The following is a 144,179-nucleotide window of genomic DNA, read 5'->3' as shown; positions in this document are numbered from 1 at the left end:
CAAGCAGTTTGCAAAACTTATATGGTAAGTCTCTGGCTTTCTGGGAAAGCCGAGAAATCTTCAAAGGGAAGAGTGCTCTCTTGTGGTTGCAAGTCATGTCAGATCAAGAATGCAATATGTGCAAGTGTAAGAGGAAAACTGCTTTCTTTGCCCTAAGAGAGGCTTTTTCAACAAGTGTGAGTTTCACAAATTGAACATGAGCATTTTCAAAAAATCTTCAACATTTTGAGAGTTTCTGCTCATTGTAAGAATGTCTTGGTCATCACTGTGAGCACCTGCTTCAGATAAACAAAAAAAAGGTGATGCCTTGATAGCCCCACGTGCAGCTATTAGTAGATGTTTACATAGATTTAACTCACCTGATGGACCCTACACACTGCTTTAGTGGGGGAGCTGAAAATCCCTCTTGACTCTGCCAGATTTATGCTGTGTCCTCCAGTTTCCCTGCAGCTTGTCGATGAAAAGAGGTGGACAAAAGGACTTTTGACAGTATAAGGTCATAATGTCCTTGTCTGTGCCTTTCCTCCGAGATATCCTGCTGTGTTAGGATCTTCTTCTGCAGCAATTTGAGGGTCTTTGACTTTTCCCACATTTTTGTTCAAGAGCTCCATAGTTAAATTTTTTTGTTGAAAACACATCTTAACAGTTTTATCATCTTAACAGAATTTTTCATTTTTTTGGTGACTATCAGTCTGGGAAGTGGAACATTTGGTGTGGGAGAGCTGTGGGAAGGGACGGACATGAAAAGATACAGGTATGTAGGCTCTATTAAAACTGTTCTTTTGCTCAAAATGAAAGTTTCCACCCTGTTTAGTCTCTCATGCCAAACTGCCTCAGTAGTGTGAGTAACTGAAACAACATCCTCCACTCTGATAAACACATCTGTGTTTCTGCTGAGTTAGAAACCAGTAGCAATGATGTTAGCATTCATTTTCAAGTCAGCCATTGTGTCTTTGCTGGCCTATTCTGCAGCTTCAAAAAACAATAGTAATCTTCAAAGCATGATGAACGTACAGGCAGACTGTTCCAGACAGGCATGAGTGAGAGGAATCCTGGACTCTGGTTTATGTTGGGGCAGAATCAGCACCAAAATGGCTCAAAAGCCAGGACAACCATCCATTTACTTTCACCTCCATCACTGACATGGACTAGCAAGAACTGGTGTTTGAAGCTGAAGGCTTTGTAGCATCACCTAAGAGATAGTCAGTGGTTTTCATGAGGGGTTGAGATCTTTTCCAGTCACAAACAAGTATCTTTCCAAAATATGTGCCATAGCACAGATGGAATGTATAGGTGTGAGGTAAAAATTACCGAAGAATGCCTCATGGTATGTACAATTAATTTAATAATCAAATAATTGAGAGACTTTCTGCCTTTTAAAAGGTCTTCAGAAACGGTTGATCAGGATGGATTCTTCAATATCACTTACACTATAAACTCTGTTGTCCAGAAGAAACATTTTCAGAAATGAATGATTAAAAGAAAATAACTCCTTCACTGTAGTGCTAAGGTAGGCCAGGGCTTTAAAGTTTCCTAAAACAAAGAGGATGTTGACCTCTAAGCAAATACCTGAAGTAGGAAAAGGACATTCAATTTCTGTCATCATTTGATTTAAAACGTTGCTGTCTGGCAGTATTCCTGAAGCATGCCTCTTGGGGGGTCTCAGCTGCCAGATGATTTCACAGCTCTCCATGACCTTGCCAGCAGTCTAGCCATGTTCAAAAGGCAGGGTTACGTTTCAGTTCTGTCATGCAAATGCACTATGCCCTGCTGCCAGACCTCTTTTCTATGTTTACTGTAAATGCAGGCCACCGGCACTTCCCAGAGTGTCACAATTGCACCTGTGCCAAACAGACATCTGCTCTTCTGACAGAAAATCCACATTGCTAATCCTTTAGGGAAATACATGAAGAAAAATTACAGGTAGATGTTAATTGTTAAGCTGAATGATTGAAGCTGATCTCGCATCAAATGGACTCTGAAGTCTGAATTTGTTTGTGCGCGACAGAAATAAGAAAATACGCCACAGACTTCTGATGAATGTGGTATCTTGTTTACAATCTAATGTCACTTGCTCGGAAAGGGATTTGCCCCTGGGAAGAGAGCCAGAGCAAGGCCAACGCACCTTATTTCTCACTGAAGGTCCTTGTTAATAGTGCTAGCAGGATTAAAGCAATGTCTCCTTCCTGCACTGACTTCTGCAGAAAGAAGACCCTTCTCAACATGTCTGCACATGCAGACACAGTGAAAGTAGCAGGTCTGGTCCACCAAAGGGAAAGGCTAATACACGTTCTTTTCAGTTTTAAGAGTAGGTTAAGACTACATGGATAATGTTCCTCTTCTAAGATAAGCCCTTGATCTTCTTTCTTACACTGTTTCTCCAATTAACTCCTCTTCACACATTTGTCTGGATGATCCTTTAACTCCAGAATGCAATATCCTCCATGCTGATACAAAGCAGATGGCCTGATTTGCTTTCCAGGTGGTAGAAATCAGATGTTGTTCACTGCTCTACAATGGCAGAGGTCGTACTGTTTGCGTACATATTGTATGTTTCGGTTTGGTTTGGTTTGGTTGGTTTGTTTGTGATCTTGTTGTCAGTTTTTTTGTTTTGTTTTGCTTTTATAATACAAAGTCTGGGAGATTCCTTAAAGACTCCATTGTCTATGGCATTTGAACAGGTTTCCTTCCTTCTCTCTTGTCTATGGCATTTGAACAGGTTTCCTTCCTTCTCTCTTTCCTTTTACTTCACTATAAACACTTGATTACCCAGCCAAAATGAACAGAAAATATTTCTGACATATCTAAAAATAAAACATTAAGGCATTTTCCTTCCAGATATAACTTACTTGTGATTTTAGTTGCATATATCCTAACACAATATCTATAAGTATGTAATCTTTGTACAAAAGAACCGTCATGATCACACTCCCACATGGATAACACTATTGGCACTACATAGTGATTGCTTTGAACTACTTTGAATTATTCAAAGAAAGAGATTTTCATTGACCCTGTGTCCCTCTGTGTGTGAAAAAAAAGTCATCAGTTGAAATATTGTAGTAGAAACACAAGAGTCAGTTGAACAACTGACTAGTCCACCTATTTCCCAAAGTCCACCTATTTCCCAAAAGATGATGTCTGAACTGTTTTATTGGTAGATACATTACTGAGAAGGAAGAAGAAGAAAATCCGTGGGGAGTTTAAAAAGAAACTCTCACAACATCGTGCACTTCCTATATTTTAATTTGCTGTAATTATATTAAATTGTAGTATTTATTATACATATCATAGTTTGTCTAGGCTGCTGCAATTTATTAACAGACATAAAAATATGCAATTAACAGATTTTCTTGTTAACTGTATGCCACAGAATGACAGTAATAACTTCACTTGACACTGAGACACAAGAACACAAGATTCAATAGGTTTATGTCTCTCTAATCCTGTTCTATCATTAAGCATGAGCCATCTCTTTCCAGCTTTATAGCTAGAAGTGAGAGCTGCACATAAACTACCCAGGTTTCATAGTGTGACTATCACCAAAATACAGGCCTGCAAAGTGCTGACAAGGATACCTGAAAAGGTGGTGAGAAATTTGGATTTTTGATGTTAAAAAAGTTGGCTTCAGCCATTGCTTTTTGCATAATCTTCATTCCAATGTAATTCTGCTTGCTCTGAGAAAGAACCCAAGGGCAGATTTGCAATAGCAGAAGAGAACTGATCGTAGGGAGATGTGGGCGTGGTCCAGCAGGGACTTTGGCTCATGCTACAGGGAAGGACTGAAGCATGCTCACTGCATTTCTTTCCTCTGTGGTTTCATGAGTCTCCCTTATCTTTTTAGTATGTCTCCAGGATCTGAAGACAACTTGAAAAATAGCTTGACAATTTGTTCCTCGCGCAGCAAGTACTGCTATAAATGTCAATAAACCAAGCTTTCAGGACACATAGTGCAGTCGTCTTATCAAAACCCTTCACATATAATAAAAGTGTTTGGTATATAAAACATATCTTTCCTTGGAGAAGAAACAGTCCCCAAATGTGTTTTATCACAATACCTTGGGCATGCAGCATACATCTCTGTAGACACAGATTAATTTCTCATTCAGTGACACTTCATATTATCACTGGCTTCCTTTGATACTTGTGCTTTAAACTGGTAGTTAAGATTTAAGATATTCTGTGTTCAATGGAGTAAAGTGACTACAAAAAAAGCTGGAATCTCAGAGGACTCACATTTGACAGTAGGAAAAAACCACTCTTATCTGTGTCTGACTACATCCAATCTGGCTCATAGGCTCAAAGTATTACTTTCAGCTCAGATAGCTGAAATAGCACAAGGATTTCAGCACCAGGGCACTTCTGTGGTAGAATTACACTATCATTACACTATCATAATTGGCATTAAGACAAGCTGAGGGCTTGGGATAACCTAGCATTTCAGGACAGAACTGAGATGTACTGAGCATAACTGCAGAGTTGTAAGGATGAGAACAGAAAATTGAAGGTCTCCTGTCATCTCCTATGTATTAGGAAATGCAAAGTGAAGAGAGATATTTTTGGGCTTGTAAGAATTTGCTGCAATTTCTAAGAAAGATGTGAAGTATTAGCACCAACCATGTGAATATGTGGTACTACATACACAGAAATGAAACACACATAAAGTCCCCATCAGAAGATTATCAGCCCCTAAAAATCTGAGGACTTGATGAGTTCCTTCTTGACCTGATGAAATAATGTTTGTGGGCCAATTCAACTACAGTCAGTCATGGTTAGGGTAAGGATTATCTGGCTTAGTGGATGAGATGTTGTGGGATATGTGGTCACTCTTTTTGTCATGAGTGACAGAGGCCTGGATTTACTTTGCCTAAATGTACTCCTTTAGATGTTACATATTTAGACTAAAGCAATTACGCAGGTCCCAGCTAAAGGCCATAGCTATAGAAAGGCAGATACAAAGGAAATTCTCACACATCTCAGACAACTTCAGGATGGAATGAAGCACCCTGCAACAGACTGTTTTCTCTCCTTCAGCTACAGAGAGAGCTTGAAGAACTAGTGTATACAAGGTGTTTAACTTTCTGACAGGTATAGCCAAATGAGGAGAGCATGTTTCCACCCCTAGAAGAACTGATAGGTTTGTACTGAACTGGAATGACTCTCTCAGATCCTACATTTTAGGCCCTTTAGATCATGGAATGACTCTTATGGATCCTACATTTATGTTCTTCAGATCAAAAGAGAGAAGACAGAAAAATACTGAGAGTTTCCTCCTGTGCAGACAGACATCTTATCAAGGGATGTCTCATTTAATGAGGCATCATTTACGTGTCAGGCACAATCAAATTACCAAACCACATTACGGTGTTTCAGGAAACAGCTGTTCACCCCGGCACTTAAGGAACATGGAGATTGACTTGAGCTGCATATGTGATGACTATCCGCGTGTCAGGCGAAAGCAAGCTACAAAACTACTCGCACGCATCAAGAGATTCCTTTGCAATGTCGCCTCAACCGGAATGGTACATATGAGCCATAAATCAGTTCATAACTGAACGATAATGTGCAGAAGGTAGCTGGTGATGGTTCCAGACGACACGAGACACAACCCTCTAATGACAGCAGACATACACGGATGTGACGGGCAGGCAGTAAGGGGCTGGGAGAATTGTGTGGGAATATTGTGTGGAACCACTGTGAGGAAAACCAGAGCACGCATCGCTCCCTTCCGCAGGGCGCGGCACGGGGAGCGCTGGGCAGGGCTCTCGGTGAGCCGGCGGAGCCGGGGCGGGCGGTGAGCGGCCGAGTCCCGGGCGGGTGGGCGCGCTTCCGCCGCCGAGCCGCCACAGCAGGAAGCGGCGCCTTCCCCTCCCGCCGCCATCACCGCCGCCCGCTCCCGCCTCCCCGCCCGCCCGCGCCCGGGGCCCGCGCCGCCGGGCGCCCGCCCGGGCCCGCCCATGTAGACGGCGGCGGCGGGCCGCTGGGAGCGTCGTGCGGCCGGGCCGTGCCTGGGGCCGGAACCAGGGGCGGGGGCAGGCGGCGGGCCGGGGCCGATGGCCCTTGATGCGGCTGCGGGCGCTCCCGCCGCCGGAGAGCCGCCGGGCTCCATGCCACCCCCCAGGTTGAGCAAACCTCGGAGAGGCGGGCGGGACCCCGCGCCGATGGGGCGCGGCAAGGGGAGGGTTCCCTAAAGTTCAGCGCCTTTCCGCAGGCCCCGAGGCTCGGTCCCGGGTCGAAGGTGGTGGTTCCCTCCCTTGGGCATCGCCATCCTCAGCAGCCGCTTGGGCCGGGGGATAAATGCCCTGCCCCGGCGGGCAGCCGGAGCCCTCGGCACCGTCCCTGGAGGCAGGTGGCAGGGTCGGGCAGTGCGTGTGCGGAGCTGGGTGGACGCGGTGTGAAAGTCGGCGACGCCGTTCGCGCGGCTCAGCCCTCCGGGTGTCAGGTGCTGTGCGGGGGGCTGGGGGCGGACTCGATGGTCCCTATGGGCCCCTTCCGAGATCTTCCGCTGTTAACTCGCTAGAGTTCGGTGTATTTGGCTGTTTTTCCTGGGTGAGCGGTATACCTTTCCTTACTGGAATGGCAGTCTAAGGTCCTGCTCTCCATCAGTACTGCAGCACCTGGGCCTGCTGCTCGCAAGGGCCATGTGACAGGCTGGACCAGTGGGGAGGGCGTTGGGTCTCCTTGCCGGAGTTGTGGCTGCTGTGGGGTAGCTGGTCTGTCCGGCCCTATGAGCTGCCGGTTAGAGCTGCTGTGTGGGCAGGAGGGCCAGGGTGGGCAGAGCATAGGCCAGGCAGAGCTTGTGAAGTTGCGACAAGCATGAGTTGACTGTGCCTCCTTGGTGTCCCCATCCCTATGGACTGGTTTGGGCTGCATGTGCAGCCTGAGACCCCAGAGGATAGATGTGCCTGGAGCTGACATGGTTTGGTGATTTCAGGTGTTGGGCAGCGCGTTGGCTCCTGCAGCTCTACGGCCACTGATGTGGTGTGTGCTCACCTGAGCCATGCAGGCACTCAGGAACCAGTATTTACTTACTCTGAAATAACGTGTCATCCATGGTGCCAATTTGTAATGGAATAGGAGCATGTAGAACCAGACTGAGGCAGCCTATTAAAATTCTGTACTATGGCTGTTCTGCAGTGGTAACTCTTGTCGCTGTTGGCCTGGTTTGAACTGATGGTGAACTAGAGATTTTGTGTCCATTACCAGTGGGAAGTGATCTCTCCCCCGACTTTGGTTTTCAAATGTGAATGTGGTGTCCAGAAGTCATGAAATTTAAATCAGGTGCTGTTGTCTGAGTATTTGTAACATTCAGCTTGCAAATTGATCTGTGTTCACAATACTTTAATCACAGTGGCTTTGACTGCTAGGAGCGAGACTGTGTTTTCTGAACGGCAAGGAAAAAGCTATGGTCTGATTGTCTTTTTGAACTAGTTTTAAATCCTTATTATTGCTATGTAATCTGGTCAATACGTATTGATCATGATGTGAAGACGATGTGAGCGGCTGATGTGCTTTATGCTTAGCTTTCTAAGGCAAAGTTTTTATGTGCCAATGTCTGAGTTTTTTTGCTCAGCCCTTCCTCACCACAGTACAGTCAGTAATCAGGAATGTTCTTGCATCTGTTTCTTTGTCTTTTCCCCCCTCCCCTCTCTGTTCCCTGGCTCCAGAATGAATGAAATGAACCTGAGTCCTGTAGGGATGGACCAGCTGACCTCATCCTCTGTGAGCAATGCCCTGCCGGTCTCGGGGAGTCACTTGGGGTTGGCGGCGTCCCCCACTCACAATGCCATACCAGCACCAGGTAATGGGGAAAGGCCCCACAAAGGGTATTGCAGCTCATGCTCTGTGTTTTACTGTCACAGGAATGGTCATAACTGAGTAGCAGGGCTTGCTCTGATAGCAAGTCATATCTTTAGCAGGTGGTGAGGTGATGTAGAGTTGGGGAAGGGGAGACCATAAATCGTTGCTGATGTGGGCAAAGGAAAAGGCATGAGTCTTATCAGGCTTACACCTTAGTGGCAGCCTTGTTTTTTTCAGGGGGGTGGGGGGTAGGGGTGGTGGTGTCGGTTTGCACTGTAGGTGAGTAGTAGCAGAATCCTTTGAAATACAAACTGTAGCTGAAGATCTGCCTCCATCTGTGTCTAATCTCTCTCAGGTGAAAATAATGATTTTTCACCTGTGAAGCAAAATTGTTTTCCTAGCTCTTTTTTTCAGGGGGTTGCACAGACAGAAGTCCATTACAATTGTAAAGTAGAAGCGAGCCCTATAAAACGTATCCAGAAAAGATCTAGCTATATTCAGGCATGCCTCTCAGTGCTGTGATAACTGATCCTTTCTTTGAAGCTTGCCACCTTACTTTGACAGTACCATGCTGTATTTCCATAGGGAGAGAGCTCCTGAGGAGCTTCATTAGTTTGCGTGTTCCTAAACTTAAGTAGTTCTGTTGAATTTAAATTGGCATTTTCTCTTGCAGGCTTGCCTGTTGCAATTCCAAACTTGGGCCCCTCCTTGAGTTCCTTGCCCTCTGCTCTATCTCTGATGCTCCCAATGGGTATTGGGGATCGAGGAGTGATGTGTGGTATACCAGAGAGAAACTACACCCTACCTCCGCCACCATACCCTCACCTGGAGAGCAGCTATTTCAGACACATTCTACCTGGTAAGTTGTCTGGTGGTGATGGAGGGGAAAAGAAAGAGAAACTGTTTTAAGAACTACCTGTTTCTGTCCTGAAGCAGGCAAGACTGACTGTTTTGCAGAGCTGTTATTTCCATGCCTTTGTCTGGAGGCTGTTGTGTCATTTACACACCTTTATTTTCAGGTATCTATTGCTGTACTTGTGAATGAAGAGAATTGCAGGGCATTTTCTATTTAAACCAAACCTTTGATTGCTACTCCTGCTTTGGTTTTAAGATTAACAGAAAACAAAGCATGCCTGGGTTCTGTCTCCAGTGTCTTACAGTTTGAAAGCTGCTTCTATTTTTCTTCTCCTATAGGCTGAAGCAGTACTTAATATGTGCATAACGGTAGGTCACAACAGTTCAAAGCTCAAAAAGGGCAAACCATCAGCTGAGGAGTTTGGGCTCTTTCCCACCTGTTTAGCCCATGGCACATTTTTTCTTTGTTGTTGTTCAAGGTTGATTTCCAAAAGCCTAACATACTGACTTGTATCTTGATTCCTCTCTCATGTGTGCTTTAGATATAAATGTAGAATTTAACATGTTGGTATGTGAACACACAGAAATCAGAGCTTTAAATATAGTCCTTGTTTTGTTTTGTAGCTGATTGGCAGGGTGGAAGGGTAGTTAAACTTCTTCAGGGTGACCCAGTGGGTGTTGTTGGTTCAACCTAGGTTAGGGAAAAAAGCTATAGCAGCCCAGATCTCATCCAGCTTCCTGTTGACTAATGGCTGAATTTTCCAGCTGCTTAGGAGTAACCTTTCCTACTGCATAACCTGCCTGCCTGTTTAGTGAGCAAAGAGTACATGAAGAGAGTGCATTAGGACCAAAAGTATTTGCCATTCTTCTGAGCTGGAATAATCTTTCTAGTTCCTGTGATGTTTAGTCTGATGTTTCGCAGGGCTCTTCCATGAGTCATCTTGCTGCTTTCAGGGCTCCTCCTTGTTCAAGCCACAAGGCAGCATTGCATGCAGAATATTTGATCCAGCTGATTAAATTAAACTGTCCATTTCTTGGCTTAGTCATTTTTAATGGGGTTATGCTGCAGAAAGAATATCCGTGTTTGCATCCTTGTAATAACAGACATATTTGAATGGAACACACTTCCAGATCAAATGGCTCATAGGGTTGAAGGCCAAAAAAGAAACATGCTGACTCAGATCTTCCAGAATCTGGAAAATCTGCCCCTCTCTCTGCTGAAAATACTGTTTACTTGAATGTGCAGATGTATTTCTTCCAAAGATTTTTTTTTGTTTTAGTGTGTAAATACAGGTGTTTCTTCATATCGTAAGTTTGAAGGTTGTTTGATTTTTTTGAGAGACTTTCCATAACTACCAGAAAAGATGTTAGGGTTTCTGATTTAAATTTAACCAAGCTATTGTTTTAGGAGAAACAACGTATTTTTCATGTAAGGAAAGAGAGCAGATGAGTCATGATATCTGTGAGAGACCTTATCTGTGTCCTTCAGAACTGCAATTGATGATCTCTGAGGTGGACAGTTGTGCCACTTAGTCTTAGAGGAAGGAAGTAGTCATTGTTAAAACTTAAATACCTAAGCAAAAATGATGTATTCTGGAGAATTGTTTTTTCTTCTAGTGAAGATGAACCAGAGTTATCAAATTATAGATTCCTCTAGCAGTCCTTCATCCTTTGTGAGCTAGTTCTTGAGAATGAAAAATTAAGCCTAAAATGTGAAGAACCCCTTTCTGATTGAGTCTTTGTGCTGAGGAGCCAAGGTTGCATTCTGCCAAAAACTTGGCTGTTCAGAGTTTGAGAAATAACTAGAGACTTGCTCTGTTGAATTTGCTGTCAAATGATATTTTGACAAGAGTGTTGGGTTCATGTATGTTTGTGAGGCATGTTTTAGATGTAATGGATTTTAATTGGAGATAATGTAGCGAACGTCTTCAGGGATCTGGGTCTCAATGTACTCTGCTGGGATTGATTTTTGTTCGAGATTTGAAAACTGATGTAACCTCACTGTCTTCTTTTTCTCCCTCTCTTCCTATCAGGTATCTTATCGTACTTGGCGGACAGACCACCACCTCAGTACATCCATCCCAACACTATAAATGTTGACAGCAATCCAGCATTGTCAGTCTCCAACAATCCATCGGCCCTAGATCCCTACCAGCCCAGTGGAACCGTGGGGCTGGAACCAGGGATTGTCTCCATGGACTCCCGCACAGTGAACACTCATGGTCCTCAAAATCTGCATCCTAGTGACAGCCATGAGGTAGCACTGGATACTACAATCACCATGGAGAGCGTTTCGAGGGTAACCAGCCCTATCTCCACAGATGGGATGACAGAGGAGCTCACGATGGATGATGTAGCCGGGGATCATTCACAGATCCCAAATGGCTCCCGGAGCCATGAACCTTTATCCGTAGACACAGTGGGGAGTAACTTGACATCGGACGCTGTGGGACACGGCGGTGTCATTCCCATTCACGGTAGCACTTTGGAACTCCCTGTCGTCATGGAGCCCGACCACATTGCCGGGCGAGTGACAGGGATATCGGACAGCACACTAAATGACTCCATTCATACTGTGGCCATGAGCACCAACTCCGTGAGTGTGGCGCTCTCTACCTCACACAACCTCGCTTCCCTGGACTCAGTAGCCTTGCATGAAGTGGGCCTCAGCCTCGAGCCAGTGGCGGTGTCTTCCATCAATCAGGAAGTAGCCATGGGGCCAAGTCATGTGGATGTGTCTGCAGACAATCTTGCCTTTGTACCACCCTCTCTGCAAATGGAAGACTCCAATTCCAACAAGGAGAATATGGCAACCTTGTTTACCATATGTGAGTGGACATTTCCTGCTTTCTTGGGGTAGGGTTTGTCATGCAGCTATTGTCGAGTGGGATGACAGGACTCTTGTTGCTAGTCTTACAGATTAATGGTAAAAGAAATGCTGTTTAACAAGTCCACGAAAGTTGGAACATCTGCAGTGCCAGATTAACTGTGCTGAAATGACAATATTTGGAAGTAGACATAGTAGGATGTTTTAGCATAATTCTCTTTGTATCCATCTCCCATGTTGCCTTGAGGTTGAAAGCTGAGTCTTTATGAACCTCTTGCCTTCTGTGGATATGCAAATATTATAGTTTGAAATGAGAGTTTTTTGTTTTTAAAGTCACATCACAAGTGCATGAAAAATACACAACAAATACCACCACAAGCCATACATTCAGTCAAGTGGGTATAATTGTTGAGTATGACATTGTGTGATTTTGCAAAATTTTTATTAAAACATGAGCAATCAACATGAAAATGTTATTCTCAACAGGACCTGCTGGAAAAAAAGAGCAAAGAGGGAAGGAACATTTTAATATTTCTAATTATTCTCATCAAAGCACTTTAGTCCAGAGGTTAGTTGATCTCATAGGGAGAGAGGAGCACTGAGTATTGCACTCTCAATCCTGTTATCATTCAAGGAGTGGTGTTTGAGAACTGTGAAGTTCTCATTTGCTGGGACAGAGATTTGAACTTTGACCTGCAGCATGTCTGGATTCTCATCTCTAAAGCATAAGGTCAGCTTTTATAATCATTTTTATTAGCTGTGGTAGCATTGCTGAGGGCTGCTCTTCATGCAGCCTGGCCCTACAACTGCCAGGACCTTATGGTTAGCTTTGCCTGCAGAACATACTTTAAGAAATTGGAAGACAGAGCGCCTTGGTTAGAACTGGGAGAGGTGCAGTTTGGTGCAAAGTGTCTAGTCAGACAATTGAATTAAACTTTTTGTTCTGTGGGATAAAATATAACTTAAAATCAGGTGGGCATAGAACTGTGATGAATTTACCACTCCTAAAGGAAGAGTTTTGCAGTTAATGCACTCAGAAGTTCCTAAAGGCATCTGTTGCGTGTTGAGCAAATAATGATCAAAATACTGTGGAATCCAACATGCTTGTGGTGAAATCACTTCTCTTATTCAAAGTGGGATTGGAAGTGCCAGTTTATTGTTGCTATACTTAACATAGTCCTAAGCTGTTTCCCAGATGATGCTCCCCTTTGGTAGGATAATAAAATGGCTGTTGCATGCCTAGTGCTTTCATGTGATTTGCAAAACAGATTCTTGACTTGGGAAGGTTTAAATTTTAACTTTGTATTGTTGTTTTTAAACTTCTCGTGAATAAAACATGAATTTGTGTCCAGACAGGTGACAGCAAGGACAAGGAGTTGGTTTAGAGCCCCTTGGTGGTTTTTCCTCACTGAGAAGACAGGAGTCAGGGCCTTTTTCAGAAAACTTTTTACACTGTTCTTAAGCAGGAAATAAGAAGTGTGCCTTTGCTACAGTCTTGAATGTTTGTGAAACTTCTAAGTAACCCCTTTTATGGTCATCTTTGTTGACAGTTCTGGGTATCCAAATCAGTGAAGTAATGACTGGGTTTTTTTGTTTGTTTGGGTTTTTTTGGCATTATTTGGAAAGGACAGGCATGGAAAGTGTATTTGACTTTCTGTAGAATGTGAGATTTTTTTTTTCAACTTCTTAAAAATATATGAATCCCTGAACCTTTCCAAATGGAAGTGTCTCATGCCTAGAACTTTTCTTCCTCTGCCTCTCCTTGGAGCTGTAGTTGGTGCGTGCTAGGCAGTGCTTAAAAGCAGCTGTTCCAGATAGTGGTTCTCATACTCAGGTCTGGCTGTTGTCATTGCTTTACTCCTGCATATCACCTGTGCACATGAAGCAATGCTTATATAGGCTCTACCTAATCATTTTTTGAATACCTTGCTATCTGTAACTGTGTAGTTGCTCAAACTGTACTTTTTGGGGGTCCGATTCTGGTACTCTGATGTATGAAGGGAATGTCTGAAAATTATCTTTAAACATGTAAGAATGGAGCTGCTGTTTAGGCCTGCTGAAGACTAGTTCTGCAATAGGTCTTTTATAATGGAGTTGGGTCATCAACAGGCCAAAGAAGGTCTTTGTGGAGATCCTGATTAGTTAGCTGAGCATCTCTCTTCTTCAGAATAGTGATTCATCTGGAGAGTGGTTGCTGAGTAGGTGTTGGTTGCTCCATCTGTAGAGAATTAAAATTACATAGTTTTTCTAGATGAAATAATAATGCTGTAGAGAGCATTTTATGATGTACCTTTTCTCAGAGTTATTAGACTGAAGACTTTCAGTGGTTTCTTTTTCAGCAGTACTTCTGCTGAATGACAGATTGGGAAAGCGATGGTACTGATTCTTCTTGGGTTTTTGTTTTTGTTCCATTCAGTGACATACTCATACTGTATGAGTTTATTGCAGTGAGTCCTTCAAAAGTAACAGTAAAGTGAGGTTTTTGCTGCTGTGAAGATTTAAATTTGAATCTGAATTCAAATGGAGGTAAGGGGATATCTGGGTTCAAATTAGAAACATTTTAGAAAGAAGACCTTTCTATCCCCTTGCACAGATATCCTTGAGGTGCTACATGCAAGAAGTGTTTCTGGTAGATTCCAAAAATGTATCCAGTTAGAAAGTGTTTGGTTAGGTATGTCATAGATTTTTCTGCCAATAAAGTTCATTTCACTTGTGATCAGAGTGAAAATGGCTCTCACATCATCAGCGTTGCTGCCAGCTCTGGGGAGACTACTATCCATTTTGCAGTAAGGTTGATGAAGTGTGGACTCTGTCCCATTGCTAGATTCCCCTGCAGGGATACTCTGGAGTCTAGGAAGGTAGGTGGAGATTCTCACATTTGATCTGAATTGGACAGGAACAGTGACATCTATGTCAGTGCCCATCTGACTGTAATAATATGGTCTGTATTCTTCTGAGTAAAACATATTTAGTGGACAAGTTGAACCTGATAGAACCAGACTTTGTCAGGAACTGAGCTGAAGCATATTGGTAGAGAGCTGATTGCTCCCAAGAGCATGGGAGCTGTTGCATCTTTTTAATCCCTGTTGTCCTTTTCCCTCTGCGCAGGGTGCACACTGTGTGACAAGGCGTATCCGTCGGACTGCCCAGACCACGGGCCCGTCACCTTTGTCCCTGACACCCCGATAGAGAGCCGAGCCCGGCTTTCTCTCCCTAAGCAGCTCGTCCTCCGGCAGTCTATCATGGGAGCTGAGGCGGGTAAGAATCATGTTACTGTGTGTTTCTCTGCAGCAGTTTAAAATACACTCACTGCCTGAAATCCAAAACCATGGGGATGTTAATGTGGGAAAGAAACACTGGAGTAGAGAGGTGCTTCCCTCATCCGTAATCACCCTGACTTACATTATCCAAGAACTTCTTGTGCTCTGGTTACTGCATAGACTTCAACTATACTGTAGGGCTGTTGCCATAGTGTGGCACATCGTAAGGTCAAGCACAAGCAAGATATGGTGTTTATTTTTATCGTGTTGGACAACTCAGGCACAGCTTTGATAAGAAAACATTGCAGCGGTTGCAGTTTGGGAGAAGGCAACAATTAGAAATAATAGAGGAGATTTCTGTCTGCTCGTTCATCAGCTTGGTTTGCTACCTGTGAGTCTTCTGGACTTCTGCACTGTCATTGGAGTATTGATCATAAGTGCCTCTATTTCTTTCCCTCCCTTCATTTACATTTGGCATGTAGGCTGTGACCTTGTCACTGGATGTGGACCTTGTTACTGTATTTCACGCCATTGTCACCTGGAAATCGAAGAGTACAATGCAATACCCTAAGGATCTGAAGGCTAGAGAAGAATGTGATTATTGGCTTGCTTAGTGATGCTGCTTGTTGAGAGTAGATTACATCTGTTCTTTTCAAGCTGCACTAGTTTCCAGTTTATTCCTAAAAGCTACTCAGTGTATTCATGTAGACCAATATATATAAATGTTTAATAATAAATAATATACATGCAGGAATCCCTCTGCCCATGACAGAAATACAGCTGCCTCTGGGGAGAAATGCAGAAGCTGCTTAACAATGCCCAGCAACAATTCTGGAAATTCCTGGGGATTAGGTAGGCAAAATGTAGTTACTGAAACTAGTATTTTCTGCTTCTGCAGAAAGTGCCATGAAAACTTTAATTGGTACAAGTGGCTAGGATGTTAGTTTTATAGCTTACTGAAAAGTAAATTACTTGCTTCTGACAAAATAAATATTTATAATTAGAACAAAGCGGCTCCCAGTAGTGTCATGTGGTGGTGGTGGTTCTTGTCTCCGCCTTAGGTGTGTTTCACATGTGAAGTAGAAGCTTTGATGATCTTATGCCTAGATATTATCCCTGGAGCATTATCTCATAAACCTCCCACTTCTTTATTATGCATGATTAGTTGTTTAAACCATTGAGTTCTTCAGATTTGGGTCTTCTCCTGATAGGTGTGTGGACACGAGAAACCATTCCTGTGCGGACTTGTTTTGGACCTTTGATCGGACAGCAGAGCCATTCTCTGGAGGTGGCCGACTGGACAGACAAAGCAGCCAGTCACATCTGGAAGGTCAGTGGGTGTTCTGGCTCGTAGATCTGCCAACATGCCTTTATCTGGTGAAACTTGCCACATGACACAGCAACTTCAACGTTATCATCCTTGCCAAAAGTCAAAAGTAAAGCAATTTGATTGTTTAATGCTTAATATCAGCATAACAGAGCTGTATACCATGTAATATGCTGGTAATCAATTCTGAAGTACAAAAATCTTCTTTAATGCCTTTTCTTTTATAGGGCTATATGTGGTTTCCACTGTTTGTGTGGAGTTGCAGCAGAGATTGTATATGATTCACTAGGCAGCACTTGTTTGTTTCGTATCACTGTTTATTGAAAGTTCCCCTAGGTGATGAATGATTTGTTTAGGAAAGATGCTTTAAAGCTTTCTTTTCCCCATCGTTTCATGTTCAGAAAATAAACTTGATTTATATAAATAAAACATGTACTGTTTGCCCAGATATTATTATTCACAAAACTTGGTTTGTAAGAAAAGCAGTCAAATGCATTTCTGGTGGGAGCTAAAGGTGATGTATGGGAAGGATGCTGATAAACAGGTTTTCTGGCCTCCCGGGTAGCAGAGAAGTCAAGATTGCCGTGTGAAGAGGAAAATAAGGAGTAAAAACAGGGCTGTGGTCTTGGCAATGGCAATGGAGACTTCTCAGCTTGTTCTAGGTAAACACATCCTCTCTTAAAGAAGCTGGCTTTGACTGCATTTATTGCTGTACTTTATCCTAAGATTGCATTTGTTTTCCTGATAGATCTATCACAATGGTGTCCTGGAGTTCTGCCTCATTACAACTGATGAAAATGAATGTAACTGGATGATGTTCGTACGCAAAGCCAGGTGAGAACCACCTGTACTGTGCTAAGTAGCTTTGAGTCTTGAGCTGCAGGCTCATAGAAGGCTGTACAGAAAAGAGAAAGATAAGGATCACAGAATATTCTGAGTGGGAAGGAACCCACAAGAATCATCGAGTCCAACTCTTAAGTGAGTGGTCCATAGGGGGATCAAACCCAGACCTTGGCAATATTAGCACCACGCTCTAACCACCTGAGCTGATCTCGGGGTGTACTGGAGAGTGTGCACTGCTGCACTGCCTGCCCAGAGGGGGGTGAGCTCGGGGCCAAGGGACCTTCAAGAGTTACCTGGGCATCTTGAACTGGTGGGGAGAATGAAACAGTAGACACAGTGGAGAATGTTACAGGAGGACTGGTACACAAGCTGTCCTAAAATAGCCCCAGACTTGCCCCCATACTTTGTTTCCCTTGTTCTAAAGCTTTAAACCAGGTTCTTTTTATAGTAACTTACTGTGTATTAGGTTGTTACTGCTTTCCCTCCCTGTTCCTTTTGGATATGTCTGTGAAGGTGATGTTGATTGTCCTTTTGATTTTAATACTTTATTAGCAAAGTGTACCTGAGTTCTTTTGGCCAAGTTCCAAGCTCTTACAGCTTGCAAAAACTGTCCTTTTCAGTCTTTCCAGAGCCTGCAGTGAAAACTGTCTGGACTGGCTTAAGTATTGCTCCATCCATAGTCCACTGAGAAGGCTTTGCTCTGTGACACAAAGTAGGTTTCTCCTAGAGTTCACTTCACTGCTCCCATATGCAAGAGTCAAGAAATGTAATGCTTGATCTCCCACTGCAGTGGGGCAGTTTGCTGGTTTCAAACACTGGGAACAAACATATGCAAGATACTGCTTCAAAAGATCAATGACCACATCTTGGAAATGGAAATCAAGAGGATTTTTTTTAAGATAATTTTGCTTTAAGGCGTTACTGATATTTTCTCCCTCATGCATTCTCTATTTCTTGAGGGAGTTAATATGAAAAATACATAGATTTCTGTAGTTTCTTAGGAGATCATAAACTCTCTTCTCTCAGCCCACTCCAATGTGTATTAATAATATTCTCAGCAGTAGTGTGAAAAATGCATCATTTGGTGGAGCAGATTGGCTCTCAAGGTTTAGTTTTCCTTTCCTTTAATAAAGAAGGACAGAAGTGACAGACATGAAAGTTTTCATAATGTGCCGAGAAGCACTGAGGTTCTCTCACTACCTATTTATAGGAATCTCCATCTTTTCTCTCTCAAAAAGTCAATACTTCTGGAGGGCTTTTATTCATACCTCTTGTTATTGCTATAGGAACCGGGAAGAGCAGAATCTGGTAGCTTATCCTCACGATGGAAAAATTTACTTCTGCACCTCTCGGGACATCCCACCTGAACATGAGCTTCTCTTTTATTACAGTCGGGACTATGCACGACAGCTTGGTAAGTAAGCACTCATTTTTGTTGGCTTTGCAGGGAGTACCCACCTTGAATTCCCTTTTAGTGCCATCCCTGGGCGCTGTGACTTGGGAGTGCATTATGTTCCTTCTCAATTTCTATTGGTGCATGTCATAGTTTCCTTTTACATTTCATGACTACAGAGTACCATCTTTTAAAAGAAACATTCCCCTATCTAATTCCACTGATCAGGAGTAAAAGATCACAGTTTTGAAGAAAGAGCGTTGTTTTTCTTCTGTTTGTCCACTAAGGGATGCTAAGGGAGTTTTGCTAGCTGAAGATGTTCCTATCCTCCCTCACCTGTGGTTGTGATAATTTTGATTTGGTAGAGCTGTGCTCAAAACTGATTCAAAGTTTGGCCCCTCAAAACATTTGAAATGACCTACCTAAAAGTGTTGAAAAGCAAGCTCTGTAGCTGAAAGGAACAAAGGTAAAAAAAATCTCTGCAGCTGGCTTTGTTACCACAGACAAAGTGTTTACATGGATCTTGCTCATGCTGTTAACCCTTACCGTGCCTCATTAAAAGTGATGCTTTTGTGCTCACAGGTGTCCCTGAACATCCAGACGTGCACATCTGCCACTGTGGAAAGGAATGCGCTTCCTATGTGGACTTCAAGGCCCATTTGAGCAGCCATATTCACAACCACCTCCCCAGTCAGGGGCACAGCAGCAACCATGGGCCAGGCCACGGAAAGGAAAGGAAGTGGAAGTGCTCCATGTGCCCCCAGGCTTTCATCTCCCCTTCCAAGCTCCATGTCCACTTCATGGGGCACATGGGCATGAAGCCGCACAAGTGCGATTTCTGTAGCAAAGCTTTCAGTGATCCCAGCAACTTACGGACACACCTCAAGATACACACAGGTGAGGGTTGGGGGCTTTATAGAGATGCCTCTGCTAGGAAATCATTGGGGCAGGGTCTGTTTTCTCTGATTCCATGGCCAGTTGGCAGAGCAGAGCTTGCGTCCGTAAATATAAGCTCTTGGAAACACAGAATCATAGAATATTTTGGATTGAAAGGGACCTTTAAAAATAATACTCCAAAACCCCCCACCATGGACAGGGACATCTTCTGCTAGATCAGTCACTCCGAGCCTCATCCAGCCTACCCTCGAACAGTTCCAATGGTGGGGCATCTGCAACTTCTCTGGGCAACCTGTTCCAGTGCCTCACCACCCCCATTGTAAAAAAAAAAAGTCTTCTTTATGTCCAATTTAAATCTGTTTTCTTTCAGTTTAAAAGCATTGCTCCTTGCCCTTGTTACTCCAGGCCTTGGTAAAAAGTCTCTCTTTCTTGAAATCCCCCTTTAAGTACTGAAAGGCTGCAATAAGGTCTCCCTGGAACCTTCTCTTCTGCAGGCTAAACAGCCCCAACTCTCAGCCTGTTTTCACAGAAGAGGTGCTTCAGCCCTCTGACTATATTCATGGCCCTCCTTCAGACCTGCCCTAACATCCCCATGTCTTTCTTGTACTGGGGACCTTAGAACTGGATGCAATACTCCAGGTGGAGTCTCAGAAGAGCAGATAAGAGGAGGAGAATCGCCTCCCTCAACCTGCCTTTCTAAGAATGGATTCTTAGATTCATGTCTGTCTACAGGAATGATCTCCAGTCCATGTTGACCCTACTTAATGCCTGAGCAGTGCCTGAGAGAGTGCCGGTTGGGTGGGATAGGAGTGAGCTGGATTCAGTGGTGTGGGTGCTTATAGAAAAGTATGTAGACCTGTGATTTGGTTGATTGTGCCATGTCTAAAAACATTTGATGATTGCATCTAATTGGCCTTCATCTGGGAGACAGAAAACCTTTGTTCCCACACAGCAGGTCCAGTGCTGGTAGCTGTGATAAAACAAGGATTCCCTTCTGCTTGCAAGAAGGACACCAGGTTTGAGAGCTATTAATGTGGCCAGTTGTCCACTTAAATACAGGCCTGAGATCTTTCCTACTTGAATTGTTTTTTGTCTTAAGGAAATGGCACAAAACTGAAATTGGCAACTGTAGCATCAGACTGTTATGGATTAGGCTCAGCGGTGTCACTCATTAAAAGTAAAGTCTGAACATGCTGTTGACTTCTGTGGGCATTGGGGTATCACTAGAGACTTTGGGGATAAAGGGGGAATTGCCAGCAGATCAGGGAATGAGCACTAACAGAGGAAAACAAAATAGAGATTTTTCAGCTGTGTAAGAAGAGAGGAAATATGAAAAGGCATGGATTTAACACTGAGGGAGGACAGGGGAGAGGGTGAAGGTCAGGTTACAGGCCAGCAATTGACGGTTGGATATTTTTGCCTATTGGGAATCAAAGAATGCAAGTCACTGAACTGGAAAAGGAATAAAACTGGGGGTTTGGTGCCTCAAGTCAAGCATAGGAAGCTGTAGGCTCAGTAGTCAGGAGTTTTAATAAACTGATCAACTACAAATGTGATATACACAACCTCAGAACACTCAGTGGAGTGGGATTCAAATGGTATTCAAACTCAGTCTGAATTCAGTAGCATGCAGGGCTTTTGAACTATTTCTGACAAAGAATAGTGGAAGAACTACAGATAAGTGCAAAAATGGGATAAAACATAGAAGTTATCAAAGGGCCAGTGAGCTTTGTACCTGTGTGTTTGTTAGATAAGAGAACTTGTTTTTGTAGACAAAGGCAATGCAGTGCTTCAAATGTGGCTGGGCTCTGGTAAGGCATCAGATACGGTTCCTGTGGGAAATGGGATGTGGAGATGGGGATGTACTAATGTACAGTAACTAGATGGTTACCATGGTTACTATTACAAAAGAAGCTAACATTGTTTTTACTGAAGAATTCATCTTGGATAAGACTAGTCCTGTTAAGTGTTTGCCTGAATTTCTTCACTGAAAAATTTACAGACCTGCTGGGGCTATTCTGATGTACAGAACAGGGAGGCACAGTTGGTGTGGAAGAAGCAGAAAGCTGATTGCACAGGAAAGACTGACTGACCATGAGCAGTGGAGGAAGAGGAATCAATGGTGTTTAGAAGGACAAAGTGCAGAAACGTGCATCACACAAGGGGCTCGGTGGTTTGAAACAGTATCATGAAGTTTTTTTGGCTTGGAGGCATGGGGGATTGAAAAGCTTTGGTAATGTTGAAATCAAATGCCTGTTATTTCCATAGCTAGATCTAGACTGTAGAACTAAGTAGGCCTTTATGCTGAGTCTGAAGGAACTGCAGGAGGAAACAGGTCCTCTTCACAAAGAAAGTGCCTTTCTTCAGGGTAACATTTTATTTTTCAGCAGTGGTTAGGTTTGTTTGTTTCCTGTATTTCTTGGGACACTGACTGTCAGCTTGTGGGTGTATGTGTGTAACCCCAGGTCAGAAGAACTACCGCTGTACCCTTTGTGACAAGTCGTTCACCCAGAAGGCCCACCTGGAATCGCACATGGTCATCCACACCGGGGAGAAGAACCTCAAGTGCGATTACTGCGAGAAGCTGTTCATGCGGAGGCAGGACCTCAAGCAGCACGTACTCACTCACACGCAGTAAGTGATCTCACAGGGTGAGTGCAGTAAATGAAGCTGAACAGCCCAAGAGAGAAGCTCCAGTTTGCAAATAGCTTGGCCTAGGGAGTACAGATCGGTTCACTCTCTAAAATGACAGAGAAGTCAGTCTGGACAAAGTCCTTGTTGTACTGGCTGCAGTTGTCGAGTTCTAGTGTTTGCAATGTTTTAATGACACAGTAAATTCCAGGCATGCTACTTGTCTTGTGAAATGGCTGTCTGAAGTGTTCATCATTTTGAACAGAGAAGGGGTTGTTTGACTTACACTTCATTCTCTGCTGAGAACTGCTTACACATCCCAACATGACCACAGAAAGACCATAACCTCCTCACTGCTATTCTTGTCAAGTAGCTTGTTAGTGAACTCTGCCTCTATGCACTAGGGATGGGGTGCTGCAATTCCCAGCCCTGTCTTCCCTGCAGGTCTCACTCAAGCACTTGGTCTCCTCCTCCTCCTGTAGGCAGATCCCTACCCACAGTCCTGTGCCAGGCCAGGTCTTTTGCTCTGAGAATCTCTCCATCCTGTATATTTACTCCCAATCAAAAAAAAAAAAAAAAAGAAAAGCCTAGTCTTAAAAACTTACTTCCCCAAAGCTAGTTCCTTTGCTTATTTCATTTTTAGCATCTGGTTCTTGTACTCACTTGGAATCTATTGCTGCTTCTGTCATGCTGCCTAGGAGACAGTGTATTGTAGTGAGCATGAGTGAGAGAGGCAGACAGACTTGCCTGGCTGCTTGTTCCTACAGCCTGAGCCAGGAGCACTACTGCTGGGAGGTGTTTTGCACTGTCATCTGCAGAATTTGTTGCAGTCTAGTAAGGTCCTCAAGCTTAGCATTTATGGCTGAGGATTGTTAACACTCAGCAACTTTGTTGTCTTATTTCTTCCCTGTGCCCCCTGCTCCCCATTTACGAAGGGTGGGAAGGAGTGAGACTGACCTTTCCATCAGGGCAACATCTCTGCTCTTGCCAAAACATGTGCCTTAACCAGTATTTTAATACTATATCAGCTGCCTTGCAGGAGCAAACTCACTTTTTTATGTCTTGCAGAGAACGGCAGATCAAGTGCCCCAAGTGTGACAAGCTGTTTCTGAGGACAAATCACCTGAAGAAGCATCTCAATTCACATGAAGGAAAGAGGGACTATGTCTGTGAAAAATGTTCCAAGGCTTATTTAACCAAATATCACCTCACTCGCCACCTAAAAATATGTAAAGGCCCCACATCCAGCTTGTCAGCCCCAGACGAAGAAGAGGAGGAGGATTCAGAGGAAGAATTAATAGACTCTATGAGGACTGAAGACTGTAGGATTAACAATGGAGTCTATTCAACAGGTGATGCCCTCTCTGGACACAAATGAAGAAGAGAGGGACATTTTCTTGGATAAGTAGTGAAGGAAAAAACCCTCTTCCTTGTTTCCCCAATCAACAATGTATGTCAGGTGAGGAGTTTTCCTTCTGTTTTGGTCTCCACACTACCACCACTTAATATACTCTGTAGCCAAAACACTGACTGAGACTGGATCATGCCTGCACAAATGAAGAGTTGCTAAGAAGGAAATGTGAGGCAAGGAGATTTTTTCACACATGCTGTGCATACTTCTTTTCCAAATCACTCAGATTAATCCATCCAGTGTTGGGACACGTCACACCTTGCATAGCCCTTTAAGCAAAAAGCCACAACCCAGAAATGTAGTTGAGTGATTGCAGTGAACTGTAAGCCAGCTGTCCTTAACTGCCCAAGCCATGACATGAAGAGAAACAAACAAAAAATGTATTTTGTTTTTTTAAAACTTCTTAACTGGAGGATGTGATTTGGCACAAAGCAAAGACTTAATAATGCTCAGGTTTCCTTCTTAAAACAAAACACTTCGGTTTAAAAATAAAAGGAAAGGCCAGTGAAATCAGCCCTTGCAAACAATGCCATTACCCCACTACAGAGAATCAGTTATTGCCTCCTCTCCCTCGAGTTCACTAGAACATGTAAGCAGGTGAAGGGATAAAGACTGTATAGACTCAGTAAGGACGAGGCTTACAGATGATCAGGCAGTGTTTACAGTATATATTACTCCTTGTGCTGTAAACCTTTTACCACCTAGAATGATGGGAGGGTTTGCTGCTAATATTATTTATGGAATGAAGATTATTACATTTGGTTGTTTTCTTTTGAAATAATTAAAAATGTGGCTCTTCTCAAATGTTCTTTTTTTTAATATTTACATATTCTGAAAAAAAGGTTCCTATTTCTATAAATATGCTAAGAGAAATAACAACACTTTTTAATCATCTGCCTCTCACAAGCTTTCCTGGGACATGAAGAGGTAGGAGCACCTCCATGAATAGGTGCAGCTGAAGAACTGGTCTTTAAACTCTGTAGATTTCCTGTGTCACTCCTCTGGCTGTGCTGCAAAAGAAGAGTCATCTGAGTTCTGTGCTCTTGACAAGGTAATTGGAGGTTTCCTTGTGAAAGAGGCTCTGCTTCTTGCCCTAAACGGCCCAAGCTCAGCTGTACCTTTCTCTGTCCCCTGTATTTCCTTGAGAGCTCCCAGGGTTCTTCAAACCTGAAAATGCTTGCCCTCAGATCAGTATGTGACTAAAAAGCTCCAGAGAGACAAGTTGTGAGATTTTGTTACGTCAAGGGAAAGATGTGTTGCTTTCAGTAATGCAATTTCTTCCTGAAACACAAAGCAACTTCTAGAGCTGCAGTGCCAATTATAATACTAGAGGTATAAGAGAAGTCACTACCCTCAAAGAGCTTAACACAAAGCATTTATTTCAAATTAAAGCTTTAAAAAACTTTAAGCTTTTCACTGGAGAGCACTTGAACAGAAGTGGTTCTCAGTACTGCTTGGCAGAGACAGGAGGGAGGCAGGAATTCCAACCCATCCAGAGTATTCCTGCAGAGCCATGGTGAACACCTGTCATCAGACTAGAAACAGCTGAAGTGGATTTAGAAGCAGCCACTTACCCTTGAGGGATAGGAAGGAAAGATCTAACCCTTTTCCCCAGCCTTTTTCCCATCTGCAGTTTGTAGTGTTACAATTTACTTGCTTTACCTCACCAGAGTGAGTTACAGTGCTTAGGGTGGAAAGCAGTGGGGAGCCGTGACAGTGCAGCTGCTTTGACACCAGTGGCTTTAATACCCAGGGCATTTTGCAGACACCTTCAGTGTGGGAAGCACTTCACAGGAGGGTAAGAGTATCATTTAACTTCTTGGTCTGGGGTAAGGCACTCGGGTGCTCCATTTTAAATGCGAGGAAATTGTTGGAGTCACAATCCTTGATTAGGTTCCTGATGCTGGAAACAAAGATCTTAAGTTGGTGGCTCAACTGATACTCAAAACGTTCCTGTGCCTTCAGGTGTTGGGCAGAAACACCTGGGTGGGGTGATGAACATGAGTACATAACACAGAGCTTTCACCAGAGACAGGGACCTGCTGAGATCCCAGCCCTCGTTTTTTTGTGTCCTGACAGCTTCTCATCCTTTCCAACTAGCAGCTCCTTCTTTCAGTTCAAATTCTCTTAAAATATATTACAGTTGGAGCTTGAAGAAAAACTCAATACCTTGCAGCATCAGTCAGCTTCAGGTGCTGTGGAACTGGGGAAAAGAAACACCCAATCTTGATGGATGGAGCTGGGATATTTCTGGTTTGGTACTGGTGAGCTGAATGTTAGAAATACATTTCAAGATTCTACTGGGGATGCCATTTTATTACCTGAGAACTACTCTGGAGATTTAAAAAGATACATAGAAGATATTTTAAAATCTGTATTAGAAATCTGTAAACCTAGCCTCAAGGATAAATTATCTATTTACACTTGTCATTTAATTCAGCTTTTGTTTATTTATTACACAACTGTTGGGTGAAGTATTTTTTCTTGTACCCTTAGAAGGTAGAAGATCAAAACCTTTGCAGTATTTAACAAACTTCTGGTAGCCAGAATGCTTTTCTAGTGACTGTTTCATTTTATATGTCAGCTTTACACATGGTAGCCCCTGTTTCAGGGATCATTATCTCAGGCAAAAGCAAGTGATTTAATCTTTCAAAGCCGGTAACAGAGGCAGGACCTTAAGAGCTTAACCACACCACCATGTTTCTTTGTCTGAGATGAAGAAGCCTGCAGAATGCAAGACACTAGAGTCATTTCCATGAGCTCTCACCTAACAGGGGGATTTGCAGAATACACATTAGTCATAGTCCCGTTAATTAGTCCTATTTTTTGATGTTTGGTCCATCATGATTCCATTGCTGTCTCCAAGTCGTTGCTGCTTCTGCTGGCTGTGGAGCTGGAAGCCATGGAGTTGGCACTAGCCAGAACCAGTCTCTCTCTGTTTCCAAAAACTTCATTCACTGCAATACAGACAGGGGATTGCTTACATGTTACTCTGATGAGTACTCAAGATGACTACAGCAAGTATAGCATGGTGAACACCATGGAATGGAATGGAAATCCTAACCTGATGCAGTTTCAAAGCTTTTCCCCTTGCCCCAAGTAGAGACTTGAAGGTTACATGTCAGAAAAATCATCTGCATATGATACTTTAATTACAATTCCTGTTATTTTCCCCCCAGAGCATCTAGAGGTTTCCCTCTGCATAATTCTGTACTCAAGTACTGTGAAATGGATGAGGTTTGAAGAGCACAACATTAAGTTTAAATAATTTATTTCTGGCTTTAGTCTCTCTGGGTTTCCACCAAGCTCTTAAAAGCCTTCTCCAAAAATTCATGCCATTTAGTTACATGTAGCTACAACAACTGATCAACCCAGTCCTCACTTTTATTCCCACAAGTACTCAAAGAATGTGGTACCTGATTACACCAGGAACATTAAGAAAAAAATAAAACAGATATAAGAAATCGGGTGTTACGCTTCAGCTACAAGAAAATAAATCATGTCAAACAGTTCTCCAATTTAGAAAAAAAAAAACCAACACTTTTTGAAGCTGAAAATGTGAACACCATAGGCAGTCATTGGGTATGTAAAAATACTAACCTACAGTTTCTCTCAGAGCCACAATACATTACTGAATACAAATACATCCTGCAGGCAAGGGGAGAACCACAATATTCAAAGAAATGAGAACATTACCTGCAGAAATCTTGCTTATATCCCAAACACGCAGCCCTTCTCGCTCTCCTCCAAAGGCAAAAACAAATGGGAAGTCAGGGCAGCAAGCTGCACAGAAGAGAACACCCTGGGAGGGTGGAAGAAAGAAGAGGATTATTTTTTTAAATATCTTTCTAAAATGAATTTGTCATCTGAAAATACTTTCTACCAAGCAAGTTGTAACAAACGTAATCTCTTTAAGTTTCCCGAAACTTCTTTTGTAAAGACACAAAATGAAAGTCAAGAGCTGCTAAGTATAAACAGTAAATCACATCTTTGTCTTGAATGTGGCAGGTGCAGGCTGGAGCACCTATAGTTCTACTCAGAACATTGTATCTGGAATTTGGGTCTGAGGCTTTGAAGCAGTCTGCCAATTCCATGTTGAATACTGCACTGGAATGAGAATGATTTATCCAGAACATACAGATGTTTTTTCCCCTAAAAGATGTTAGGTAAAACAAAATTCAAACCAGACAAAAAAAGAATAAGCAGACGTAGTTTATATATAAAACTTACTGGAATCAAGAAATAAATATTACTATACCATTTTCATATCCCTGGAATGGACTAAACTTGGTCTGTCTCCCAGGATATCCCAGATTTTCACGTATTTGTCAGCAGATGATGTCACAAGGCACCCTTTAACCTGACTGCTTAGCTGTAGCCCTGGAAGATTAACAGTGCAGCCATGTGAGAACCACTGTTTCACAAAGATGAGGATACATTTTGAAGTCATGAGAACAACCTCAGTATTATCCTCACACAAAACTCTGTTCCAGCACAAAGGAGCAAAACATTAATGAAAATTTCATCCTGCTCCCTGTAGTGAGATTAAAAGCACCGTGTAGGCCTATTTTGTCTCTCAATCCAACAACGATAACACTGCAAAGACATGCTTGTTCTACTTCTTACTTAACATAATCTGCTTCCCCAGGTAGCTTCTTCATTCATTTGCCAAAGACCATCTTGCTGTCCAAGATGATGGGGCATGTTCATACAATCTCATTTTAGACACCTGATCAGGGACTTCAGGTTCCTTTTTGGAAGCTCCTACACTGACTAAATTAAAGTAGCCTAAAGGAGGCAGTGTGAAAACCTTCCCGTGTGCCATACCTAAATCATCCTCAGAGTGAGTCAGTATAAAATAATTACAGAGAGAGGAGGTAAACACAGTTCATAATCCTAGACCAGATTCTATCGTTTTTGTATTTCCTCATCCAAAAAAAAAAAAAAACCCACAAGGAGTGTGTCCCAAGTGAATTAGTCTGTTTTTACATGCTTATTCATGACAGTCACTGAGGAAAGTTCACTGTTGTTAAAATACTGTGCTTTCAATGGCTTCTCAGCAGAGATTTGCTTCACATGCCAGCTACCATGATTAGCATGCATGACTTAATTGTTAAACAAGGAATCACTACCACCTCAGTCCTATAGGTTAAAGGCATCTTCCAGATGTGCTTTGCCACTGGGGACCAACAGGACATGCAGGCAGTTTACCTGACACCTCTTCATCATGGGCTTTCAGAGTAAACAGGGGCTTATCAGATCGAGCATCCAGACAGTACACAAAACCATCCTCTGTGCTTGCCTGAGAAAACCACAACATTTAAAAAAACAAACAATCATCATCATTCATTTGGAAAAAAACTTCCTATGAAATAATACCCACCCTCAAGTAAATCCCTGAGGCAGACACTGCTCTGTAGGGCATGTTACACTGTTCCCAGGCCTGAGCCTCTGAAGTCAGGCTCCATCCAGTTGCTGCCCAAGCCATTCTACGTACCTAAACTATGCTGCACTGGATTACATGGAAGTCTTAATCATATACAGATTTCTTGAAGGGTACTTTGAAGACAGTTGCCCTGCTAAGCTTGGCCCCCATGTTGGGCAATGAAATACAAAGCCTTTAGTCTCTTCACTGTCAGTTCAAAGTTTTTGGAGCCATCCAGTGGTCCTGTGCAAAGCTAAGTGTGATTATACTGAGAGATCTACATCATAAACCCAACAAAACTAAGCAACCATTTCTGCTGGCTGTATACACAAAGCAACAGAGAACTAGACAGCCACCGAGATGATAAAGATTTGTTTTTAAATTATGTTGAAAAGTTGTATTGTAAAAATCTTGACAAAACCAAGCTATTTATACTCCAGGTGGGGGTTGGTCTCTTCTCCCAGGTAACAAGCAATAGGATAACAGAAAATGGCCTCAAGTTGCACCAGGGGAGGTTTAGATTGGATATTAGGAAAAACCTGCTGAAAGGGTTGTCAAGCACTGGCACAGGCTGTCCAGGTAAGTGGTGGAATCCCCACCCCTAATTAAATAAGCCATGTAGATGAGGCACTTACAGACATGGTTTAGTGGTGGACTTGGCAGTGCTGGGTTAATGGTTAGACCTGATCTCAGAGGTCTTTTGTGACCTGAACAAGTGGATCATTCCATACCAGCCAGGAGGACGGTGCCCTCTAGCGCTGACTTGAAACACTGAACCAACATTCAGGATCTTAGTTCTAATTAGCTACTTCTCAGTTGCATTTGCCTCATTACATGAAACACAACAGCAACTATGCAACAAAAAATATATCCCAGCCACTGAACACTGTAACAACATGACAAAGATGCCACCTCTGGAGTGCAAAAGCAGCAGCATCAATAGCTGTTCTACTGTCACAATGAAGATACCAAATAAGTAGCTGGTCTAAATATGCCTGTTGAAAAAACTACTTAAAAACATCCTCCCCTGGAGCATTTTCATAATAAGCAGCACAAACCATACGACTGTCCATCAGCTCCATTATGATTCAGAAACATTATGAATACAAAAATGCAGGTTAAAACAGCCCAAGAATAGAAAAGCATGTACTCACTAAGAAATGACAAGGTGAAAAGTGATTCCAAATTACTCTCTCAACCTGACCGCTAAACCTCCACACTCGATGGTTATCTTGTGGGTTTCTGCAATCATACAGCACCGTTGATCTATGGGAAAAAGGGACAGGAAATAAAATCTAAAAAAAAAAAAAAATCAGGGCAGAACATTCTGTGACATAGTTTGTTTTACCACCAGCATCTGAAGAAGCTCCATGTAAACTATAATTAAAATGGAAACAACTTCACTACTTAGACTTCCAATTCAATAAGATTAAAATCTCGCAGATAAGCACAAGCTTTTTTCATGTGCTTCAAAGTTTCATCTTGGTTATGAACAGTCATTCTATTGAAACTAAGCAAACAGAGCTTGAATTTACTCAATACATAAGATACTTATCACACAGGAGACCATAATTATGCAAATATATCACTTAATTATGAACAGACTTCAGTAAAGTCAAGTAATGATGTACTAATTAGGAAATCATTTTGTGATATATATTAACACATTTTCAAATATGCTTTAATAAAAAGAAATTTAAAAAAATAAAAATCAATCTTTACAAGTAGTTAGAGAAACACTTCTCCAAAAAGGAGAGAGTAGATGGAAGTTAGAGGATCCTCTGGGATTCTTTACAGATATGTGCTCAGCCCAGTGGCTGCAGAATCTGTCCCAACTCAAAAAGCTCCTGGCTGCAAATGCAAGGGAGGAGTGGTCATGTCACTGCAGCGACATCTCACCGCAATCAGCATCCACAGCCTAACCCACTCCCACCCTATCCTGTAATTAAAGCAAAAGAAATGTGATCTCGGTTTCCCAGCTCTTTCACCAGGCATTTCACACAACAGCTTTTTAACAGTCTGATTTTCAGGCTATGAAGGCATCTGCCACTATTCACTGAATAGCCTGTGGTCCTGGCAAGGCTCTGCAGGAAAAGTCCACAAAGGCAGTCTACTGGTTTACAGAGGTCCATGGTATCAAAGGGATAGCTGAAGAGGGATTGACTAGCTGGTCTCAACATTTGGACTTTATCCTTTTATCAAAGGAAGTCAAAGGGAAGGAAATAGACACAGCTTCCTAACAGAGGCAAAAGGTTTTTCTCCGATACTTTCACTTAAGCAGATGTAGCAAGAGTGTAACAGAAGCCAGAGAAGACCAAGGCTTAGCTAAAGACTGACAAGTCTATAAATATTTTAACACAAGGACAAAGTCTTAAAAGCAGAATAAAAAATTCAACGTAAGAAAATCATGGTCATAGAACAAAATTAAAAGTTACCCCATTGAGACGGGAGAACAGAGAGGAAGTTTTTTGGCTGGCAGGGCTTGTAAGAACTGGCAGTTACAGAGCTATCCAAGTTTGCAGACACAAACTTTTCTGAGCATATCCAGGCTGCAATCAGAGGAGACAGCCCTTTACACTTTGGCTATGGCATGGCTAGAAAGGCTGTAGGGAGTGGTCTGGGATTTTAAGGTCCCTCATCCCCCCCAACCCTGGCCTTACAGGTTGGCAAAACCTGGGCAAGTTTTCACAGGAATAAAAAGTGACACAGTTCTAATGCAGAAAATCCTATAAGGACAAATGAAAAAATAAGTTCAGTTTGGAACAGACACCTGGCACAAAAAATGTCAGTCCAGATGGTTAAAGCATTTGGCTACCTCCAAAAAAGAGGTAAGGAAAACCACATTTTGGCCACATACAAACCTGGCTAGCTTGCTGGAAAAAAATAACAGCATTACTCAAATTGGCAGAGTTATAAAAAAATGAAAAAGAAAACACAAAACAACCTAATGGGCTTAACTGAATACTAATACCCTCCCTATGTGCAACATTTGAAAACATTACCCTGACATACTTATCGAACGATCCAGAAATAAGGGTCTGAGTTTCAAACGGATGAAACTGCAATGTCTGCACCTGGATAATGGAAGATTTTATATAACACACATACACAGGAACTTTCTTGGAACAAAGCACAACCACCCCTTCCCCAAGCCAGCACATTTTCCCCCCCAAAAAACACCCTAATGAGCGTGTTGGTACTCTAATTGCTTATAAAATAGTGCAAGAGATGCACATTGCTTCAAACACCCCCACCTGGTGGAAACAAAGTATTTTCCAATATAATTTAACTGAACAGGACCCCCTGCCCCCTTTCTGCCCTAGATTAAAAAAAAAAAATAAAAAAGCTAGAGGAGGTAAAATAAATATCTGCTTCCAGTTTGGGGAGAAAAAGCAGATGTTAACAAAAAATGAAAATTAGGAGTTTGTCAAGGGCAGTGACTTTGTTAGAAGCAAAATAAGGTTATAACTCTTAATAGCTAGCCTTCACATTTTAATTACTATGAGATTAATTCATTTCTGACGTACCCACCACTATGGTATTTTAGTCTCATTTATTTTAAACCTTTTTCACCCAGAACAAACTGTAACTGACACTCATTGTTCCCTTAAGAGAGAGTTCTAGTTTGACCTCTGCTCAGACATCTATTTTTGTAGCTTATACCAGCATTATTAGATTCTCCATCATTAGGCCTTTCACAGAAAGGCATTTTAAAAACTGCTGTAAATCTTTGCTAACTTTCTAAAGGATAAGTTAGATAACATTTTAAAAAGCAAATGCAGTGTTGTTTACAAAAGCAACTAATTAAGAAATTTAAACAATTCTGCACAGTTGTTAGAAAATTACAGAATTGTTGTTCTGAGGGTTCAGGACCAAGCAGTTAATGAAAAACTGCAGTTATTTTTTTCCTCTGTATTTTACCATGGAAGAAACATAGCAATTATTACATACCTTGTCTGTATGTAGCGTCAGGCTGGCTGCTGGCTTACCCACAGACATATCCCACAGAATCACAGTGTTGTCAGCAGATGCACTTGCTAAAACATTCCTGATAATGGACCAAAAAATCAGTTTTAGAAGTCTTTACACAAACAAATAATGGTGAAAAATCCAAAATACATACAGAGCCCAATTCTGAGAACAAGTACACTCTGGTCTATAGACTATGTCTCTCAAGCCTGAGGATTAACTCCTGAAAGGCAATTCTAAGTTACAAGTAAAGACTACAAATAGGCTATATTACATTACATTAGTAGAACACTTACAACAACAACAGTTCTGCTTGTAATTCCCCCTGACATCACTTAAAATATCATCTACTCAAAGATTTCTCAAAAAACGCCGAAGTAATAAAGGCTTTTAGGCACTTTCTTTCCTTTGACATTGAACAGCATTTTATTACCTATGCAAAACTTAGTTTTATTTGCATATGCATATAGTCAAGAGCCAGACAAACCTGTTTTTAAAGTATTTTGCTAATATCTGACTGTTTATATAACCACTGAAGACCCAACACAGTACACCCTTCATATACTGCTGAAAGTAATCACTAAAATTTCAGTTAGTTTACAGACCCCACATTTCAACTTGAATTTGACCAATTGTGTTAAGAGCTATAAACACAGTTTAAAAGTTTAATCAGAAAAAAAAATCAGAACATTCCCACAAGCCCATCAAACACACAGTATAATTTCTACCATTGCTTCACAGCTCTTAAAATCAGATCTAATACCTCAACATGTTGCTTCTGATTGAAACTGCTTCTCCCTCCACTTTTTATATTAACCAAGTGTTTCTGACTGAAAGAGTTAATATTCTCCTGGAAACGCTGTTTTCCCAAGCAATGTTACAAGGGAAAGTTAAGAAAATGCACAGTGAAGGCTGTAAGAACATTTTACAGTAACACCATTGTGACCTACAGGCAGAAAGTTATTTGTAGAGAGCTGTCACAACAAGCCTTGCTTAAAAGAAAGAAACAACAAAAAACACATTTGAAATATAAGCTGCTCCAAGGAGTTCCTTGTTTCGTCCATAACCTTCCCTCTTCAGGGCTGTTTTTATTTCCTGAGAGATCTACCAATATCAATGAACTGTAACTCAGCACATTACAGAATTATGCATTTCAGACACTTAGCAATTGAAACCATAATTTTTTCTATACTTGTCTGTGTATTATCGCCAGACAACCATGAAAGGTACATGAAAGCTACTCTTTCTGTAAGATTGATGGACTGATCACTACCACACTCTTTGTCTACGTGTATAATTTAAGAACAATAGACATTACCCTGTAAATTAAGAGTGCAATTTATGTACACTTACTGAGGTCCACGTGGGTGTTTTATTCTTCAGTATCTATATAAGAAAGCCCTACAAGTGAAAGCTTACACCTGCTCAGAGTATTCAGAGTTGACTATGCTCATCTTCAGAGGAAGAGGCATCTCTGACAGCAGGAATAGAAAAATTAAAAAATTCACAAACAAAATAAATTAGCCTGTGTCTGACTGGAGCAGTTTCAAGACCCATGCTGAGGTTCCTCTGATAGATGAACTCTTCACAACCACCTAACCGATAAAAACCCAGCAGCATCTTTTACTTCAGTCAGCACATTGTCCTTGACCCCTGCTCCAAGATGGGCCACATTTGTGTTGCTTCAATAGCAGCACTTCATTGTTAGTTGATTCGGGCAACAGGGAATTCTCTCTGCCAAGGATAACCCAAAGGCTAGAAGCATTTCATTTCTGTAACTGTGCTATTAGGGCTTTTACACTCTCTTTTCTGTTCACAGCTCTGGGGCAAAAGCTAGAGGGAAAAAAACAGAATAGCAAGAACCTTCTTCTATAAATCTACTTGTATCTCTTGAAATGGTGTCTTAGGTCACTGGCAGATCAGTGTAGCTCTGGGGAGCCCTTCTGCTTCTCCAGTTTGTACATGTGAAATGTAGGCGATTTATCAAATGGCTCAGATCTACCTCTGCCCTGCCTTTAGCTGGAAAACCTGCAAATAAAAAGTGATCTGCAGCAATATGTAAATACTTTAAAAAAATAATCAAGAGTTCTAGTTTTAAAAAAAGAATAAAATGGGGGTGTATTTTTAAGAATGGATTAATTTTAGAAGGGCTTTCAAGTTTTTGGATTTTGAGTACACATTGTATGCCTAATTAAGAATGCAAATTTGTAACATCCATTGTTATTCAAGTGTTCTTTTACCTGCTTTGTTTATTCCATGAAAGATCAAGCACAGCATCAGTATGTCCTTCCACGGTCCCTTCTGAAGACAGACTCTGTGTACACACAGACAAAATAAACAGGCTTGAAAATTACAGCTTCAATGCAAACCAAGCATCACCCCGCATTAGCAAGAGTTCCTAAATGTCTTCACCAACAATTTCATATTAAATTACTCTCACTTGCTGCAACACAGCCTTTGAGAGAACTGTCTCTGCACTGCCTGCACCTTGCCTCCTACCCCAGATCTCAGATTGCTCCATTCACAGCTGGTGGGGCTCACAGAACTGGTTACTCCCTTCGGGCTAGTAAAAGAAATCCCACTGTTTCCAGCGACCATGCAACTTCTTCAGCTTGTTTCTAAACACCCCTGGCAGTTCCCTCTCTCACCTCCCAATTAACTGAGCTTTAGGTCCTTGTAACTGCCAGCTCCTAGAATTCCAATTTCAAATGGTTAAGATGCAAGGCTTACTGGGACAGCAACTGGAAATCAACCATAAGCCACCCCACTCCTCTTCTGCTCTTAGTTCCAGGCTTTAATTACTCAGAGAACAATTAGCATTTCAAATATTGTAGAAAAAAAAAAAGGCATTCTCTCTGCCCTAAGTTTCCTCCATCCAAGCAGACAAATAATTTTACAATACTTACTTTCTTTCCTTTCTTTTTCTTCTTTTTCTCTTTCTTGCCTCCAAGAGAAAACACTGGTTCTAAGGATTCCACTACATCAAGGTCCCAAATGTCAATAACTGGGGTCATGTTACCCACTGCAACATAATTTCCTACAAGCAGAAACCCAAATGCAACCGCATTTATTTAGAGTTATGAAATATCATATTTGGCAATGCAGCTGTTGCTTATTTCTTTGATTAAGTAAAACTTATGTGCCACAGTCTTCTACTTGAACATATTTGATGTTTATAACTGACAAGGAGCAATTTAAAAATATCAGCTGACAGCAGATGTTGCCAGAAAAAAAATTTACTTGGTTTTCTTCCCCTTCAGTACAAGTAACTGATCAAAGAAGTTGTATAAAGTTCCATGTTTTGTTTGTTTTTAAAGGAAAAAACAAACCAAAACAAAACCACATCCCCTGTACTATGGAAAAAGAAAGTATCTGTAAAACACAGGAAAAAGGTTACTAAATACATAAATATATATAAATTTTTCTGTAGTTTACAGTTAATCACTGCATTGGACATAATGAATTTAAGCAAAAGCAACCTTTCATTTGCAAATGGAATATAAAGCAGATTATATTATACAAAGAGAAAAGCTTGCTCTGGTCTGCTAATTGACAATAACAAATATTTTTATAAACCCAGTTTATTTGTAATAAACCCGGTATTTTAGTCAAATCACTTGTTACAGAAACATCACTAAAATGACTGTATCACCACACCAAAACACTTGATATTCAGTTTATCCTTCTTAACATCTTGGGTTTACTTCTGCTTGTACCTCTGGAAGAAATTATTTAGTGACAACATTACATTTATATACTTTGCAAGTAAAAATTATTTAACTGGACATTTACAGTATTCTTTGTAATTTACCTGTTGATTCATCTGGATTAGGATCAAAATTCAACCACTCCAGACTCAGAGGGTAAGCAGGCAAGATAATATCATGATGTACATAAAATGAGTCCTCTTCATGATTATAAACTGAAAAATAATTAAAGTTAAACAAGACATCATTGAAGAGGAAAAGCAAACAACTATAAAACAGTTAACTTCTGCAAAAGGCAGATGTGGCAAAGACTAAATTGTAAAGGAGGTCTAGAATATAAATTTGGAACGTGTTCAGAGTTCTAGTGTAGAGGCCAGACCCTCCAAGTATGAATGTTATACTTAACAAAATTACACAAAACAAACACTCTCCTGTGTACTTTAGATAAAGAAGTGACAAGTTCAGCAAAGGTGCAATACTTTATTCCTAGCACACCCCACTACTTTATTTGTAAGAGCACTTCAAAATAGATGCTCCATATCCAGCACTTTCTACAGCAGAACACATTAATGGAGATTCAGACATTCACTTTACAGAATTAGCAATTAAAAAAAAGAATCATTCCAGATGAAATTTAAGTGGAAATGAAAGTAAAAGACAAACAGATTTTAAAGTAGAGGAAGCTTAAAAAGTCAGAAGAAGTTGCCTTTAGCATGTTGTACTGAGATACAGGAAGAGTTTCAATAAAGTAACCATACACTAAACACAGCATTCCCTGTAGCCAGCTATTTTTCTCATAATAAAATAACTTACTAGCTGGATAGCAAAGAAAAAACATTAATTATTTTAATAATATATTACCATCACACACACAAAATTACTGTGCCATTTTTAAGTGCATGTGACAGATGTTCAGATAACTAAAGTTTTCAGTTAACAAAGTTGCCTTAGTAGTTAACCAAGACAGGGCTACCCAACGTTAGAGACTGCAGAAGCCCTTGCTATTGTTTTGTAAGTTTACATTGGGGAAAATGACACAGTTAATAAAGATGTTGGTATCTGAAGAGATGCTGTCAAACATTTTGGTTGTGTTTCTTGCTTAAAACTAAATACTTTGCTTGCAGAAACATGGACCATCACACAAATAGGTAGAACCACTCCCACAAAGAACCATGGTAAGAAAAGATGATAATTTCAGCACACTCAGTAGTACTCCTTGCTGCAACAGGAAAATCTCTTACACAGTAAAATTAAACCTATTGCTAGAAAAAGCAGTATTCAGGCCATATTAAGGACCATCTCTTCTAAAACTATGATGATAAAAGTCCTGATTCTTCTAGTCCTAGCTGTGGAAAGCCCATTTAAAGAAGCAAGGAGAAAGATGAAGGGAAAAACTCAAAATAACAACCTATTAGGGGATGCTTGCAGGATATGGAAAGTAAGACTGGAAGAAAGATTGTATGTTCAGAGAATAAAAATGCCATAGTATTTTCTAAGTCTCATAAGAAATTAAATAAGGAAAATAAGTGCTATACAGCCTGAAAGAGGCAAGCTATCCTCTAAATAACAATAACTCCACATGAAATATTCTAGTCCTGGAAAGTGGCTAAAGAACAAAACACAGAGCAGAAGGGGAGAAAAAAACCTTAAAAAAACCAGCCCACTCCCTCTTTGACACAACCATATGGCACAGGCTAGGCAAGACATATTCACTAAGTTCACTGTAAAGAACAAATCCTATTTTACTTACCATGGACCTCCAAACTACAGCAGTCTTTATCAACTCTGCCACAAAGGACAAGATTGTCATCGGGCTTAATCAAAAAGTCCTCCTGTTCATATTGCTCCTGAACAGCAAAAAGGAGAGGACAAGGGACGTTAAGCAATGCACATAAATGCACAGAACTATGTAAGTTCAAAAGGCTGAATCAATGAGTAATTTTTAACCATAACAGAAAACAGTCGAAATCCAACACCCCAATGCCCACCCACCTAAAACCATCTTATGGTGATAAACAGAGAAAGGCAGGAACCAGACCCCAATCACAGGGAGACTGAATAGTCATTAAATAAATTGAAGGAGTTTGTATGTGGACGTACCTGGATTTGTAAACATGTTTAATTACCAAATATGAAACCATATTTCAAGGCTATCATGATGCAGTCCACTGCTGAAAAGCACCACCAGGACATACAAAGCAAGCTTATTTCCTTCATGCTCCTGCTTCTTGACCATTTATATAGTATAACAGCATTTTACCCAATAAAGAAACTGCAATTGCTCCTCACACAGAGGAAGAAATTCCAAGAGCATCAAAACACAGTCTACTTCCTGCAAAATATTTCCCAAAAAGTACTGTCTACAGCTCTACTGGGCATTCAGCTATACCAGAACAGATGTAATCTCTCATCTGACTTTCACTATTACTGAGGAATGAAAGGCATCTGGGAATTTTTGTCAGTGAAAAACAAAGAACTGTACATAAGTCAATAGTCTCACAAGAGTACCACCTTTCAAATATACACCACATCCAAGACTTCTTGGACTTCTCGTTGCAGGTTTTTAATTTCTTTTTTTATTCACTTCAAGTATATTTCAATATTTGAATTCCATCAAGTCCTACAATTCTTTTAATTAATTAACTTAATGTTACACAATACTTAGTCTTCAACAGTACTAGTAGTAAATACCAAAAGACAACACAAAATCCATGTTGAAGAACTTGCAGAATTTGAGGAAAGAACTTGAGCATAGGAAGAAAGAATTGAGAAAAAGGTGTTCACTTACTGTATATCTGAAAAAGTTAGCTATTCTGACACAGAATAAATGCAGATCATATTCTCTCTGAATCCCTGTGTGAATACCTCTTTGACTATAAAAATAACTTTTAAAGCATTTCTCTCCTCCACTGATACACAGGAGCAAGAAAAATCATCAGTGGAACACAGAGAAAGCAAACAGTGCCCCAAAGTGCACATAGCAAGTGAACTCCTTTTAGAGATAAGGTGAGTGCTTTCCTCCCTGAGCTTTGTTACAGTATGTGAAGTCACCATAACGACTCCTTGTCATGTTTGACAGAGTTCCCTGACACAGAAACTAGACACTGTGGTGGAAGACTACAGCTAATATTTTCTTTCAATCTTACTGGCTTTGTAAAGAATCCAAAATACTGTAGCAAGGACAGCACCCAGAAAAATCTCAGGATCTTTATGCTTAGAAGAGGTGACAAAAATTCACCTACTATCACCCAGCCCCAGATGATCACAGTTTCTGCTGGTTGCTCTCTGGATTGTCTCTTCTCACACAACCTCACCTTAGTTCTACCTGATTTCTGTAATCTTTCCACGTAAATTAAGTCAATCAAACTGCAATCTAGCCTTCTGAACTAAATTGGGGGATATTCTCTGGAATCTCTCCATATCCCAGTATTTTAGCCAAGGCAATACCAATGTTAAGTAGAGTAGCAGGATTACCTTGTGTCTTGCTTGCATCTTGTGCTGCATCCCTGTCCACCAGAAAAAGGCAAACAGCCACATAACAGGACAGTACTCTTGACACAACTTGTGTTAGGCTGCAGCCAGAGACTTCTTCACCCAGAGCAGAGCTCCTACACACCCAGCTCCTGCAAAAATGTTCCCCCTCTGACAGGTGGAAACTAACACAGGCAGAAGCAGCCAACAATACAGCACACTGTGCTTCTCTGTTTAACAGGGATGTATTTCCTCAGGCCATATCCCTAATTTGACACGTAGCCTGAGTCCACCTCAGCCCAATTTCTTACACAAACTGGTGGAAGGTGCAAGAGTCTTGCAGACTAGGAAATTTTCTAATTTGGGCCATTAGTGGCCTTAGATTTGTTATTTCTTCAAGCATTTTCTGTGTTCTACTAGATAGGTGAAAAACCACTCTGCATGGTTTAAATAATGAGCCTTAACCTTCTACTGAAATGCTAAAGGCACACAAAGAAGGGACTGTACAAAGCAACCTTGAAAGAAAAAAGTTCAGTCTGATCAAAAATCTGGTACACCTGTGAAAAAGGACTGCAAGCACTTACAGACCATAAGGTAGTGTCAAAAATTCAACTGATTTTTAAGTTTACGCTGTTTACAATATTAAACATTTTTTAAGTACTTACAGTGGTTTTTAGGGTGATGTAAGGATCATTATCATTACTCCCATATACTGCCAGAGTAGCCAAAGAGTCTCCAAGTTGTAAATCACCTAGACGGGAATTTCAGAACACTTTTAGACATGTCAGTGACAGGTGAAGTTAGAAACTCCTGTATTGATACCTGTATTACCTATAATGCAAAATATCAGGAGTGGGCTAAATGAACTTCCAAGTTTCAAACCCAAGTACCTTGGTAAGCTAAACTGATTGGAGCTTTCAGGGACTTCTGCCACTCTGCTCCAGCACTACAGCAGAGGGAGTGACAATCTTTCCAACATGCTCTTGCTTTTACTGTCAGGGAGGGGGGCAGTGAATTGCTTCCCTCACTAAATGACTTCTGAAGCTGGGACAAGCGAATTATTAAAAATGTGAATTTCCAGCATCTGAAACTTAACACTGTGCAGTTTTAGGATATTAAGGTCTTAAGTACAACAAGAAGTGGAAAAGTTCTTCCCTTGCACTGCATATCTGATGTATAAATTTTTCTTACCCGTGTATTCCTCTTTATCGTAATTTTCCAAATCATATTCATCCAGTTCATGATCAGACAGGTCTTCATTGTTACGGGAAGACTGAGAGCTGCCAGCAACAGCCACATTCGTGTCCCCTGCTGTCTGATCTTCATTGTTGGCACCAGCACCATCCCTGTGGAAAGATACACATCCCTGAGAAATTGTGACAGACATGTACAACGCTTCCAGGTAATTATTTAGGGTACTGCTGTTCAGATTTCAGCACACAGTCCTAGCTGTTCACATGGGTTTCAAGTCTTTATGGCAATCATTTGGAAATCCATTCACTCCTTCCTGATCTTTTCCCATAATACAAGGCACCGTTATTCTCAGGTTTTCAGAGAAAGTTTTTCATTGAAAGTTTTCATGACACAATGTGGCATGAATTTTGCTCAACAAACTAAACCGTGTGTCTAAATCTGTTTCTCTTACACATTTCTTAACCTCACTTCTGTGCATTCACATGTCCAATTCACTCTTTCCTTTTTCTCCCCCCCCCCGGGCCCTGTCATGTGTGAGGACTCTTACATTTCTTAAAGATTTTTAAAACTTCATTTCCTCACACTTTCCATACTTACAATAGAAGGAAAAAAAAAACCAGCATAAAATCTATTAGGTAGGGACATTTGTGGATTACTTCTTATGGGATAAACTATGCAACTTGGAAACTTTATGGCAACAATTCTGTATGCACAAATTCATTCAGTAGAAGGAAATGTACACTAAACAATGGCTGAGAACATAACAGAGGTGTCTCAATGGAGCATGTTCCATAGAAACTCATCTCTGCTGAATACACTGTATTTCTGTCCCTCTGCATGTAAAATTCCCAAGCAACAATGAGCCAAGGCAGTTCTCAGATACGATCTCTGAATTAAATACCTGAAACCCTAAATCTCAGTTTGATTTGAGATCTCTGCACAGGAAAAAAAAATTGAGGTGTTGTAACAAATTTTACGAAGTACCAGCAACTATAAATAGATTATAACATCTTTGGTTGTTTCAGATGGTCGTTAAATTTCCATCCTGAAGTTTTACAGACTGTATAACAACCAGCACCTCAAATCTTTCCATGCTTTTGAAATTGCCAGAGAAAGGAAACCACTCAAAAAATCAAAAGTTCACACACATAAAGGGAAATGAGTAACACTACAGATAACAGAAACATTAAAACTTCATGAGTTAAGAAACTAACATAAAGTGAGAACTTCCAAATGTTTAAGACGATTTTGGAACCATTAGAAAACAAAACCAGAACAAAACACATTCTGGGATGAGACACTATTCAGCAATAAAGTCACTGCTTGATCCAAGAGAAATGGGGTGAATAATATTTGCCCAATTCTAAAAGCTTTTACAGTTCAATCACACACACCCTGGTACAACCACACACCCTACATAACTGAAACAGAATCAGAAATTCAAACCTACAGAGAACAATCTAACAGAAAAAGACCAGAAAATAGAACAATACCTTGATCTTTTTCTAGACAAAAGAGAGCCATTTTTCCTTGTTTTCTATAGGTTGTTTCATAAATATGTCACTTCTGTTACTCTTTTCATAAATACCTTTTCCTTAAAAGCAGAGTGACAAAACGCAACTACATAACTAAGACCTTCCAGTGCTGAGAGTTGTGATGTCTCTAGGTTCATCTGTGAGCCATAAACACACCCCTGAGTGATGTTCTGCCTTCTTTGCCACAGCATAAACACCACATCATTCTGAGCCCCACTGCGGCCTCCAGACTTCCTTAGATCGTCAAGTCACATCCTCAGCATCACTTTTTCACAGTCAGTTTGGGATTTCCATCTCGGTTTGCCACACCTCCAAAGCACCCACGGTTACAAACCCAACTTATTTTTCACTCCAGGCGGGAATGGCAGCTCCAGAGAGGACCAGGCCACAGACATCACGAGAAAAGCTCAGGGAGTCTGACAGCACCACAGCTGACAACTGAGAAACCACATGCGAACACAGCCCACCCTGTCATGGCCACAACGACTGCAGGATACACTTTAAGAACCACAGGATATTCTGAGCTGGAAGGGACCCATAGGATCATGGAGCGCAACTCCGAAGTGAGTGGCCCAAATGGATATCCAGCCCACAACTTCGGCATTATCAGCACCGCGCTCCGACGAGCTGAGCTAATCTCAGCGGAACTCCATCTCCGCACCGCCGCTCCTCCCGGGACGTCAGGCTCCCTCGGCACAGCGCTCCAGGAGGAACTCGTGCTGGCTGGTGCCGTCTCCACTTCTCGCTGCTGCTTCCAAGCCGGCCCTCCAGGAGCTCCGGGCTGCGGGCAGGGCTGCCCGCGTTCGGCTCCAACCCGCACCCAGCAGAGCCCCTCCCCGCCGCCCGGCTTCACCAGCCTGTCTGCGCTTCCTCGATGAGACCCTCAGCTCCTCCTCGCTGAGCTGCACCTGCGGGGCGGACACAGAGAGGGTGAGGGGGCGGCGGGGAGAGCGGGCGGGGGTCCCCGGCCCAGCCCAGCCCCGGCGCACCTTGTCGGGGTCTCCTTGGGCACGCCGGCGCCGCACCAGGCGGCGCAGGGCACCGGCAGCTCATGGCGGCACCGCCACCACGTGCGAGCGGGCCCGCGCGCACCTCTGACGTCATGAGCGGAGAGGGTCCGCCCGCAACGGCGAAACGGCGGGGGGCCGGAGACAACTGGGTGACGTCATCTTAGATGCGACGAGGCAGCAGGCAGGAGGGCTATGGGGGGGGGGCCTGCCGCGGGGGGGCTTTGCGCGGGGCGGGCGGGGCGCGGTTCCTTCAGGGACCCGCCGGGCTGTCCTGGGGACGAGAGGGGTACGCGGCCGGGTACACGGCCCTATCTCCAGAGTTTTCACAGAATCACAGGCTCAGTTAGGTTGGAAACGACCTCCAAGATCATCGAGTCCAACCTTCCAGTCCTTCGCTTCCCACACTGGTTCGCGGCTTCCCCTCGCTTACTGGCAGAGACCAGCCCCGCCTGATATTCGCTTCCACTGAAATAACCCGCCCAAGTGAAAAGTTTAGAAAGGCCTTTTTTGTGAGAAGCCAGCGCGCAGTCGGGAGCAGCAGAGGGGTGCAGAAGTTGGGAGGGCCTGGCGTCTGCACAGGAGCAGCTGCTTTTTGCCCTCCCAAGTGTCAGCGTCCTGTACCAGCTAACTCCTTAAATCAGGGCAATAGGATAAAATGCCAGCTGGATTGTACAGGAAGGTTCTCTCTTAGTAACGTGCAGAAATCACTGTTTCCATCACCGGCATCTTAATTCAGGGGTAATTGCAAAGTACAGGGACGGGAAGTGGGGTTGGGCAAGGGAGGGTTTCCCAGGGTAAAGCTCAGGGACTTGGCAACCAAACTGCAGCTTGGCAGACACAATGGCCACATTATTTCATCCACACGTCACCAGACGACACCAGTGTAGCATTTTCATTTTTTTTACCCTGACTCTTCTGTGGTTCTGGCATGACAAATAAACATCTATCAAAATATTACTACTTCTTCACTACCCTGTTCTTTTCACCCATATGCAGTGTTTTATCTTAAAATAGACATAAACATACCAAGGCAAGAGTTGTGTCTTTCCCACTCTTCCTTGTAGTACCCTGGGGCATGGGCACGCAATCCTACCTGGGATCTAGGTAATTACTGATCTTGCATTTTTGTGTGCTTGCCTTTTTGCTGGGATGTTATTATTTGCTTTGCTGGTCACCTTCTCTTACAGTGTTCAAGAAATCCTTCTTGTCCTCCCATGTATGAATTGGCTACAGTTTGACTGTCAGTCTTCCTCCAGATTCTGAGGGAATTTTTGTGAAAGCAGATGCTACTCTCAAAGGATAGGCAGAGGGGAGTATTATGCAGCCAAGAGGAAGAAAGCAAGGTTACTTTCCAGTGGCTGTGGTTCCTGGATATGTCTTGGGGTTTTTTGTTTTGTTTTGTTTTGTTTTCCAGATATACGTTTACAGTGTGGAGGTTCACAGAGCAAACAGCTGAGCCAGACTTGCTTTTACTGAAGCAATATCCAGAGGGGGCACACATGCTCTACCTTCCCTCCCACTGTGTACATAATCACAAAATAGCAGTGTATTGTGGTGCGGCTCAACAGCAGAAGTACCAAAAAAAAAAAAAAAGAGATGGAAAAGGAGGAAGGAAGGAAAGTAAAAATAGGTAGCAATTGTGCACGATGGATATTATAGCTTAGAGAACAGCAGTTAGTAGTAATAATTTTTTTCCTTTTGAGACCCAGTCCATAAATGCTGGGCAATCCTGATACTTCTCTTCATCTTACGTGCTGGGGATGCGCAGCTGGGTCTTCTTAAAAGAAAGACCATTCTATTAAATAAATTAGTGTTCCGTGGTGCCTTGGCAATCACAGACATGCAGCTGAAAGAGTGGTGCCTCAGGCAGGAAGCTCCCTGCAGACACCTGAGATAGTACCCGAGATCTAGTGCACTCCAGCCCGCTCACACCAAGGAATTGGATGGCCCATAGGTCATAACACACCAATAAAAAATGGTCTTCTTCATATTTAGTGTCCAAAGATGACTCAGCCACAGAGGTGTGAAGATTAGCAAATAAAGCAGATGTTAATTTCTTAATTTGAATGGAATTGTTACACAATCATTGGAGGAATTTTGGGACAAGCCCAAAGATCTGTCCTAATCAGGAATGAGGCTGTATAGGTGACAGAAGTCTCTCTGAATCTCTGCTAGGTTGAAGAAATGTCCATGAACAAATGTATCTGCAACAGGAGACAAGGACTCAAATGGCTGTCCTGGGAAGGGTGTGAGGACCAAGCTCAGATCCAGTGGAAATATAAAGGTCTTTGACCAGAAGAGTTGTCATAAAATATTTTAATGACACAGCCTGTTCTGGACTGGCCCTAGGCCTTTCCTAAAAGTGATCTTCTAAAACCTAAAAGGATTAATTTCCACTCCCCTGGCCCAGATCAGAGATCAGACACAGGAGGGCTTGAATCTCTTAGACCTGATTCTTATCCTCGATTAGGAGAGCTGAGTTTCTTTTTATCCCATTGAATATCTGCAAAGTAAGTCAAGACTTGACAGTAGCAGTTGTCATTGTTTCAGTTTAGTCACTGATTCTGGTATCAGAAACTTCTGCTGGTCTGAAAGGAAAAGCACTAAAACTTGTCTCTCTTTCTGGATTTATATTTGACCCATCCTGACCTACTGCTATTTACCTGAGGATGCAAGTGCTGGATAGTTCTCATCAGCAGGAAGCATGTGCCTGAATCATCTTGTTCAAGGTGTTGTCATAAACATTCAGAAAGGTTCAGCTGGATTTAAATTTCCTAGCTAAGCAGAGCAAACTTTTGTTCTGGAGTGGATTTACCAGGTAAATAAAAGGGGATCAGTGGGAAAAGTCAGTAGCTCCTCCAAAGGGAGGTCCAGCTTCTTTTTTTGGGGGACATGTGGAGGTGCCCAGAGAGCACCTAGAGTATTCCTCTTCACATTAAGTCAGGATAGAAGACAGAAGAGAGCTGGTTGACAAAGGAGTGATGTTGAAGCAGCTGGTTCCAGCAGGCTCTCCAACAACTACTGGAAAACCTGAAGAGCTCCCCAGGCTTTGCAGAGACCTTGATATACCTTGCATCACAAAACTGTCACAGACACCGTAAACATTTCTAGTATGACACTGCAAGGTACTGCAAGGCCATGAAAAGATTCATACTGCAAATCACACAGGCTGTAAACAAGAAAACAAAGGGAATTTTATGTGTTTTGACAGAAGTTATGCTGTAGGTTTATCGCTGTGGTTCAGCTGACCTCTTCAGATGAGAAAAGGGGAAAGTGACCAATACACTAGTATGGCATCTCACTCAATACCAGTGTTGCAGTTCCAGAGATGCTAAACAGCTAAAACCAAAGTCACATAATCAAGAAATCCTCTAACTTATGAAAGAAAGAAAGGAGTACTTAAGAGTGACTTTGAAACACCAGTGGCAGACATCTAAGTCCTCAAGGTTACCTTTTGATTTTCTATTTGCATTCCCTGGACGTTTCTGTGAAACACAGAGAATGAATAGTGGGAGGAAACCAAAGAAATATCAGATCTCAGTAGGGCAGCATCTTGTCAAGGGAGATGGCATACCCTGTTTGCACACAGCAACATAGCCTGGAGGGAAGAACTCTCGAACTCATAGCTAGGCAGAAAGTTAAGTTTTTAGGTAGTTAAAACAAGGCTGCTTTGGTTTTCTTTCATCCATGATCTCCTTAAGGAGTTCTCTGGGAGAGCACAAACCTCCTCACTTTGAAAGATAAAACACCTTTTCACTAAAGCTTATTCTCCCAGATCTATCTTATTACTTTTAGTGCTCTTTACTTAATATGGAATAAAATAGGTCTGTCACTTATCTTTTAGCTATGTCTAGTAATAAGTGTGATCTCAGTGTGAACCAGATACATGCGAAAAACATTAAAACCTTCTTGGGATACAGTAAAAATTGGGATACAGTAAATGTATTATCAGGGCAGAGAGGTGTGCTTATAGAGCAGCTGCTTCCCTAGAATGTGTGCTAAGAGCTTGAGAGAGAGGATCCCACCATCCCTGCAATGACTGCTGTCAGATAGTGTAGGAAGGGAAAGAAATATTGTCAGTGCCCTCTCAGCAAGCTGGAGAAAAGATGGCTGGATATGGAGAATAGCTGCATTTACTACATACAGCCAATAAGGAAAAATAACTTTAAATGCATTGGTCTACCAGGGCCCAGGAGCAGAGAGTCGAAAGGAAAAGAAGTGTGTGGGAGACAAAGAACTAAGATGCACATGAAGGTAGAACACAGACAAAGATCTAGCAAGCCATTCTTGGCCAGCTTACAAAGAGAAAATGAAGGAAGTTGAAAAGAAGCACAGAACAATATAAAGTGCCTGAGGATTTACTAGTAAAGGAAAGTCAGTAAATATATGGGTATAGGAAAAAAACCCCCACAAGTGACAGTGCTCCACGTGCTGGAACTCAGCCAAGTGATGTGAGTTCTGCCCCATAACCTCGTTCTCACATCAGGTGGGAAGTGGGGTCTGTGTGCATTCCCCAGACATCCCTATACCCTCCAGCTCCAGGCTTTGTCAACCAGGGGTTCACAGTATCAGCCTACACTTGGGTGAGCACCGGGAGAAGCAGCTCATGCAGCAGGGCTACACTGTGCCTCTGAGGGCAGATGGACACCTCAAAACCCCTGAGACTCTCCCCTCTCCAGCACCATGGGAGCTATGGGGGAATTAGGGCCTGGATTTGTCTCAATGGCAGCACATCTTTATTTCCTCCATGTCTGAGTGTATTGCTCAATGCTGGTTGCTTCAAACGTTCCTTATTCCAGGAGGAGATTAGTGCTTACAAAAGACACTGGCTCGTAGAGCAGAGGGGCTGATAAGCTCTAGGAAGGTAGCCAGGCTGTAGGGTCATGCTGGGTATGGCAGCCTGCAAGGATATGTGCCCAGGTTCTCAGACATCCTTCACCTTGCAGTCTTACATCTTCATAGCAAAGCTTAGAGATAGCCAGCCCACAGGCCTACTCTGGAACAACGCTTTCCTTGAAAGACTCATGGCCATTAAAATATAAAGCTCTGTCTACACAGAAAAACTTAGCTGATACCTCTACCCACCTACAAATAAGTCTGTATAAGCCATTACGCAGATTCGGGAAAAAAATACTATTTTGGAGTGGTTTAAATGTTACTTCTAAGTAGTCAAACTGAGACATACAATGATCTTTTTTACGTTACACACATACCTCTGCTACTCAGCAGATCTACATTCCGGCAGCAGATCTACATCACGCACTTCTGACAGTGTTTTAGCCTCCAGACAAAACCTGAGGCTCCTCTAGGTGAGCTCTAGTATGCCAAAGGGGTGGTTTAGATGTTGCTGCCCATTTCTGCCCTGTGGAGAAGAAAACACAGCAGTGGGCAAGGCTGTCCTAAACCCTAATTAGCCCAGAGAACATGTGCCATAGCCTTCAGGCTCTACATGTCTGTCCAGAAAATCTCAAAAACACAAATGTGAACTGAAGGTAGCAAAAACATGGATGAGTTTATAGAGAACCCAGAAGAATGGTGTTAATTATAGCTGAACTGCACTATTTTTCTCAGTGGAGAGTTAGTTAACTCAGATGCCCACAAACAATGATTTTAAATTGTCTCAGCGTCAGTGGTTGGGAAAGGAGACAAGTCATTCCACATTGCCACCTGTGAAGCTTGCTTTGATTTTTCCCAGATACTGGGGAGGCAGGCAAGGGATACATCTCTTACAAAATTTTGACAACTGTGGAGTTCCCTATGAGCTGCCTTTAAAACTCTGCTCCTTGACAGCTGAGCTTGCAGAGCCCAAAAGCACCTGACAGAGCCACAATCCTGGTCTGGGCAGTCACCCAGTCTGGTGTGAGTGGTGTCTCACTCCCACAACATGTAAGACATGAAAGGACATTGCCATCTTTTGCCTCCTGAACCAACCTGTTCCTTAATAATCTGGTACATTATGAAGAAAGAACTTGACTCCAAATCCACTAAAGCATAAAAGAGAGAAACTATTGTACATTTGTTTAAAAAGTAAAATAGTAAAAAAAAAACCAGTAAAACAAAAATATTTTTTCAAACCTTACTTTTACACTCATGCCAAATTTAATCAAGTCCCTCTATTTATATCTGCCTTCTCTTTGAAATACCCAGTTTCAACCTTAACTGTATGCACTTGCAGCAATGTTGTGTAATGAAGCAAGCTTCCAGCCTTTCAGATCTTCATGCACCCAAACAATCTGGCTATGATGGATCTGCAAATGCTCAATTTTAAGCACCATGGAGCTCCATCCCCAGGTCTTATGTGCCTATTTTCTGGCAGATCAGTGCTCGGAGAAAGGTTTTTGGGAACCAACTCCATATCACTTCTTCTCATGCACAGTAAGCACATTGACAGCAGTGTATGGGGGAAAACAGCACCAGAACTTCCAGATGTAAAATCCCAAACATGTGGTTTCTGGGAGATGGTTCTTGGGAGAAGCCCAGTCCTGCTGCTGTCTGAAGTACATTGAGAAACACCTGAGGAGGAGAAGAAACAACAAAAACACTCACAGCAGCCATTTCCTAGGCTAGAAAACAATGGAATTTTTATTGAACAGAGATGGCTCATAAACACGCTCAAAGGAGTTCCACCTGCTGTTCAGCAATATTCATTGCCATCTGATAATAACTATGGGGGCAGCTGTATAAAATAGGAATAAAATACCAAATTGCTATATTCATTAATAACTTTGCCTTCCAAATACAGAACTGTAAGTATTTCAAGTCTGAAAATAGACCACAATTGTTAGCATTTAAACCAAACCTTTATGATAACAAATATACAAAAAAAGGCAGTCAATATATTAAACATTTAAATCAATAGCATACATTTCTCAGAGGTAAACATTGAGCAAACAAAGCCACCAATGATGTTCAGAAATCAGGTAAAAGTTTCAAGGTCAAGCTCCAAACACTGTAGCTTTTCTAAAGCCATACTGGTATTACACTTTTATCTAGCCCCTAAATTGAAAACTATGTAGCATGAACATTTGAAAACATAACAATTGGCTATCCGGCAGGAAATTGTAAGTTCCTTAAGTCCTCGTTGTATTTATATTGAAGCACCTGCGGAGACAGAGGGCAGTAGGAGTTAAGCACTTTGCTTTTTGCAAGGTTGGGGTTTTAGTTCTGTTATAGATGAGCGCAACACCGTCCTCATACCAAACACGAATTCCAGCACTGGCAAAAGAGAAGTATTGGCCTGACAAACTGCATGAAGAATCAGCCTTGCAACTTGCATTGAACAGAATGGGACTTGCACACCTGCCTATTTACTGAAAGCCTGTGCTGTTTCTACTGCACAGAAAAAGTCTCCTTCAGTAGTTGATCTAATGCCTGAGTTTGAAAGCTTGGGATACATACATACGCTCAAAAATAAGGTGACAAATTTACTATCAACAACTAATAAAAGTTTGTATTGCAATATTGCTCACAACATAAATGTACAATTTGCACAAAACATGGCTCTTCAACATGAATATTTTGCAAGCTACAATATATATATAATATGTATAATTTCTTTTCTTAAAGAATTATATGCCAGAGTGCATGCAAAGAATTTCAAAGCAGTAACACAACAGGAGCAATCACTTGTTTACAGGTTACTGAAACCATTCAATACAGAAACACTGGAATATTAGATAACAGACAGACAGATAGGTAGATGTATGTACACACTGCTTCTTCAGGAACCTTCCCATGTGACACCCAAAGTGTGGGCTCGTTATAAACTCAGACCACTAGGAAAGACAGCTCCAAAGAGGCCCCTGAAGATCCTCCACACTCTTTGACCATACATCACTTCTGTTGAAGATGACAGCGAAGGAGGCACTTGTCCTTTAGCCAGGAGCAGAGGCAAGCAATCTTCTCCATAGCCAACATCTGTTCCAAATCCTGCTCCTTCGTTTCCAAGCAGTGGGTGGTGAGCATCTATCCATCCAATGTTTTGGCTGGTCTCAAGCAGTCTCCTGCAGCCTTTACAGTTGGAAATCCAAGACTGGAGAACATGAATCTCCTAAACAGCAGGGCATAGCACTGCCATCATTCTAATCGGATATGTACAAGGAATGACATGTATCCTCTGGTTTAAAATTTACATAGAATATATACAAATAAAGCTATTCTATCAAGGTGCAAGTTTATTATTCTCTGGTGTGTTACAATGAAGATTTCTTAAAAAACCTTTATACAGACCCACCAGGAGAGTTTACACAAAGTTGACATTTTGTCACAGTTCATTATGTAGGCTTTGTTCTGCAAACTCCATAATGGAAACTCCCATTGCTTTCCCTTGGAGTTCTGCCTATGTACTGGACTGGATTTGGTAGACTACAGTCATGTCTAATATAATTTCCTTGACTCCAATACATTTTAAACTGAGGTGAAGTGGCACCATGTGTTTTTGTTTTTTTTTCCAGGAAGTCATCAATCTCTGTGAAATGAGGCAGGACATGTAACTGGACATCAGGGGGTTGCAATTTCTGTGCCCAGTCCAGCTTTCCCTGGGTTTGATGGGACTGTGGTATGTGGAGCTAGCACAGTTTGGCCCTAAGGGTATATCTGTAAGTCCTTGGCACTATTTTACACTAGCTGATGACAGGCAAGGCCCTCAAAGAAATTTTAAAAAAGGCCTCAATGCAATTTACTAAACAGCAAACATCAGACTGATCCACTAAACAGATGGATATGGAATGCAACTTGTCTAAAATTAGAATGGTTGATGTTTTCTTAGGCAGATCTAAATTCATAAAAATCTTTCCCACCCCACACAGGCCTCATTCTGCAGCATGTAAATATATGATGCTTCTAATAAAGTCATTGGAAACGCAAAGCCTGTGATCAACGGGCAGAAGGAAAGCCTATCCTCTCCCATTTCTCTTCAGCAAAAACCTCAAGTAACATAAGTACATGTTTATGATCCCTGCTGAAGCAGAGGGGCTGTGTGCAATGACAGCAGGATTTGGCCTTCAGCCCTTCTGGTGTACCAACTGCAACTGTGCAGATGACTGGATGGGAAATTACATCTGCTCGTGCATTAAAAAGCCATACAGCCTTGCAGTAACTCCCATTACAGATTCCCACTGACTTCATGAGAGAGAGAGAGCAACAGACTTTAACAAGTGCATGTTCTGCTCCACTGGAGTTACGTTTCTCAAAAATCTTTCTCTAATACCATTTTCCTCCATTTTGTAACTTGATTATATCGAGGCATTCAGAGCAGAGGCTTTGCACATGTCCTCTCAAGCTAAGGTGAGTATTTCACACAAGAAACAAAGATCTGGTTAGTTTTTCTCTTTTTCAGAGAAATACAATAATAAAAAAACCAACTTGCTGGTTTCACATGCTGCCGTCCCTTTGTACAGCCTTAAAAAAAATGACATCTAGCAATGACAAATGAATCGTAATCTCACTGGAGATTTTAAAAGGATCAGCATCAGACAGAGTGGGGTCTAAGATAACCTAGGTGCACTTGGACAAAATGTGAGAGTGCTGCAGCAATTTAAAAAAAATCAAATGAAATTAAATACAAACACACCTATTAAAATAATGTTCAAGTTTTGGACACAGTGGACAAAAGCTGCCACCTCAAATTATGGCTGAGCTCCTCTATTTTTAATACATTCCCTTCTGAGTGCCCTCATTTAGTGCCTTCAGTGGAAGGGCTTGCTCTGAAACATTAACAGCACATAACAGGCAATTGTCAAAAGCATGTAACAGAGTCAAGAGACTGACACCTTTGAATGAGCTATACAGATGCCTGTCTTTTTGAGGAAAAATATTTGGTTCCAGAAACATTTGTGTTTCTTAGCTACAATCTTTCTCTACTGAAAAACATCTGCCATCCTGCTGTTCATACTCTGTTATTTTATATTTACCCATCATAAATGGATAAGCAAAAGGGAAGAAAGTTTCACCTGTGTTAATTATAGACGACCTCAAACATGCCTGTGAAGCCACAAACCAGTATTTAAGCTACAGCTGTGGGATGGAGGACAGTATCTCTATGTTTGTTGATGATTACTCTCGGGTTATGTGATCTTTCATTTGCTTCTCAATAAAAAGGGAAATGAAACCTTCCCATAAAACCCCAACAATAGATGGCAGCAAACAAAAACCCAAACCCAAATTCATAACAACCATAACAAATGCAAAACAATCATAACCATTCCTGCATTTAGATTACACAAATTAGGAGTCTGCCTAAAACCAGCAAAAAATCAAGATCAGCTCCATGGTTCTGTACTGTTGTAGAAACCATCTTATTTTTACCACATCCTTTCCTCTTGTTTTTACTTCTCTTTCCTAGCTTTAAGTTCAAAGACATCTCAGGGACAGGTGGGAGGGGATGTGAAGAGGGAGAAAGGAAGTAAAGAATTGCCCCACTCACAGTGTTAGCTCTTCTGTCTTTTCAGGATGCTCATGCTGGGATTTCCCCATTTAGCTGCTGCTTTCCATTCTAAACATAAAGGCACAAACCCAGCCCTTCAGAAGTGAATCAATTCTCCATCTAAAGATCGGGACTGTGCTTTCTAATTACAGATATGCATTTGGCTTAGAAAGTGCGAGACACGCAAAGACTTCAAAGGTGACAGAGTATGAAAGAGAGATGGAAAACAGACCTAATCCACAGACTAAAAAAATCAATGAAAAGGCTTCCAGCAATTTTAATGGGGCAGATTTCATCATGCTTTCATGTTTGGTTTGCAAATTTTTGTTATAGTAGAATCTTAACTTGTATTTTTCCTCAAACATTCATATATTCTTAACATGTAAATTACTTCTTGAACCCTATATCAAATATTTATAAATGCTAAACTAGGTACAAAGTGAAACACATTTGGGAAAGTGGAGCAGAGGGAGGTTTAGCTGCACTAATGGATATTGCATTAATGCTTAGCATCAAGGAAGGCTGACTGCCATTAACAAGAAATCTTATTACAAACATGATTTCACGCCTCATAACATATCCTGTAGATCTATTTACTGTCCATCTCTCTCTCTTGAACATACACACAAAGATAACTATAGACAGAAAACCCAAAGCATTGCATATACATAGTCGTTTCTTCTCAAGTTAAAAAAAGCCCAAAACCAACACACAACCCCCAACCAAACAGCACAACACCAAAAAAATCTCAAAGAAGCAGAAAATTCAGCATGGCTCGTTAGAATGAAATTATTTTACCATCTCACTTCTGTCATGAATGACTTAAGATACTTTCCAGACTTTAACCTAATCAAAAGCCTGCTCTGAGGATAACTAATGCACAAATGACATTACAACAAGCTTCCAAAGGAGCAGGGCTGAAGGACACTCTAGTAGCCCACCTGTTACTGGGGGGAGGGGGAAGGGAGTGTTGAGAGAATGTGGTATTTCCTCTGGGTTTTTCTCTGCTGCTCTTCAAAAAATGTAGGATCCAGATCCCTTTTCTCTGTGGCAGTTGGCAGACTGAGGAGTGGGGAAAAAGAGCATTGACCATATCTTGGAGCTCTAAACAGCAGAGATGCATTATTCAACCTTCCACATAATGCCAGAGAGATCAGTAGAAGGAATGTCCTAGCTTGCAAAGTGGGATTTACTTATTTATTGTATGCATAATGCTCAGGCACCTCTGTTCCCCACTGGTACGGCACATATGGCTGTACAACAGCTGCGATGCTCAAGAGAAATATGGACAGGAAGCAACACACTGGTCGAAATGCACTGATGGGACTTAAAATAGGTCAAATTTTTCTAGTACTAACTGGAATTTAGCCAGGAACATGAGGTCAGGTCAAAAAGCTCTGAAATACTTTCCTATAGTCCTTGTATTCTTCAATGGATAGACTCACAAACCAAGCGAGCCTGCACATTTTACCATGTCCCCAAATGGCATAATTAGTCATTGGCTCAAAAATTGCAAGGCAAAAATCAGTTTCCAAGGCATTGAACCGACTGTCCCAAATTTGTCTATCAGTCTAGACAGGCTTGAGCAGGTTAAGCAGAGTATTTGACCAAGTGAGTGCTTGGATGCTGGCGAAGCAGCTTTCACTCTGATGAGGCTCCAGAGGCTTTCTGTGCTCCTTTCTACTTTCTGCCCCAGTGAGGCGCAACCAGCACTGGGGCACAAGGGGCTTTCAGCCATACTGAGGGGCAAATCTCAGCTTGCAGATGTGCTGTGAGCTCTTTAAAAGCTATGCAGAACAGAGAGAACCAGACTTTGGAAAGGCTTGTTTGAAAGCCTCTCACACAGTAAGCTACAGGATAGTCAACTTATCCACTGCTGGGAAGGGGAAGGGCTAAGGCTGGACTCTCTTGAATCTGTAGCTCGAACAAGTCCAGATGTTTTGAACCATGTTAATCTGTCCCTGACAGAATATACGAGGTGTGGAGGCTTTGACCTTAATTAATTAAAATGACCTCCTAGCACACTGGATTTTTCTAAAGTGGCAGTCTTTGTTTTTTTTTTTTTTGGTTCTGAGCACCTCTATTTTCTAATGTGGCTTATTGTAAACCATAAATGATTTCTCATTGGGTATTTCAGAGAGGTTTTTTTCCCTGTCTTTGTTTGCTTTAGAAAGGCAGTAAGAAACAAGATTGCCTCTTACTGCATTGGGCTAAGCTGAGTAATGGAAGTCTTAATGAAAACACAGCAGCAGAGATGATGGGAAGTGGAAAGACCAAAGTTAACCACATGGAAAGGGGTTCAGGCAAAGTCACTCTTGCAGCTGCAGCAGTGGAGATATTTATGAGGACAAGTAAAAGCTACCAATTGCTAGAGCTCCATGGTCATATCTGAGTATGGGACCAAGCAAACCCTCTGTGTGAGCACTGAAGAGACTGGAGCCAAATGGGCTGATTGGGAATGTCAAGCAAGTGGTGAGAGACAGGGCTGCTTCCTCTCTTCCTCCCTCCCCTCCCCTTGGATTTCATGGAAACTCTGAGTTGGAGAACAAACGAATTAGGAAACAGTGAACACTATACCTCTGGAATCTAAGGCAAAGATTTGGAGTTATACATTCAAATTCTTGTACCTAGTTCTCTTCCCTTACTAAGTCTTCTTCATTAGTGTGCCATCCAACATGGATGCCTAAGCAAAGCATGCCCATTCACATTGTCATCACCTCTACAGGATGAAAGAACAAAGCTGTAAGCCCAAAGAAGGGTGAAAAATGCCTCTCCAAAGGAAAAGAAACAAAAAAAATTGCTGTTCTGGTACATCCACATCAAGTAGACAGATTTAGCCAACTAAACAACATAGTATGCAAACCACAAGATTTTTGTAGAATTAAACCTATCCAGCCAGTGCAACCTCTCTTACCTCAGTAAGTTGCTGCTATGTCTCCTAGGTGTTTTAGTGACAAGCAGTCCAAACAAAGCACAAAAAGCATCATCTAATGAGATTACTGACTTTGAAGAGGTGAGATACCACATTTTAACCCCTCTGCATGCATCCAAGATAAATACACACTAGGCTATCCATGGCTGTTCCATGCAAGAAGCCTTGAACAGAGGTGAAAGAATGTCAGGTTAAATGGCAACAAAAAGAAACTGAATACCCTCCTCCTACCCACACTGAGCTTGCTTCCCCAGCTCTTAGCCTGACTGAAGGCAGCTGACAAATTCCCATTAGTCTCTGAGGGTTTCCTGATTTTCCTTCTGCTTTGGGCACCACATGCATCATGTTTTCAGCAGTGGTCTGTCTTGTTGAAGTCATGGATCATTGAGCCACAGCTGAAGACTTGTCTTTGCTGTTTTTTGCCCTTGGAGGCCAGTTACAAATGGTAGGTCAGGTGCAATTCTATTAAATGTGATAATCTGGTCAGAGCAGGCAGCCTGGATTTTCACCCATTGAAAATAAAGGGCTTTACCTCAAAATAAATAAGTTAAATAATAACATAACATTAATTTTGCTATAATTGCTATAAGTGCGTGGAAGATGTGATTGGAAGTACTGCAAGTTAGAGATATAAATGTTGTGCTTATAGGTAGACATATAAAATTAATAATATTCTCATCTATGGGGTTTCAGATATTATTTCAGGGCTATTTCAAGGCTAACTTCCTGCAAGCTAGTTTATTAAATGTTAGGACAAATCCTAAGCAGCTTTTTTAATGCTTATATATTTCAACATCGCTGGGCCAGAGGATGAAAGCAATATCAGGCCCTTCATTTCTGTAAAGCAGTTGCAGAGCCTCACATGAAAGACACTTTGTCAAAGAAACTAACTTGAAGTCTTTGACTTCAGGTAACTCTCATTCATCAAAAAAAAAAAAAAAATCCAGTAACTTCAGAGGCAACTTTAGTGAATGCAGTCTTCAGGCTGTCATCTTTCAGCAGTATTTTTAAGACAGAGCCAGCTCCTCTGAGGGACACTGAATACCAGCAACTGACTTTGACTAGTTCTTTATGTTTCCAGCTTCTCCCAGGATTTAAACTATGGACAAGAATGGCTTTTTTTCTGGGATGGCCTAATCCTTGCCTTGAGTATGTGGATATGTTAACTTTTACACCACCTGTATTTCTCTGGAAGCATGCCTGGGTCCCCGCAGACCTTGTTGCATTGCATGCTGTAACAGAACCCTCCTCTTATTTTAGACAGGTACAGGTGGGAAGAGGAGATGCCCTTTCTTCTTTTCTCACTGCAGCACCTCAGAGCAGTTTATTTCATTACAAACTGAGGATTTCCCTTTTTCTTTTAATCTTTAAAGAGCAGCACATGGTGCTGTGCTTTGAAACAAACCCAGAATTTCTGAAAGTCCCCATCCTACCACACACTACAGCCCATCCAGGACTTGTGCACCATTTGGTATGAAGCCTGTGGACATTCAGTGGAAAAAGCCTCAGTGTCAAAAGCAGCATGTGGGGGATTCAGCAAGCAGCTCTCATTAGTGCAAATAAGAGCCTGGCTACTAAGCCTTCACACCTTTTTAAAGATGTTTCCTCTGTCATTAATAGACATTTGCACAAATCTACTCTGGAGCTGAAGTCAAGCAGGTAAAAGTTATAGCTGGGGAAAAAATAATCTTAGCCATTAGAGCCCTGGCCCTTTTCCAGAACAGAGAGCATCTGGCCACCAGCTGTGTTTAGAGGACAGCAGGCATAAGGAACAGATCAGGGGAAAATCTGAGAAAGAAGTAGACAGTGCTGAAATTTGTAATGAAAAGAATACCAGCTTCATCTGTGATGTCCAAAACCTTTGCCCTCCTATATTCCCCATCCTTTTCTCTTCCCAGCTCTGGAGCCCATTACTGGAAAATCGCCCATTCAGAACACTGATACCCTTTCTGGGCTTGAGAAGGCATCTGGCAGGGCTCTAGAGTAAAAAAACTGGGAAGTGTGGAAACTGGCAGCATGTGAGGCAAAGTGGAAATTGAGGAAATTCTGGAAACTAAGGGAGGACCGTGTAGTGACAGAAGGAAAGATGTGCCATGAGGCAGGGACAGGATGTCTGCAAGTCCTCAAATATTACAGCATGGATTAGTATAAAAAAGACAAATGGAAAGGCACCTTCACTCATTACAGGTTGGAAAGTTATGATTAAAAAAGAAAATCACAAGTTTTTTCTAAGGATGTTGCATTTTTTTCCATTTCACCAAGACTGGAGGCAATATTTTGCCTCCAAATTTGTAAATTATTGCAACTCATACAAAGACTAAAGGAACAGAAGGCTTTTTGTTTTCTAAGATGATAACACCATGTCTCAAAAAAATGCTAATAAAATGCTCTGTTGAAAAGAGCCTCATCTGACAGGGATGATGGTATTCATGGACACCCACTGAAACTCACACTGATTTTCAGATTAAATTGACAACAGAGCCCTTCCCCCCAGCCCCAGATTAACGGAATGAAGAATCCATGCATGAAGCCATGTATAATAAAGCTTGGAGATTATGAAATAGGCTAGAAGACAGGATCAGAATTGCAACTGATCTTGATGAAGTGAGGAAATTGCCCCGGTTAGAGCAGAACAAATCTAATAAAGAGAAGTTGAAAGTGTTATACTTTGAAAGGTGTAGTAAACAAATGCACAAATAAAGATGGAACTCCTGGGAAGGCAGCACTGAATCCCTCAGGAATTATTAGACAGACTGGATCAAAGTCAGCCATGGGATGTTCTTGTAGAAAATATCTGGGGATATATTTTCTGATATGCTTTACATAAACCACAGAGAACAGTTACCCTGCTTTGCTTATTACTGTATAAAGCTCCTGCTGCAGTACTGAAAATGTGGAAAATAGGAAGTCATGAGGGGACTGACAGCAAAAATCAGAGACCTAGAAAACACCAGCAAAGGAACTAGCAAAGACTATACTAGTGAGGCAAATAAGATAATTCCTTTCATACACAGAATAACCTTAAAAAAGAACTTGTAAGATCATCTGGTTTTCCTGTCAATCAGGGCTTGAAGGAAAAGTGACTCGATTGGCAGTGAAGAAATTCTGAATAGTCTCTTAGGAAAACCTTCGGATTATGAGGGTGGTGAAGATCATGGATCCCTGTGACGGGATGTTTAAGAGCCTGGCAAGCTGCACATTGTCTGACATGGCTCAGTTAGACCTCACCCAGCCTCACATCAGCAGAGGCACACTAAAATCACTTTCCAAGCTCTGGTTTGTGGATCCACAACAGTTTGCTGGCTGTTTCCAGGAGAAATGAATGCCAGGGTTACACAGGCTGGCTCTTCTGCTGACAAAACTGATGGAGGTCACTGGTCAAAAAAGAATTGAAAATTATGACTCCTATTTTAAGGTTTCTTTCAGCTATACATCTATGATGTTGGGATTTACCAGCCTTTTTGAAGGGAAAAAGTTATTCCTGTATAAATCCATAGCCACGATCCCTACCTGTAACATTTTGGATGACAACTTCTTGGGGTTTGTCCTCTCCTACCATTTGCCAGACACCAGCAAAGTGGCAGCAGTGGGTGCCACGCTTCCAGCCATCTTGATCCACAAGCCCAGGAAGGAGCACATGGGGACACACGAGGGGGCTGGCACAGCTCTGCTGCAGATGGACACTGAGTGTGTTTGGAGGCAGCTGCACTCTTGTCACATCTGCCTCTGAGTGCCCAAACACAGTGACCACTCCACATACAGCCACCAAAGGCCCTATTAAGCCCTTTATTGATGAAAGAAAACTACTGAATGTTACCACAGATACTCTCAACTCACCAGAAGAAAGACTAGCATGGAGTTATCAGTGTTTCCTTCCTATTTAAGATCACGATTATTGTTTGAAAAACTTTGCTATTTTAAACCATGAAGCTGCGGGGTGAGGTCTGCTGCTACCTAGGTATCACTAGCATGGAAGGATGGGCTTCCATGGATGAGGAGGCACACCAAACAACAACAAGCACCCCTGTGTGTTGTTGCTGTTGCATCAACTACAGTCTCGTGCTTCTCTACAATTGCAACACAGAACTTGCCATTACTTAAGTGTTCCGGACAACATCTTGTGTCAACATCTATGCAGGAAAAAAAAGTGTAATTGACTGACATGTTGTGTCTCTGCAACATTATTGGCAGTTTAGGTATTTTGTAATTTGTTGCAGAAACTGTACAAGACCAAGCATAAAGGAGGATTTACACCTTAGTCATAAAACAGCTTCCTACTGTGTTGATAACAAAAGCCAAAACTGTGTTTTCTGAGCATGTCAAAAGCTATCAACATGAAAGGGCACCTGATGTAGATGTTTCAACAAAAGAAAAAGAGGTTAACATTCACTGTCAAAATAAAACTTCTAAATTTTCTGAATGGCAGTCTAGAAAGTAAGTATATTAATGTCACTTTGTCATGGAGAAGGCAACATCTTTGCCTACTTCTTGCTGTGGCTTGCAGAGACAGAGCATCAGGAACGTTGTGGCACATAGCAGATTTGTCTTACTAACAATATGCTGCAAAATAAACAAAGCTTTGACATTTTAAATCACACCCCCATCCCACCCCACCCAAGCCCTGCACTTGTAGATAACCTATACATTCTCAGGATACAGTGAGGAATCATTCTATAGTACATATTTAATTATAATTTAAAAAAGTCTAACTCGGACAACAATCTCTGGCCAGTAGCAAAATATCCACACATTACTCAAGTAAAGATCTGTTATTATCCCTTCACTGCAACAAACAGAAATCAGCACCTCGAGAAGGAGCTCCAGGGGTATCATATCACAGCCAATCGCACCAAATAAAAAAAATATGCTAATTTCACAAATGAAGTTTGACAAGAAGTAACATTGCATTTGTCTTGGCGAAACAAAGCACGAACGTAACATTTCACAGGTACAGTTACCATGCAAACGCATGTTTGTTGAGTTTGTCATTGTTTTTAACCCCAAATCACGAGTAGCATGCAGTTCTTCTGCCCCCCTCCAACTACTATATTAGAGATAGTCTGGGTAATGTACCTCTTTGGTGTAACCATAGCCTGTTAGGCAAGATTATACCACCCTAGGAAAGAATACAAGCAAAACTTGATCATATGTATGTTTACACAATGTACATTTTACCATTTAAAAAAACAAAACATGTTACATAGATTCTCAAACACAGCTCTGTTGAAAATGAAATTTTAAGCTTAAGAAATAGTTTTTAAACTACAAGGCCACCCCATTTTTTATGAACAATTTAAAAAGTTCCCACCCCTAAAAATCTGCCAGTATATTTCCTCGACTGCAACAGTCTTACCCACTCTCTAATACAGCTGATCTTTGCTTGACAGCAAGAACAGTTCTTACATTTCTCAAATGCATGAGACAATGGACTCCGGGATAGATACAGTTCTTAAATGTGTGACACTGGAACAAATCTGACTTAAATGATTAATTGGTCAATTCAGGTGTTCCCCGGCACTACCCTTCAAGGCAGGGGCTTCTGCTGTTCAATGATGTGAGTTCTGGCTTTTGTTGGCATCAAGATCCACAAAGAGGCTTATGTTCAGGATTTGAGTACAACAGCAATTCACCAGAAACTCTTGTACCCAGTTTGCTCAAAACCATGGAGGAACTTGGTTTTCTGTATTCTCTCATCCAAACAGGGAATACAGCCCCAGCGCAGCACCTTTGGCCAAAACAGAACTATTTGGATGCGAAGTAGAATTTCTTAAATTTTCTTTTTTGTAGTCGTTTAAGCAACTGCAACAGGTTTAAGCAACTGCAACAGCTGACTTAACTTGCAGGGTCTTTTATCAGAGGGTTACCATCTTCCTCAGCTTTACACAACGGAGCCCTTTGAAGAAGACAAATGAATTGACTGAATCCTTGTGGCCAACGTCCTCTGTAAGTCCTCTAGTACATTTTGACCAGATGTTTCTCCATTCTTGTCATACAACAGCTGTTTGAAAGCTTCATTTTCAATGAGGACCATCATATTTTTTAGAAAGTAGCCTTCACAATAGGAAGATAGTTCTGTGACGCCGAGAAACTACAAGAAGTGAAATTAGAGAAAGATAACCAATCTGATAAAACCCAATCAGCAAATACAGTGCATAAGAGCTGCACACAAACAAATACACAAGCTCAGCCTTGTAGATAGGCACAGTAACACTTACAGATACGAATGCATGGAGGGGAAGGAGTTAATCAAACAGTATTTTATGCTGATGATTCCTATAATAATTCCATGTTAAAGACTGTGGTTGATGGGAAAACAAAATTCCATGGGCTGAAGCTTTGCTCCCTTGGGAATTGATGGGAGTTCTACCGCAGAGTTTACCAGACCCATGATTTCACGCTAGAAGTTACACCCTAAAACTAAGGGTTTGGGAAAACATTACACAGCAAGTTTCAAGAATGCCATCCTCAGCAAGGATGGGACATATGACTGTAGTAAGCTGTCATGCAAAATTTCATATTTTGATGAATCTTTGGAGGAGAAATGGAAACAATCAGCCATTGAAGAAATCTCCCCAGGGTAGTGGTGGATTTCCCAGCATTGGACACTTTTAAGATTCAGCCAGATAGAATGCTGGGCTATCTTGCCTAGACCATACTTTTGCCTAGAAAGGTTGGACCAGATGATCCTCAAAGTCCCTTCCAACCTGATATTCTACAATTCTATAATTTTAAGAATGGAAAGTCCATAGGGATATTAATACTCTCCATTCAGCTTTTATTTGTAAATATAACCAAATTCACATTCTCTGACCTTCCTACCAGTACCTCAGCTCTTTAATCCAGGGTTTCAAACTCTTATTCCTGCAGCTGCTACTACAAAGCGCATCACCTTGCTAAACATTGTTCTACAACCTAGGCCCCTGCCACAGATAACTTCCCAAGTCTGTGCTCACGTCATGTTATTCCAGCAAATCGTGTCTTTCTCTCAATCATGACAAAGGCTGTGCTCCAGGTTTCTCTGGGCCAACCTGCTTGCACCTCCCCATCTGGAAAGACAGGTCTCAGCATTGCCCGAGTGCCTGCAGATGCAGATGAGCTTGTAAAGTAGCAAGGACAAGAAAGGTGTCCCTGACCACGGCAGGGTGGTTGCAACTAGATGATCTTTAAGTGTCCCTTACAATCCAAACCATTCTATGATGATTCTAGGAAGGACAAGAAATGGTACCTACAACAGCATCAGGTCACTCAAAACCTGCTCCTGGCTGATGAGGTGGTTCCTGATTTCAGTGCCTGCTCACCTTATTGCCATTCTCACTAGGGTCTAACACAAGCTCTTCCACACCTCAGAGAGCAACATGGAAAGGCAGATGGATGGCTGACAAGCTGTGCTGGAGCTGCGTGTGAGCTCTCCTGGCTCATCAAGACCATCTGGCCTCTTACGCCACACAACATCATCTCACACTCACATAACAAATGAGGCTGCCCTGTGATGGGAGCACTGGAAAGAATGATCTGTGCTCAGATTAATCACCTGCACATCACACGTACCAGGAGCAAAAAGACAAAGCATCTTGTATGCTCTTCTAGCGTAATAGAGAGGTATCTGAACTAGCTTTAAATGTGTGAGTTCAGGCCCCAGAAACCTTCTGGATATAGCAGTATGAAGCTTAGCCATGGTAATTCACTGGAAGAAGGGTAAATTAGCCCATGCAGTGCTTTAGGGTGATGTGGCTTAATTCCAGAAGTCAAAGTTTCATTTACAGCTAGATTGGCTATCTCTGCAATGTCCCACCCACATCAGTGCAAACATGACTCTGGCTGTAAAAACCTCTCAAGTACACCATTTCCACAGCCTCCACTGAAAGATGCAGGCACAAAAAAAATTGCAGGCTGGGGCTCTTATAGGCAAACCAGGAGTTGAATTTAGCCACTGGGTCTGTTCAGTCCCAGCACCAGCAGTGTACCAGTCCCTCAAAGAGGTCTAAACCTCCATGTAAGAATTTTCTTCAATCAGATGTAAATAATAGCCACATTTCACAATTCAAAGAAAACATGTGATTTTAAACCAAAATTATTAATTTTACTAACAGTAATACAAATTGAGAAATTCCCACATGAGCTAGAAGATAAATCAAATATTTTTCAAAAGATTCCTGCACTGTAATTTTTTTCCCATTACAATAAATGGACCTGCAGATATACCTCATTACTTATTTTTATAGGTGGAACTTTGTGCTATTTTAAACACTGATTGCATGTTATCTGTACATCAAGACCTAACATTACTATTCTCTGTAGGAAATACCTGAGGATGGGAATGGAGGTCAGATCTGAAGGGGTTTGGAGCAGGATTACTCTGTTCAATCAAACCTCCATGTCACAATGCATCAGTTTATCTTTTGTATAGACCATGTAAGTTACAGAAAAAATATTTCATTGCACTTATTTGTGTATCATTTCCATCTTCCAAGTGAAAGTCTAACTACTACACCTGAGGAGGAGAAAAACTGAAACTAATCAATGTGGCAACAACCTCTATCAATGTGTGAAAATGGGTTTTCTGGGTCAAAAAATGCCATGCTTTTTTGTCTAATGACTTAGGCCACCTCACAAGCTAAGTATATAATTCGATTCCAATAAGAAGCGCTCCAAGACATAAAATTCTCATTACCATCCTTGCAGGGCTCTGAGCCACTGAACTTCCACAACATGGCATTTTCATATATTGACAAGCTGTCACCAGCATTGAGTATATCCCCCCAGTGGGCTCCAGGCAGGAGGAAACAGGTAATCTTAATGGGAAAATGCAGCTTGAAAGGTGAAAGCAGAGGTGTCTTCTTCACTTAGGTGATTCCTGTGGAATCAGCTCAGCAGTTTGGGCTGCCATGAGTAAGGGACAGGTCTTGCACACAGTGATACACTCAAACTGAGTTTGAACCGCTCGGGGAAGGGGGTGAGAAGGTGCCACCTTGCAGTTATACTACATGATTTAAGACTGTCACTATGCTATGTACCTATTAGCTAGTCAATCCCAGTAAATGAATGACAAATCTTAAACACATAACAAACATACTAAGCATATGATATATATATATATATGTGTCACTACTTGTCATAAAACTGACCTACAACTATGACGACAGACACACAACATGCAAGCGTATGCAGTTATTTTTACCTTGGCATGATTATAAATATCCACGCAGTTTTCTGTATTAATGCTTTTTGCACAAATGATCTCACAGTGTCGTTGTAAAGCTTCAAGCTGGAAAAATTTAGCAGCAGAGAGAAGCTAAAAAAAAACAAAAGGCACGGAAAAAATAGTCAAAAACTGCTGAGCGATACAGAATCAGAGCTTGATTCTTTACTGTGTCATTATAGTTTTTTTCTCTGTCCCTGCTTCAGTTAGCATGAAAGTACTGACAAAAAGTCAGAATGAGAAGATTGCTTAGTTGCTTCCACCCTCTGCAGGTCCCCTCTAGATCACACTTTGGGAAGCCGTACACGGAGAGACCACCACGGGCTGCTCAGATATACATGCTGACTTTGGAATGGGGTGAGGAGTGGGGGATGTATGAGAGAGAAAAAGGAAACTGCAGCTTCAAGAATATTTTCTCACTTTGCAAACATGACTCTGCAAGAAGGAACCTGCAATTGCATTCCCAAAAAACAAGGTTACGGTTCAACTGTTCCCAAAGATCTGGCTGAAACAGAGCACCTGGGCTGGATGTGGGGATGTCAGCAGAAGGGTCAGGACCAAGAGTATAGAGGAATTCAAACCAGATGATGATGACCATCCTGGGCAGTCTTAACAATCTAGAGAGGCAATAAAACTCAAATCTGTCACCTCAGCAGGCTCAAGGAAATGGAATCAGATTTCCATATGCTCCTTGTTCTAGCCTGTGAGCAGTTGTAAGGTAATGTCTAGGCCACAGAAGCTGAAACACTATCTGACACTACTGTCTGAAGTGAGTGCACAGAGGGATACTATGCAAAGGTGGGAACCAGCTCGGTGTGGGGCACTGCCTAGTTAACATTCACATTAGTGCCATGTGCCTGTACCGCTGCTCTACCATGGCTCTGCTGACACCAGCACTTCAGCTGACCTCCCTCTTTGGCCTTGCATCCCCCCTATGGTTATACTACCTGGACTGGCACTGTTCTGGGATCTCTGTACACCAATAGGGTGAAAATGGCTTAAATTTTGAATTCTCAACTGATTTCAGTAGTGCTAAGATTTCCTCTATTGCCCCCACTCTGTCCTTTTACAGTGGGGAAAAGGCATTTCATTTTATGTCTTTCCATGATGGGTCATTGACTCTGGCTCTCTGCTCTGCCTTAGGAAGCAGGTTGGGGTTCTCCATTGCTTGACACCCAGACATACCTTAAGGCCAAGCTGTTTAGGTGTTTAAATAGCACTTATTCATATATTCAGGCCTTTATACAGTCCTTATTATGTAGGACTGCATGACAAAAAACTATCTTGTGAATCCCAAAGGGACTCTCATGCTTCTAGTCAGAAGCACTAGGGAACTATCAAAACCCTGAAACTTCCATGACATTATTCTGACTTCTCCTATGCAGTCTGTTCAAGCTCTACTTTAATACCATAAATAAATCCGAGTGCTGGAAATCTGCAGTGCTGATGTGATAGCAGCCAGCTGGCCTCAATTATGAATTGCAGCAAAGATTTCTGTGGAGTATTTCTGGTGCTTCTTGTTATCATATTTGTAATAAGGCAAGTTGCTAAATGCAGTTTTGAAAGATAAAGCCAAATCCTATTCCAGCTGCCTCTGTGGCTCAAGCAGTCATGTGCTGGTTTGTAATTACTTAAAACTGTGAGGAACCGTGACCAGATCTGTTATCAACAGATCAATCAATCAGTCATACATTCTCAAGTCACAGAAATTTTGAAATGTCACAAAAGTAGAGCAAGCTGCCAGCTGAACTGCAGCACAGGCTTTCTAACAGCCTAGGTGATAACAGACACGTCTCTATAGAGCCGCTGCACTGCCTAGTGTAAGACTCCATATTTCAGAAAAGGTTAGAAATTCAGGAGTTCTTTCAAAACTATGAGTGAAATAGAGAATTAGTGAACTTTTCCTATATGGCTCAGAAAGTCAATGTGGGTATGCTTAGTTAAAAATCCACTGCCTGCACTGGAGAGAGATAATTTCAGTCCTGACCAGTTCCATCCTGTGGCTGCCAGACAGTAGTGCCATAGGGAGTAGTGTCATAGCAATAGAACACGAGGAAATGAAATGAAGTTGTGTCAGGGGAAGTACAGATTAGACATTAGGAGAAGGTTCTCCACTATGAAGGTGGTCAGCCACTGAACAGGCTTCTCAGAGAAGCCGTCATGGCACCAAGCTAGAGTTCAAGGCGCATCTGGATGACACTGAGTGATATGGTTTAGTTTTATATAGTCCTGCAAGGAGCATGGAGTTGGACTTGGTGATCCTTAGGGGTCCCTTCCAACTTGAGATATTCTATGACTCTCTTGGTGGCAGAGAGTACATAGACTATGGTTTTATTCAGGAAATCATCACATGATTGAAATTCAACTGAACCATGACTCTGGTCAGATTTCTCTCACTGTTAAAGCCAGGTATATGCCCAAGAACTCTCTCATGTGAGGAACCAAACTGGATTATTTTTAATGTTGCTGAGATAGATCTGAACATGTAAGCCCGAGCTAATTAACCAGAAGTAAAGAGTGTGGCGGAGGGAATCTGACTGGCCCTGCTGGAGCAGAGAACCTCATCTATCAGGCTGAGAGAAAGAGAGGATCGAACACTATGCTGCTGGGAGTTGCTTCCAGATTTTGGTAACACCAGCTTTGCCACTAACCAGCTATTTTTCTTTCAGATACTTTCTTGCTTGATGATGATAATTTTTCTACTCTTTTTTCTCTGACAGTCAACTTCATACTGGCAAAAGTTATCATAATGGGTGACCAGCAAAGAAAGAGACCGAGTGTCTCCCACAGGACTGCAGACAGCCTGGGCACTCCAAGTGAGGCACTTCTGGCTCTTACAGGAATGCTCATGTGGCCTTGGGTGAATGGTACACAGATCACTTAGCATTGCTCACACTGCAGTTAAGATAAATGTCTTACCTCCATAATTTCATTATTTTTAATCAGGAGTGACTCTGCACCTCCATAATAAAGATACTGCATAACCAGCTGTAATAAAACAAAGGGAGTGTTTATAAAAAGCAATGCAAGACATCAGGGAACAGGAGGTGATGTAAAGGTTGCAGGCAATACCCGAGGTTCTCCCAACACCACCAAAAAATTATAGATAAAACTGGCTCAAACCTCCTGATTTCAAGATATACTTGGTTAGTCTCTCTGCAAAGTTCAATGTCTCCTTTTCACAGGTAGTGTAATGTCTCAGCCCTGATCCTCAAATTGTCTGGACTTTCTGGTGAGCTCCAAACAATTTTCAGGAAACTGATAAATTCATTCTGAGTTTTCAGTGTATTTCCCCGTAGGTTAAGTACATCACTGATTCAGGCAAATATAGCATATACAATAGTTACTCCTTTATTCCTTCCCAGGCAATGGCACCCCCACCTTCACCCAGCTGTGTGTGGGCATGCATGGATGATGAGAAAGAGAGGGGGAGGCTTTGCACTGTAATACAAGCCAGCTAAGATCCCTCTGCAGGATGCTTCCAGCAAGCCTAAAGTTATTGTAGGCAGCTGGGAATTATTTGCAGTGATAACAGTCGACTCATGGAACTGTCTGAGCTCTGAGTCAACTAAAGGGAAGCATATACATGTATGTATACACTACAGGTATGTAAAGCAAGCGTTTTCTCTATGTTTTCATGGCAAAAAAATTGATTGGAGAATACTGCAAAGGAAGGGAATGAACTGTGTCTCTTCCAAGCCTGTCCATTAAGTACAGAAAGAGCCAACTACAGAAAAAAGCACCAGGTGCTTTGTCTGCACAGCCCATGTAAGTGAAATGCATGTTATTGTATCCACTCAGGAACGGCGTTTGCAATCAATAGCACTCTGCAGCTTAGTGTGCGAAGGGAAATGAAGCCTGTGCTCATGAAACCACTACTCTGAGCTATGTGTTTATCAAATACATAAGTACTAATTTGCACAGGGCATGTATGATGTTCCTCTTACAAGTTCCATTCAAATTTAATGTGAGAACTGACTTTACCTGAAAGATGGGGTACTTCACATAGTTGATCTCAATACAAGTACTATCAGATGAGGGCTTGCTAGACAGCAATGCTTTAAACCTAAATAAAAAGGAGCAAAATTGAATAGCCAGCCCAATTTCCTCTGTGAAAAAGTATGGCAAAAACAGTACAAAAGTGTAGAGGAAGGATGGCACCAACTCTTGCAAAAACAGTACACTGAAATGAATGGCTTTGTCACCAAAAAGCATCAAGATTTAGACACTGACATAAAGTTTTCTTTAGGAAAGAAAGAAAAGGAAGAAGCCTTTCTCTAGGAGATTTTAATTTGAAATTTTTGAAAAATACATCTAATGTAGCAATAGAATAAAATGTACATTGGAAATTCAGAGTCTGTAAAGATGCATACCACAAAACCAAATTTTTTTTTATTGGAGGTAACATGACCTTTTAGAAGACTTGCAACATTTAAAACCTGCACAGTTTCTTTTTTTGAAGGTTAAATTCTGGACTATGTCCATTATGCTGATTTAAAAAGTATTTTGGAACAAACTTAAAACAACTAAACTAAGACTTTTAATGCTTCTATGCAAGCTCAATACAATTGTGTAAGAAGAGGCAGGATAGAAAACTAGATAGGTTGCTGTTCCCTAATTATCAAAACCAGAAATTCAGACACAAGTTTCAGGAAAAAAAATGTATTTTAAGTTAATAATTGCAGATTTATGTGAGATGTACACATATGTAACAATCTACTTCTCAAAACCAGATATTCTCATTGATCAAGTGGTGAAAATGGGAAATGTGCTGCCAGAAACATCTGCCCTTCTACTTCCTCTCTTTGATAATTCATCCGACCTTCCAGCGGTAGTTCAAAGCTCAGCTCATCTATCAAGACCAGCATTTGTTGGATGGTAACCTTTTCCATATAATGACTGCATTTTGTTAATTAAAATATGGATAACAATTTACTTGCTTTCACTAGTGTCAAACTTTATTATGAACACAATCTAGTAGGCTTAAAGCTGGAGTTTGGAACATACTTGTACATCTACCAAGAAGCTCTAAACCAAAATATCAATTTCTTCATTGAAGGGAGGGTGAGATACTGCAGTTGCTTTATGCAAATCTCTTTACTCTGGGCTGTGGGTTGGCAGCACGACTAGCATCAATTCCCACATTGCTCAAATTATCCAAACTCAGTGGTTTGTCCTTGCCATATCTTGAAATAAGCTTTTACAGAGGGCCAGATAAATTTCTTTAAAAGCACACCTTTAATTATACAGCTGCTTACATATAAAGTCTGTGATCCACTTTAAGGTTGGGTTTAACTGGGTAACCCGTATTCAGGCTTCTGAGCACAGGCAACAGACTGTAAGTACTGCCTTTGGATACCGTCAAATGCTGCCAATGAGCTGTGTGATAGTAACTTGTTTTTCCTGAAGACTGCCTAAACTGATGCAAGGTAGGATTTAGCCACTCATAGGATAAATTATTATTAAGAATCAAAATATTAAGACTCCTGTACAATCGAGAGCTGGATGCAGCAACGAGCTCCATGCAAATGTGCCTCAGTGGAATGAAGTCAGATGCATGGCCAGAAGCATGGATCGCTTACTGGGTGGAAATCTAGTAAGAGGAGCACTTGTTAAATATCTGGCAGATCAACCAGAAAAAAGCGGTGGAGAAACATTGCTTAGGAAAAACTTGAAGATTGGGTCACTAGCCTTCAAAGAATTGCAACAGCAGCAAAACAAACAAAAAACCCCCAGAAAAACCACAAAATCACTTTCTATTTTTGTTTAAAAAAAGAAAAATATAGATATATTTTACCTTGGTGATGCAGTAAATAGCAACACTCGATGTGCATAAAACGGTCTTCCTTCCACCAGAAATGTAACATCTGACATCTCTTTATTGTTAAGAAAATGGGGATCTAGAATCACAAAGAGCAGGAAACAAAAAAGCCAGTAACTGAATATTTTTCTGTTTTGGCAGAAGAAGACAATAGAATAGAAGAATATTGTTTTTAATGAGTAAAGCCCATTAAGCTATTTTGGACAGGTTGAGACAGAAGCCCCTCAGACAACCACATGGAGTTCAAACAAAGGGAATTCAAAGCTTTGAAGTCCGTGGTGACCTTTGCTGAGATGATAGCCAGCCCTCCATGCTGTGTAAAGCTGGCACAGCCTCCCAGCTCTGCTACCCAATGCAAACTGCAGCTGAACAGATGCTGGAGGGCCCTGTGCTCATTTATATCCTATTACGCCCCTCTCCCTGTGCAAGAAGTCTTTGTATCAAGGGGAAGAGGGTCCTGGAAAATTGCTTGGGTCTTCTCTCAGTCCCATTAAACCACCCTGGGCTCTGTTGGCCTGGCTGGGAGGGCTGTGCTGCTGCAGCATCACCTGCAGCCAGACACAGTGGCCTGCGATCCGGACAGATGCTTGGCTCCAGGCCCAAGGCTTGGATCCCAGCCTAATTAGCAACACAGACAAATCCTTGCAGATTTACAGTCCCACTTCAACACACCTGATGACTCTCCTGATTTCAGTGGGAGTTTCAGGTCAGGCTAAGTTTGGGGCCCTTCCTTTTTCTAGTTCTGCCTTTCAAATTCGGGTTTTTCTCTGACTTGTGGCCCCCTCAAGCACCTGGCCAGTAACACAGACTTCCCACAGCTCTCCTTGGAGAACCAGCCAGTACCTCCAAGTCACACTCACCTAGGCGGGAGGTCTGCTTGCGCTTAATTTCAACCAGCTTTGGAATTGGGTAGGGTCCATAGCAATGAGTGAAAATAACAGAGAGCTGCTGGCTGATCACTTCATTCTAAGCAAAAGAAAACAAACACATGCCATGTAAGCTTAGTATGCAACATAAAATCAGTATGCAAAGGACATGTTAAGTTGCTCTCAAGAGCTGCCTGTTTTGAAGGTGAAAAATGTGATTGCTGAACCTTTATTAAACATCAGAGCTTGGGATTATCAGCATTTGTTAGAAACTGCAGATCTCATTTACTTGATTGCTATGTTTCCTGTAGGAATCATTTAAAAGAAAAACTTTCTTCCTTGGATGAGAAATCTTGTTTTTCTAACAAACTCCACAGCTCCATCCCCTCTGCAAAAACAAAGTTCCTTTACAATAGTGATTTCATTTTATTTGCATACTTACTGTGCTGGAAAATGACTTTTTTGTCGCTCTTTAGAAAATGGTCACTGGTCATGTTTCAGAAAACCAGAGCTACAGACAGATACAGCTGCACAGCCTGGACACATCTCTAAGTGCAACAGTCTCACAAACAGACCCTTCCCTTACAGAGTGACTGAAGCATCACAGACTGCCACTCATTCAATCCCAAATGTTTCATTAACATGCTCTTACACCACTGGCACCGGCATGGGCACCACTGTCCTGAGGAAGCCACCAGACCTTCACCAAACTAGGTCTCCTCCCTGGCCTTACCCATTTCTGCCTAAACTCTGAGAGCAAGGCACCCACAGGAGGCTTTCGTAAGCACCTTGAGTATCTATACAACTAAGACACAAGGGTAGTGAAATGGATTTAATGCTTAAGTTCCAGATGAAAGCAGGATTTAAAGCTCTGGCAAATTTTATCCCACACTTTGCTGGTAATCAGAGCAAGTCTAGACAAGTTCAGCAGTGCCACACTGTTAATTCATGATGACATCTTTTAACTACCCTGTTGGTTGGTGATTCCATTCCACACCGTGAAACTGTGAAAAGGTGAGATACTTAGATATGAGAGGATCAAAGGCCAAGGAAATAAGCAGGTGAGGGACAAAAAAAAAATCATAATATAAAAATTTAAGGAGTACAGATGTTATACTAAAAATATTTCCAAGCTTTAGGAACAGAAATTGAAGCTTTCCTTGCTCTAAGCACATTTCATCGGTGCTCCTTAAATCCCACGAGGGACAAGGAGGAGTGGCAGAGACGCTGTAATGACTCCTTTACTGAATCTAATCAAATAGGGTGGGAAAGGGTAGAGCTGTTCCCTCACAGGCACATGCTGATGTCAAAGGAAATTACATGCACTCACCCGCAGGCAGGAGTTGGCTCCTATTACTACGTCAGATATAGCATTGAAAGAAATGCTAATCTAAGAGAAATACTGACACTAAGAGTCACCATTTAGCACGGCACAGGGACCAGCCCTCAGAGAGAGGCTCACTGCTGTGGCTCTGAGACACACAGGATGTCTCACTCCAGGAGCATCTCACTGTTCAGCATCTTCCCGCTGGAGCTCTGCAAAGCACTTCACAAAGGGAGTGAATCACAGGGTGAAGAGAAAAGGAAGATTTAAGGCCAGATTTAAAGAAGGAAGTGACTCAGCTGCCGGGAGGGCTGGGAGGGAAAGCTTTAGACAGACAGGGCAGAAAGAGCAATTTCTTCTCTGCTCGGAAGGGCTGTGCCGAAGCACCACGGCTGACTGAGTCAGCCAGGGAGGAGTGTGTCCCGGGGGACACTGATTACCAGCAGGGCAGCTCCCGGTTGGATCTGGCAGATGCTAAGAAGTCAGTACATACAAAGATGGGGACAATTCCGTGGTTAGAGCAGACTGAAGCTTCCAGAGAGGAGAACTGGAAGAGTAATGGTCACCTTTCACCTGCAGTGAATAAAAGCAGAGTAACTGCACTGAAGAGGAGAGCTCCTGGAAACTCCTCCTCGAATCTGCCAGGGGGCACTGGTCCTGTCAATGTCACTGAGGTTTTAGTGGGTTCCATGAACTCATCAGTCCCAGCCACAGCTGTGCCTAGGCAATAGCTTTTTCAAAACACACACATACATCAATAAAGACAATGCATCTCCTCCTTCCAGGGTGCCTGTGGGAATTGCGCTGCTGGAATATCTGGGTATTGACTTCTCAGTGCCTCATTAGGAGCTGGAGGCCTAACTCACCAGTCTGAACAACAGCACTGCACACCGGGACATCCAGGTGCATCGAGATCAGGGAAGAACAGGCCAAATCCAGTCAGGCAAGTGGGAGAAGAGGATCCCTGCTCGTAACTCTAACCAACGTGACGAACCAGTCATGCATGCAGACATCCCATGGGAGCCTGCCTACACAGGTGAGATGCTGCCAGATCCCTGGGTCACCAATGGGGCACTAACCCTGTGGTGTGCAGATACAAGCCCATTAAAAAGCCACCTTGCCCACAAGCCTGTGAAAAAAGTGGTATAAACTAAGCTCTAATTAGCTCAAGATGTGATATGTTCACATGAGAGATGCTTAAAAACCCCAAGACGTGGAACAGAGATGGGACAAAGATAAAAAGAGACCTTAGGATCGACACATCAAAGAATGCAGGGCCATCAGACAGACAGTGGCTTCAGACCTCCAATGCAGAACACTGATCTCATTTGGCAGAGAGGAGGTTTAAGACCTTTGGCTTCTGTCCATAACAGTAAATACATCTCATACCACCCAAAGGCCAAAAAATGTGCTCAGCGAGAAAGCTGAAGCATGTGCTCATTTAGAGTCACTACTAAAAAGCAGCAGCAAGGGAAGGGAGTGGTAAGCTATTACACTGTTGCTCCCCACACCCCCCAGCATGCAGCCAAGCTCACAGGGCTGTGGCCCTGGTTCTGCTCCCACAGAGCCTCTGCTGGCTTTTACCAATAAACCAGGTAGAAACAGGAGAGAGGAAAGGGATACTTTGTCTGCAACTGGATATCTGGGGAAAAAATTGGCTTTTTGAAGCTCAATCCTGTTCTTGGAGCAGGCTGAACTAGGCTGGCTGTGAAGTAACTGGGAACAACTGCCAAAGTCCATGACCTGGGACACCAGCACTGCTCTGGAAGAGAGGAGGATGTGTCCAGCCGATTCAACCTTCCCTTTCGCACAGTGTCCACACTGACATGCTCAGAAGCTCTCATTCCATTCAAGCACCAAGACAGATAATTCTTCCCTGTTTATCCTATCATCCCATCAACCTAACTGTGAAAGCCCAGCTGTACGAGCTCCTTGAAGCAGTTGTGGGCGGCGATATTAACACTGAAGGAGCAAACCAGAGTTTGTTTTCTTGCTACAATTTTATGTTGGAAAACATTGTGCCAGGATGCGTGAGGCTGACACCTGGAGCGGGGCCAGCTTCCTCTTAGACATGGGCGTTCATCCCAGTCAAAGGGAGCCGATGTGCATCTTCTTCTGTGGGAGGGGGAAGAAAGCTTGGCATAGGATATAATAAAAATATTTACCTAGCCATGGGGTAGTTTACAGATAGGCAAGAGGGAACAGGGAACAACAGTGAGTCTTCTGAGGGAGATGGTGCTTCCAGCAGAGAGCTCGTTGGTGAGCAAGCAACTTTGCTTTGTAGATACAAGCAGTCTCCTGACTTAAAAGCATTCTTCAGCACAGATCTAAAGGAATTCCCCACTCCTGGTGGATGCACTTGAACTGTGAGGGGAATTCATAAATTGTTTTGAAGCAAAGCTTAAGGCTTTCAAGTTGTTGGACCAGAGATGACTAGTCGATTGATCTGAAAAGAGGTGAAGACCTGGGGGGGGAGTTCAGGGATATTTTTTCCTGAATGTCCATCTGATGAAGGTCTATGGCAGGATTCAGGAAAGTCTCCTCTAGACTTCAGCACACACCCTGGGAGTGCTAGCTCCATTCCAGCTTACCCAGTTCAATCCAGCCTAGCCATTCTGGGATGAGGTCCTACAAGGTATTGGGCACAGCTGGGAAATACACAGCCAGTTTTCTCCAGTATTTGTGCAAGATATGTGTCTACGCTCCAAACTCTCCAGGGTAAAACACGTGTCAGAGACTGCTCAAATCCCAGTGCTTAGTTCTCCTTACCGGCTGATGGACCCCCTACCACCTCCACGTGGCTGTCCTCTACAGTGGTAACAAGTTAGGCTGCTTTTCTTTACCTCTTCTATCCCAAGCAGTACTTTGGGTTTTCCTTTCCTTTTCCTTCCTTTTCCTTCCTCCACCTCACCAGCTCAGCTCCATTTTAACCTACGTCTCCCAGGCCCTCAAATTCGACTACCACAAGCCCCAAAACCAAAAGCTCACCACGTTAAGGCAGAAAAGTAGCACACTCGTTCTTCTGGGCCCAGTGTCTGCCTGTTAATACACATCTTCCCAGCAGGCTGAGAAATAACACTGCTCAGGGACAGGGCCACTAGCAAAGGTATCTTTTCTCTCCCTGGTCCTGAGGATGCTGGGGGGATGCAGTTCTCTGCTAAATGCAGAGTGGCAGAAGTGCTGTTTCTAGTCACCCATCTCACATGCGTTCCCAGCAGCTGTTCCAGCAGTGGCAGAGTCTCAGGATACCCTGAGCCCATTGAAGACTCATCCATGACAGGCTGAGATACCCTCGAATTAGTCCCCTATTTATGCTCCCCTTTCCCAGAAAGAGGTGACTAAGGGTGAAGCAACAGAGAGGGCTTTTCACAGACCCCCAGCCCTGAACACTCAAACTCTGAACCCTTCTTTTTCTGTCTCAAGAACCTATTCCATCCTCGCCTAGGTGTCCTCTTGCATAATTCACCTTTGCCAACTGCCTCAAAACTGATTAAATGCCACTTCAGAGGGTCACTCCTAGATGGTTAAGCAGCATACACATAATTAACATTAGTCAACAGTCGGAAAGGTAGGGAAGCCCCAGAGGTTGGAGGAACAGTTAGCGGCGGCGAACTGCGTAACAAAATGGGTTTTGTTAGTGCTGGGCTCAAGCCCTTCCACCGCAAACACAAACGGAAAAGAATTAATCACAGGTAAGGCACAAATGGACCCTTCCGTTAGATTCTGGGAAAGCTGCCAAGCCTCCCTTTCAAAAGGCTCTTTATATCGTAGCTGTACATTGTATGTAAAAAGCTCAGATTCCCGGGCACAGTCTAATCCCTGGCTGAGAGCCCCAGAAAAGGGCAGGTGTCGCATCCACAGCGGTTTTTTACTGTAAATGAAGAAACGGCTCCTGCCTCTGGCAGGGAAACATTTTAGAAGGTAGAAAGAAGAGGGTAGGAAAAAAAAAATCACGCCTGAGTTAGTATGAAGATGAATCTGTGTTATGAAATCCCAAGATGGGGTTAACAGTCTGTTATTAACATGCCACTCAGTACCTGGCGTTCGCATCTCGCGCGGGGGATGCACGACGTACACGTGTGGATAACTTGCGTCCTGGTTACTCTGAACTGTTTAGACACAGAAGTACTACAAATGACAACAGGCAACGTTACGGATCACTGCAATTACTTGAGAACAGTGAAACCTGCCTTACAAAATCACTCCAAGTCCCAACCAAAAGATCAATCACCAAGTGCTGGCTGGGCACTAGCTGACACACACAAGGGCATTAGCCACTCCATGAAACCCATAAGCTGGCCCTTTAGCATCCTGGGATGTCTTCAGGGTTATTTTTAGTGCAAGTTTTGGTGTGTCTGTCTCCTCTGTGGAAAATCCACATTTTTCTTCAGCTGAAGTATTTTGGTCATCAGCCAAAATATTCCATTTTCAGGTGTTAATTTTAAAAAAAAAGGTAAAATATTATGTGGGAAACAAATTCCCTAATGAAACCTGTCATTACCATAAACCCTGAATTTTCTGTTGAAAAGCAGTTTATCAAGGAATTAAAATTTTGCCCAGCAAAGAGGAGTCTTTCCTGATCATCTCCAGGCAAGAGAAGCATGTGCAGCACTCTCCCAAGGGAGGGTTTTCCCCTGGGAGATGATTACGACACAGTACCTGCCCCAGTGTTGTGCGGGGCTCACCTCTCCTCTCTACCCATAGCCCTTGATGCAGAACAGGGCAGTCTGGCTTCATGCAACAAAACACAGCTTCACTCAAACCCATCTTAAACATTCATTTCAGCCCATCAGGAAGCAACAGAAGAAAAGGGGAATTTTCTAGTTCCTTCATCTTCCAGTGCCACTTTCTAGGTCACATGCAAACCTCGGGGGAACACTGATGTTTGCTGACCCTCATGCCCGGACTTTGTAGAACAGACACATGAGCTCAGTCTGTTGACATTCTCTGAGGAGACTCTTCCAACATTTGTTTTAGAGGAATCGAATCCAGAAAAACCACAGCAATAGAAAGACAGAATGCTCATCTCAAACTTCAGCTTCTGAACATCTTCCTGCAACACAACAGGCAGGTGTTTCAGTCTTTCCTGCTGCTTTCTGTCTGCTGGAGACAGAAACAGTAGTTACTGCATCTGTGAGAGAGGTTACATGGTGCTATTTCTGAAAAGATATATTAAAAAAACACCCCAAAACTTTACTTTCTAAGAGATTTTGGATTCCAAGTGGCTAAGTTACTACTGAAAGAGTACTTCAGCTTTTAAACTATATAGGCTAGGTTTCTCAAGATACCCACATGCCTGAATCCTTTCGGAATTTTAAAACTGGTTATTGTTCTGAATTGTTATTTGTTCTCAGTAACTGTCAACACCAGCCTGATGGCTGTTATTCAAACAGCCTGTGAACTCCTGCATGTTTCTTCAGCTGCCTATAGGTGCGTTTGTAGAGGCTGGAAAACTCTGCAGGAATTTTAAATTCTGAGGAAACATCTTTGCAAAGTAGTTTCCTGCACCCTTCAACAAGCCTGGCTGCACAGTGTGATCAACACCTCACTAATGGGCTAAATTTTGAAATAAACGATCTTGGCACTGACAGAAACGGACAGGAAGGATGAAGGGAAAGCTGCAGAATGCAAAAAAGGTATGGCAATGAAGGATCACTCCTATGACTTCTGAAGCTGATTTTGAATCTGCCAATACACTAGCAGGAATACTCGTCCTAAGCCAAGTTTTTCTGATGTGAAGCACCTTTAGGAGCTTCGGACAGTGCTTCAGCACATGTGCTCAATGAACATGTGGACTCATACATGCACCTCAGCGATGCATGCTGACAAAGGATCCAGTAAAATGGCAAATAGCTCCTTACCTGGAACTACCTTCCCCTTCCCTATTGGGGAAAGGGAAAAAGCTGTAAGAGAGATTATTTGGAATTAAAAATTCCATATTTTCTCAAAAATATAGGCCAAGGACAATCTGATGTAAATTACTGTAGGGAGAAAAAGCAGAGGACGAAACTGGCTCATAACCTCATACAACTGGCAATGGTGCTGGCTCATCTACATGGATGGAGCTGGGTGATTTGAATGACAATTCAAACTTAGGCAGAGCTCTGAAGTGGAAACCTAAAACCAAACTCCTCCAAAGGCAAGATATGTTTAACTTCCAAGGTTGTGGTTTTGAGTCTTTCTTTTGAGGTTGTGGAAATGTCAAGATCAAACTGAACAGCTTGACGATTTATGTATACAGAGGACAAAGAAACATCCCTGCACGTTCAACACATTATCCTCAAGAGAATATTCCGGCAAAACCAGAAGAGCTGACCTGTGAGCCTCACCTCAGGCACTACGAGCCCATAGATTTGGGTGCAGCCTCCACACAGCTCTTTCTAAAGCCTCTATTGGGCGGGGGGGCACTCCTCAAGCATTTCCACTCCTCAGGAAAATATGGTCCTCTGACGTGGGGCAGGAGGGCAATCCAGTTCAGAGCCAAGCTCAGGCAATGCAATCATCAACCTCAGCTGGAGGCAAAGGAGAGCTTTCACTAAGAAGTTTGAGGGAGGTTTCCCAGACCATGAAGAGCACAACACAGATACCAACAGGCAGGAATTCAGCTGCATCTTCCTATCCTTCTTCTGTAACAAGACCTCCAGCGTCATCTTAGCTCTGAGGGATTTGACTCTGCTCTACAGCGCAACTAAAGTTTAGCTCAAGGCTACTTGCTCCCAGAAGTGTCTCTCTGGCTTCTGCCTCACACAGCCCTCTCCAAACCACTTCTGGCAGGTTATGTTTGTGTCCTTGTCTGCCAAACAGATTCAATCCATCCCTAAATGGCAGCACGTTTCCTTCCCATCTGGTGTCCCAAAACTATCACCGTGTCATTGACATTTTTAGTGTCAGAGTTTTCCTGATTTAAGTTTTGCTTGGTCTTAGGAAAGTACCTTAAACCGAGCTCTCCATGTCTTCTCCACAGATGCTGCTTTCTCCACAGTACCCTGTATCTGGTCTCTGGTTTGGTAATGACCCAAGTTCACTGCATGACAGCAGGAACCACGGAGGGAGAGATTGCAGAGCAATTCTCTGCCTGTTCTCACAGCTCTGCCTCGCCAGCATGGAAATACTGCCACTTCTCCACTCCCCATGCAATTCTCAATGGTGCAGCCAATAAAGACATTTAAAGGGATTAAAGGAAATGACAAGAGCTCCATCCCACTGGAAGCCACCAGGAACTGGGTATCAAACCTTTGTTTGTGCTTTTGGAAGACTTCCTCCAGGGCTTTAGTGCAGCAGCAATCTGCAACCCATACACTATTCTCCCCCACTTAGTTTGCAGCTTGATAAAAGGCAATAAAACTAGGGACTTCAACTCAGCCAGTTTTGCCTGATTTGCCAATTTGTGTTGCTGTTCTGTGTTACAGCATCAGGACTTCTGCAAATTTTATTTTTATTTCTATTGTCAGCATCCTGGCATGTAGATGGGAATGGAATGCCACCCTGCCACCCTACAGGACACCAGCATCAGTGCTGGCTCGTGGCAGAGCTCCCACATAAACCCTCACATCTGTACCCTCTAGAAACAGGCATTTATAAGACAAAAGAGATTCCTCATATCTGACAGTGTTCTTGTAGGTATTGCTTTCTTTTTCTTTAATATTTTTATATCTATAGTATTTGGCCTTTTTTGCATGGCCTGAGAACCTGTAAGAACATTTTGTGCAACAGGGCAAAGTAGAAGGTGTGGGCAGAAGGTTTGCTTCCTACCCTGAGACCTGCCCTATGTTTCCATGCAATTTTGGGGGAGTTTCTCTGGCCAAATTACTCAAAACTATAAATTGCTGTCTGCCTTATCCAGGTCATCACAGCTTCTGAGGCTGGAACTGTCACTCTATGAGGCGCTGAAAATCTGCCTGTTTAATTACCTCAGTTTCCCTGTTGGTAAAGGGAGGATAAGATCTTCCATGTCTCAACTCATTAATATTAGCAAATTGTTCTGAGATTATGGGATATCTGGAACTATTTATAGGAACGCAAAATGCCATTTCTATTAGGTGCAAGTTGCCACGCAATTAAAATATACCGAGCATCACAATATGTAGCAAATGGGACATCTTGTTTTACATCAGCCAAGAACTGCTAAGTGGCTCTCTGCTTCCTAGTTGCTTATTTTATACTTTTTGCCCTGAAAAACTCATTAAGGAAATGTACTGGGCCAGACTGTGATGTTTAGCAAGAGTCATAATCTCTCTCAAAGTTTCCAGCCCACAGGGAAAAGGATGTCCATGTGGGCAAATCAAGCTACTCTCTCCACAGCTCTACAAAATGCAGAGCTTTACAGTTTGCTGTCGAAAGAGAGGGATGTGAACCACAGTTATGGCCCTTCTGCACCTCTTAGAGGAGGTTTCCATTCTGTGGGTATACATAAAGAACAATCTCTGCGCTCAGCCCTTCCAGAGAAGGGGAACAAAAGATCCTTTAAATCTCAGCTTTCCTCAGCTGCCTTCTATGGAGTGACCAGGGAGAACTTTTACTGGCTCATTCTCCTACAAATCAATTTATTTAGATTCCTTCCAAAAGGTTGCATAGAGTCTTTCCTCATTTCTGTCTGGGAGAGCTTTGTGAGAGGCCGTTTGGACAAGACTGCTGCAATAATTCATAACATTTGCAGACAATTTGTAAACCCTTACAGTGTCCCAGAATGATTAATTATTTTTTCTGAGACTATGAGACACTGTATGAGTGTGTGTTTGTGAACATGCATGAAGACGGGCAGTTCCCCCAGGCCCAGAGGCAGGAATAAAGATCAGCACAGATTTCTTCTTTGTCGTGTAGGGCTTTTTGTGATACTTCAGTTGTTTCGCCCCTCCATATTTTAGGTTTTAAGTGAACCCATAGCAGAAGGTAGCAGTCTTATTTCTTTCCAGGTCTCCTACAATAGACTCTGGAAGATCTAGTCTGATATGTACCAAAGGTATAATCCCATGTAAATAATTTATTCTAATGATGATCGCTGGCCTTGGCTTCAGTCACCCAAGAGAAAAGCAATTAAAATCACCCCTCATCCTAGATTACATGGCCTAAACTTAATCTCTGTGAAGTTTTCAATATGATCAGTTTTATATCAACTTTCAAACCAAACTGTATCTTGCTGGTAGTTTTTAGATGAACATACATTAACCCAAGTGAGTTCAGAACAAGAAAATCTACAAATCCTAGGATTTGGAATGATTTCCTAAAACCTATCTCAAATATTCTGCATAAATACCCATACAATACAAACTAATTGCAAAGGCAAAGCTTGTGGGAGCAAAAGTCAGAACAATGCTGAACAAATATTTGGGATTTGCTCAGGACTCTAGTCCAAGCCCTCTTTTGCAGCAAGATACAAGAAATACATCTGTGTAGGCCATCACTAGCTATACCAAGTCTGGAACCTTTTAGTATTGCATGCCTATAAGAGAACCTCCCCCCTTTTCCACATTATTTAGGGTATTGCTTCAGATGCTAAAAATTATTTGCTCTTTACTGTTACACATAGAGTTGGGTGAGAAATGTTACTTATTTTTCAGTTAAGAAGACCATACCAACATGTATTGTAGTGCATGAGGAAAAAGAAGAGCAATCAAATAATTTTGATGCTTTTCATCACTAAAATGATTTTCTGGGAGCAGTAAAGTTGACATGGCATTCTTTGGGAGTGACTGACTGTCAGGGGGACCAGTAAAGACACTATTGGTTATAAAAAGCTTTAAATTCTTCACTAGGTAAGACATTTTCCTCTCCTTGCCAGCCCCATGATCATCCCTTTTGCCATTATATTTACAAACCCAACAGTACCTCCCCCAAATGGTTTTGTTAGTCTGATTTGTCTGGCTAAGAAAACGTCAACTGAAAAAATAAATCTGAGGAGACTGCAAGAACAAACACTCACACAGAAGATTTAAGAAAATTATCTTGTTCTGTGCTTGTAGAAACCAGCCTCCCCACAAGTTTATGAGTCCAAATCCCACATGAAGGGAAGAGAAAGTCATGTGAGAGGTTAAAGAAATCCGAAGTAAACATGAATACTAGCTTTGTTGTATGGTCCTGTAAAACAAGCTGGATAAAGTCACTCTTTGGGTTGGTTTAGTTATCAACATCTCTTGCCATACTGCAGTGACCCTTTTGACTTTAATTTCACCACTATGCAACGGCTTCTGTTGTCTCTCCAGCTTATTGCTAACATCAGTATTAAGCTGTTCTAGCAGGAGAAGTGATTAGCTTGTGTGTTTATAACCCATGCTTCCACAGTGAAAAAACCAGAGATACATAACACAGATAATAATAATCGTGTGCAGTCTAAACAAGCTTTGGGAGAGCTGTGCAAAAATAATATTGCAAGCTTTTGTGTCTTACAGGATGGGAATAAGGCTGATTTCATTTAAAACGCACAATTTATCCTACCTTGCTGGCCTTCAGTATCTCAAACATCAGAGGTAACCCCTGTGTGATAAGCTCCTCCGTGTACTCTTCTTCCTGAATGGACTTGAATTCCTTTAGCAAGCACTGGATGAGGGGTCGTCTGTGCTGCTGGAAGGACGTGCGCAAAGACTCCAGCCACGTGTGGAGCGTCCAGGGAACACCTACGGACAGAGGACAGAGCTCATTCCCAGCTTCAGGAACGGACGTGCCCTTCTGCTTTTTTACCTTTACACATGTTTAGATTTTATGCCAAAACTGACAAATAACACTAGAGATCAAATTCCTATTTATCCCTAATTAAGAAGGCTGGCAGTTATCAGTACATCCCAGACCTAATGCACAGAGGCTTTCCTCCAAATGCTAAGAGAGGACTGTGGTCTCTCTGCTCATCTAGCCTCCAGCTTCTCTGCTGAGACTGCCAATTTGTGGTAATTGCTGTGGTGTTCTGTGTAGCAAAAGCCTTTTGGAAACTAGATTTACACTAGCTTATTTGTTTGAATGTGGCCCTGGAGAGCCATTAAATGGTAAAAAGCCCTGGTTTTGGTCACTACCCACCTGGATTCAAACTGGTGGTCTTCAGATTAAAACTTGCTTTAAGTGCTATCCCCTGTCCTCCCCTGATCCTTAGTATTTTCCCTAAACTGCATTGGGTGAGTTAAACAGATCAGCCTTTTTAAGTAGATTGTTCGTGACAGAATCACTCTCCAGGAAGTTAAAGGGAACTGCTCCCATGCACTGAGTGAGAAAGCACATGGAGCTAATGTACCTCTGCAGGCATGAGGCTGGACGTGACCTAGTTGCTGCTCTTGCAGAACGGAGTGGAAGGAAACACAAGCCTGGTGTTTGGCAATGAAAGGTTTTTCCTTCCATTTCAGAAAATGTTAAATGCCTGGAGAATACCCCCACCACTCTCTTGTTCATCTCCAGATCTTTGTCTGCTCAGCCCAACTGGCAAGCCCTGAACCCACGCCACATGTCCCCAGGGCTGGAGCACTGCACCAGGCAGAGGCACGCCAGGCAGTTGGGTCTCTCTGAACACAGATAAATGGGGATGGTAAACACACAGTCCAGATCCATTTCCCTCTGCACTACCCAGCCACCCTCCCCACAGGCAGAAGTGACTTCCCAGCAGGCTGGTATGATCAAGCCCCTCAGCGAGGGGCTGGCACACCATAGAGCCAGCACACCAAGGAGTCAGTTCCCTGCTCCTGCCTTTGGAGGCTCAGAAGTCTCAGAAAATGGAAGTTGTTTTAATGGTGGACTGCTTTACAGCAGAATGCAAAAGAGGAGCCGTAGGAGGTGGCCCACGGCAGCTGAACACTGTCCCAGAGCCTTCCCAATGCTCTGCCATGCAGCAGTACAGAAGGCTGCCCAGGGAAACCATTGTGTCCTGCAGAAAAGAGCCAGTGACCCCTGAACAGGCTGTGCTGTAGAGCTGAAATGGGTTGGGAACCTGTCAGATCTCCCATCATCATCTGCTTCCAAAAGAGGAGAAGAAGATGTGACTGCGGTCGGTTTAAGCAACAGCCCATCAAGAGTGTTTCTTATAGTGGTCCCTCCACAGGTGAGGATGAGAAAGGACAGCAGGACTGACCTATGCTCCGTATGTCAATGGTCACATCCACGTAGCCGTGCTCGGCACTGTGATACATGGCCTCCTTCAGGGCTTTCAGCTTGGCCTTGCTGTTGCGGCTGGCGCAGAGCGGAGCTGCTGCCGAGTCAGGCAAGTCTGTTCCCTCAGCCAGGATCTCCTCCAGTGACAGAATATCGCTCTTCTCCTTCTCTGGCTGAGCAAGCAGTTTACGAAAGACGTTCCTGTCAATCACAGCATGACAGAGAGAGGGAGAGAGGGCAAGAGAGGAGAGGAAGGGGAGTGCAGTGTTAGTGCCTAGGCTTTCGTTGCACTGGGTGTACTTGCTGTGATGTGGCAAGTTAGGACACCTATCAAGGAAATTACTCCAACTAATGGCAGAACCAGCTGAGAGCAGACCCGAGGCAAGCACAGCTCCTGCTAGCCCATCTGCACTGCCTGGGACACATCTGCAAGTCACTGCTGTCAGGACAGGAACCGTACAGATGTCGCATGAATGGCGGCATCTCATGGGAACAGAGACTTGTGAGCTAAACGTGATTCAAAACTTCTTCAACAATCAGGGAAGGCCAAGGTGCTTCTGGACAAGCTCTCAGGATTTCCACCACGGCAGGTACCTGAGAAGGGAGCTACCTGGAGCTACCAAAAGCACCACCACTTGATTAACACTCAAAGCAGTGTGGGAAAGCTAGAGCAGCTAGACATTCAACAAGGCCAGTCAGGGCAGGTTCAAGCACATCTGGGACTACTCTACAAAGCCACTGATCCAGCTGGGCCATCAAATAACAAAGCCCTCGGGTTCGTACCAGCATAACCTCATCAACCTCAACAGTGTTTCTCGTGGTTTTGCAGCCGTGAAAAGAGAAACTAGGCTGGCTCCCTGGAGCCCACCTCCCTGGTATTCTGATGTTCTCCCTGCATCTGCTTAAGACCCCAGCATGGTCTGTCCCAAACAAATTTAGGGCAGAGAGGGAAGGAGGAAGGCATGTGTGTGAATGGTATACAGGTAGGAATGTAAGAGCCAGAGTCTGTGACATGGACAGCCAGCAGCCAAGCCAAGGAGAGGCCCAGGTCCTCCTCGGGCATGTGGCTCTCATTCATGCTGGCTGAATGTGAGACTTCAATAACCAAATTGTCCTCTCTGTCCCAGGGATCCCTTGCAGGCTCCAGATGGGCAGTGTTGTGTGAACCCGCCCTGACGTGCTGTTAGCATGTTGTTAGACTGGCAGCTCATCTCTAAGCAAACAGACGGCAGGTACTGTCTCTAACCTGTATCTATGTTCCTCTGGATGGCTATAATCAGAAAAGTAGGAACGTGAAGATCATAATACTAATTCATTACACTGCAGTCAACTCCTGAGTGTTGCAAGATCATGCATGCCAGGTGCTCATGTCATTACTTTTTTTTTTTTTAAAATTTGCAGCATACATACAACATTAAGACACGCAGGACTTTACAGAAAACACAGATGCAGAAACTCTATTCAACAGAAATTAAGGCTGCAGCAGTACAGACACAATTCACACAAACCTGAGAAATATGTCAAGAAATTCAGAAGGAATGTCTTTGGCATTCCTTTCTGCTGTCATATCAGCTGCCATTTAACAACCACTGCATTGAACGCGCCACGAGGAGTCCCCTTTATTTTCTTTTTTTTACATCAGATATCAAAAAGCAGCTTGTACCACCAACTGGTTTAATTCACATGCTAACAGAAAGCCTTACATCTCTGCTCAGTTGGTGGCATGTTCAATTTGTTCATGCAGAAATTTCACCCGTCTGCTCAAACTGGATGCCCAGGCAAAAAATAAGCACTTGAACGATGCCACTAGACTTGTTCCCACTCTACCTGTGTCCATGTGCAGCAGCCTGACTGAAAGAGTTCATGTCACCTTGTGGATTCATGGAAATGCCATTCCTGTACATTGTTCCTATCATGGGGTCAGCTCCTCGCTCCAACAGCAAACTGACAAGTTCAAAATTTCCTGCAAGTCAAGAGGTACATTTTTACTTCTTTTAAAATCCAGTATTTGCTCACCTAAACCATAGATCCCAGCTGAGGAATTGTTACAGTGGGAGGAGAAAATCCTTACCAGCAGCTGCTGCCAACTGTAAAGGAGTTTCAGAGTAATTTTCCTCTCCATGCTCCAAGGAACCTTCTACCTTTGCTCCAGCATCCAGCAACAGCTAGAAAGAAAATTCACCATTTAGAGCAACTGGGGGTATCACAATCTTCAGAGTTCATGAACAGTGACAAATGAGAATCTAATGCTTCTTGTTATCTGAAACCAGATAAAATGGAGACACGTGACATGCAAATTCTGCCCATTGTTTCACAGAGACAAATTAATTCCTTTTTTCGCTCATTTTACGCTGCCGAACACCAGGAGCACTAGTGTCCAACTTCAGAGCCAAAAAAGTGTAACCCAGTGTTTTTGAGTGGGAAATGGGGTAAGGTCAGCGTTAGGAAGTAATGCACTGAAGATGGAAGAAAATTAGCCCGACAAGCATCCTTCCTTCATGGTCTTCTAGAAGCCCAGCACCATCCAAAAATGGATCAGATTTCAATTGCCTCCAGCTTTTATATAAAGATGGCCAAAAGAAAGGCAATTCTTAAGAACCAATTGCAGCAATAACTCCAAAAGCTCTGGTCTCCATTGGGGACACTTCCACAATAAATAACAAGAATGCTGTAAACAAAAGTGGTCAAGAAGAGCAGGATGGAGCCTGTGCTCCAGCCCCTCTTTTGGCCATTTCTGTCTTGAGGCCTTCACAGTTTTGGTGCTTCAGTAAGTGTGTCATAGACACAGCTATTTTGAAGAATAAACCTTCTCAACTTTTGAGATGCCAAAGCACAGAACCAGCATATCCCACACGACACCTCGATGGGGTAAGGAGAGCGAGGGCTTCTCCCCCTTTGGAGCAGCACAAGGGCTGTTGTCCACCTCTTTCCAACCAAGGCAGCGGGTTTGTGTTTGCTAGAATATTATAGCGTAAGAAAGTGCAATGAATGAATAAAACAAACATATAAAACAAGTGGTCAGGAAGGAGCACAAGGAGTTGTCAGACTTTCTTTGGTGCAACTTTGCTTTAAAATTGTCCTACTTAAGCCTCATATTGGTTAAGGTTTGATCACCATACTCACTACATAATAAGTCTATTATATATCAGTACACTCTTGAAGAAGCAGGAGTAACCAATATGAGTATGACAAGAGGATGCTGTTTTGAGATGGATGTAATTAGAACTGAAGAGGAGGGGAAAAAAAAAAAGAATGAGATGCAGGTAGGGAAATACAGTAATACCTGAACTACAGGAATATGTCCATGCAACACAGCAAATGTCAGAGCTGTCCAATGGCGGGTCTCAGGGTGGACGGATGGGTATTTATGAGCAGTACTGACAACCTACAAACAAATTAAAGTTATTTTTTTAAAGAGCTATATGTAACAAAATTCAACTTGCCTGAAAGCCAGGCATGTGAGGGAGTAAGTGAAATAGAAAACCTGGGAAAGGTGCTTTATAAAATGATTGGCTTCATATTTTTCCTGCAAAATTTTTCTCAATATTAAAACTGTTCATGCTGATTTGACAGCTTGAATTGAGTTCTTACCAAATGAAGTCTTTTACCAACTACTGTAGCTCCATCTAAACCACTGGCCACCAGATTCTTTTGCACAAGGGCAAAACATCCACAGCTGGTTACAACAGCACACACTGGGGAAGCAAGGATGGATCAGGACACTTACAGCTAAGGACCACTCCCACTGACTTCTCCAGACCATGTATCAACAGCCCCAGGCCTTGGGACTGCTCCAGGCCCAGCCAAATTTCTTTGCACTTAAATCAGTATGACTTTTGTCACTGCCATCATGAAGGACACATCACAAGCCCTACCCTGGAGCTTGCAGGCATCCTTCCAGACTCCTCCTCTCTCACCAAAGGAAAAAGAGATGTGAGAAGTAATGGGGCAGAGTGGCACTTCAGAAATGTTTAAAGAAAACTGCTTTTTACTGCCTTCTCCTGTCTGAGTTGAGTTAAAAGTGCAGGGTGGTGACAGTTAAAAGAGATGCAAACTATACCCTTAGAAAACAAAATGCTATTTTTCAGATTGCTCCTTCCATTTTCTATGCCTTAGTGCCTTGTGCTTCTAATGTAGACTTGAGGAAGATGAATAACCATTCTTTGCTTCAGTTTCTCTGTCTTAGAGATGGGGGTATTAATATTGATGAGGTTCACAGATATGGTAAAATCTAATGAACGTTTGCAATTCGAGACTGCACACTCAGATGGAGTGTGACACTAAAATTCAAAATCTTGTTATTGATCTTCAGAAGAGGACTAAAATGAGAGTAAAAGATGCACTGTCTCTCTGTTTCACCAGCCAGCTATGCTTTCACTACCTTGCCTGAAGTACCTTTATCCATACAGGGGAGCGGGACCAGGTATTAAATATTCGGTTCCATTAGCAGCTCACATTTCCAAGCACCACATGCAGTGTTTTGCCAAAAGCAGGCCCTCAGTCCCAAGGACAGGGATGAGGGAAAAATCTGAAGAGCCCATGCAGATCCCATAGCTTGCCAGAGGAGCGGATCTGCACCAGCACCTGGCTGTTATCGCCCAGATTTGTCAAGGAGAGACCTCGAAGGGCAACAGGAGGAGTGTGCTGGCCTCTGAACAAAGGCACAGGGCTTCTCAGGGTCTGGGTTTGCTCAGAAGGAAGAGGATCAAGCAGCTCCAGCCTTGGGGTTTAGGATGTGGAGTAAGAGCAGCAGAGGGTAAGGATGGGTAGGACCACGGTTTAGTGAATGCATCCAGCTCCTCCTCAAGCACATGTCCCCACCACTGTTCGGGGCAGTCCATGGAAAATGGCAAAGAAAATGAAGTCATTTTAACTCCTTTGCTCCTTTTTTTTCGTTTAGAGTTCTTTCCAGCCGACACGGTGTTTGCAAAAGACCTGTGGCTGACCAGGCTTTTAAGGTTGAGGTTTGCCGAGCAGCTACAGGTCCCACTGACTAGAGAGCAAACTGCAGCTTCTCAGCACATCTGGAAATAGAGTCCATTTTCGCTAAAGATGGGCAATCAAAAAGGGAGGTGCCTAGCATTTTAGGCTACTTTTGGAAACATATTTGCAAAGTGAAAGGGGGAAAATTATGCAGGCACCTGACAGAGTATTTATTTTTGTTCATGGTTGATTTGCCTTTTTTTTTGCCTTAATTGCCCAATTTGCACAGTTGGTTGTGGTGTGCACAAATCATCTTATAATTGCACGCCATAATTATTCACAGTTCTTGTCCCAAAGTGTTTTCATTTGATTTTAGAGCAAACACTCTACAGTAATGAATCGAGGAGGTTCACATTCCTCACTGGAGCTGTTCTCTCAGATGTCAGCAGTTTCAGGAAGACAAAACTGTTTAAATTAGCATTTGATTCAAGTCTGACAGATTACTGGAGCAATTGGGAGGACTGCTCCTAATGAAAACTCATCCTAGCTACCAAATAATGCCATCTCATGTCTGAGCCACAGACAGGGTTAAAGGAGAGCTCAGTCTCCATGCCCATTCAGTCTTTGGGCTCGCTAGGGGTTCAAACATTCAGTCATTGTCAGCTCTTGGTGGTGTGCTTGAATGTGGGGAACTGAAATCAGCAGCTGATTTCATGATAGTAACAACTATCAATCTCCTACAGGTGACATCCATTTCTACTTTCAAATTAGACTTCTCAAAAGTGCAAAATGTCTGTCTGAAGCAGTGACTACAATTTATCAGCTCGCTCAAGTCCAAACAGAACAGATGGAACATAGATAAGTGAAGCAGACAGCTTGATTTACTCATGACTTCAACAAATTGAAACTAGAATCATTAACAAATAATTCTTTCATGGATTTTCAAACGGCTCTTTTAAATGTACATACCTGCATTGCACAGAGTTGGACCACAATCTGTTCGGTGGACAGATTGTGTAAGTTTGTGATGTGCATTCATCAAAAAGACATTAATATTCTGGAAGCTTCAAGCTCCTCATCCAACAATTTTTAGCCCAAGGCACTTTGTAAAACAAAACAATGGAACCTACATCGCACCTGTGTGCTGGGGATGCTTACCTGGAACATCCCTATGCATAGAAATACTCGAGCTTTTGCAGGTTATCAGATGGGTGTTTCTTTTACCCTCTTCATTTAAACCCAGATGAGATTCAGGGAGTCCTTCCAATAGCATTAGAGCTGCGCTTCATGCTAGTGCTAATGCCCGTGTTCATTTGCAGTGTGCAAACACAACTAAATCAGTATTACCTGTGGGTTAACTCTGATGACTTGACCATTTCTATGCAGTGAATCCCAATGTTAACCTAATGCCATTTGATTTCACTATTCATTTCAAGTGGTCCCATCCAGGATAACACAGATTTATTTTCTTTTTAATTCTTGGGATTTTCGCTCTGCTAGAGTTTCAGGGGGTAGTTTAAGATGGAAACAAACAACAGAACAAAGATACAACCAACAAAAAGTCCTCACCTCAGCATTTAGATCTGCTCCAGCATCTAGCAGCATCTGCACCATAGCCTCATCACCCCTGACACAAGCATACATCAGTGGAGTCATGCCCTAGTTCATTTTTTGGAGTTAAAAAACAAAGGAATTGACAAATTTAACACAGAACTCTCTTTGATTTTTTAAAACAATTATTCAAGTATATATCATCAAGACTAACAATATGTATTTAATGAAAGCCATTACCTCTGTTACACACAGGCCTATCAGAGTAGGAAAAGCCAACCATTTTTGTAAAAATCTCCATTTTTGTTGTCACTTGCGTTGACTGCTTGTATTTTTCATATTACCTTCAATATGGTAAGTGGAACTAGGCGTGCCAGCCTCACTCCATCCTCATATACTAAACTGAGTATTTTTGTCTTTGGGGCCCCAGCAGAGAAATGTTTTCACCAAAGCAACTATTATTTCCACTGGTATTTTGAAAAGACAGTAATTCTACTCAGTTTTCTACAATCACAGTGTCATAAAATCTAACTTTTTAATTACTGAAAGAGCCTTGAAAACATCTCAAGTTTCTTTTAAGATAGGTTAGATTTGAGCACAGCTTTTTCAACAGGGATACTGTAAGGGGCTGGAAATGTCAAGGCTTTGTATAGCACTCTCTAGCAAACAAGGAATTAATTTTAAATGAAATGCCAGATAGCTTTGTTGCAAGTTGCTGGCTCTAGGAAAACAAGCCCCTTCTTGGAGAAAAAGTAGATTAAGTGACCCTTCTATACAGAATCACTGCAATGCAATTTGTATTAATCTGAAATACTTGCTATGGCTGATCACCGTCTCCCTTAAGGTAAGTACTGCTGTGGCTGTGGTAATGAATCCAGATGAAACCATGAAAAAAAAATCATTAAATCTACAGTAAATTGTAATAGCTGAAGCTGCTTATTAAATACAGTAGGGGGTGTTGACCAACAGCCACCAGTTGTTTTGCAGTAAATCTCCTGAAGCACACATATACGTCTGATGCATGTTTTTAGCCTATGCTTAGGTCCCCCAGTAAATCTGCAGTCAGATGACAGTCCCTTTGCTGTTTAACCTCAGTGCTGCTCTGAAGTGATTTTCAGAGAAACTGGAGGTACTCAGCCTGGCCAGATACAGATCCATGACAATGCTTTCCCTAACAGGAGCCCAGTACCACTATTTTTGCTGAATTACCCCACTTTTCCTGTCTGTATGCAGGGCTAAAGGTAGTGGGTTCTTATGTATGGAAGGGTTGCTCTTGTAGAGACAATATAAATTAAGGTTTGTCCCTGCAAGGTCCTTAGATCCTCCCTGAAACACACTGAGCATTTCCCAGGATCCAATCTGCAGTGTACTCATGGAAATGCAGAGTAAGGGAACAGGAAGGTATGGTACTTGGGGTCTCATACCATTATTAAGAAAAAACAAGTTCACCCCAGGCAAGGGAAGTTCTTGGGTGACTTGAAGTTACTTGCAAAGAGAATTTGAAATTACTTCAGCTACAGTCAATAGCAAAACATTTCCTTTGGCAGTCAACAAACACAACAGGAACAAACAGGACCATGAGAATTACAAAAAATTGTGTTTATGCCTTGAAACACAAGGATAGGATAGCAGTTTAAAATTAAATACATGTTCCTTCAACTATTTTTTCAATTTCTGTAAGTGGCATCATTCCATAATTAAGTCAAGTGTTCAGCACAAGGGGTCTAACCAGATCTGAAGAAAAAGAATTTGAAAACTGGGTGCCAGGGCTCCCCCCTGCAAGACACAGCGCATAGGGAGCCATGGTGAAGAATCCTGTGGCAACACCCAGAGCCAAGGGTCTGCCTGGGAACCACACAAGATATTTTGATCCTGATGATGCTGAAGAAGGACTTACAACTGACTAAAAGGGGCCCAGAATATCATGCTGCAGTATCAGGGTTTTAAAGAGTTAATGAGGTCTCTAACCTCCCCTTCCCTTGGACTGCTGTGCCTGCTGCTTTTGCCTCTGCCAGTCCCCCCAGGCTTGCCCAGCAGCTCAGCCTTTCGCTGCAGCACCATTCACCCTCCTCTCTTTGCATGTGGGAGGAATGGATTTTTAATGAGCTCATCATTAGTGTTCGAAGCACACACAGGAATATGGTAACAATGTGCACAATCAACACAAAGGGCATTGGCTTTCGGCAAAATACAAAATTACTGTCTTTCTTTCAGCTTTGTATCACTTATGACTCTGTCCTGCAAGATGTGGGACATCTGATCCAGCGAACCATTTAAGCACAGGCTTAACTTTCACCCAAATAGGATGTAAAAGCATGTGTTCAGAGTTCAACATATGATTAGGTACTCTGATGAACCAAGCCAGAGTGTTCCCAGTTTTCAGCCTGGAGGACAGAGGAAATATGCTCTGAAAAGTTTCCAGGTTGAGACTAACTTAAAATAATAATAATTTTAAAAAGTATAATGTATGAAGCTTGGAATGAGCTGTCTAAAACTGGGTTTTTTTGCGGGGAGTATTGCCCTGTTCTAAAGCTTTTCTCAGATGAATTCACAATATTGACTCAGACTGAACCTACTGAACAGAAATGCAACTCACATTCCTGGAACAGCATTCATCTCAGAAGACCTAAGTTCATGAACAGTCCGGCTCCTGTCCCAAGTGACCACCTCAGAGGTGGTAGCCACCTGGCTCCTGCCAAAGAGGATGCCACAGCTCTGGGAACATGCAGTGATGAACTATCATCAGGGGCACCAAAAAAGTCAGGGTGCTCTATTTCATAAGGAAACATGGCCTGACCTCAGTGAGCATCACAGTCCAGCAGATTGCTGCCAGGTAGCTGCAGAGGGCAGGTTTATCCCCAGACATAACCACCAGCCTCATTGGGATGTAGCTCCAGGGAAATTTAGGCTCTTCAACTGGTGGATGTTGGCCACAATGACCAATGGAGGGGTAACTGCTGAGATACTTTCACTCCTGCAAGGGCAGTTCAAACTGGGCTGAACTCAGTAAAAGAGTGCCAGCAACTGATCTACTGACAGGAGTTCTGTGGTGCACATGAAATGCATTGCAGATCCCGGAGCAGCATTCAGTGGAAGGATGTTCACCTCACAAAGCCCTGTCTCACACCACTGTTCATGGCATTGAAGCAATTTTAAGTATTCAGATCAACACTAAGCTCTCTTGGGATCTTCTGGCTTCACTCGACTCAGTTCAATGTTAAGGAGATTCCAGGGGTGCAGTTGCACTCATGCTGAGTTACCCCAGTACTGACAAATCAATACAACTCGAAATGACCCAACTTAACGCAGATGTTGACCTGTCAGAGCTTTAACTCAATGCAAAGTAATGCAGGAAAAGCATTAAGGTCCTATCTATGAATAGCTGAAAGCTGGGGCTCATTTTCTGTGATAAGCAGACAAAACTCCCACATTTCACAGTTACCTCTTTAAATTTCTATCCCGTTACCTGTTCACTCATGCTGTTAATCCCATCTGGCCCCAGCAAGGATATGGCTTGTTTAACCAGATCCGTTCGGCCACAGTTGAGCATCCGAAAGCCGAGGTCTTGCTTGAACTTCGCCTCAGTGGCAACTGCATCCAGCTTCCGAGACGCACAAAAACAGTCGTCGATTCTGTGGATGTGAGAAATAAACTCCCTCAGAGGACAATCAGAGGACAGACCTTGCTGTCCCCAGGAAAATAATACTTTGCCCTGTCTTTGAAGGATTTAGGTCATGCACACATCCTTTGACCTGTATGTGCGAGGGAAATGCTGAATGGAAAATGATAATGCAAGCTAATGGAGATTGCCCTTGGTCTCTCTTTCATGGGACAAGTTATACATTTCATTAAAAACTGGGCAAAAAAAGCACAGCTTGCACTTGATTTTGTTTCCCTGTTTAAGCAATGCACAATACATTCTCATAACAAGTTTTTCTTTCTCTGCATGGCAAGGTTATCCAGTTCCCCTGATCTCTGAAAACTTTCAGTGACTTCAGTAAGCTTTGAATTTACATCAAATGGATGTATAATCCATTTGTTGACAATACAACAAAGAGAAAATACTGTCACTCCAAACACCTACAGCATAGCTCCAGTAAGAGGGAAACCTTTTTGGAGCAGAAAGTGCTAAGTCACAGAATCCCAGACAGGCTGAGGTTGAGAGGGACCTCTGGAAGTCAGCTGGTTCAACTCCCCTACTTAAGCAGGGCCACATGTACATCAGACCACCGTGCAACTGGGGACAAGGCAATCTTGCCAGGTAATCGTGGCAAAACACTGCAAATCCTTGCTGGCTGTGTCTGACACATCAGATATCATTCTTTTAAGGTCTTATTCAAACTGTAAACTGATATCCATTCCAAATAAAAGAAGGCCTAAGAGTTATTTGGCCAAGATGTGAATCTACAGCTCCAGAGAGAGCCAGGCAATTCAAATCTAATGTTTATCCAACTTGGTTTCATCTTGTTAAAAGACAGGTTTGCTTTTCTTTCATGCTGAGGAGTGTCTGGAGCAGAGGGTGTAGTCCAAATCCACAGTGCTTTTGCTGTGAACTTGGATAAAGGACTGTTTGGAAAAACACTGCTTTCATTCTACAAAAATGCTAGGTCAGAAAATGAGGGGCTACTTATGAAGGAAAGCCAAAATAGAGATCAAAAGTGAAAAAGTCAAGCATACATCAAATATTTGTTTTCTATTTCATATTTTAAAAAAAGCAGCAAATCAAAAGAAAAATACAAACAGCACATCATTATAATTTAAATTTCTTCTTCAAAGTTCTTTATCAGAGCTTTATAAAATATATAACACTGCTTAATATTTAACAGCAGCATGTAACAAATATGCTGTTTATATAGAAGCAGTGGTATGTAGCAATAGCTACCACTTTTCCTCTTTCAACAGAGGAAGGAAAGTGAGATGGAAAATACAAAGTGTTTTGATCAAAGCTTGTGCAGGTTTGAAACTGGCATCTGAGCTCAGGCTTGCTCTCTGCTGTGCTGAGCCACAACCAGTCTGGAGGACAACAGATGTTTGTTGATGTTCATTCTATGTGTTCAGTTTGGGCTTTGACTGCTAAAAAGTTCATGTCCTAAGAATGCAAACAAGGTATGCTTGGAGTATCACTACTCAGGGGAACAAGGATGATGTTTCATCACAACAGTATGCTGCAAGATTAATGGACGACACTCAGTCACAATAAACGCACCGCAACAGCAATAGCAGATTCTGCACCAGTGACATGCCCACAAGAGAGAGGAAGAAAGCAATGCATAGCAAGGCTGGGGTTTCTGCAGTAGTTTCTGACCGAGTTTAAAGAAAAAGCAAAACCAGCACAGATATGCAGGGCTGAGCTCACTGACACTGAGATCCATGGGAGCAATTGAGGCTAAATACATTCACACCATATGGCTCATTTCTGACACAAGAGCTACAGCAACATTTGATGCTTGTTACCCTTATCCATGAGATGCTGGAAATCATCTGTGCCCTCCTTTAATGCATGGCAAAGATAAAGCATGCTCAGAAGTTAGGTGGTGGGGGTTTTGGTGCATGGAGAGAGAGTCTGGACCTTCCAGCTGCAGCTGGCCATTCCCAGATGACTCTGGGCTCTAAACACGATGGTTCCTCAGCAAAGTGGAAAGATCTAGATATTCTCTGCAGAGGTGTCTGTCACTATGAATCACTGCCTGTGTTAAGTCACTGCTTCATAATTTGTACTGAGGTATATAACCTACACTGAATAAAATGGGTCAAACCCAGTGCTGGCAGAAACAGAGTTTCACTGACGTCAGCCCAGCTCGGTGCATGAAATATGATAGCTGATGATCTCCTCTTTTAAAAAAACCCAGATTTTGACCTGGGTTGCACACCCACACAAGGAAGGAAAGACCAACATGGACCTATCTCACCTACCATGTATGGGATGCCCAGATCTCTACACTGGCATGGGTTCAAAAATTACTTGCTTCTTCACTGGGAACTCCTTCATGAATTGGCTCTGGTCTCCTACAAGCATGTCAGTTCACCTGCTTACTATAGTCAAGGAAGGAAACCCATGAATTCCTGATGATATTGAGTATCAGCGAATTAGTACTCTTTAATCAGCTGGGGGGGATAAATGTCTTGGTCCAAGGGCTCCAGGATGCTACAGCTGTAAAAACACTGCAACAATAACATGGATGCAGGAGTGCCTGGGCTGACAAAGTCCAATCTACACCAAGTACCACAAAACAAGAAACCACAACTTAGTACCACTACCAGTGGCCCACTGCCTTTTTATACCCCAAAAAGGACCCATTGTGGGTTACAGCCCCAATTTATGGGACATAGCAAAGGAAACTATATGGCAAAATCTGATATAGACCACTGTCAGTGATCCCATTGTCATATGTTGACTAATAAAATGGATAGTGATCAAACTGGTGAGTTTAATAGAACAAGAGCATGACTCGAGGGAAAGGAACAGAGGATGAGAAGAGAAAGCACAGCAACATCTCAAAAAGCCAGAGAGGTGAAGGAGTTAAAGAAAAGGAGATTTAACACGTACTGATCAAAAGTAGTGACGAGACATCAAAAATGATCAAAAATGATTTGTACTACAAGTACAAATAGAAGAACACAGCATCACTTTTAACACTGGAGAAAGCCAACTAGGAAGACAGTACAGTAGGCAGACTGAGCAGAAACATTTCAAAATGAAAACTGAAAAATCAAAAAAACCCCCAAACCCATCAAAAATCAAACTTAAGCCACCACAGTGCTGCATTTTCTCTCAAGTCCTCTTTCATCCCATTCACTGTATAGTGTTGATTCCAAAAGAAGCAGAGTGTCTGCTCCGTATTACACTGTATAAAAGGATACTGCTCCATCATGGACACCATTCAGAATCATAAACATCAAAGAATGCAAGAAAAAAAAGGAGGAAGGGAATAGACACCCAGGCTTGACTTGATCAAGACTTCTTAACTTTGGACTGAAACAAACACACTGACAAGCTATGAAGAGGTGGGAAAGGGATGGGAAGAAGCTTGAAAAATAAGGCTGAAGAGGAACAGTTAAGTCAGCTAAATATATATAGGGTCACTTTTCAGAGTTGTGAAACTGTGCCTGCTAAGCAAGGGAAGAGAGCATAAGCGCAAAGAGAGCTGGAAACCTCCCCAGTTGCACAGTCAGTTCATGGCTCTTTTGCCAAAAAGCCTTTGTGATCTTTCCAAGTGCACAGGAGGCTGACACCAGCTCAGTAGCAGGATGTCCCCCCAAGGCCATCTTGGTTTGTTGCCAGAGTCTGCCAGCCAGCAGAGTTTATCCTTTCAGATGAGTTTCACCCTCATCAGAGGTCATCCTTTCCCTAAGACTTGCAGAAAAGGTGCATTTTCATTGAAGGGGCAGGGAAGGTTGATGAGAGAAGCAAAAGACCAGGGGGGCCAATGCTCTTCTCCTCCTCTTCCACCAAGGGACAGTCTCAGGATGGCAGGACATCACAACACCAGATGCTGGCTGGGTTAGTTGAACTTTGAGGTCTCCCAGAGGCGATACAGTAACAAAGGTAGGACTGATCAACATCCTTTGAGGGTGATACTCTCAAAAAAGACAGAGTCCATTCTGGATTTCCCTATTTCCTGTGGGGTTGGGCAGGCTCCTTGGCACCACCACCACTGTACACACAGTCTCACTCCCAGAAGTGAGATTAAAATTGAATTAATAATATACACTGATCCTAGTCCTTGTGCTCAACAGCAAATCCACCCCTTTTAATTCAGAGTTTTGATCACACAGACTGTCATCTCTCTAGCAGGTCCCTCTGCAGCGTGAATCAAGCAAACAATTGCCTTTATAAATAATAGGAAAAATAGAAACAAGTGAAATAATCTTGATTTTATATTTGCAGTAAAGCTGTGACCACATTTTTTAACTTATAATGCAATACGATTTTCTCCAAGTCCTCTTTTAATTCCTCACAGATATTGCCTCTACAGCAGTTATCTTCAAGATCATTACAGTGTTGCCACTGCACAGAATTAAATTTACCGTGGCTTTATATGGGGAATGCCATGGTAACATTAATTACTTGCAAATGGTCACTGTCAAACACTGCATGGTGACCATGACATTCTATCATATCCTGAAATACTCAGATCTCTGAAAGGAGTCAAAGATAATCTTCTTCATTTGTAATGGGTCCTAGCAGTACAGAAAACTATTTTCCTTCTCCCAAACTCCCATTATGAAAACATAATGCAGCACTTCTACAGCAGTGGTTTAAACACAAGGGTTTGGTTTGTTTTGTGGTTTTTTTTTTCATTTTCACTCAGACTGGCTAAGATAGAGTCTGTGCAGATCTTTAATAAGTTACTCATGGGTTGAATACATGTGGGAAAATGGATGATTCAAAGGCAAAGTGTTTCCATCGTAACTGGTAGATGCAGTTGATTTAAAAGAAATGGAGTGCAGACTGTATTGAACAGCAGGACAAACGCTCCCCTTTGCTGAAAGGAACAGATCATCACACTGATAGCCAAGCATCACAATCTTGTTTGTCCACCTGGGACTTGATCACCAGCCCTTTCAATTAAAAGAATGATAATCTAATAATTAAGTCCATCACTTTAGCTCTGTGGAATTTATTCAATCTGTTCTAAATATGAATGAGGTCTTGAGTCAGAAATTACAGTTCAGCTGGTTGAAGTCTGGAAGGAGGCATATTTTAGCCAGCAGGATACATGCATTTGCAATGCTGAATTTCTTGGGGTCATGGATTGCCGTTTTGATCTGGGTTGCACAGCCCATAGTACAAAAGGGTCTTGTTCCTTGTCTGGGGCTCTTCACTGAGACTACAGACACAAACAAGAGTAAGAGCAAGAGTAGGAGCAGCAGACAATTTGATTTAAATTTGAGAGCACTATTCCAATATGGTACTTTAAAAAGGACTATAATGTTGATATTAATAGACCTGCAATATATATAAATACTATACTGAGACAATGATTTGCATTTTCAGTTTTGGAGAGAGGGAAATATAAACACAAACATGTTGATCAAAGTGATGAAGAGCACTACTTTTTAATGTAGATATAGAAGATCTCCATTTACTTTAATCAGGAGCTAAATTAAGACAAGAAATAAATACTCCAGATATTTATTATCCAACCTCTTATTCTTGTCAACAGTCTGAGACTAAACTGGTTAAAAATACTGGGAAATACATTAAAAAAGTGACGTGACTATCAAATCAAGACCAAATCTGTATTTCAAAACAGTCTTAGTATTCTAGTTCCACATATATAGGTTGGGAACCATATTCAAAATTGAATCTGAGTTCAGATTCCAAACAAGGCCACAGTATCACTGGAAAACTTCAGTACAGATTCATCTTTCATATAAATAGAGAGCACAAGACTTCACTAATAAGTGGAAGACAGTATGTTACCTGTATCCTGATTATTATATTCAGGAATGTAATAAAGGGACATGTAATGTAATATATTCAGGAATGTAACAAAAGGAACAGAGCATATGAAACAGCAGCAATGATCTTGCTTGCAGTGGGAAAAAGGCAGCTTGATCCTAAAGCCTGCAAAAATGCAAGTGTATTCTGCCCTAAAAGTGAAGAAGAACATGAGGACCGGGTCCTCCCCTTTCAATATTTTTTTTTTATTATTGTTGTCTTCCAGCAGACGGTTGGCAGGACAGGTTGAGATTCACCCCAGGAAACCTGTGCTCTACCTTTTAAGTAATAAAATCTCCTTCATATGCTGGCACCGTCTGCCCCAGGGAACTGCTGGATTTTGTTAAGTAGCTTCTTTGCTACTGCTTGTGTTTTTCTATCTAATTACAGCAATAGCCATGGCTGGTGTTAAAGCAGTAGTGAAAATCTGTGGGAAGAACAAGAACATTCAAGAAAACTGGCAACTACCAACCGTCCCTACTTAAAAGTGGCTATATCTAATTAAACAGCAGAATTTCTTCGCAATTTTATACTCTCTCTCCTTCTCCAGAAACTCAGCCCCTTACCCAGTACATTTTAAGAGAGAGTAAAGAACAGTGGAAATATTTTTCTGCCTTCAAATCTCTATTTATTACAGTCTATTTATATTTTCATGCTCTAGTACAAGCACAAGATTTCCATAAATAAAACATTAAATGCGACTCTTCTGCTTTCACTTTCAAGTTAGAATTGCATATGTGTGGTATAGTATTAGGATGACACAGCAAATGGTATAGCCTGCTCTGAAAGAACAAAATAACACATCTTCCCTTTCCATTACCATATTTTCCCCTTTCTACAGTCTTAAGAAAACTCTCTAGAATGAGCCAAGGATGCTCTCATGTCAAATAATCTTCACTCTTCAGATGGATAATCCTATTTTCCTGAAGAGCCTTCATTAAGAGGGATGGTCCCAGACAGAAAAGCAGACTTAGGTACTCCCAGGACAAGGTTAATTGGAAATTGGGACTGATTTTCAATTAAAGACCGATTTTCAAAGGCACTCAGACACTGCATTTGCCCAGAGACCTTTCTGGATCACAGCTGTAAATGCAACTCTGAGCACTGGGTGAGACTGTGAAGGGCAGCAGCTGAGGGAGCATATGGGACTGGAGGGTTAATAAACCTGGTCCTATGCTGCAGCAAGGCTTGGATATATCTATACATTCAGTCTGAACTTACTCATTACTTGCTAATATTCACATACTCCTGTGTCCATGCTGTCCTTTAAATAGTATATTTTTCTTTCCATGGTGTTTACTCCTGATGTATTTCTGGAGAAGGGCCACATGTTCCCTCAACACCCACTTTGCCCAGCTGAGTGAACCCCTTTCCTCTAGTCTGCCTTCACGAGAACATTTTGTCAAAAATCAAATCACCCCAGCCCATTTCTTTCTACCTTGTCCAAAGTGAATATTTTCTTGACCAGGACACAGGATTTGTGATTCCACATCACTTCCTAGCACTTTTATGTGGCATCAAAATTTTCCTGCTTCAACTGGAAATACCTCTCCCAATGCAGCCTCAAAATACATTTGCTTCTTTCATGGCTGAGGAAAAATCCACTTTTGTGGTTTACAATCATTCTGAGATTAAATACTGCTCTAAAGCCTTTCCCACCACCTTTCCAATACTCTGCTCTCAATATAGTATATATTATTCTGCATATATAGTGTATATCTTACAAATACACTGCAGTGTGTATTTTTCTATTTAATCTCCACATGTTTGCCTTCCATTTGTGGAAAACTGCATTTCATCCCATTTATTTTGTCCCAGCCCTCAAGGTCATCCACTTTTTCCTGGATGATTTCCCAAACTTCCTCTGTCAGGACAATGCCTCTCAGCATCATGGCATCAGCAAATTTTAGCTTCATGAGCACACTGCTAAGATTTGTGCCAAAACCCTTTCTGAAAATTAAAAAATACCAGTTTTTAAGAGTGAGAGCTGAAGGTCCCAGCTTGCAACCCCATCTCAGCCAACCCAGCACTTGCCACTCCTCTTGAAGCCAGCCCCTGCTCACTTTCCAATTTCTTTTCTAACCCCCATCTTCTCCATCTTAATAGCTCTCTGCATGGACTGTATCAAATCTTCACTCAAGTCCAAATAGATGAAATCTACTGAATTTCCTTGGGGTAGAAAATCAGTTATCTTATCAAAAAAGTTATTAGATTAGCCTGGCAAGATCTATCTTTAGAAAATCTGTGTCACATTTTATCCCATTTTTCCCTCAACAACATGTCTTTAATCAGTCTTTGCTTGAAAAAACATTCAAAGGCCTTGCACTAACAGCCTAGAATTTTCCTTGGATCATTTTTCATCCTTTTCAAATGTTGGGCATTACTATTATTAATCCTTACAGTTATGGCATCACTCCAGGCTTTGTTAAAAATATTTCCCTCTGACCCCCTCATTTTGTGAGGCAGTTTTTTCTCTTTGTTGGGATAGAGGTTATCTGTTCATCCTGATTTGAGTGCATTAAGCTGCATAATTTGCTCTCCTTTTGATTACTGTTTTTCCATTTTCATAACCTTGTTGCTGTGATTTATTTTTCCAATAGGATTTTCTTCCCCAAAACCAGAGGCAAAGTATTCACTTAAGTTCTTGGGTGATGGCCTCTGTTGGCACTGATGCACACCTCTCACAGGTGTTCCAGCATCTTTACATCCTCCAGGATTGTCATGATATGTTGCCACCAGAAATGAAGCCCCTGACTCTGACAAAAAGCAGTCTTTGTGCTGAGCAGTACAGGATGCTCCTCCCTTTCTCTGTTCCTCTGCTGTCAGCCTCCTGTCCCAGATGTAGTCATGCACCAGCAATCCTCCCTACCATGTCTAACACATTGGGTTTTATTCGTTTTAAGCAGAATGGAGGAAGGAAAAGACATGCAAAGAACTTCTTGTGTTTAGCTGAAGCAAGGGGAAAAGTACCCCTTGCAGACGTGATTATAAGGAGAAGCCAAAACCAGGCATCTGTTTGCAGCCAGGCAGTTCCAGTGCAGACTGAACACTAATGCTACCTTATTGCAGTAGAAAGGCAGGTCAACACAGTTTTTACCACTATGTCCCTTTTTGACAACAAATCACCTTCATCCCTGATGTCTTCAAGGTCTAGAACAGGGAGCAGAGCACCCACCTTCACCAGATTCATGCCAGCAGACAGTTACCTTGCACACAGTTCTCTACTGACTCCACACAGCTGCCCCAGGTGGCCCAAAGGGCCTGTGTACAGGCAAGGCTTTATTTAACTGTGGTCTCCCACTGTGATAATATCCTGGACACAAATTGGGTTGCCATCTCAGCTAGCTGTTGTGCATCCAGCACTCAATCCACCTGTGAAACCTACCTCCTTGCAAAAGGTGGAAACAACTGATCTGTCTAAAGCTTTCTCTCCTGGGGGAAGGTGACCATTTATATGCCTGTTCATCTCTGAAAGCTGGGGAGAGGGAAGAAACTTTCTGGCCCATCTGCTGCTGTAAAATGAAAAGAAGTCAGGAAGGATACAGGCAGCTCCTGACTGATTCCAGCTTCCCTCACTCCTCTGCCCAAAGCAAGCACAGCTCCTCTTTCAGGAGATGAAAACATTGAAAGAAATTAAGGAGATGGATTTTTTAAAAAGGATCAGAAAAAGAGTGGAACAGAGGAATGAAAGGCAGAAAAAAAAGCAGAGACAATTTGCACAGCCACAGATCAGGAACCTCACTGCTGGAGTATGTGATTGTGCTGGGAAGTGTCTCCACTACTCCATGCTGTAGTCCAGATAAGAAGCTGAACATTTGGGTTTTATCCAAACTGATCCTGAACTTCACAGCCTTTTGAGATCCTGCCAATCTCTCCCTCTGCCCATATGCAAGTTTTTCTCCAGCATGGAAGGTGATTTTGCTTTATGTGTTTGCAATGACAGGTTGTGAATCAACACAACAACCATGAAGTTATCACAGGGGACCACGGGAACTTTTGGGTTTAGGTCTCTGTTTTAGGGACTAAAGAAGACCGTGAATGAAAAGCCTAGAAACTTAATCAGTTTCAAGGTTCCACTTGCTAAACTCTTACCATAAAAGTAACAAAATTTATCAAACTAACTGCATTTAAAACCCTCCAGCTTTCATCTGTCACACAGCTTATTTTAAAAGCCATCCCCTGCAAAGTTGTATTCCCACATCCAGTGTTTGAATTTATGGAACTGATGCTCGCTGAGGAGTTGAGAGTTGGAAAGGCACCCTCCCTAATGGGGAGGCATGAAGGATTTGTGTTTGGCTTATGACAATCCGGAGTGCTGAGGGTCTGCTGAATATAAATAAAAAATTACAAGCTGCAAAGTTTCAAATTAACATCCTCACATTATTCTTCAGAAAAGTTTGGTCCTTCCTTTGATCTCAGGATTACAGACAGACAGGGTCTTATTTGCAGCTACACAAAGAACCTGCTGCACTATAGTGGCAGTAGGCACAGACCTTAAAATAAAACCCAAAGCACATGAATAGTCACTTGCAGACCTCTGTCAGCACTGTAGAGAGACTGTCATTTTGAGACATCAATGGATGAATTGGGCCCCTGCAGTCAAATACGGGCATACTGCAAAGGCTGGTCTCTCTAAAATCCAGAATTTGTCTCAGGAATCATTTCTCTTTTTATTCTCACCTGATTAATCCCAGACTGCGTTCTTCAGGCTCATTCCCACTTGCAAGACAACCAGGACAACAGCAATCATTTGTGTTCTTTGTAAAATGAATTCTTATTGGCAACTTATAAACTAAATGCTGATTTGTTCCCCATAATTAATAAATTCTTCTGCAGTATAATACAACTCTCTACAAGTTCAAATTATTTTGAGACTCCTGGAAAATTGTCTAACAGCTGATGGCATATTATATATATATATATATATATATAAAATATATATATATATACACACAGAGTCAAAATACAACTTCAGGAGTGGTATACTGTAAGTTCTTTTAATCCTCAGATATTTAACTGTATCTAGCTTAATTTTTAAGACAGAGGATGTAGAGTAGAAACATTATTGCCTTATTTGCAATCCTGCCTGAATACTTGGAGAAGTATTAAATTAATTGTGCCTTTTCAGAACCGACTGCTAGGTCTTCAGACAGTGTGTAGTACCTACACCTGTAAGTCCTGACATTTCAGTAGGGACACAAAATGCAGCACTTCTGGAAATGAGGGCCGAGATGGGAAGCAATTACAGCCAAGGTTTGAAATGTGAAACGCTCAAGATTTGGCTTTTGAAATTCAACATATTTCTTCAATTAAATATTGAATAGCTGCGACTATAAAAAGCCTATGTAGATCTCGAATTAAAGTATTATACTCTCTGGTGAAAGAGGAGGTCAAGGCCAGAGCCAACAGAAGGCAGCTACTCCGATGAAGGTTGTCACAGCTAATCACGGGAATCACCCCTCTGCTTTCTGTGCTGCAGGAAAGAGTGCACCCACTGCTGTACAGACAGGCAGACTGCTGAAAATTGGGGTTTGGGTACAAATTTGTGAAGCAATAGCAGTAAACAATTTCTACTTTGGCAGATTCAGAATGCCTTTTCATATAAAAATCAAAACCAAACATGTTCTTGACTCCAGAATGGCCCTAGATCGTACTTTTATACAAGTACACAATAATAAGGCAAAACAGACACTGAAAACATATCCTGGCAATAAATACTTTAAGACTCCATTAGAAAACCCAAAGGTCACATCTGATACGTGAAAAAGTCAAATTATCTAAGCTGACATTTACAACTGATTTGAACTGACATTAGCATGAAAAATACAATTTTACTGCAAGAAGTAGTCTTACCTATAAGTTTAAATGTGCCCTTTAAGCATTAATGCTGAAAACAAAGCCCTGAAAAATATCTGCAGCCCTGCCAATTACATTTCAGTACTTTATAGCAAAGCAACGTGAAGCAGACAATTAGCAGAAGGTTTCAGCCCCTCATTAGCAAGCAGAATCTAATAGGAAGAGAAAAGAAAACCACCACCATATGAGCTCTGATGAGCAGATTAGGGGCTCGATCCAGCTGTGAGATATTCAGGCACCCATTACCATTCAACCAGCTTATCCACGGATGTGAGCAAATACCAGGAGCTGATTTTGCAACACACACAGTGACGAGCCGGAGCATCCATGCGCCTCTCCAGGCAATAACAGAGCCCTCCGCCTGCCTGCTTGCTGTTCACCAGGAGAGAGAGACACATTTTGCACAAAGCAGCCGATTTGCGTTTTGTGGACTTACTTTAACTGTCGAGGTTCGCAGTCAACTCCCGGCAGCAGGAGCCTGGCTGCCTGCCGCACGTCATCGCTGTCCACCGAGAAACTGCGACGGTGCCCCGCGTGAGCCACGGCAACCCGAATCCATTCCATCAGGGGAGGCAGCACAATGAACGGCCTGGGGAAGCACACAAACATGAATGCTACAGTACCCTGGCACGGAAAGGACAGGTAGAGAGAAAGAGACACCAGGGGAGTGCATGTGTGTGCGTGTGCATATATATGGGAGAATATATATTTATGGAGAGAGAGAGAGAGAAGGGATCAAGCAAAACGAAAGAATGGGAGAGCAAACCAGCTCAGCAATTTTCAAGTAGGTCTAAATGAAGATGTCTCACCCTGTCACCAGAGCAGGATTATTTGAAGAGTGAGATTTATGAGCCACGTTCATTTATGGGGCTCCTGTGAGGTCAGTGCACCCGCCTGGCAAGCCCTCTTTCCCCTCCTCCCATCCTTCACACAATGTAATCCCAAAAAGAGGGCATGAGCCTGGCACAGGACCATGTCCTGCTCTGGCTGACACACCGGCCTGGGTATGCTCCCCTGCCACTTTACCACAGGGATAGGAGAATGAACCTGGGCAGAGAGAGGGGATGCCCCCATCCCGAGATGCCAAGGATGGAGAGGGGATGCACAAGGAAGTCTCCAGCATCTGCTGATGCAACGTGCACTTTGTGCTCAGCACGGAAAGTGGGGGACTTTGCAGCCGATGTGAAGGTTATCTTTGAGTGAGGTCAGAAATCAAGACCATTTTGTTTCACTTTTAGGAGTATCAAACCGCTACAGCTTTGGGTGCCAGCTGTTCTGCCAACTGGGCAAAAATATAGAAAACCAACCCCCAAAGTGAATGGTGGGACTCTGGGCCACAGCCTCACCTTGAGCAAAGTTTGGGCACCATCAGAGACATGGTCCTTCACTCCACAATGCCTGTGCAGCTCTGTGCCCCAGTGAGAGCTGCACAAGCCTTAGATGAAGCATGCAGCACACGATTTGCTCCACCTATGTTAAAAATTACTTGGGAACCAAGAGAAAAATGCCAAACTTAAATGAGAACCATAGCTTTAAGTCCTAGTTCAGAGATAAAACTAATAAAATGACTGCAGCTGAGCACCTTGAAGGTCACTGCAAGTCTCTTGCTTGCCTTTCCTTCTGCGGTCCCTTTTCATGGAAAAAGGGAAAAAACGCCTGTATTAGGTGCAGAGTAGGCAAATATTTTACATTTTAAATATACAACTTTACCTCAAAAGGATCTACCCTGAGAAAAATTATTTAAGAAGATGTTGATTCTGGAATATCTTTTCCTATTTATAGCTCTTTCTGCATTTATTTCCCTTTTTGAGGACTTGGCTTTACATAGCTCTGATATTAATATTCTTGAGGAGGGATGAGATATTTCAAAAGCACCGAAGGACAGAGAAACCCTGAGGCCACTAACTTTCCTGAGGACGCCTGGTTCCCAAATCTCATGGGCACTTAAATGAACAACCTCTTTTTGAAATACGACATCTTTGGCCGACTTGCCACTGTCATCATTATTCTATTCAAACACATTGCCGTCACCTCAAGACCAGGCTGCATTTGTTTCCAAGGTTTTTTGCTCTCCCCAGACCTGCCACGGGCCACATAAGGAGGCAGATAAGGATGGAACATCTTCTCCCACAGCTCCCGTGAAACGATTTCCATAACTCAGCTCATTTGTCATGAGGGTGTCGGGAGTCAGAGAAGGGAGAGTGGGGAAGCAGGGGTGTATCTGCTCCTAGAAAGTGATCTGCTCCCCAGGGCATCTTAGGAGTAGAAGGGACCCTCTTCTGCAGCATTAAATAGCTGAGGACAAGTGATCAGCAGGAGTTTTTTCACCACTTGCTGAGCAAACAGCAGAAAGGGAGCTGCAAATCACAGTGGAAGTGTAAAACTGTACGTAGTTACAGACATAACTTGGTTCTAGGAATACAATTAAAGGAAAACTCAATTCGAGGATATGTTTTGCATGAGTGAACACTGTTTGGATCAGAGAAATGAAGACAGGCTTGTACAGAGCCTTCCTATAACATCTGCTGGGGGAACAGAAAAGCAGAGAGCTGTGGCTGAGCAGGGGACTCTGCGGTTCACACTTTTCCTCCTCTTGTGCAGGTCAGAACCCCCCAGAACAAAATCTGCCCCACCACAGTAAGGAGCAGAGCAACTAAAAATATCTACAGGAACTGAGATAACTGCACTATAAAATTGCATTTTTTTCCTTTCCCAGACTTGCAAGCTTCAACAGAGAAACAGAAATGAGCATGGCTATTTGGTGCAATAAATCCCAAAAGGGAAGAGAACTGGCGTTCTGCAGAAGCAGGGGAATTTTCTATGAAGTCCAATTTCAGTCCTAGATAAGGATGCAGAGTTCACTCACAATATATTAGATTCCTTTTTCCAAGGCAGAAAGAAAAATCATCACTGCATATTTCAGCATGTTAGGGAATTTGTATTTTGAGAAGAAAACCAAATATGTCTGAGTGCAATAGGTTAAAAATACCCTTCAAGAGCCTATGCACCATGTGAAGGGGATTTTTTTTTTTAAAAACTGCTTGTGTGCCAAAGAAGAAAGAGGAACACTAAGTTATAAGGGTGTGACAACCCACAAGACAATGTGACATCAACAAGAAATATTTCACTTCTCAAATGGCACTGTGTGAAAATGGGTTAGGCAAACGCATCATATCACTGGTGTATATGTTGATTTATCTCTGGTACAAAGGCAGGTAACAACCAGGAGAGTTCAGTAATAATGTGTTCAAGAGCAGATAAATAGCAAGTAAGTCACCTAGTTATATGCTTTGGAAGCATGTCTTAATTAAACTAATCTAACCATGGTAGGAACATGCTGGGCTTCTGCCTCAAGGATATGGAAAGTCAGGAGCAGCTCAACTGCTGCAGAAGCACCTTACCTGGGCTGCAGGTCAGTGAGTGCTCTGACCTCCTCCTCCTCCAGCCTATCTCTGTACTTGTGCTTAACTTCAAATGCATGCTTCCATCCTCTTTAATTCCCTGCAGTTCAAAGTTAAGCATGGACTTAAGTAGTATCCCCCCAAAAAGATGGTTTTTGGCACAGACTTGTATTTTCCTGAGCTGACATCTAAATGGAAAAACATGCCAGATCAGGAAGCAGGGAGAGGTCTCTGCACAGAGCAATTCCCATCCCACGCGAAGGAGCTGGGAGGTGGAGGAGGGATGGAGGAGGCCAACATAAAGCAGATCCCAGAGGGCTGGACCCTTCTGGGCCCTGTGCCCCTGTTCTCAGCAAGGGGGTAGCTGGCTCCTCTCGGAGCATGCCTTCATCAGAAAAGGCAATTATGAGTGCTCCACAAACCCTCACATCTCTGGTTCTTCTTCCCACGCAGCATCCTTCCTTGTTTCCTCCTGCTGCCAAGTGCTCCTCTCACATCTATTTTTGGACAGCTGGAGGACCCATAAGCTCCTGTGCCCTGAAGACATCTGCAGGTAATAACCTGCTGGCACTCCCCCACAAGGGACAACCATTTGCCTTCCTCTCCTGTCCTGCTATCAGACATCCCTTTCCTCATCCCCTTCACACATCCCAGCTCCCTGCCCTGCCAGCACTCTCCCTCTGGAGTAGGGCCAACAACCCCTCTGTATCCAATGAGACATCAAACCTATCTTGGTTTTCATGGGGCTAATGTCTCTGGGGCACTTCAAATTACAAAATGGCTCATCAGAAAAGCAGGTATTATGGAGGGGAACTAAACATAACGTGTAATCCTCTCTAATCACACCATCTTAACCACATGAGGGCTTGCCTAAAACCTGCACTCCCTCCAGAGACATGCACAGCCATCCTGGGCTGCCCACCATTCCTGTCCCTCACTTGCTGACACACAGAGATATTAAAAGTCCTGTCATGCATATGCAATAACTCAGGCTTTTTCATTATTATTAGTGTAAGTAGTACTGTTATTGTTATTGTTGTTATCGGTGGCAGTATACCTTTATATAAACAAGAGAAATTGTCAGATGAAAGACTATGAGAAATGTGCACCATAAAATGCAATAGGATGCTTCATTATTTTTGCGTGGGTCTGTGAGAAGATGGATGAAGCTCCTGTCTGGATACCACCTGCTGCAACGTCAGAGCTGCAAAGCGCTAGGGCCAGCACTCTGACAAATCCCAGCTCCAAAGAACCCCTGGCCCTGGTTTTTCATTGTCTCTACCATCTCCACAGAGTGCAGACTCCCTGCTGGCCACTGACCAGCTTCAAAGTCTGCATTCTGCCCAGTCCTTCAAGGGCAGAGCCACTACACACACAACCACTCCCTTCTGATTTCCCAGCAGCTGGAGCAGTTCCTCCCCTCCCCAGCCACTCTCTCTCCCCTATAGCAAGTAATCCACCTTTTTGGCAGTACCCCCCTTGTCAGGAAAGCAGTGTCCTGCCTCACTTCCTTCTCCCAATTCCCACTGTGGGAGTGACTCCTCAATCGTTTCTGCCAGATGATGAAAGTCCCAAACTGGGAACTATTGTCTGTCACCTCCTCTGTTGTGCAGACTTAAACTGCCTTCCTGATGACACACTCATCACCTTTGAACACCCCTCAGCCAAGCTCAGTCCTCCCACGCTGCTGTGGCTCACCAACCCTGGACAGGCCACCAGCCCCTTGCTCACAGTAGAGCCTGCAGCAAACTCCAGGTACAGGAGCTCATCAGCACACAGGAGAGATTTCCCAAACACAGTGCTCATAGAAAAAAAAATCATTTTTTCAAGTGCAGCACAGCAACCTCTCTCTATTTCCAGGGGCACTTCACACTGCTCTTTTTCAGACACCTATGGAGCCCTTGCCCTGCCACCTGCGCACAATCGCTGCCCATATTAAATCAAACTCTAGGGAGGGGAGTGGCTTGATAGTCTGTATCACAATAACAGACAAATTCCTGAGGGCTAATCCTATTTGGACATGAATTCCCACAACTATCTCCCGTTGTCCCTCCCTCAGTTTCACCAGCTGAAGTGGACACAGCTGAACAGACTTGACCTTGCTTTAAAGCAGTTCAATTGTTACAACTGCTTCGGATGATTTCTGTTTGCAGGATCCTTTAGCTACTGAGGAGGATGGTAATGTTACAGGTGTTGAGTTTCTTCTCACTCCAGCCAAGGAATGCTGACTGCAAAGCTTTGTGGCAATGGCTGGAAAATTGCTACACACATATCGCTGCTGTTTAAATTTTCAAAAGCAATCAAGTAAGACTTAAAGGTGCTTCTGAGAAGCATAAGGCTGTAGTTTTACAAGTAAAAGCCTATCTAGATAAAGGTAGGGAGATGTTTCTTCTTGCACATATGAGTCAGCAGCTTTAACACTGTAAAAAGCTCTTTACATTTGTTTTGTTAGTTCATGTTTTTCATGGGTGGTTTTTAAAGAAAATCCCAACATATAAATGGAAAAGCCTCCACAGTTCTGACAGATTTCATTTAGAACATATGATTAAACTATATATGCAATGCTAGTCCACTTTTAGCCTTATTGAAAGATAGAAAAGCATATTTTTTTCCAACGTATAGAGCACATTTTAGACGGGTTTCTGGGCTGCAAAATTCATTTATAGTTACAACATAAGCTCTTTGTCTTCAGAGAGAGCAAATACTTTTTTGATGCCTTCAAAAAGCTGCCAGTCCAATCCTTTCCAGAGACCCAGCAATTCTGACTGATGCTCCATGCTGAGTTCATGCAGCTACTCCATGCTAGGCAGCTCCTCTGCCACCCCAGAAGTTCAGATAAGGGTGACACAAGCAGCCAGCCTCTGACAAAACCAATTCTGCATTTTCTCCAGGCCAAAGGGTGAAATCTCCATGCTCTCACACAAGCAGTGTGTCACCCTCAGGGAGACCCACCTAGGCAGAGGGAGGGTTTACCCTCATGCTTTTGAGCACCAGATCATTGGTGCTCCCAAGTCCACACATAGGTATCTGCAAATCATGGTTTTTGAACCTGCATCCAGTGTGGGAACAAGCTGTCCCTGTTGCCTCTCCTGCACGGAAAACATTAAAGGCCAAGACTTGAAACACAACTGAGTCAAAGTGATGACTCAGCCAGCAACCACAACGGGGAGATATTTCACTGGCAGTTTTGACATCAGATTTGACACTACTGGCAGTGGCATAAATCCCTGAGGGGACACCAGCATTCGGAGTGCAGCACAGGACAGCCTGGATACCATGCTGTTATCACAGGGCTGCACACAATTTTCTCTATTTAAAAAATCCTATAGCCATCCCATGGACATCCTAAGTCCAGCTGGATAAATTAGATGTAGAATACAACCCCAGCCCAGCAAGGATATGCAGTGTAATAGCCGAGCTACAAATACTGCCTGAACTATTTCTTGTGACATGTGCTGTCTCACACGCTGCAGGCAGCTGCCAATACCATTGCTGAAGGGATTTTTAAAAAGGGAAGTTTGATATTTAGGATGCAAACCTAGAGGATTTATATAAGGATGTATTTGGATTTCTTTTCAGTTCCCAGTCGAATCAACTCTAGTCTTAACTTTGACTTCAGCAAGGCTACGGCTTTATCATGTGAAGTTTCCAATTAAACAGTGGATAAAAACAGATAGGGTTACATGGGACTATGGCATACTGGCACATCAAGCATATGTAATCCCTTCTGCATATACAGGTTCATTCAGGTTTCATAGCAGAACTTCCATATTCCCAGTGCTTTACCTGTTTCTCATTAGCATTACCCACCATTCTCTCCACTCTCTGTGGTCTTTGCTGAAGACTGCCCTATCCATGGAGTTTGTACCATAACATAATTTAGATCAGGGACACATTTCCCTAGTGATCTTTTTACTGAAACTGTCCTATGGGTATAATCTGTACTGCAGACACGGCTGTAGCAATTACAAAAATGTTTTGAAAGAGTTCAAGTTTTTTTATAGCAGTGGAACACTCCTCTCATTAAGGGGGCTGCATCACATTAATTAGCCAGGTACACTAATAACTATCCAGAGCACGAAACAAAATTCAGATAACTCAAACTCTCTCCATCAATCACAAATGATTCCAGGCTACAATTTGCACACATATACACATGCAGGGACGCGTATTTTTTTGTGTGTGTGTCCATGTGAGCGTGCAAGGCAGGCAGAAAGATAAAAAGCAAGCAATAATAGCCCATGGGAGTTTCCTAAGGGATTGCTCCACATATAGGGAATAGTATTTAAGGAAAAGTAAAAAGAAGGTTAAAACCAGACACGTATCCATCAACTCAATTAAGATGCAAGGAGAAAAGCTAATGGCTGCCAGGTGGTACAAGGAGTTAACCCTCCTGCAAGGTGCAGCAGCAGAGGAAGCACTGGAGAAGGAACTCTGCTGTCTGTGAGCAGAATTAATGGGTGGTTCTGGACCGGCTGAGCTGCTGAGCTGCAGCTCCTCAATGAGTTGTTAATGGGGAACATGGCAAGTTAGGAAGTAATGAGGACTTTGTCAATACAGCTGTGGATAAAAGTGGGTAAGGAACCACTTAAGGAAAAAAACATGACACAAATCTGCAACTACAGATTCTGCGCTTTCCGGTGCTCAAGAAATTACTTGCAATATTTTTAGAAGCATTACAGAGGCTGAGAAGCAAAACACAACCACGGGACAGATCTTTTTATTAAACTAGAAGCAGCAAGCAAGAAAGAAATCTTGGCAACAGCAGCCTCATCTACAGTTCCTTCTCTTTTTTTTTTTTAATTCCTGGGAAAGCAAAAGAATGAACAAACCTAAATAACTCGCACCCGCTGCAGGTGGAGGCACTGGAGGAGCACTGCTTTTGTACGAAACACCCAGCACAAGATAAATGGCTCCATCACATCCTGGCTGGGTGCATTAGGGAAGGGGGACTCCACAAACAGGTCCACCCCTTCTCCATACCTCCATGCCTGCCAAAATAGCCATCTACATGGTACCCATTTTCAGCAGAACTGGCTTGTGCTGGTGCCAAAAATTTAGAGAGTTTCTGCCAAAGTGACCAGATTGAAAGAATATGAATTTGGGGCGGGAGGGGATCACACATCCATCTTATAGTTGGGTTTGTTGGCATTTAGAAGGTGGGGAATGTTTTTCACGTTTTCTGAGCAAACCTGGCCTCTTTCCACCTCCTCCCCCTCCCATGAAAGCTGACTCCCCCCTGCAACAAGTTTTGCTATATAACTTTTCCCTTTTATTTTATGTAAAGACAAACACTCTTAAAACATACCGCATTCTCATTTCTTTACCTCCATGAAGAGTAAACACAGAGAAAGGCTCCCTAGAAACAAAGTGCTGGATTTATTCAAAGGTAAAAATCCCATTTTATGTGTCCCCCAAGACTCTGAGGGAGGTACTGCTTTTTGAGCTGGAAAGTGCTAAGCCAGGGAGCAATGCCACCATGCTGGATTCCTCTCCCATATCCAGCTTCTGCAGAAGGACGTGTAGAGCCTTTGCAGCTCCCTACCTCAGCCGAAATCCAGGTGGGCTGGCGTTGGGTGGGAAGAATGGGATGGTCTTATGATGCCACCAAGCCCTGCAACTGCTGTCAAAATTCTCTGACTGCATCCCACAACCCTCTCCATCCTGGGCCTGCACTATCAGGGAGAAGGGGGCCAAGTCAGTAGCCAGCTTGGCTTCACAGGAGCCAAGGGCAACCCCTATTTCATGAAAATACTGCCTACAGCCAGATCCATACAGTCCTGGATTCTCTGCACCAGCAGGGACACAAGAAAGGCCAAGGATGGGGAAAGATGCCTGGACCTCCTTGCTTCCTTCTGGGCTTCTTCCAAAATAAAAGCAATTGCCACAGCTGGAGAGGGAATATGTCACACAGATACGCCACAACTCTTGCAAATCTTCTGCATATAAGTGTGCCATGTTTAACAAACCCATTTCCCTGCAACGCACAAAAACCCGTCATGGAAACCGAAACCACCAGAATTAAGTCATGGACCACAAAGCAAACCTGCATGTAAAAAACAAAAGGTAGGAAATGAGCAGTAAAGCTCCTCAGAGCACTAAAGAGAAGTCAGCTTCACTGTTGTCCTTTCTGAGCAGTACAGGATGGTTACATCCAGCTGATTAAATGCCCAGAACTCAGCTCCATGGAAATATCCGGGCTCACACTTAGCCCCGCGTCGCTCCCACTCCAGCACTAAGTACTAACGCATGTTTGATTAGGCAACAGGAGACGTATCTGCTCCTTCCAAAAGTGACCACAAGCTCTTGGCAATAACACTGAGTACTTGCTCCGGCCCTCACCGCACGCCGCAGGCACTACGCTGCCCTGCCAAAGGAAGACATCCTGCCAGACGGAGTATTCAAAATAAAGCAAAGAACGATCGCTTTAAATAATCAGCATGTCAAGTGCTCTAAGGAACAGGACTTGTATTAAGGCGACCTCAGAGAAAGGAAAACCTATTAAAGCAAGTGTTAAAATATTCCTGCCCTTTTCACTTCTGCACAGGGAAGTCTGAAGAAGTCTTACAAAACCAGAGGCTCGGCATTATTCACTCCTACGTTCCCTCTGGTTCCAGTGGCATTACGCCCACAGATGGAGACTATAGATCAGGTGAAGGTATTTTCTAATTTTTAAAATTTTTTTTGTGCATACTAACCACTCTTGGACACGAGTTAAGCCTTCCACAATAGCAAGGCTGGATGACAAATCAAATCATGAAATTAAAAATAATTTAGAAGAAAAAAATAAAATTCTGGATTCTTGTCATTTCCCTTCTGGTTTTTTTTCCTTCTTTGGAAATAACAGAACAAAAAGCGACAAACATGCTCATGGAGAGACCCAAACTTGAAAGGAAACAAAATGCCATCCAAAGGCAAATGGCAAAATTCCCAGTAACATCATTAATACCAGGGTTTCATCTGGTATGGTCTTCTGTGAGTGATACAAAAGTATGTCAATTTAGATATCATATTATATACCATTTACAGCTACACATACAATGACATCCTCAAATGCTGCTTTTGAGATGCAGACCTCACACTGAAACAATAACCAAGCCACACATGCACAGCTCTTGGGGCACACGTGCACATCAGAGTTTGGCTCACACGTACACCCCAATACATACATTGGGATGTAAATGTGGAACCCAACTTGACAAATCAGCTTGCATTTGCATCACCACAATACCCATCCTAAAAACTAATATCCATCACTTTCCAACCAACCAGCACCAGCCACTCCTCTCATCCATCCTGGGGATGCCTGGTTTACAGCTGGTGAGAAGTGTGGCAGGGAAACAGCACACTGAGACCTGTGTTACTAGAGGGTTTGCTGGGCTTTTGAGAGGACATGGATTTATTTTCTTGGTCAGCAATCTGTCCTGGTTGCTTTCTGCAGTGCCTGGGTGCAGAGCTGCCCTGCACTATGGCACCTGCCTGCCAGTTTCAGTGGCACCTCCTTCTCACCTTACATCAGACCCTGAGTCATGGCAGGGCTCCAGGTGTGCCTCCCCTGCCCTGGCCATCCCCAGAGCAGGGACAACAGCAGCACAGCTGGAACTTGCCACGTCCCTGGCCAGAGCAGCCCTGAGGTTACTCCTGTGCCCGGGTACTCAGTGCGGCTGGAGCCCACTATCTTTAATGACTTCTCCTTTCTACACACTACACCCTATTCATTTTCCACTTCCCCAATCACAGCTGCTGAGCCATATTAGCACGCAGAAAAAAACCCCACATTTAAACCCAAACCTGCTAGGCCAGAAATAGAAGTTCTCATTTTCTTTTCCAAAACACAGAATAGCTGAGCAACAACGAAAGGAAAAGGAAATCTCTCTCAAGTGCACATCTGGAACCAATTTGCTGTATGTAGCCACTGGGTGTCACTTTTGATATATATTGGTTCGGCCATGCAGCAGTTCAGCGAGAGAAACGGATTTCAAAGAGGTGATCCTAAACCAAACCAGACTGCTCTGCAGCCTCTCGCGCGCAAGCTGTAATTAGCAATTAGCCAGCCGGGCTGATTTATTAACAAAACGTCTTCACCACAACATAAAGCACGGTGCGGTGGCTCTTACCTCTCGGTCTGCAGCGTGACTTTTGATGGCTCCACATTGGGGTTTTCCCACTCCATCTGTGGACAGTGCATGAAGTAGCAAAGGGTGTAGAGAGCCTCTGGCTCCCAGTAGAACGATCCCTGCTTCTGGTGCATTGGTGTCCCATTCCCGTGCTGCTTGGCATTGAGGGGCTGGAGGTGATGCATTGCTCGAGACACCAGGTCGCCTGGAAAAAAGCAAAAGCTGGGTAAATGCCAGGCTTTTCAGCTGCCTCTCCCCCAAGTTTGCAAACTGAAAGGCACGCTGGGTTGTTTTTTCCTTCCATTTAACCTCACATATGCAAACAGTACAGGGTAGGACAGGATCCTGTGTGTTGCTCGTCACCAGGCTGAACTTTGCCTGGTGGTTTACATGGTGAGGTGTGACATACCCAGGCCGCAGACAAGCCCACAAAGGCCTGCAGGAGACATGTTTCTGCAAATATGGTGTGTGGGCAGCATTAGGCTGGCCCATCTCAGCACCACCGGCAGAGCTGGTATGCCGAGGCCAGGACCACAGCTACTGACTGGCAGCCTTTGGAGGATGCCGAAACCCCACAGCCCCAAAAAAAGACCAGTGGGGACAATGCAGAGCAGCACCAAAAGCTGCATGCTCCTGATCAGAGAGTGGCAGGGAAATCCACCTCTTGGAATGAGGAAGGAGGCAGTCAGATAATGCACAAAGCACTGCAGGAGCATGCAAATGTGCATGTGGGTGAAGAAAAAAGGGGAAAAATATTGTTAAAAAACAGTATCAAAAATGTGCAACCAAAATTCCACTTCTTGAGCCCAGACTAGGCTTGGAAAACCTCATGTTAGCAGAAAAGCAAAACCTGTGAAGTAGGTTTTACCCAGCCCCTCAGGTTTCCAGAGCACAGAAAATGGCCAAAGAAGATGATGCTCATTGTCTCCCCTGTGCCAATGTGGTTTAGGCCACTTCCTCACAGGGAATATATGGGAATCCAGCACAACAAGTGGACTGGGATCAGCAAAGCCAGCCAGTGAGATTAGCAAGCAAATATATGGGCAAGCAGCAGTGAGTCTCTTAGCACAACACTGATGGTAACTAATTAACTAAAGCATCTCCCTCTGAGGCAGTGAATTTTACCTTTGTTGACTAGTGACCACTCTATCAAAGGCAGGGAAACAATTGTGGTTATAAACTGCCTGTTTTCACATGTTCAAATCACTCTGAGAGTGCTTTTGGGGGAAATAATGATCTCGAATCTAATCAGTTGGTTTGTTTTAAATGAAAATCTGAGCAAGAGCCCTTTGGGTCATTCTTAATCTATACAAAATCAAGTGATGGGGAAAAGAGGACATAATTTTCCTGTGCTAAGAAGAAGTCACGCATTTTCTCTTATTTGCTTTTCCCAAGGACCACTGAGCAATGAAACTTGGAAGGAAAAGTTTAAAAGGTACACCAAGGTAGGAATATAAAACCAATATGGGGGGTGGGGAAGAGGGATAATGAAATCTTGGGCAAACTTAAAAGAGAACCACTCTGACTGTGTGCACAGCAGAACTACGGGTTTTTGCGAAATCCCACCCCTGTGAATACAGCACATCCCCCCTCTCCAGCCTGACTCACACAGACAGTGCTGCTATGATAATGTGTACCAGGGGGAGTAGAAATGTCTCTCAGAAAAATCTCAGCCCAGTCCTCCAAAAACATAGCCTTTAAACCATGAAGAGAAGAAAACCACTGGCATGAGGAAACTGCCGAGTCCATGATTTCAGGGTTTTGACACAATTTTTTGCTGCACTCTGCAATATTCTTCTGATTCTAAGCTTTCATTTAAAAATAGTTTCTTTTCTCTCTGCCAGGAAATTGTCATGATAGGACCAATGTTGCAGCCTTGCATGCTTATAATTTCCAAGAGAAACTGCATGTGGAAAGCATGCAGGATCAGGTCCACAGCAGGAACAGATGTGCTGCTGAAATGACTCCCCAGTCCTGCACAAAATTATCTGCAGACAATCAGAAGCAGCAGGAAAGTTTGGGACCCCCTTCACTCAGCCCACTCTAGTCACAGCAGATGTGCTCTGCCAAGTCTAGCACAGACCAATTTAACCGCTAGCAGCCTTGTTGATAGTAAATTCCTCTCTCTTTCTCCAGAAGGAAAAAAACTACATAGAAGTACTGGCTGCAACATCCAGCTTTAATAATAATAGCAAAGGCAGAGTAAAAGCACTAAATTCAGCCTGTTCAGACTCAAGACACTGTAGCACTGAAGCATGTGGTTAAAATTAAACACATGGCCAGTCTTATTTCAGTGGATTAAGACAGCAGACACCAGAGAACACCTCTGACTTTTGTACCAAACGATGAATAAAAATCAAGATGCGAGTTAGGCCCAGATTCTGGCAGTAGCATTACTTCACCCCACTCCTCCCCCAGTGCTGGGGTGATGTGACTTCAATGACACATCCAGGACCAGAGGAAGCTGCATGGTGAGTAAGGAGGGAAAGCAGCAGCAAGAGTGACGTGGGTAGGGTGGGCAGCTAAGCCTCATTGCAGATAAAAGGCTGGAGGAACTCGAGCCTTGCTCAGTGGCAAAGCTCCCACTCATATCAACAGGACCAGGAGTTCACCATTTTATTCTGTATTTTCTCAACTGCTTCTTAAGAAACCCAAACCAATTCATACCACAAAAACTGAATTAATGCTTTTTATGTTTAAGCCTCATTTAATTACATTATACCAAAAACTGATTTGCTAGATCTTGCTTTTGCCTATGCTATCTTCCTTTGCTATGCTATCTCTGGTCACATTTGAAGTAATTTCTATATGAAAAATTATCATAACATTTCTTTATCAGAGTCAACTCCAAGCTTAAATAATCAACACCTGTAAAGCATCGAGTTTCACAGAGAACAGTAAATAAGCAAAAAAAGCTCCATTATGATATTGGTGCCCAACAGGCAGAGCACTAGAGGCAGGACAGGAACTGTTTTATTCCACAGTGTAATCTCAAACAATCCAATACATGCCCTAGTGCCCTTTGCCTCCTCCAGCCACATCCAGTTACAGTGCAATTCTTCCGGGCAGAGACTGCCTTTGCATATCTGTGCTCCAGGATCTGTGCCAAGAAGGCACAAGGAAGCTGACAGGCGCACGCACACACTGTATGGTAGCACTTATGCAAACTCTGTAAAACAGTGCAACATCTGGTTCTAGGTGCTTGTGTGTTGTTTTCAATCCCTACCAGGTTTTGCTCTTTCTATTGTTACTTGCTAATATGCTTTTGCTCCTCCATTTCCTTCCAAAGAATATACCAAGAGTTGAAACTCTCTTTGATTCCAGCCACTGCACCTCAAAGCCCATGGATGTGAAACCAGCTTCATGAAGAGACTCACTGGTGGTCTGCTCTCCAGCAATCAGCCAACTCAAGTCTCATCTGGGAAACATGCTCTCCTTGCCAGATGTAAAAGCTGTGGTATATCTGAGCAACAAGGGCAGCCTTGAATTTGTGACCAAGCACACAGAGATAAGCCCCCTTCACCACTTCGTGTTAGCCATGCCTGCTCTTCAGAGCCATGCTCAGCACAGAAAGGCTCAGCAAGGGGAGGTTACCTGCTTGGAGCACTGCTGGCTCTTCTGCATTTTTTTGGCCTTGAAAATATGTCTCAGCTGCATCAACTGAACACATATGAAAGACCAATAAATTCCTCAGTGCATCATTTCCAAAAAAAAACACATCAAAAATAAAAATCCCAGCAGCTGCATTGACCTTGTAACTCCATGGATGAGGTTCCCGAGGGCTGTGGCATCATGGCCCAAGGGGCTCGGCAGGGATTCCTGCCTTGCTCTCCACTGAGCAAATTCTCACTCCTGTTCCACCGCCTGAGGAACAGACTGGGGAGATGATCTGCCTGACAAGAGACCTTGCCAATTTTGTTTTGTTTTAAAATTAAACTAAATGAAAACTTCCGTAATTTATGCAACATAAGCCAGGCGAGCCAAAGCACAAACTGCTTTGCAGGCAGAGCCAGGCAGATGAAGACACCACATTGTGCAGGGTAAACACAAGAAAAAAAGAAAAAGAAGACCAAAGTGGGGGGGACATTTGAGGACATTTTTGTTGCCAAAGCTGGGAAGCCACAACTAGAGGCCAGGCTCCCAGAGGGCAGCAAAGGCAACGGCAAGCCCCAGGCTGGCACTGCCTTGCAGCCCTGATTCTGGATGGGGAAGGACTCCAGGAACGTGGCTCCACACTGGAGCTTTTCAGCCCAGAGGAGAAACGCCGTGCCTTGCACACTGGCTACCAAAAAGCCACAAAACCATCCCTACACTGCAGCGTGGAGAGCTGCCACTGCAGCTGCCAGCATTTCATCCCTTCTATTAATAAAAGCAGGGTTCACTCATTGCTGCTGCTGTCAGTTCAGCACAGCTTGTGAATGCAAGGTCCACATACATTTGATTTAAGGATTGAAAATATTATGTAATGCGCATGTTCTGACATGGGCCTGGTTTGAGGCAATACTGAATATTTAAGGAACAGCTTCACTGACTTCAAGCCAAAGATATGATGTGACAGGGAAAGTGAAGCTGCTCCCATCTGTATGGGGGTGGTATATAACATACAACAACACACAGCATGCAAGTGGGCAGCTTGAGCCCTCTCTGCAGTGACCAGTGAAGCTTTTTTTTTAATGTGTTTGGCTTCAGTAAAAGCTATTATCAATGCTTTTACTATTTGAGAGCCCAGTGTTTAAAGAATAACACATCTGTTTCCAATTTTGGAATGGGGAGGGCACAGAGGAAGCAAAAAGAGAAGGAAGAGGGAGAAAATGACAGATGCCCAATGCCCATGTCTGAGAAGCTTCCTGTGGGATTTTTTGATCTGTGATGATGGACCTGATCATGCAAACCTGCCTGCCTAGGAGCAGGCTAACTGCTTTCAGAGGGATAAACTTCAACAGCCAAAACTATTCAGCTGGGTGCATGCCTCCACAGCCACGACCCTGAGGTGAATTACACAGCTGCTCCCCTATGACACCTACCTTGAGTTTTTCTTGTTCCAAAAACATGTTCTAAAACTACCAGAACAACTTCACAATGATACTTTTGCATGCTGAAAACAAGCATCAGTTTTTTGACCTGTGTCTTTCCTTCAAAATCCAGGGGAGAGAGGAGGGAGGATCTGTTTCCATCACAGCTCTCTTCTCACCTAACGTCCTATTAGGGCACTGTGTGAAGCTGAAGGCCATGTTTCTAGCGTAACAGCATCCTGCAGGCAGCATCCATCAGTTTGATAATGCTTGTCTGGTCATCCTTCCAGCTGTCCATGACTCCTATGTCCATGACTCCTATGTGCATAGCCTGTGCTCGGGAATCATGCCCTGCTTTGAGGCATGTTGATAGGAGCAGTGTTACTGCTTTGCTGTGCTACCTGGGTGAACATTTTCTCCTGCAAAGAGGGGGACAGAGCCATAGACTGGAGTTGTGCCTGTCTTTCAGAGCTCTTAACGTTCCCCTGTCTCTTGTCCAGACCATGGAAAGAAGGAGTATCCATCAGGGAGCTGCCAAATTCGCATCATGGTCAGTAGTTTCCAAAGTTTGCCTCCCCTACAAGCATGTAAGACAGGTGCAAAACTCATTTTTTTGACCTGGATTAATTGCACATTTCAGTATAAAAGTCTTGCATCTATGGTTTTGCTCACAACCAGCTCTGAGGAAACTGTATTGAAAACTTGAATTATAACCCTGATAATAAATCATGGTCTATTTAATCAGACTGCTACCTGGTAGCCACGGCCATTCTGCATCCTTCCCAAACTGCAGCTAAGTTTCTTTCCCTTTCAACCCCTGTTGCCTCTGGTTTCTGCAGCAAAGTGATGCATTCCTACAGTTCACCCCAGCACACATCTGTGAGCCCATCAGTGCAGGTGAATGTGAGTAGATGAAGTGTGTCTCCTGTACCACAGCCGCCGCCTCCAGCCATGCGCTCAGTCAGCCGCCTGACATGTCCCTATGCTCTGATTTCAGCTGCGCTGTTCCTCCATGTTCCTCCGCCTCCGGTGGTACAACAATCTCTATGTTTCAAAAGTCAGCCCAGCAAAAACTGCTCAAGCAAAACCCATCCTCAAATGATTTACTGGAGGTTTTCCATCATTAAGTCAAGACAACTCATCTGTACCAGGAGAAGAGCGTGCACAGAGCTAGGGTGGCTGCACACTAGAAAGTGTTTAGAACGTATTTTACTGAGTTCATGCTCTTAGCACAAAGTATCTTCAAACATAAAGGTAAAACATTCTTTGGCACACAGTATAATTCCATATTGTAGAGCCAGCTGCCTCAGGCTGCGGGTGCACTTGGGGTGCCATAACCCACACTCAGCAGGGCATCCCACACGCAACAACTTCACCGCTGAGCTCGCCCTGCAGACACCTCCCCAGCTCTGCCACCTCCGCTGGCCCGCACTGTGCCCCTGTGTGAATCTGCTGCCCCAGGCAACCTTTTCTTCTCCTAACAGCCACTCATCTCTCCCATAGAAGAGCAAAACAAGGAACTGTGGTCCCAAACTCAGAACTCAGAAGACAGGACTGGGATGCGAGCAGCCCATTTCCTGGCAGTGGCTTCCCTGTGGCCTCCCACAGATAGTTTAACCTTTTTATTTTCACTTACCCCACCATCACAAGAAGCTTCTATTTATATTACAGAGTAAGTGTTTGTATGCAATTTAGAGTTTGCAAAGCCTTTGAAGACTGATAAATTAGGGATTGGATAGAGCCCATAAAAAACCCACAGTAATAATTAAACTTTCTCATGTTCATATACCTATTATAACAACACTTTTACCTTCAAAATCTCCAATCCAACGTGGCAAGCGTGATGTTTGTGTTTGATTCCCCTTAAGCCACACCAACTTCAAACAAAACAAGCTTTGACTTGGATGAGCTATTCATGTGTGTTCCCTCTGCAGACCATCACTGCCTAATGGACCACCATTCCTGGTTTTAATTTGGCCTGATATAGACCCATATCCTGAAACTCTGAATTTGAGAGCCTCCCATTGCTTAGCAGGCCAGCTGAAGAGCGCTCACCCCAGCCTGATCAACTGCCTGTGCTCTGTACAGCAGGGACAGGGAGGATGCAAACCTAAGGAAAGAAAAATGCTATTTGAATCCCGAGTGTGTTGTGATGCACGGGTTTGGGGGGAACAGGAATCTGTACCTCAAAGGTGATGTAAATGAGAGAGTTCTGAGCCAATACATTGATGTTTCGGGTAAGGCTGGTGGAGGGCTGGCGCTTCAGTATCTCCCATGCACCACAGCACTGCATTTTGCCTCTAACCATCAGACCCGAGTGGGCTTAAACACACGAGGTAGAAGCCTTGGAGGAACAAAACGAGCCTGAGCTCGCCCCGCAAAGAAGGCAACAGGGGCTGAGTCTCACTCATGGGGAGAGCCAGGGAGTGCTGACAGCAGATGGGGACCCAGCCAAGCAACAGCCGCCCCTGTTCAGCCCCTGCAACCCAAGACAGAAATCCACTTCCTTGGTCAACAGGGCAGTCAAAGGGAAGATAAAGGCTGAGTAGGGTGTAGGCTGGTATTTTCTAATTATCCTCCCTCACGCTTCATTTCAACTGATAAATAAACGTATTGCTTTATGGCTTATGACAGTGGGTATCTCAGGGGGAAGAGAAGAAAAGCAGGATGTTGTTTGGGGCTATTAAGTAACCCCCAACCCTTCCTGTGCACAGACACAGCTAACGGAGGCTGTGGTCCATCGCTCAGAGAGGGCTGCAAGGGGAATGGGGTAGCAGCTAGGAAAGCCTGCAACCAGGAAGCAAGAAACTACCTAGCATTTAAGCACTGCATTAATCTGTCCTGTGTTCTCTGCTGGGGGGTTCTCTGTTGAGGAGCATTTTAACAACTTCTCTTTTCAACTTTTACAGATGAAGCAGATGACTTGTGCAAGGAGGAATTGCAAACTAAAGGCCCAGAAAGTGGTGGGAGGGCTAGGACATAGAGATCTTGTGCAACAAACCAGTGAAAGGCCCTTGAAAACCGGACATCACCATATCTGGAGAGGTGACACACATGCTGTCACAGTCTGTGGCCAAACTCTAGGCTGAAGGAAGCACTACCACCTGAATTGCAGGTTTCGGCTAGTACCTCTGCTTGGCTCAGCACTCTGCTTGCTGCATGAACCAAACTGTTCACAGGGAATAAGTTTTGGTTTTTCTCTACGGTGATGCTTAGTCTGAGAAATATATCAGACAAACAGGGCTTTTGTTCTGGCAGTAAATAAGCAGAGCACTTGGGACAACACTCCTTCAGATGCCACCCTTACAGCAAACACCTTTACCCTGGCATTTGCTTCTAAGCCTAGGTTTAACCTCTTATTCAGAGCACATGAATCAATTTGCAGGGCTCCTACAGTGCTCCTTCCTGTTGGCTGCAGAGAATTGAGACTAGATGAAAAGGCAAGGGAGGGGATGCCGACTTTCATCATCTCCTCAGCTGGGGCTCTGAGGAGAAATGAAAAACAGTATCAGTATGTGCAATCACATTCCTTCTTACACTTGAGCAGTAACCCTTCCTTTCATCCCTAAAAGCAAGCCAAGATCTACTGGGAGGCTGTTATTTTGGAAATATATAGTCAGAACTGCGGAGGCAAAGACAGGATGATGTGGAATGGAAAGAGGGGATGAAGGGTGGCATTTTTCCAGTGGCAAAAAGGGAAACTTTGCTGAGACCTGAGCGGTGACAGGGAGGAAATACCAGCCTGAACATCACATCTGGGAATTGCTCTCAGTTAAACACCATTCAAAGGCAAAAAACCTCTAAGATCCGCAGTGTTAAGTCGCATCCTCATCTTCAGATTATCACAGTTTAAAATAAAAACGATTATTTGTCGTGGTTAACACTCAGAGTAATACCACCACCACCAGTCACAATGGTTTGTGCAAGTCTGGGTGGCAAACTGCTCACCCAGGAAAGCCATAGCAGACTGGCCATCTTTGCAGTCAAAGCAAGCCCCAAAAGGTTTTCTGCTCTAACCTGAAGACATACATGAAGACATGCTTTGGATGACATCCTAAGCCACTGTTTATCCCTCTGTGATGCCTGAGAGACACAACCTTCTACAGCCCTACATATGCCCCTCAGCACAGGGTGGTTGTCCCAGCTCATCCGTCTTTACCCCAAGTAAAGTACAGTGAGGGAGGAGAATTTCTTGGTGCCAGGATTGGTGCCCAGTGCACCTTAAGGCTCTGCTCTTCCTTGTTACAACCTACGTGCACACGCAAGAGAAAGAGTCCTCCTTCATCCAGCAAAATGGCAACGACCTTCAGTTGTGAGCCTCATCCCTTCTGCATTTGGTCTCCAAGCCAGCAGTGGTATTTTTAGATGGATGATGAATAGGTGTCTTGGAGCATTATGCAGTCAAATATAACGTAAATGTTTGTGGATTGCAAACACTCATATAAAGAAGTTAGGAAAAATATTCAAAGGTCAAAAGCCAGTATCATGGGATCTCTCCACAGCCAAAGCACTGCCTAATATTGCTGTCTTTTTCTATTCAGTCTACTTATTTTTCCCCATCTGAAGGGGGAAGAAATGAAACAGAAGAATTATAAATCTAGATGAATCCCAAAAACTTTATGAAAAAAAAAGCCAAACAGATCTACTCCCCTTCTCCTCTGGGTCTGGTCTAGAAATACAGGAAACTTCAGGAAAAAACTTGGAAAAAAAAGTCCTGTGAAATATTTTCTCTAAGATTCAACAGTGAAATACTATGAGGCTACTGTTTAAAATCCTATTACTTTTGCTGTGCTTCAGTTCTTCCCAATGTTCTCTATATAATAAGCATTTCAAATGAAATTACATTATTTTAAAACACACTGTAGTAGGCAATTACAATTCCTGAATACTAAATGCCAATATAACATAGCCCAGATTTATTGTCGTTCCTTAACTTTGTGCCATGTTCATTATATTTTAATGAATAAGGTTTCACATTAATTTTTTAAGTCTTTGCCTTGGAATCACGCAGTACGGCTGTAATTGCGGTGTGGAATTAGGTGTCTATTTACATTCTCCTCCAAAGTCTTGGAGATGAAGCCTTCCTTTGATTTTTTTTTCCCCCTAAGTCAGCAACATCACCTCTTCATCCTATTTTCAGGAGAGTTCCCCAGGGCCAGTGGCACTACCTCACCTGGCCACCACCAGCCAGGGCAGGGCTGTCCCAGCAAGGACCAGAGCCTGCTACCTGCTAAGCCTGGGAGGTGAGAGCAGAAGCACCAGGCACGCAGGGTTTGGAGGGGACCAGAGCAGCATCCACAAATCCAGTTGCACCTGTCTGGCCATGAGGACTCCCCAGCGGCAGCCTGGGTTGACACCCTCCTTTGCAGCATTCCCAGTGGGTTCTGCCCTCTCTCTGTGGTCACGTCTGCCATCCCACCTTTTCCCAAAATTCTCTTGCCTGCTGTCACCCCCCAGAGAGACACAGCTCACCCAAATGGTCTTTTCTAATACACTGACAGAATGCATGAAAAAACAAAGGGTGCAGACACAGGAGGCCATCACAAGTAGGGCAAGGTGAAGGTACCAAATGATGCAAGGCTTTTCACCTTGTGAATCGATTTTTCACCTGGGACAGACCATGAAGAAATTAAGACAACGTGAGCTGAAATACAGGTGCTGGGCACAAAACAGGCCCTGTTTGCCAGCTGTCGTCTTTCAGGGGACAGATCTGACTTCCCGCTCTCAAAGCCTCCGGCAGCTCGGCAGCTGCTGCATGCAAAGATGCTGAGTAGAACCAAGAGCGGGGGAAGCCTTTCCTCCGCAAGCAGGCACTTGTTAATTCCAGTTATTCTGCATACTTGCAATACTTTAATTACTGATGTCAATAAACTACAGGAAATCTCCTTCAATTAGAACTCCTTTTTTAGATATTCTTTTTACCTGAGATAAAATGAAACTGCTTTATTGCAAGATCAGTCTTTGTCCACGGTTTTTATGCCCTTTTGAAGAGAACAGAAGTGAAATCCTGGCTCCTGGGATAGTGCAAGCCAATGGGACATTGCAGACACATGCCTGGGGACTGCCCGCTCTGTTGGTCCACAGGCCAAGTTTCTGTCCTTGTCTCTCTGTTCTGGTTGCTACCTCTTCCTCCTCTTCACAAGTACTAACCCTCTTAATTCCCTCCATCCAGAGAGTCTCCCTCATCACCTTTATTCATCCTCACAAAAGCAGAGGCTCTTCCATATCTAATCCTTCCCTCATATCTCACTTTCTCCATGTCAATGCCTGCCAGAACATCAATTTTAAAGCTCTCCATCCCCCTCACACCACCAAGGCAGCAATAAAACCTCCTTTGCCTACACCCTCCCTGCCTTTATGATCCCCAGGTGTTCCCCCCACTGCTCTCCATTACTGCCCCCACGCTATGGTTCCTCATCCACCCTCCATGGAAGAAGTTTTGCTGTAACCTCTGGCTCACAGCTGCTGCTGCCGCCAGAGACAGACCCACAAGCACTGAGCAAAGAGCAAACCTAGTTGTATCCCCTCACCCCTCCACTTTCCTTCCATTTCATGATTTTTCCTCCAAAATTAGAGGGTTTTTGCCCACCAACACACTGCACCTCCCTCCACGCTTCACAGCTTGGTTTTGAACTCTGCACCAGCACTGCTGCACAGCACAGATTTCTACCCAATTGAGCATATCCAGCCTTGCAAGCTTTGCCAATTACCACTCCTCCCACTGCTGCTTCCCCAACATGCATCTGCTTGCAGGGGCCAGGGAGGATCCCTCGACAGTCGGCCAGAGGGCTTTCTGGAGGGCTACCAGCCTGCCGGAGTTGCCAACGTCTCCGACAGCTGCACCTAACTCCCACTGATGCGCTCTGTTCTTCGAACCGGCCACCCTGAAGAGCGTTTTGCCTGTGTTTGCAGTCAACAGATGTACTGAAAGCAAACCCTATCAACCAAAGATTCAAATGTAAGGCAGGACACTTACAGATTCCTAGAAATCAGATTTTAAAAGAGGAGAGGGTGCTCTAACTAAGGAGTCTGGCTTTTTGGGTTGTGTACAAAGGTCCAAGAAAAATCCAGAATTAAAAGCCTCCATCCACCATGAAATATCCGTAAATTACTTATTTGTTAAAACCCAACCATATGTATTTTTAAGAAAGAGAGCTGTATCATGCATAATTTAGTTGGCACACAGATTGTACTGTTGTGTGTTTCATATGCGTGAAATAAATGAGCATAAATCACTTAATTTGAATAACACCAAACACCTGATTCCAGAGATGGAGCAACACTTCACACTAAGGCATGTAAGTGCTCTTGGCTTGTTGACGTTTCACCAGAGCAAATTAAAATTAGCAAGCTGAAAACAGAAATTCATCTTGTGGCTTGTAGACAAACATTCATGGTGCATCCACACGGCTCGTGAACAGCAAAAAAATGAGCCATGGTGATATGATGGACCTACAGAGGAGACTTGCATTGCTACAGAAAGTGCCAAAAAAATGCACATCAGATCCCTATACATGTTCTTTATGATGCTGGTAACACACAAGTCAGTAATAGGAATAACAGTAAGTTGGGTAGCCTGTATCTTCATGTATTTGAGTACTTTTTAATTTGTCCCCAAAATTTTATAACAGACCTCAGGGAAAAAAAATGGTCAACAGTATTTCTCACAAATCTCATAAAAAAATATGTCTAAATGTACTGTTTTCCCACGCAGAGCTTTCTATATCTAACTAGATTACAAATATGATTGGAACACTTCTCTCCTAATAAAAAAAAGTTTAAATAAAGCACTTATGGTAATTTATCTCCATGTCACAAAAGGATGCACATGGGATTTGTCTTCTACCATTTATCTGTGCCAAAAGCAAAGTTTTCAGATTTTGACAAATATCATAGATGCTCATATTTCTCAAAAAGTGTTTTGATTAATAGCAAATAATTTGTCTTTCAAGAGTAAATTCCTCTGATGCATGTTTGAGTTGTGGGGCTTTCTTTTGCTGAAACTGGAGAAGGAAAGGCAAGTGAAGGATCTTCTCCAACACACGTGGAACTAGCTCTGCCTTAAACATGTGGCAATATTTCCTGTACTTATTGCAGCCTCCAGCTTTTTGCCTGCCATCACAAAACAGACATCCCACTGAAATGAGACAGGACACCAATACAAAAGACATTTGCAAGTTTGGCCAAGCTGTGAGGTGCTCTCAAATAGAACATAGGGAAGATGAAATAAAGCATCTTTCACCTTTAAAACTGAGAGCAATGTATGCAAACAAGCCATAGGCATTGCTATGAGTCTGCACAAGACTTCTTTCCTCCTATGGCTTCAGCTTCCAAACTAACCATGGAGCATGAACACAGCTAGATCTGCCCCAGTGCCTCCTTCAACATTACATATGCCCCCTCATCTCTCCTCTGCAGAGCCAGAAAATGCAATTGGCTTTGCCTTACTTTCAGGAAAGAAATCCAAATGTTATTGACAGCCTTGTACTTACTGAGTTCAGAAATGCTCCCCACGCGCGTAGCAAGTAAAGACTGCTCGATGGTCCTTAGCTCTGACTGGCTGAACATCTGCACCTCCCCAGGCTTGTTTGACCTTTGCTGGTCTTTGTGAAGGTTCAAGCTGTCCGGCAGGCAGAGAACACCTACAGTGGAAAAAAAGAAAGGAGAAGTCTGATGTAATTTCAGCCAACATGGATGACTTTGGTGGCACCACCCCATCGTTTTGGGGACATTCCAAGACACAGCCTGTGTGTGCAGAGCTCGAAGACAACCAACATCTGTAACTCAATGTCACAGATGACTCGTGCAGAAGTGGCCCTTGTTAGCTCTTCTGAATATCCCCAAGTCAATTACAACATCACCTGAGGGATAATTCTTACAAAAAATCCTAGGAGGATTGCCCAAAAGGGAGTTCAAAGGGTTCCAAAGAAGCCTCCTAGAAACTACTCCAAACCTAGACAAAATTATTAGAAAACGATATCTACTGGTATCTCAGAATTCTTAAAGACTGGTTTTAAAATTATATATGAGACAGATGATACATTTACAGGATTTTCCTGTAAGGGGAATTCCACTGTCAATTGCCAAAATAACAGACAGTATCAAGATGTTAGAAGTGTCATTGATGGGCTGATTGAATTTCTTTTGTAACAGCTCCTGGCAATTGAACTGCTTGGACTTCAAAAGCCCATTACGAAGAAGCCCTTAGAACAGTGAATTTTTATGGTGCAGGGCAAAAGTAAAGCTACTGACAATAAAATGATTTACATACACATTCATTCAGGCACAAAAGTCACTTTCTGCCACAACATCTAAACCCTCAGGAATAGATAGAGGGCATAAGTTTACTCATCAAAATCATTGTCACGCTAAAAAACAGAACTTATTTACAAGAGCAAACATTGCATTACCATCCTTGACTAACTGATGCATTGGTCCAGCTTGGAGAGCAAGCTCTGCTCCCTTCCTAAGGTCTGGGAACAGTCAGCTATGGTTATGCTCTTCACAATGGCTATCATCTTCCCAGTCCCTCTGGGACACACACAGGTAGAGACCCAGGCAATGGAACTCTACCTCTTTATGATGATTAAATTTCATCTTATGTCCAAATGCATGATATGCAACAATTACCTTAGAAAAGAAGCCAGAGTAGGAAATATGTATTTTCCATTAGTTTTTACTACTCTTTTCTTTTAAGCACAGACAGGAGATTCTGCCCTTACAGGCCAAGAAGACTTTGCAAAATACATTAAAGGAAGAGGTATGTATTTAGTGTTTTTCTTCAAGAAAACAACTTGCTTAATTTCCCAGCTCAGTAAATATACAACATCTAACACTACTGACCAATAATTCTGCCAATAGGTATAACGTTGGAGGTCCAGGGTAGAATAGCTACCTTAACCTGTTTATCTCAGTTATGAAACAGCCCCACAAACATCCCTGCCTTGGGAGCACTGAAAGACCAGGCAATTCACCTGAGAGGAGATGCTTCTCAGACATCTTGTTAGCTTCACCAAACCATCCTGGATTCCCTCCTCACATCTATCTCTTCCCTGCAAACAGTTCAGTTTACAAGCTATATTTGCAGCACAGACCTAAAAACACCCATTCTGGGAGGAGAGAGGTGACACAGGTTCAGTGAGCCTATTCAAAAGAAAAAGCAGGGGTATACACTGGGAAAACCAAGACCAAAAGTCTTGTCAACCATGGCCATGAGACAGCAACCTAAACCAGGATCATCCTCTGCACACAGCAGCAGTGCCAGAACAAAGTTCCTGATAGCCTGTTTGAACACTGGAGACAAAGGAGCAGGAACAGATGTAATTCCCAGCCCTGGCTCTGGTCCCAGGGTTGTAACAACTCCATGCATGTGTAGAAGGTCATGAGCGAGTAACACGACTCACGAGGAAGCGCCCTGGAGAAAAAGAGCAGGACATCTGACACAGCAAAAGGGAGGGAAGAACTTAAAGCAGAAAGGTAGGGAATGAAAAGCAACAAAAGCTTATAAAACAAGCTCTTCAAATTCTCCTGCCATCACTCAGTGGCTGACTCACTTAAACACTTGGTGCACTGATCAACATTTATATTCCATGGATGTACAGATCTCCAGAAGTACAAACACCTGGATTTAAAATGCAGGATTGCCTGCATATTTTAGTAAGTACTCTCTCGGAAATATTTATCAATTTTTTTTAGATTATTCTTTATAATTTTAATGGGTAGAAATTAAGACAAAATTGGAAGAGTCTTCCCTGCAGAAAACAGATGTGAAAATGATCTAATATTCTAAGAGATTTCTAAAAACAAAAAAAAAAAAACAGAGCACAAACAGCTTTATGGCATCTTTAAAATATGAATTGGATAATTTTTCTGCAAAAACACACCTTAAGTGTGGGGGAAAAAAATCCTGTTTATGATAATTTTACAAATAAAATCCAAATAGTTTAAAATCGTAATATGTACAGAAAATATTTCTCCAAGTGATTTATGCAGTGGGATATAGACATTTTATTCTCTACTTTATCTATGACTCTGTTCCCACAGCCAGGCCTTTTCCTTACAAACAGCCCTGATGATTAATTACTCTGTTCTTTGGCGAGGGGAGCATATTCTTAGGTTCTTGGATGGAAAAGCGCAAATGAAATGCAAAATGTGCCATTGTTAGAAAACGTAACAAATTCTAGGATGTATCATGCCAAAGGGTTTCACTTGGGTTGGAGATTAGCAAAGACACACAATAGCCAAACATCTGATACTTATATGCCAGCTTCAAAACTATAATTGACCACAGCCAGTGACCAGTGGGGTGATGGAAGATTTGTTTATAACTTATAATTTTGCTGGATCAAATCTGTTTCTATAAGTATAGAGAAAGGGAATTCTATGGCTTGGGCTTGCGACTCTGCCAATCTTCTAGCTTCAACTGTTTTCCCCCCCAAAATATTAAAGTGAATAAAATGCCTTTTTAGAAGAAAAAAACACTCTCTTTTTATCAGTGTTTGATGTAAAGTTCAAATTTTCTGATGAAAGGCTACAGCAGGGAAGAAGAGAGCATGCCAAACTGAGGAGGGAGGTGAAAAAATAAACATTTTGTGATTATAAATATCTTTTTTATAGATAGAAACATCTAAAAAGCTTTCACTGGTTTGGCTACAGTTCAACTTCCTTATTTTAATTCTTTGCCAATTGGTGTTAATTCACTTGCTTTCTCAGTCGTATTGTGTTAAACTTGAAAAATAGGTGAGGAACTCAAGTTTCCAGTTGCCTGAAAACCAGGACTTTCCCCCACTCTCTTTTCTTGCTGTCACTGCCGATGCTACCTGTCATTCCACACCAGAGACATCTGTGCAGTGTCTTCAGAAATGAACAGCAGTACCTGTCTTTTCTCTCAACTTGGCACTGTTTACATGTCCTTCCTTTCTGCACAGTTACTGAACCCTGTGCGCTTCTTTGCCCATTATTTTATCCCTCTTCTTCCCTCTGATTCACTAGAGTGGAAATTAGGAAGTCAGTTGTTGCCTGATGAATACAGGGCCAGACTCCTTCAGTATGTCCCTGGCAGCTCTGCACCACCCAGCAATGTACAGAAGCCCCATGTTGCACCTCCGACTGCTGTGAACCACTGGAGCAAGGCAAGGCAATCAAAGCACTCAAGTGTATTTGGATTTCGTCACTTCTTTTGGTGCTCCCCCTTGCCTGTACCCTCCTTGGGGCATGGATCTGCCTAGGACTTGATTTCAAGGAGACATTTCCAGAATGGGCCATACCCAAAATTGTTTTATTCACTTAGCTCTTGGCCTCAGAGTACCCTGCAATCTGTAGGTAAAAGACTGAAGAGAAATGCATACATTTTAAAATCAGCAGTATGCCAAGAAAAAAAAAAGCTTCTAATGCTCCCCTTCCCAAATCTCTAGAGAAAAAACAACATCACAGAGAAAATCCGATGCACAATTAATACACTCTACATTTTTCCTGCCCTCTGGGCTCAGCTGAAACACAAGCCAGAGCTCAGTCCCTAAGGACCTTAAAACCCCAAACCAGAGAAGTATGGCACAAAATGAAAAAGTGAAGACTTGAAAGTGCCCAGACTTATAAAAGAAGCAGTTATTTTAAACCTTCAAGCAAACTCATCCAAGGACTGGAGTACCTTGTAACTCTTTTCCAGTTTTCCTGTGCACATTCCCACCTCTTTGGGCTTGGTTGATGCACCACCCTCCATTGCAAAGCAGATTTTGGCACAGAAACACATGCCTTCCTGCATACTCCTTTCAGAGATTGTTGCAGAGCTGCCTAAATGCTGTCCTTGCAGCATGACAGAAGTGTGTGTGCATCACACAAATATCCCAAATTCAGTGTCCAGCAGCAGTCCCAGTAGATGTCCTCAGTGCCTCCCCAGCAAAACAGCCTGAAGGACCTGATAGTCAAGAGCAACTCCCACACCAGACACGGCAGCTGCAGTGTGACTCTTACAGCTTTTCTGGGCAGGAGAAATATGGGTTGTGTAGCCCAAATCTCACCTAAATACAGAGGAATCATTAAAAATAACTAAGCTTTCTCCACTGTTCCTCAATTTAGACAGATACCTGCACTTATTTACGTACCAGCTGCTGCCAAACATTTGATTCCTGAAGTGCTGGTATTTATGATGCCCATACTCCAGGACCAGCTGACTTCACTTTCTCTCAGGCATAGGCTGCTGGCTTTCCATGGACCACGTATTGCTCCTGGCACTGCACAGCTATTTGTATCATGCAAAGGCAGATCAAAGGGCAAACCAGCAAAAAATAAGACAAGCAGCTGTTTGTATACCACCATGAATGACTACACAATGTGCAAAGCAATAAAACAGCAAGGCTTTTTATTTGGGATAGGTAATAAAGTATGAGGCAATGCTGTATCGCATGCTCAAACATCCTGTACGTCAGTCCCAAACCACCTTTGCCACCTAAAACATCATTTTCAACTGTGAGTCCGTCCCAGGAGAAAGAGAATGAGAGATTTGGGACCTAAACTTGCAGTTTCAGTTACTGCATGTCTGAAATTACTGCTCCAACCTTCCTCTTCTCACCCATCGTAAACATACCACACATCTCCCATATTTTAAGCTTTTATTTGTATTTCAAAGAGTTTGAAACATTTAATCAAGCTACTGCTTGAGCATACAGCAAAATCACCAAGACCAAATGATACCTCAACTATAACTGAATTCAATTTTATATATATATATATATGTCTGCAGATGAAGTGACAGAACACAGCAAACAAGAAGTTTGCACTGCCTACATTCATGGGTCTGCAACACCTAATGTTATCCACATTTTAAATTCCTTGCCTCCTCTCTTCTCCTTTAGTATTCAAATCCCATGGACTAAGCAAAACAAAATTCCAACGACATTAAATTAATAAAAATGCCCACTGAACAATATGATTCAGATGATCCATGGCTGAGGCATCTAGCAGAAAACCAACATAAATGTGTTTGCTTTGACTAAAAATTTAAGTGCTGTGAACATTATAAAATATTTCTTGCACATTTCACCATTCATTCCTTTGGAAAGAGTGCCAGACTTCTTTATATCAATTTAGAGTGTAGACAAAAGCATGAAGGCTTTGCTGCTCTCGTTATTTTTCTATAATTTTCCTATTTTAAAGAGAAAATAATTCAAATTATCTTTGACCTCCTTCTTTATCTGTCTATTACATCTTAAGCAAATGTATATATCTGGAAAACAGTTTATACTCCCACTGCAAGAAGTCCTACTAAGAATTTATAGAACTTAAGTGTGCAGGACAGATTACACATATATAGATATATACATAGCAGATTGATATAGATATATAGGTATATACATATATATATATATATAGCATATATATAGCAAATTGCTATAGAAAATGAGCCTGAAAATGGTAGTTAAACCTGATCTGTCCCCAGTACATGGTGTTGCATGTTATATTGCTCAAGTAAATGCCAACCTTACCTAGGAGGATTACCTTTAGGAGCAGGAAATCCCCTCAGTCATCATATTTTTTTATTTTTTACACAGGAACATCAGACTAGAAAATCTTTAGTCTCCTGCTCTCATAAATAACCATGTGAAGTTCAAGAGCTCACAAAACATCCAATAAAAAAAAAAAAAACCTTTTCTTCCACGAGGTCACGTAGCAAAATACTTCCCAACATCAGGGAGCATTCTTGAGATCTACAACGGAAAGGCCTATGGGAAAAAAATAAAAGGGTCAAAAGTATTGCCAGCTGCCTTTGCAACTTAACTAGGTGCAAGCCCCACATGGTTGGTATTCCGACATGCAGAAAAACTCTCCTGACCCCATACTTTGTGATCGTGGCAACCATGAATATGTGAGGATGATGTAGCATCCAGATACACAGCAGATTTTGTGGGACAGTATGGGATCACCAGCACCATGAGCTCAACATCCCAGCTCCAATGCACAGGACCTGGTGAACCGAAAGGGATGCAAACTACTATGTCAAGGCTCCAACTTAGAAAGAAACCCTACAGTCTCCATTTCTTAAAACAACCTGCACCGTCATCCCTGGGCTCAGCCTGTCAACTTGACTGGCAAGGCAGATGGAAAACATCTTGACTTCTCCTTACAGAAATGAGACTAAAGGGAAAATTTTAAAGCTAATCATATCAGCCAGTGCTTTCAGTAAAGGGAAGATCTGGAAAGCATTCAAGGCAAGGAGCACAAAGTGTCTTCTTTCCACACATTCCAACCCAGTTAAATAACAGGGAGTGGCTTTGCATGGAGAAAATGCAAAGCACTTGGGAAAGCCAGGTGGTGAGGTAAAGCTTCCAGAATTGGAGCCTTAAAGTAGGCAGAGCAGCCCAAACAAGGAAGGGTGGAACAAGCACAGGAATCAGACACAAGAGACTAAAAAGGGACACTACTTTGTGTGTCTTTTAACGCCTACTACCCAAAGACATTAACAGGCATTACCAGCTTTGCACTTTGCCTCAAGACACTGGTGTTATGCAGATAAAGTAATATTCACCTCTAACTTGTAGATAAAGTGAAAGTAAAGCATTAGAGAGTTCACTAATTAATTCAAGGTGAAATAAGAAATGTTAGAGAAAACCAGGAAAAGACCACAAGGCCTCTAGCTATGCATTTTAACCACAAGAGATCACCCTTTCTCTCCTGGAAAAAATCAGTAGAAGAGCAAATGAATAATGCTTAGAAATTAAAGAACTGAGAGCCGAACTAAATCATCCAAAGCGAAGAGCACCTCTATGAGATATGAGAGCAGATGCTACAGGAAGACGAGATAATAGAATTATATTACAACATGTGACTGTGACATCTTTTCTTGTAACCAAGTTTCTTAGCACAACATATTCTACTTAACTGGGACATCCTCCTTATTAGGATCCTTCCAAAGGCAATAGTTTTTGCCTAATGATAATGAGTGGCAATCACTGCTGCTTAAAATGGCATACAAGTAACAACAATTCAAGTAAATTAGGATATATTCTGCTAGCACCAAGCAGTTAAATGGTGCACAACCAAGTGGAACACAGGATGGATTTGATTGTTCAGGCTATATATTACAAAACAGAAAAGAATCAAGACTATTAGATCCCCCTAAACATGGAAACTGAGCTCCCAAATCACCAACTACAGCTTTACATTTATTTTTCTTAGGATATAGAGAAAACAAAGTCTTAGTCCTGCCAAAATTAATTGCTAAACTTCAAAATCGTCAAAACCACCGCTAAAATAAACTACGAAAACAGCAAACATGAAGCAAGCCACTCCTCAAGCCAAAGAAAAAATGGACACCCATCTCCTCATGCTCATCCCCAGGTCTCTCCCCGTTCCCTTAAGTGGTCTTCGTGATACTGCCATAGGGCAAAGCAGCAGAAGATGCTGCTTTCCAGAGTGCATCCGTGGGCTGGACAAACAACACACTGTGATGGCACAGCAAGCTGCAGCTGATACAAGAGCTGTATTCCCCTCCTGTTCCCCACTGAGGGGACTGATGTGCACCCTACACCTTCACCTACCTGTGATTTTCACCACTGCTCTCCCTGTTGGCCACGAAGAAGCATTTTATCAACTTCACAATAGGAAAACTGCACAACAGCACACTCTGCTCAGTCACGTTGTTCCACTGTCACACTGACCATAAAACTTTAGTGAGAGTTGTGATTTTTTTGGCAGAGAGATGTTAGAGCTGACACAATGCATTTATTTCATGTCGAGTACCCATCATCTTGAGATTACCCTGATCTAAGCTATGCTGCCCTGGAACTAGCAATGTGTCTGAGAAAGGCTTTCTATCACTCTTTGATAGGAGGCATCCAGACACAAAAAATAAAATTTAAAAATGCCATATCATCTTCCTTCTCTGCTACACGCAAATAAATATAACACATGCAGCCCCCAGTGTCTTGACCCAAGAAGAAGTTGAGAGGTCATGGGGAATCTGATGGAAGAAAAGAGCGTGATGAATATGTTGGCAATACCAGCAAGTGAGAAAGCTCAGACAAATGTGGATTTGGCGGTACCCAGTCTAACCGTGAGATGCCCTCTTGCAGCAAGACAGAAGACACATACTCAAGGAGGAAAGGGTGTGCTCTGGTATAAACATGGACTCTGGGCATGCACAAGAGTACTAACTCACGCAAAAACGGGTTTGGCTAAAAACAAGCACAATTCCCTGTCAGACAGAGTTCGAAGAAGGTCTATACCTTTGAGTCACCAAAAATGACTAAGAATGTGTTAATGACTTTTATTTTATGGAAGACCACCTGTCAGTTGATAGCAGCAAAACAAGAGGATTCGGTGATTCACAGTTTAATATGCTTTCCCAGAGCCTGTAATTTCCTTTATTCATTACCATCAGGCCCCTGAAGTGCCCAGCCATGACAGAAGACTCCCGTTCAGCAGCCGTGACGTGGGCACGGCCCGAAAGCCCAGCGGTGCTGATCCGGCATCTCTCCTAACCCAGTCCAGTCTCCGCCAGTACTTGATACACAAAACAGCAGCAGCTAATTAGACACTCTCATATATGAGCAGTGAGCTTCTTGTAACGATACTGGTTTGGACTTCTTGAGAAGAGAGACTGAGTGTTAAATAGCAAATGAGTAACCCCATGCAAGAACATAATCCCCCGTTTTTGCAAGACCTACAATCCAAACAGGCCCCTGTTCCAGGTACTGCAGATATAGTAAAGCAGTGCAAAATGCCTGATCCAAAAGAACATATTTTCCATTGCTCTCTCTGTGTGCCACCATTCCTCTGGCATAGGCACCATGCATCAGATGCTTCTGAGGGTCAGACACATCATCTCAAAACCACTGATGCGCTTCCGTTTCTGAGCAGTTGCACCGATACTAAACAGTACACTTAGCAAGAATATTTTGAATGCCCTAAAAAACACCTCCTCCATTTGCTTCCATATTTGCAAAGATTAGTATGCTTTTTACAGGAGAAGGAATTGCTTGCCAAAAATTCCTCCTTTCACTTTGGAACACCATCCGCGTATACAAAACTGCATGAATACTACACGGCGGAGCAGATGCCCCGTGCTGAGACTGAGCACGGGGCATTCCCAGCGTAGTTACCAATGGCACCCTTCGCATTTCACAAGTGGAAGCAGCTGGAAACTAGATGGAGGGGAGCATGAAAGGGAGCCTGTGGTCTATGGAGCACTCACTGCCTTGCACTTGGGAGCCAGTTACATATGCAAAAGCTTACAAAAAGCATACCTGCAGGAGTAAGGATGGTTTGCAATTCAAACTGCGGAAACACCTGACCATACAAGGGTGAGGTGACTGGTTGATGGGAGAATGACACCCCTTTCTGCAGAGCTGGGTGCTTGCTGTTTGCTTTGTAAGTCACCTTCCATGAATACCAAAACCTTGGACTCTGGTCCAGGCAATGCTACCATAATATCAAAAAGCAGGTAAAATCATCACCACCCTTCAACTTCGAACAACTAAACTATCAGCCCCAGAGATTTCTGGGAAGGTATTAAGGTATGTGTTTTAGTAAAATAAATATAAAACAAATAAAATTAGTTAGTCTGCAGTCAGCAGAGCATTAAAGCCAAAAACACAGGACATGTAGGCACTGCAATGAAACCCCTGAGCCAATGGATACATATGGATGAAACTGCACCGCTGCTGCACGTTGCCATGCTTCAGCAGGACAATGCAGGCAGCTCTGGCAGAACTCCTACTGATTTAGTAAAAGTCGGGATTTTAGCCCCCCAAGGAGTAACTTTTGGGTAAATTGGAGGATTCGGAGACCACAGTAAAGGTTAATCAGGATTTCCTTTCAACTGCTTGAACAGATGAATATCAGATTAGCCACTCCACCCTCACTATGAAAGCCTGTGCTTAATGAAAGTAAAGAATGATAAGATGGTTTAGAAACACAAGCTGCTATTTACTGGCTTTAGGGCAGTATCCCATAACTACGAGAATTTACTACGCTCCCTCCCACCCTGCTAAGGATGGCACTACGCAAACTGATTATCACAGCAGGATAAAAACCACCTGCTCATGAAGTACATGGCAATCTCCTGAACTGTCTACTACCCCACAGCAGGATGTGCCCCACAGCCTCCTCCATCCCTCACAGCCAGGTCTGGTACATCACTTGGGGTATCCCTAGCAGGCGAGATGTCCTCACCTGCAAACACCTGAGTTCTGGGACTGACAGCTGTGACCTGCATGGGACCAAGGTACCCATCTCCCACCCTCAAGTAAAGGAGTAACCTTCTGCCTTCAGCATGTGCTTCAATAGGTTTTTGTCACATATTTAAAGCCAAATATTCACCTAAAAATTTCACTGACTGGAAACCCTGGATGCCAGCCAGATGACAGTCCTTTCTAAAAGTAACCTTTATGTTCTTCCAGAATTTTACTTGGCTCACTAAGTAGAAATGGCCTGTTAATTGCACATATTTCACCATTCAGACCTTTGATATCGACACCTACAACAATAAATCAGTTCTGACCAGCAAAGGTTAACCTATATACATATATATATATGGCAAAATCATTACAGACAATGAAAATAATTTACAAGAAGAGAGGTTAGACTATACTGCTAGCACACATTTATGATCACTTGACCTGCAGACTGGCTGGCTGAACCCATTTCAAATAATTCAGGTTTTACTGAATTGGATGAACTGATGGACACACTCTTCC

General features: G+C 42.7%; 3 protein-coding genes across 5 annotated transcripts; 1 reads left to right on the top strand and 2 right to left on the bottom strand.

Annotated features, from left to right (window-relative positions):
* The first annotated feature begins 7,668 nt into the window (after positions 1-7,668).
* Positions 7,669-25,679, top strand: PRDM4 (PR/SET domain 4). Its single transcript, XM_018080604.2, has 10 exons — positions 7,669-7,801; positions 8,474-8,659; positions 10,689-11,483; positions 14,591-14,740; positions 15,954-16,072; positions 16,818-16,903; positions 18,199-18,326; positions 18,888-19,202; positions 21,668-21,836; positions 22,902-25,679. The coding sequence occupies exons 1-10, from the start codon at positions 7,669-7,671 to the stop codon at positions 23,209-23,211; spliced, it is 2,391 nt and encodes a 796-aa protein (XP_017936093.2). The 3' UTR covers positions 23,212-25,679.
* On the bottom strand, positions 24,619-41,393 carry PWP1 (PWP1 homolog, endonuclein). 3 transcript variants are annotated; one of them, XM_029963484.1, is made up of 13 exons: positions 41,008-41,393; positions 40,482-40,567; positions 38,096-38,192; positions 36,450-36,560; positions 35,545-35,675; positions 34,879-34,952; positions 32,621-32,717; positions 31,672-31,743; positions 29,824-29,964; positions 28,456-28,546; positions 27,503-27,624; positions 26,941-27,046; positions 24,619-26,201 (listed from the first exon to the last, which is right to left on the bottom strand). In XM_029963484.1, exons 1-13 carry the CDS (start codon positions 41,201-41,203, stop codon positions 26,086-26,088), a joined length of 1,440 nt encoding a protein of 479 aa, XP_029819344.1. In that variant the 5' UTR covers positions 41,204-41,393; the 3' UTR covers positions 24,619-26,085. The 3 variants fall into 3 exon arrangements, with proteins under 3 accessions (XP_029819344.1, XP_017942310.3, XP_017942309.3); XM_018086820.3 differs by having other exon boundaries at positions 24,620-26,201; positions 29,824-29,935; positions 31,682-31,743; positions 41,008-41,384; XM_018086821.3 differs by lacking the exon at positions 31,672-31,743 and having other exon boundaries at positions 41,008-41,390.
* A 20,155-nt stretch (positions 41,394-61,548) lies between these two features.
* BTBD11 (BTB domain containing 11) lies at positions 61,549-133,125 on the bottom strand. The gene is made up of 16 exons (XM_018080653.1): positions 132,981-133,125; positions 119,477-119,681; positions 108,395-108,547; positions 96,124-96,289; positions 92,676-92,765; positions 89,467-89,568; positions 88,255-88,348; positions 88,011-88,146; positions 86,164-86,384; positions 84,552-84,730; positions 72,791-72,896; positions 71,907-72,009; positions 70,094-70,175; positions 69,029-69,097; positions 66,089-66,202; positions 61,549-62,998 (listed from the first exon to the last, which is right to left on the bottom strand). Exons 1-16 carry the CDS (start codon positions 133,054-133,056, stop codon positions 62,789-62,791), a joined length of 2,106 nt encoding a protein of 701 aa, XP_017936142.1. The 5' UTR covers positions 133,057-133,125; the 3' UTR covers positions 61,549-62,788.
* Positions 133,126-144,179: the final 11,054 nt, after the last annotated feature.

This window comes from Manacus vitellinus, unplaced genomic scaffold (genome assembly GCF_001715985.3).
Source record: "Manacus vitellinus isolate BGI_N305 unplaced genomic scaffold, ASM171598v3 scaffold_5_pilon, whole genome shotgun sequence".
NCBI lineage: Eukaryota > Metazoa > Chordata > Aves > Passeriformes > Pipridae > Manacus > Manacus vitellinus.
This window is presented reverse-complemented; position numbering and strand designations above follow the sequence as displayed.

Bases quoted from the DNA above. Each gene is read 5' to 3' on its own strand.
- PWP1 (XM_029963484.1), bottom strand. From the start codon at position 41,203: ATGTCTGTCACAATTTCTCAGGGATGTGTATCTTTCCACAGGGATGGT. The intron at 34,953-35,544 runs GTAAGTATTGTA...GTGTGTACACAG, and splicing joins AGAAAAAGAAAGGAAAGAAA to AGTCTGTCTTCAGAAGGGAC. The intron at 26,202-26,940 runs GTAATGTTCTCA...TCTGTATTGCAG, and splicing joins TATAAGCAAGATTTCTGCAG to TGAATGAAGTTTTTGGAAAC.
- BTBD11 (XM_018080653.1), bottom strand. From the start codon at position 133,056: ATGTTCAGCCAGTCAGAGCTAAGGACCATCGAGCAGTCTTTACTTGCT. The intron at 88,349-89,466 runs GTATTACTGTAT...TTTTCTTTCTAG, and splicing joins GACATATTCCTGTAGTTCAG to CTGTTGCTGGATGCTGGAGC. The intron at 86,385-88,010 runs GTAGAGTGGGAA...TGTGATTGACAG, and splicing joins GCTGCTGCACATGGACACAG to GAACGTCTTTCGTAAACTGC.
- PRDM4 (XM_018080604.2), top strand. From the start codon at position 7,669: ATGAATGAAATGAACCTGAGTCCTGTAGGGATGGACCAGCTGACCTCA. The intron at 7,802-8,473 runs GTAATGGGGAAA...TTTCTCTTGCAG, and splicing joins CAATGCCATACCAGCACCAG to GCTTGCCTGTTGCAATTCCA. The intron at 19,203-21,667 runs GTGAGGGTTGGG...GTGTAACCCCAG, and splicing joins ACACCTCAAGATACACACAG to GTCAGAAGAACTACCGCTGT.